The sequence below is a fragment of the Pinus tabuliformis genome, chromosome 2_2 (assembly GCF_031772625.1).
Source record: "Pinus tabuliformis cultivar Carrire ecotype Pingquan chromosome 2_2, CPIR1, whole genome shotgun sequence".
Taxonomy (NCBI): Eukaryota; Viridiplantae; Streptophyta; class Pinopsida; order Pinales; family Pinaceae; genus Pinus; species Pinus tabuliformis.
The window spans coordinates 366,365,616-366,509,794 of NC_142300.1; positions in this window are offsets into that span (position 1 = coordinate 366,365,616).

Consider the following 144,179-nt stretch of genomic DNA (forward strand, 5'->3'; position numbering starts at 1 on the left):
GTTTTCTGCCAAAGCTTTTATTTGAGCTTCCCTTTCCTGTATGATAATGTCTTTGATGGTTTTTTCGTCCTAAGCCTCCAAGTCAATGATATCAACTGCATGATGAGTATAACGCTGCTGTGACTCCTTATGCTCAGTCAAGTCAAAATATCTTTCCTCCTCATCACCAAGGTCTTCCTCCTGCACTTTTTCCTTCCCTTCGTTCAGCTGCTCAACTTGTACCTGTTTTGTTGATGTAGAAGGAAAGCCCCTTCCATATCCTATGGAGATAACATTTTCCCTGTGAACTGATGAAGAAGGCAAGGTCCCTTCCACATCTTGTGGAGAAAACACTTGCCTAGCAGCTGCAAATAACTTCCTTGGACCTCTTTGATATGTCAAGGATATCGGTATCTCAACAGTTTTTATCTCTTGGTGTTCATCTCATGTTTCCACATGAGTTGAAGGCCCAATTGTCTCTTGCATCATGGAGAGAGGAATCTGAGGTCCTCTGAACATGTCATGAGCAATGAAATTCTCCCAAGGAATATTGAGAAGACTGAGATGGTGAAGGACAATAATTTTAATTGAGGAGTAATGATATATACTGTTCATCTGCTGAGGATATGGCTTTTTCTGAACAAGGTAAGCCATGTTGTCAATGTTTCTAAATAGGAAATAAGGGAGATTCAACATTTTTACTCTTGTGAAGTGCATGAGGAGTCTGATATGATAAGTGTATAACATGGAAAACCTACCCTCACACGTGAAATACTTGATGATAATCCTCATTAAAGGGACATACCCATTCTCCAAATATTTAAAGGGTAAAAGCCTTTTCACCTGGTTTCTGTACTGAGGCTTGATGTAAGGCTCATAGTAATGCTCATCAAGGTCCTGAGCCTTGTATCATTTCTCACCAACATCAGGAATTCTAGTGGCCTCTGAAATAACAGCTAGTGACACTGTGAAATTAACCCAAGCAAAAGTCACTTCATGGTTATGCAAATTGGCAGCAAAGAGTCTAGCCAACTCATGATGAAACTGAAATCTCTCTGCTAATTCACAAAACTCAAAACAACCAAGGTGTCTGAAACAAGAAACTGCTAATGCAGAAGCTTGAAGTTCTATTAAGCTGGTTGGCTCCTCTCCTGTTATTTTGCCTCCCTTATGAGGTGTTATAGACATTTTTGTGCCTTACAACATTGGGCATGAAATGTCCATAATCTAAGGGATCCAAAGTCCCTAAACATGTTGTTCCTACCCCTAGAGGAACAAGTCTAACAAACCACAGCAATTCACAGAAGTTCTCCACCAGAAACTGCTCAAAAACAAGTCAATTCAGGATCATTTCAGTGGCTCCACTAGTTGTTTGCACTGAATGTCAAAGCCAACACTGGCTACCTACGCTGAATGTCAAAGGCAACACTGGCTACCTGCGCTGAGCGAGAGTGGACATGTGGCAAGTTCATTTCTCAAGGTGTCAGAACCCAGGAAGCTTCCAAAATGACACTTGCCTCAGGGAATTCGACTGGTGATGAGTAAGAGGTTCCAAATCTCCAAGTGGAAGCAAGAACCTCCAAGTGGAATCAAGAACTGACAGAGGGAGAGGACACTAGTCAGATCTCAAGCTGACTCATCCTCTCTCCAAACATCTATATATGGATCTCTCCTCCATGAGATCTGGGGGGCTGGAATTTTGTTATTGCAAAGAATTGCTGTTGGTTTGAGACTAGAACTATTGGGTGCTTAATGCTTTGAAGGGGGTGAAGATAGGAATTCCATTTGCTGGGAAGGAGATGCTGGATTGGAGCCCTCTGGGTTGTATCTCTTCCTGAACCTTGTTATTCATCAATAAAGCTATCTTGGTTTCTCCTATATACTGATGTATTTTTGATGTATGATTGCATTAGTATGTTTAGTTTATTTCTAATCCTGAACTAGTTATGAATATGAATCCATGTCTTGTGTAGTGTTCTCTCCTTGTGATCTTGCAGAAACCTCTTGAAGCTGGGCGAGCGAGAAGACAAGTAGCTGGGAACTCTCCAAGAGAAGAGAAGCCGGATCGAGGGACAAACGGAAGACACCGGTTAGTCCATCCATCTCTCTCTTCATTCTTAATTCATAAAGGAAGAATACTAGAATAGCTGTCTCTGTCTGTTGCTAAGGCACTGTCACACATTAGGTGGATAGGATCGTCCTGCATAGGCATTTTTTCTGAAAAAAAATTGGCGACTCCGCTGGGGATATCTGTTTATTCATTTTATTTGTGTTTCTATCATTGTTTTTTTCATATACTTGACAGTAACAATCGAACTGCATCTGCTATTCCCAGATGCAAAGTAGACAGTTGCTGCTTTGATCCAATCACTGGACTTGTCTATGATCTGAACAATGGACTCAAAAATGATTTGATGATCCTTTGTGATAGATCTTAGTACTCCCTCAAAGCATCCCTTTGATTATACCTTGCTTGTTGCTTTTATTTGGCCTGAAACAGTAGATTAAATAGCAATCTGTGACCCAGAACCCAGTGAGAAACGAGAGTTTCTCCTTCAGCGCGACAGCTGTGAAGAGGTTCTGCATTTCAACGCAGGTCCCGTGAAGGCTACCTGCACTGAATGTCAAAACCCCTGTGTTGAGGTTGCGCTGAACCAGTTTTGCCTTGTGCAGCTGGGGTTCTCTGCTCTGTTTTGCCTTGTTTTGATCTCTGATTTTTGCAGCCTGTAACCAGCATAGGTACCTGTCTGATAACTCCTTTTCTCTGCTTAGATTCCGCCTCCTTTTGTACAAAAAGACTGTGAGTGTTTTTATGTGTTTGTGGCATCATTTACAGTTTTCCTTTGCATGAGTGAAATAATCATCCTGTAGACCTTGATTCAGATCTGTTGATTGTGATCTTAGAAGAGAGTTCATTGGCTGTTTGCAGTTGATTATACATTTGCTTTTGCTTATTGGTTTGAGTTTGTCTCTTTTAAGTGTCGAAACAAGTGTTCATTTCGAAAATCGTTAAGTGTTGTAATCTCTTCTACCCTCTCTGATTTCGAAAAAGTAAACTTGTTTGTATTTGTCATTTAAAAGAAAATTCAAAGTTGTACAAAAAGCTTTCTTTGTAGGCATCAATACTAAGAAAGCGGAAAACAAACACCTGCATTGTGCATTTGCATTTTGATAGTTTGCATGTTTGATTTAGGAAAAGTGCATTAGAGTGTGTTGATTTCTCTTTGAGAAAAGATGGTGTCTTTCTTTTCCCTTAGTAGCTAGGATTTTCAAAGTTGAAAAGATATAAAGCTTGCTTATCATCTTTAGACTGCATTTAGGAATTGTATCATACATCTCGTGGTGAACCTTGAAAGGCAAACTTCTAAAAAGATCAACCTAAAATAAATTGAATGAACTTAACAACGCTTTGCAACATAACGCACAACATAGAGGTCTAGGCTAGAGACGTGTTCCGGCGTCGTAAAGCCTGGTGACTGTCGATCTCGTGGATGGTGGGTGATTCCTCCTGAGGGACGATAGCGCCAGTACGGATTGTGCTCCCACGTACCGTCGCGTATATATTGGGAGACCCCTATAGGCATAAAACCTTTATCCTTAGGAAGCCGTGTCGGCCGCCCTACTGATCGCAATGCAGTGAACACAGCATTCAGGAAGATCGACCGCCCGTACCCTAAAAAGTATTCTGCAGTTTTGCGAAAAGTTTGGCACACCCTCTGCCTAGAACTCCAGAGCAGTTCCTTTTGGCCTTTTTTAGACTCTATAATGGAAAAAGTCCATCCGAGCATTTGTCACTTCGGGCTCGTTAAAACATCGAAGGAGACTAGAGTCATCTTTAGCTTTTTCTCGACTCTTTAAAACTGAAAAAGCAAGTTGTGTCTAAGCGTCGTTAAAAATTTATTTTAAACGGAACAATCACTCCTATTCCTGCGTTGATCTTTAGGTTGAAAAAATGGAGCACACCAACCAAGGAATTCCCCTTGGTGGAAATCCTAGTCCCTTCTCCTCTTGGGGAGATGTTGGTGCGCCTCATATGGCCACATTGTCGCTTCCAGGACTGACAATTGGCCTGCCAGTCTGGCTCTTTTCAACCAATGTCGTTCAGAACACCACCATTCCTGAACAGTCGAGTCAACAGTTAGACCAGACCAGAGTTGCCAACCAGCCTTCTACTTCATCTAACTCTTCCTCTCCTCCTTCCTCTTCGCTTGACGGAACTAGTAAAACAAAAAACCAAGTTCCTAAGGAGAAGAAGGAAAAGAAGAAGAAAGAGAAGAAGAAGAAGGAGCCGAAAGCGACAGGGGGCAAACAAGTGTCGTCTGACAAAAATCCACACACATCACTGACCAGGCCTAAATCTCCATGTGTCATATGCAAGGGAGACCACTTCCACAGAGATTGTCCCTACATCCCTCGGATACTAAGGGACTGGTCTCCCCGTTTGCACAATTCGGTAGCGTCAACCTCTGATAGCCATGTTGACTGCTCACCGTCAACTAGTGAAAGTGAAGTCACAGGACAGAGAGGGAAAGCTAGATTTCCTTGCAAACTGTGTGAAGGTGACCATGCCATCCATCGTTGTCCCTTCTTAGACGAGGCAAAAAGAGTTCTGGAAGATCGCCCGATTTTACGAGCGCAACTTCCTCCTGGATATCAAAAACTCCTGCCAAGTCCTTCACCAGTTGAGAATCCGGCTGGCCCGCTCAGGTGGTCAGCCAAAGCACCTATCATTGAAGATGAACCATCTGGATCCATGCCTGACGAAAGTCAAAAGGTTGAGGCGGCAGTTGACCCGGTTTTTCCTTCAGAGGCTCTATCTTCGAATGATACTATCACAGAGGAGAATAAAGACGACACCGTCCAAATTCTCTTCATCAACATAGACTCCGACGAACAAGGGGGCAATTTTCCCATTCCTTTATCGTAGGAAGGAACTTCGTCAGAGTCATACCCGGCCATCTATTCGGTCCCACCACCAAGCAACCTAGTTGTCTCGTTCGACTGGAACCAACTAGGCAGATCCCGGTTGCCAGCAAGCATACCATTCAGAATTATCGTTCAAATATACATAATGGTAATGGCTGGCACTATCATTGATGAGGGGGCATCTGTGAGTATCCTTTCCTCTATTGCTTGGAAAGCGCTTGGTTCGCCAGCGCTTTTGCCTGAAATGAGAAATCTATCAGCCTTTGATAAAGGAACCAGTCGACCTTTAGGGATCCTCCCCAATGTGCCTATCACAATGAAAGGGAAGACCGTTCAAATGAACGTGATGGTCATTCAAGGACCCTTGGATTATAACCTACTCCTTGGACGAGACTATATATATTGCATGGGGGCCCTCGTCTCCTCACTCTTTAGAGTAATGTGTTTTCCGCATGAAGGAAGAGTGGTCAAGCTCGTAGACCAACTTTCATTTCCCGGATCACGCATCGCAAATAGTCATATACCATCCCTAAATGGTCTCTTCACGCAAGAAGTGTCTCAACCCACGGCCCGTCCTCCTGATGAGCGTGAGTAATCCGGGAGGATATGACTGGAACCCAGGGGGCATGCGTCCTGGTCTGCTTCGGCAGGGAAACTTTGGGTATAGAGTAGGTTTCCACGGGAGAATATGACTAGTCTGTACCCCGTCCGTCTAGGAAGAGGGTTATTCTAGGATAAGATTCTTTTGTCAAAGTTATGTGAGTTGGCGGGCTACGTCACTTACCTTTGTCTACTTTGGTAGACATTGCCGAGGAAGTGTTTTGTTTGAAAGATTAACGAGACAATCTTTGGGTAACCTGAAAGAGGTAGGCCTCTCTCGGTGAAACGAATGTTTTGACGGAAATGAAGTAGAGGTAACCGTGAAATCGTACTTTATGCCTAGGGGCATGCAAACCTTTTGGAGTGCAAGCAAGGGGCGGCTATTTATTTTTTAAATTTTTAGGTCCTCCCTTTAAACCTGTAGGTCTAACCCTTTAAACTCGTAGGATTAGTCGTTTCCGAACTTGCGTAACGAAAGGATCCGGGGCAAAGCTTCGTGAGATGAAGCTCCATAAAAAATAGAATCTAAATGAGACACTCTTATCATATGACTGGTATAATCGAGCAGTTTTAGCACACAGTTCATGCTCGTTAAAAAATAAACGCAAGATCCGAGCAGTTTTAACGCGGACTTCATGCTTGTTAAAAAATAAACATAAGCAATGAGCAAGTGTTTCCACCAGCGTTTAAGCTCATTTTAAAATAAAAAATGAACCTATCCCGGTAAATAACCACAGTGAATGTAATATCATCAGCCATTAAAGCCTTGGTCGTGTTTGCACCATCACCTCCACTTTTCATTGGCCGATCGTTCACCTCTATATGAGTGTTTACCCATTTTGAGGAACAGCTGCGAAGAGTGATCTCACCTAGCCATCCTTGTGACACTGCCATGATTGGAAAATTCCAACCTGTACCTGGAATCAGCTGCTAACCCTGTTTATCACTCGTTCCTCAAAAGACGAGTCTTCTTTAATCTCTTTTCAACTGACTCGTAAAATATGAAAAGATTGCCGAGTCCTTGGCCTTCCAGCTCGTTAAAGGGATAGGAAGAGCTATCCCTCCTCTAGATTTTAATCTTTTTGGACCTGAGGGATTATTGCACAAAAAGATCGAGCGCTTGTTTTATTCGGCTCGTTAAAACTATCGAAAACTCATCCCTTCTGTATTGTTTTATACTTTTTCGGACTTAAGGGATTAGATGACGAAAAAGGACTTTTGGAGTTAACTTTATGTACCTTTTCAGACTCTCTAAAAATGAAAAGGACCGAGTTATCCTTGTCGTTAGACTCGTTAAAATCATTAAATAGCGACAAACTTGTCTTTAGACGAGAACGAGTTTCACTATCGCTAGGCTCGTTAAAACATAGCGATGGGCTTGCCCGAAGGGAAGGTTATAGAACAAGAATATGTTATCCTCCTCAAGCTTGAAAAAAATAAAGAGGTACTGGTCAGCAATGACTGGGGAAAAATTGGGAGAAACTCAAGAAAACTTTGATGGTAGCAAGTCGCTCTTGAACATGACACTTTTCCTCCGTACCACAATCGGGTTGGGTTGTTTCATTCACCGGTCACATCCATGGTCTCGCCATACCATCCATATTTGGGGTAATGCTACCAATCCATCGCATCAGTGTCGCCATATGTTCAAGAGAAGTCGTTCAGAAAAGTCAACCGTGTCCCATCCACTACCATACATTATCCTTCATCCTTTCATGACCGCCACCCTGAATCATATGTCACAGATCGTTTTCACCTCCATTAAAATCATTAGCTCCGTTCTGTGTCACTGATGTGGGATTCATTAAGGCCCTCCTTTGACGGATCGCTTCTTGTCGACATCAGCTCATTATCCAAGGAGTTGATCTAGGAACAACCCCCTCAGTACTTTGAAGCTTGCATGCCTCAATGGCAAGTTTCTCACTTCCAGCGACAAGTATACATCAATGACCTTCGACCGAAAGATTTTGCGTGGTGTTCGACGCCAAGTCCTTTATTCACACCACGTGAATTGTACTACAGTACCTTGAGGGTCATTATCATTATCGGTGATTCCTCTCGCGCTTGTTAACGGTTTACCTCATTGACCGGTAATCAAGCGATGTCTTTCCATGTTCGACTTCAGAACATTTCTCACATGGATCGACTTGTACTTAGAGTGAATATCGAACGAGTTTGAAGACCTCGGATCTAGTTTCATCCATCCGGGCTGCGATATATATTCAGGAAAAATAAAGACATTGACATGTACATCATTGCAGCAAATAATCATCCTACTCAAAGGATGATAATTTCATCAAAATTATCAGTCTACCACTAGACGATTGTCTGTTCTATGTACAGAAAAATGAATTTATAAAGCTGAGCATGGGAATGCCCGCCTCAGCTAGATCATGAAAGCAGTATGAAAAATAATGTATTGTATTGTATTTTATTACAGGTCTCCTCCCAGCATTGGATGAACTTCGGATCCCCCTGATAAAGCATTTCACCCGATAAACGGCCTCATACTTTAGGGGGCAACTGTTATAGACATTTTTGTGCCTTACAGCATTGGGCATGAAATGTCCATAATCTAAGGGATCCAAAGTCCCTAAACATGTTGTTCCTACCCCTAGAGGAACAAGGCTAACAAACCACAGCAATTCACAGAAGTTCTCCACCAGAAACTGCTCAAAAACAAGTCAATTTAGGATCATTTCAGTGGCTCCACTAGCTGTTTGCGCTGAATGTCAAAGGCAACACTGGCTACCTGCGTTGAGCGAGAGTGGACATGTGGAAAGTTCATTTCTCAAGGTGTCAGAACCCAGGAAGCTTCCAAAATGACACTTGCCTCAGGGAATTTGACTGGTGATGAGTAAGGGGTTCCAAATCTCCAAGTGGAAGCAAGAACCTCCAAGTGGAATCAAGAACTGACAGAGGGAGAGGACACTAGTCAGATCTCAAGCTGACTCATCCTCTCTCCAAACATCTATATATGGATCTCTCCTCCATGAGATCTGGGGGCTGGAATTTTGTTATTGCAAAGAATTGTTGTTGGTTTGAGACTAGAACTATTGGGTGCTTAATGCTTTGAAGGGGGTGAAGATAGGAATTCCATTTGCTGGGAAGGAGATGCTGGATTGGAGCCCTCTGGGTTGTATCTCTTCCTGAACCTTGTTATTCATCAATAAAGCTATCTTGGTTTCTCCTATATACTGATGTATTTTTGATGTATGATTGCATTAGTATGTTTAGTTTATTTCTAATCCTGAACTAGTTATGAATATGAATCCATGTCTTGTGTAGTGTTCTCTCCTTGTGATCTTGCAGAAACCTCTTGAAGCTGGGCGAGCGAGAAGACAAGTAGCTGGGAACTCTCCAAGAGAAGAGAAGCCGGATCGAGGGACAAACGGAAGACACCGGTTAGTCCATCCATCTCTCTCTTCATTCTTAATTCATAAAGGAAGAATACTAGAATAGTTGTCTCTGTTTGTTGCTAAGGCACTGTCACACCTTAGGTGGATAGGATCGTCCTGCATAGGCATTTTTCCCCACAACATGAGGCTTTCTTTGTTGCCTTCTCCTCTCCACTGGAATATCACTTGCTGTCTCCTCATCATAATCAGAATCACCTCTATCCATGATTAATCAATTTTCTTGGTTTGCACAGTTTAGACAATGTATGGGATGAATGATATGCTCTAGGGTTTGTGGGGATGGGTATGGATGACTTTAGGAAGCTATGGGTAAAGCATGAGAGGGAGGGGAAGGTTTAGGGAGTGATAAATGAGTGGTATAACATGATAAAAATGATGGGAATAATAAGTGAAGAGTTTAGTTATGAGTTTGAGTGATGGGAAAAACCAAATGACTAGGGTTTTATAGTGAGAATTAGGGTTTGATAATAGGAGTAGAGGATAAGTTCAAAACATCAAATGTGCATGCTAAATATTTAGTGAAGAGAGAGCACTTACTTGTAAAAGGTAAATTTGGTGGAAATTTGGCAAAAATCTGAAGTTTGGAGTGTTTTAATGATTTGCTCCCCTACGCGCAACGCTCTTGCACAGACGCGCAGTGCGGGCTCCTACACGCAACAACCGTTCAAATTTACACTGGTAGAAAACTCCCTACGCACAACGCAACACCCTACGCGCAGTGCCTCCCTCCCTACACGTAGTGCCAGACAAAAATCCTTAAGAAGCGTAGCCCCAGTTGCCTACGCACAATGCCGCCTGAGTTTCGCTCAAGAACACTTAAAAAATTGATTTTTCTTCTCTCCTTTGGCTCCTATGATTTGCAAAATGATACAATGGAATGAAAATAGAATAAAATTAGAATATATATGAACCTCATTTTAATTTTTTCTTTTTGAAAACCCACTTTTCCAATGTATCTTTGCCTTTTAGAAACCCTGATTTTAATGCTTGTTCACTTTTTGCTTTTGCAGGTGGATTTGCTCATGTTGCCTTGATTTCTTTGTAGTCTTTGTAGCCTGGTAGTATAGTTTGGTGACTTATGGGTAGCTTAGGATCAATATTACATATAGGAACATGAAATTAAATAAAAAAATAAGAATAGAAACAAAATGCTCTGTTTTCACCTCAAAACATGTTTTGAGGTGAAAATTACATTTGACCTTGATAAAAATAATTTTCAATTCTTCTCATACTTTGCTTGAGTTTATTTGGCATCCTCATGTCCTTGCTAATCTTTATTGGCATTCAACCATCAAATTTAACTATGGTGAAAACCTTAAAACCTAATGAGACCAAACCCTAGTAACCTAATAGAATGAACTGCAAAACGAAAATGATTTTGACTTAAAACAATAAGAAAAGGATTAGCAAGTATGTTTCATGAGGGAAAAAAGCAGTGACCTCAACCATCAATGGATCCATGACCTAATGGATTATTGAAATTTTACAGTATGGGACACCTATCATGCAAATGAAAAAGAGCAGATTTTGATCACTGATGGCAGTATGACAAGACTAACACTAACATTGTTAAACCACCTATCTATTCGGTGCATGTTATTGGATGTGAAACCACTTATTTCTTGCCAATATACTATTAAACCACCTACAAAGTGGCTTCAATCCTAAGAAGTTGAACAACACACCCCTCTAGAATTTGGGTGAAACCTTATGTTTTGAAAATCGGGGAGCAAGTGGGTCACTGTGGTGCTTGATGTATAGTTGTTAAACCTCTTGGACAATGTACTTCATCTCTTAAGTGTTTGACCAAACCATTTGGTGTGAAATTACCCTTGTAAAAGTATTTCTTCAAACTATGGATCCAACTTAGGGGTGGCCAGTTGTGAGAAAGATTGTAGTGTAGCTGGCCTATGGTTTGGTGGAGAATGAAAATCCCTACTTCAATTGCCAACCATCTTAAAATACTCAAATAATTATAAGGATTTATGCATATGTGAATTATGAATGATGACTATGTTCATTATGTCAATGCTTGATAGCTGAATCTATATGAATCATGAATGAATTCCAGAGATTATTGTGTGTTCATGGTTGACAACTGCTTTATATGCCATATTTATGTGAATGTTGAGTATCGCTAACTCTGCTACAAAACTTAGGAACTGTAGGCTAGTTTATATCATGAGAATTACATGAATACATGGTTTAAATTGATGAGATGCCTCATATGCCTTTATGTTCAGGTTGAACTTCTGGCACTAAGTGATTGTATTATCCTCATGAATTACAATGTTACGTGTATGAATATGTTTGGTTCTCTAAGGTATCCCAATTAACCTATTATTAAATGTGTTTTTAGTTATGGAGCATGATTATGAATCAAATGCCTCATTGCCATACTTAAGATTGGAGACTATCTCACTTGTTAAGAAGGTAACTTACATGTAGTGTGTGAAATAAGGATTCAACTAGTGCTGATGGTCACTTGGTTTAGTAATAATGCAACAATATTATGGTTTGTGCAAGCTTGCATATTGTTGTCACATCTTGAGATTCACCGATCACATTTTTGTCTATAGTTTTCTCGTGGAATCTGACCTTAGGAGTCTTTTGTTTCTTTTTCTTAATATCTTAGGCAAATTAATCTCTATTAGTACCCTTGCATTATTGTGGGAATAATCTAAATATTTAAAGGATTGTTCTCAAGATTTGACCATTGTATTAGAAACTTGGTATTTTGGTAGAAGTAATGATTCTTCAGGAAATTATTGCAAAGTTTCCTCAATGTTTCCTTCTATGCAATTTTTCATATTAATGCAAAGTTATCTGGGGCCAGATCGTTCTCTTAATGAACTTTGTGTTTGGGTTGGATATTGTTTCATCTCCCAAGAATTATTGTATTTGGATACTCGAGGGGGTGGATTTTCAATCCCATGCATGGATGCATCTAGTAATTCGAGCATTCGAATGAACAAGGTGTGTACACATCAAAGATGGTCCACATGTAGTTCAGATTGGATTTTATGGTTAACCACAAATTATAACTAAAGATCCAAGGTGGTCCCAATGTTAGTGGTTCATTCACGCGAAGGGAACATTTTCTTGTGAGATCGAGACCACATTCAAGATTAGGGGAAAATATGGATGTGGACTAGGGTATGTTCATTTAATAGGTCCCAAATAAGGTTGGGACCAAATTTTTTGACTTTTGCATAGTATCTAGGGAATCAAAAATCCAAGGGTGACAAGAAATACACACCCTTGTAGAGCCCCTGATATATGTTAAGTCATATTTCCCTTGTGAAACCAAGTAAATATAGGGATCCAGGGGTCCAGATAATGATGGACAATGGCAAGAAACCTAGATTTCTCTAGAGCTAGATATAGCATAACTAAGTTGCAAATTCTAATGGAGGAGGTCATGGTGGACCTTTTTCCCTATGTTGACATGGTAATTCTAGATAAGGACCACGTGGGGGCCATGTAGGAACCCAATGAGGATGTGGACCCCATGTTGTGCTGATATGGTAGTGCCATGTAGGAAACATAGGAGACACATGGATCCCATGTGGTAGAAAATTGTCGATGTAGTGTAGTATAATTTTTCAAACCTCAACAGGGCATAAATTTCAATCTAGGAGTCAAATCAACCTAAATTTTATATTAATGGAAAGCCCTTGATGAGTTGAACATGATGGTGGTATCAGTTTCGAGATTTGAAGAAATTGGAGAAAGAGGTTTTCTATACCCCATCTTCATAATAGACCTTGGAGGTGAGGTTAGAGCCATAAGTAACACCTCCTGTATCCCAAGACTGTACAAGGGAGTGGGAGGGAGTGTTACAAAGTGGTTTTATAGATAGAGAAAATGGTTTAACATTGGACTTTTGGGGATAGAGATAGAGGCCCTGAAATAGAGTGGTATCGGAGCCCAGGTTCAACTCTTGGATTATATGGGCCTTGAAGGAGAAATTTAGAAGCTATGATACAAAGCGATATTATTAGGGCTTAGGATAAGCACTTGAACTAAGCAAGCTCGCATGCAAATTTAATACAACACTCTAATTATTGCATATGTTAAATTTCCTTGGATTTATGGCTAATGGGATTGCTAACCTTGATAGAATGCTTACATGTCTTTCATTTATGTAACTAACATGGGTTTTAGATGTGTGAATAACATCAGGTTAGCATGCCTTAGATCAATATTCTTAGTGCTGGTATGTTGAGGTAACCAATCAATAGTTTTATGCTTGATATGTCTAATAACTGGGTATGTGTGACAACACATAAAAAGATACAAATTGCAACAAGAGATAGAGGAATGGACAATAGTATGGTACAATGAAGTATGGACCAAATCCGTCCTGAGAAAGAAGAGGAAGGTTCCCCTAATGGAATCGATACCCTTAGAAATTTTAGAGCTGAGTTGAAGAGTTCCAAAGTAGACAATGAAAGGCTCAATAAAAAATAAGAAGAATAGACAATGTCAATCCTACATGCCTATGAAAATATAGAAAAGTGTCATAATGACAACATCAGAGAGAAAACTCATAAGGTTGGGAAGAAGAGAAAACCATTGACATGTTGGGGATGTGAAGAAGAACACCTAATCCATGAGTTACCTAACAAACAACAAAATAAAATTAGTTCATGTAAACTCCGTACACATGAACCAACAACCAACAATGCATAATAGAGTGGAGGGAGAAATTCCACAAGCTCTCTAAAATACTAAAATGTCCTTTTGAACTATTTAGAAATATTTTTGGGATCTTGTAGTTGTTGTAGACCTCGGGGAAGACTTTGATTAAAAAATTTCACATGTAGTAAGTACTCTTGCTGAAGTAAATATAGAATGTTGAATGTGTTGTTAATCAAAATGTCTTGCAATTCTTCGTGTTTTGTTGTATACATGTTTTTGTTTTTTTACCTTGAGCATGACCATAATTTGTGTTGACTATCATGTGTTATTGTTGCTTTTCCTTGTTTTCCATTTTTCTCTTTGTTCCCTTTGTGGTTTGGTCTTGGTTTGGTTTGTTGAGCATGGGAAAGGGAAGGAAAGAAGATTATGAGGAGGAGATAAATAAAACTCAACTAGAAGTTCAAGAGCCTAATTAAATTATATGCTTATGATAAATTATAGTTTAGGGTAGATGTGGATAATGGATCAACCAAGGGGGCTTGGCTGGGTTCATAGGAACAAGTGGACAACAATGTGATAGATGTGAAAATGGCATAAGAAGGAAGTTCCCTTAACTAACATTGTGTTTGGATTATAGTTTTATGAATATGTGAAAAATGAGAAAATCCTAAAAGTATAATGATGTCATTCCATTTGAAAGGGATTTTTTTGAGAACCATCATAGTAGGAAGATAAGTGATTTAGTTTTTAAAATATTATGACTATGTAAATGGTATGTAAATAAAAATATGTATTTGTTATGTTTTGAGTAATATAGTGAAGTTACCGGATAGATCCTTTGTCACATGGAATGCCCATCGGGAAAGTGTTCAAAAATGTTTTTCTTACTTTTAGCTACCATTATTAATGTGCTTAAGATTATTCTTATGACATTTGTTGTGTGAATGAATGAAAACAATAACAGTTGAAATTTAACTCTAAAAATAACATCATAAGAATAGGTATATGGTAGGGGACAATGTTATATTTTTAAATTGGATACCTAATGAAAATACCTTTATGAAAAGTTCATTGAAACCTTCAAACAACTGAATTTATAGATCAATGACTAATCTATGAAATTGAGATAATTTCAAGGACTATTGAAAATTATAATAGCAAGTGTGCTACAATCCATTTGGACCTATTCAAAATTCCTTGAATGAAAGTGTTTGTAGTGATGGCCAAGTAAGTAAGGAAAGAAATGAGAAAAAGTAAAGGAAAGGGATAAGGAAAGAATTCCTTTGAGTTGAATTTGATATGTGTTGTTTCAAAATAAATCATGTATTATATGAATGTCCAGGAAGGGGCATGATTAAGGCAGGTAGCCTTTTGTACGAAAGATGGAAATGACTTTGTAATGCATGCAAAATGAAATAGATATCTAAATTCCTCATGAATTCAAGATATGAATTTCTCATTTCTAATTTGTTGGGTTGCTGAAATAAAAAGTTAATTGTATTATGAATCACTTAGAATGAATTTGATGCACCCATATAATGTTATGATAATTTCATTTCAATTAAGTGGAAGATGACATAATTTTTTTATGTGAAATAATTCTAAGATAACCACAAGATGTTGTGAATCTTTGAAATGAAAAGAACGTATGTATGGACATTAGTGACTATTTGACTAATTGAAAATTCAGATTACATGAAGAGTGTTGGAATGGGGTGTGAGATAGAAGCCACTATGACAGAATATCACCACCTATAAGGGAGACCAATGACACGACTAAAAGTCTCATGCTTATGAGATCTCACTTTTAAATGAATAAAAGTTGGGCAATTAAAATTTCTGATTTGAAAATTTTGAGTATATCTCATGGAAATTAAATGTTGTGAGACAGGTGAAATGATGGAGCAAGGAGCTTAGGAAGAAGACTGTTTTTGGGACATGGCACCCCCGTAACACTTTGTTTACCTCATGGGAGTAATTCATAACCAATACCTTGACTATAAGACACCGTGAGTAGTGCAGTGGAGCACCCTAGGTTGTAACTTGGCCATAAGACTCCTTGCACATTACATTAGAGGATTCCAAACCAAAACTTGACTGTAAGACTCTAATCATTACCTGCTGCAGGAAAACCCCCTGAATATAAAATTCCTAGAATGTGAGTTTCATGGGCTCGAATTGGTGAGTATTTGATGGGATCCCATGCAGGAAAACCTTTGGATAGGTATAATGCCCGCAATGGCGGTTTCTAAGGCCCGAAAAGGTGAGTAGTTGTTGGATAAGAAATATGACCCATCTTGAATTGGATGTGAGCATGAGGAGGCTTGTTTGGAGAAGATGGAACTTGTTCTATAAAGATATATATTGTTTAAGAAAGACAAAGCTTTCTCAGTAAAGAAATAACCAGATTCATTACCTATGAAGACAAAGGAAGCAAGGAGTAACCACAAAGATAGGTATGAATTTAAAGAATTTGTTGTTATAAGTGTGGTTTAATTTGATATAAAAAATTATGAGTAATCTCAGGAGAATTATATGATTATGATGTAATTGAGCTATTGAACTATCCATCACAAATATATGATGCTAATCACAAGAAATATGAGAGTGGTACCAGTGTCGTGATATTGGTGGAACATAAGCGTAGTACTAAAGACCTTAGGGACTAGGCCATTGTGATGACACTGGAACCCTATGAGATGCATTGATCACCATGAGGTATGTTGTGACAAATGTGTTGTGTTATTAAAGCAAGCTATAGGGATGCCTTGGCTGTGAGATTCTATCAAGACTCTTCCAGTGCAAGGAATCCTTTTGAAGGAATGTATTTCCTGAGGGATTGGAGAGGTAGAGAAGGGGATACCTAAACTTGGAAGGTGTGTGAATGCAAGGGAGAGGAAAAATAATTAAATTAGTTTTTAAGGAGTCAAGTGCATACTCATTGGGATCATAAATGCATGAGGTATGTCCCAAGAAGTATTGAGTCGAGTTTGTTCCCTATGGAAGCTTCGAGGACAATAAACAACATGACTAGACATGGGAAAATGTCGCCTAGATAAAGAGATGTGTCTATAAAGCTTAGTTGTTGATTTATGTTCTCTATTATATAACACCAATGACTGTGTTCCTTTGAGGGGGTGAGACTTATAACATCCCCTGTTCTAACCATGCTCATTGTAATAATAATTATGACTGCAATACCAACACGGGGGAAACTACGATTGGGTGAACCTCTGATTAAACATCCACTAATTATTATTTAAAATTAGTTAAAACAACTGAAGGTTGGAAAACCTTTCATATACTTGGTCCGAGGGAAGTTTTCTTGCTTGCTTATTTCAAAAAGCCATGAACCATACCTAGTCAAATTAAATGTCGCAGTTTCTTGTAACTGAGAGAAGATAATGCCTGACATGTTTATTTGATGTGATTGGGGTTGAATTAAGTTCGAAAATCCACTGATAATATAATTTATGAGATCGAAATGGGGTAGTGGACAAAAGGGCAGTTCCCATTCCCATTACGCCCTCATAAAGTGAGGATAAAATGGGAAAAAATGTCTTTCTGGAAACAATGTCGAAGAGCCAAAATGAGGCTCTTTCTCTAAGACATGAAGGGAGGCAAATAAATTTTCTATATGCACACATCGTAGAAGAGAGATGAGGGTTCCCTCTATTGGGGAGTTTTCATGTTGAAGTGGGGTTTGATGATTCAATTGCAGTCCTATGAATGTGTTAAGACCACTGAATATTTTTCTAGGCTTGTGTTACTAATGTGTAGAGCATCAATTGAACCTAACTACTATGTTAAGTACCTATAATACTAGTGCAACCCCATTATTTTTATTGTTACTGTAGCCCCCTATTGTTATTTTTGTGCCCATGTATCCCCCATATTATTATTGTTGTGACCCATAGAAGCCCACTATTGTTATTGTTGTTCCCTTACATTATTATTAATATATAGGCTCTAATTATATTGTGAGCCCTTGGACTCCTATATAGACCAAGGAGGTCTTATCATTTATATCATCCAAGAATTGTTCATTTATGTGATGTAAAGGAGGTTCCCCCCTAAAAGAGACTACTTCTCAAGTCGTTGATATATATTTTCTTCTATTTTGTGAGTTAGTTGCATAACATTTGGTATCAAAGCTTTGGGATTCTAGGGTTTTACTGCTTCAAATAGGTCATTTTGGAATTTTTGCTATAATTTTTTTTCTACGAGGCCTAAAAAGCAAAAATTTCAACTACATGGATTTGAAATATTTTTGAAATTCATGTAGAAATTTTAGATCTTGATTCTCTATATTTTCTGATATGTGGTCCGAAGAAGTTATGGTTTTTGCAGGCTCTAGAATTCAATCTCAAACATGTGACCTAGGGAAAATAATCATAACTTTCTCTCATAGCATCAGATTTGAATTTCATAAAAAGCGATTGAACTTGAACAGGGTTTAGTTTTTCTTGTATCATTTTTAGGGTCGAAGGTCAAAACAATGACACATGGGATTCTGTACAAGTTTTCTCTACTGAACTAGTATATAATCAGGTCATTATGGGAGATTGGGCATACTCTTTCTTGAAGAGTCCAATATCGGTATGAATTGTGGGGTTGGAAAGAAGACTTAGCGGGATACCATGAGATGAAACTTCAAGCATTGGAAATATGAAATTACAAAGATACAACAATTTCATTATTGAGCTCCTAAAAAACAAGAAAAAGGTGTGTATTTTTTAAAATTTTCATAACTTTTGCTTGAATAATTAGTTTGAAGTGATTCAAAGGGCATAGTGAAGCATACATATCATTGTTTGATTCTAAAATGCCTTGAAACAAAAAAATGGATACACATAGTAAGCAATGAGAAATATCTACTATGACACATGAAGAAGAGAAATAAATGCAACATGATATATCGAAATTACGAGACCAAGTGCAACAAATTTCACTCTTGCAGAAAGTAACCAAAAATGAATTGGAAGCAATGATTAATGTTAATATGTATGGTTTAGAAGTAAAAATAAAAAAGGACTTGGACGTTTTGAAGGATTGTTTAAAATACGTGGAAGCGATGATGAATGTCAAGATGGAAGGGTTGAAGGAAGGGTGGAAAACGTTGTTGCAAGAAAGGCTTCCCAGTGGTGACAAGGTAATCAATGAAAATCAAGACGAGGAAAAAATGACTATGAATTATGCTTTTAGAGACTCCAATTTTGGGTTTGAGACCCACCACATTCTAAATATCAATATGAGAAAGTTTGATGGCAAGGATTCGATAACATGGATACTACAAATAGAACAATATTTTGATCTCCATGATGTGCAACACACACAAAAGGTACGCATTGCATCATTATATTTAGAACCTAATCAGTTTGTGTGGTATTGATGGATTTTTTTCTCATAAACCACTTATCACTTGGTAAATTTTTAGGGAGGAAATGATATCACATTATGAGGATACAAAGAGAAACAACTTATTTATCCAATTGTAAAATCTTAAACAAAAGGGTTCAATGGCGGAGCACATTGAGGACTTCCAAAAATTGAATATCAGGGTAACTGATATTCCAAAGGAGCATAGGATTGATGTCATAAGGACTTTAAAGGATAACATTCAACATGAGGTTTGAATTTGGGAACCTGATTCATTGGAGAAGGAATTCAAGGTGGCCGAAAAGTTGAAAGCAAAATTATGGCAACAATTAAGTCTACCACTCATAACTATAATCAGATGGAAGTGTTGTTGCACCTATCCTTCCACAACCTACAAGGTTGACGCCACAACAATCAGAGGGAAAAATATTAAAAGGGCTTTGTTACAGTTGTGATAGAAAATACACTAAAGGTCATAAGTGTGTTGGGAACAAATTATTTTACATATATTGTGAAGAGGAGGAAGAAAAGGAACAAGAAACATAAAAAGAGGAGGATATACATCAAGAAACAACCTGAGAGAAAGAATAAATGAATCCAACCATATCTTGTAATGCCTTGGCAGGAATTACCACTCATCAAACTCTTAAGATAGAAGGATACATCAAGAATGAAAAGGTAACAGTGTTGATTGATTCGGGTAGTACCCATAATTTTATCCATTGTAAGATAGGCAAGATATTGAATTGCTTTCTATATCCAGCACTAGAATGCCAAGTGGATGGTTGCAAAAGAAGGAACTATAAATTGCTTTGGAAAGTGCCATAATATTAAGCTAACCATGGGGGAATATGTATTGAATAGTCCAATGCTTTCCATTCCAATGGGTGGTGCTAATGTTGTACTAAGAGTCTGATGGTTACAATCTTTGGGGGCGATAGCTTTTAATTTTCAAGAAATTTTCTTGAAATTTTATTGGGAAGGAAAAAAAGGTTTAATTAAGGGGTATTGTAGGGAAACCGGGGAATATAATCAGCTCTAATGGCATGACAAAGCTTCTGAAGAAATAATAATGAGGCATAATTGCACAATTATGCTCAGTACTCAGTAGAGGTTCAAACATCAAAATCATCTATTTCTCTAGATCTCCAAAAAGTCTTGGAAAATAAATCCAATATGTTTGAGACTCCCAAGGGCCAACCACCTATTCATGATCATGATCATGCTATTCACTTGATTCTAGTAAGTTTTCCTCCAAACATTAGGCCTCACATATATCCCTATGCCTCAAAGAGTGAAATTCAATGTATGGTTGCATAAATGTTACAGGTCGATATAATTCAACCTAGTCAAAGTTCTTTCTCTTCTCTAGTAGTTTTGGTGCATAATAAGGATGGATCATGGTGTATGTGTCCGGATTATATGGAGCTCAACAAACTTACTATTAAAGATAAATTTTCTATTCTTGTCATTGATGAATTGTTGGATGAATTACATGGAGAAATTTACTTCACCAAGTTGGATCTTCATTCAGGATATCATCAAATTAGAATGAAGACTGAAGACATTAAGAAAACAACATTCTGAAGTCATGAAGGTCATTATGAATTTTTTGTCATGCCTTTTGGCCTTACTAATGCATCTTATACATTTCAAGGTTTGATGAATTCCATTTTCAAACCCTTAGAAAAATTGTGTTAGTATTTTTTGATGATATACTAATCTATAACAAGTGTTGGAAGGATCGTGTCGAACCTGTTGATAGGGTGCTCAAACTATTGGAGGAGAAACAATTATATGAAAAAACCTCCAAATATTTCTTTGGAGTATGGGAGGTGGAATATTTGGGTCATATTGTATCTCATGAGGGTGTTAAGGTAGACCCTAACAAAATTAAAGCCATTAAGGAATGGAAATCCCCATAACCCTAAAGCTTCTTTGAGGATTTCTCGGGTTGACAGGGTATCATCACAAGTTTGTTAAGAATTATGGGAGAATAGAAACACCTCTAACAAAATTACTGAAGAAAGATGCATTTTCTTGGACTCCAGAAGAGACTAAGGTCTTTGAACATCTTAAAGAGGCAATGTGCCAAACACCAGCCTTAGCTACACTAGACTTCACAAAAACCTTTATTGTGGAACGTGATGCCTTAGAAAATGTAATTGGTGTTCTTTTAGTGCAAGAAGGAAGACCCATTGCTTTTGAAAGTCGTCAAATCATGGCAAAATATTTACAAAAACGTATTTATGAGAAGGAAATGTTATCAATGCTACACACACTAAAGCAATGATGACCTTACCTAATGGGAAGACACTTGAAGGTAAAAACATACCATGATAGTCTTAAATACTTTTTGGAACAAAAATTATCTTTAGAAGAGCAGCAAAAATGGGTAACAAAGATGTTTGGTTATGACTTTGAACTAATTTACAAGAAATGGAGGCAAAATCTTGTTGTAGATGCACTCTCAAGAAAGGATGTGGATGTGGAAGCATTGCTTTGTGCCATTTCTATTATCCAACTTGATTAGATAACTAAAGCAAGGGATGAATGGAAGAATGATGAAGAGGTTTGGAAACTCATTTAAAAGTTATAGCAAGATCACAATACATCTCATACACTTATTTGGAAAAATGATTCATTATGGTACATTTATCTTTGAAAGAATTCCCAATTCAAATAAAAGATTCTTTTGTAATTGCACACCTCCCCCTTAGGAGGGCACTCAAGATTTATAAAAACTTACCACAAGGTCAAGAAGGAATTTTTTTGGGATGGCCTTAAATATAATATTCAAAATTTTGTGGCAGAATGTTTGGTTTTCCAACAAAATAAAGTTGAGACAATTAAGACCCCAGGTATGTTGCAAACTTTAGCCATTCCAAGTCAATGTTGGGAGGAGGTCTCAATGGATTTTATCACAAATTTAACCAAGTCTAAAGGAAATAGTGTCACTAGGGTGGCATTTGTAGATCTACCAAGTATGCACACTTTTGTGTATTATCTCATCCTTTTAAAGCCAGTACAATTTCTATTGCATTTATGGAAACAATTCAAAAGCTACATGGAAACCTAAAGACTTTTGTAAGTGACAAAGATCTCATTTTCATTGGAAATTTTCATACAAAATTATTTTCTTCTCTTGATACTCAATTAGCTCATAGCTCATATTATCATCCTCAATCTAACGAGCAAACTGAGATAGTGAACAAATTTTTGGAAAGATATCTTTGTTGCTTTGTATCTGATTAAAAAACACGATGCGTCAAGTGGTTATCTCTGGGTGAATGGTGGTATAACACTTCCATCCATACTGAAACAAAAATGACCCCATTTATGGAACTTTATGGATATCATCCACAATCCATCACATCATATTTAAGAGAAAATTATAAGATTAAAGCAGTGGAAGATCACATCGAGCATCAACAACAAGTTCTCCAACTCTTAAAGGATAACCTCACTTTGGTGTAGGATCGAATGAAACAACATGCATATCAACATTGCAGTGAAAGAAATTTTGATGTAGGTGACTGGGTATTTTTACAACTACGACCATACAAACAAATGTCCCTCAAGCAAGCTAAGAAGGATAATGCATTATTACCCAAGTACTATCATCCTTCCAAGGTGTTGCAAAAGATTGGTACTATGGCATACAAATTGGAGCTGTCTGTATCTTTCCGAGTACACCCAGTTTTCCATGTTTCATGTTTAAAGAAGGTTATCAGTGACAAGCTCCTAGTTAAAATAATATTCCCAGAACTCGACAAAGAAGGAAAAATCATATTTGAGCCTAAAGTAGTCACAGAAACAAGAACCCGATAGCTAGGGAATCAATTAATTTCAAAGTATCTCATTAACTGGAAGAACTTACCCACTAAAGATTCCACATGGGAGGATGAGAATTTTATACAGAAGCATCCAGAACTACTCAAGCATTGAGAACAATGCTTTTTTGAAGGATAGGGGCATGTTAGGTCCCTATAATACTAGTGTAGACCCCTTATTGTTATTGTTAGTGTATCCCCCTATTGTTATTGTTGTGCCCATGTAGCCCCCATATTTTTATTGTTGTGCCCCATAGAAGCCCACTGTTGTTATTGTTGTGCCCTTACATTTCTATTATTATGTAGGCTTTGATTATATTGTGACCCCTTAGACTCCTATATATACCAAGGAGGTATTATAATTTCTATCATCCAAGAATTGTTCATTTATGTGATGTAACAAAGGTTTCCCCCTCAAAGAGGTTATTTCTCAAGTTGTTGATCTATCTTTTCTTCTATTTTGTGAACTGGTTGCATAACATACTAGGTGCTTGTTGTAGGTTGTGAAAGCACATATTGATTTCCAATTTGTTGTTAAACCACCTAAATACCAGGTGCTTGTATTTGGTTGTGAAACCACTTAATTCTTGTCAAGTTGTTGTTAAACCACCGAACCCTTGGGTGCTTGTTATTGGCTATGAAACCACATAATGCTTTCCATTTTGCTGTAAAACCACCTAACTACTGGGTATTTTCTGTTGGTTGTGAAACCACTTAATGTTTTCCAATTTGTTGTTAAACAACCTAACTACTAGGTGCTTATTGTTGGTTGTGAGACCACTTAGTGCTTTCCAATTTCTTGTTAAACCATCTACATAATGGATTCAATCCTAAGAAAATAAGCAACACACCCCTCAGGAATCTGGGTGAAGCCCTGTGTTTTGAAACTCAGGGATAAAGTGGGTCACTTTGGTACTTGTTGTACAACCGTTGAACCACTTGGATATTGGACTCCATCTCCTAAGTGTTTGACCAAACCATTTGGTTTGAAATTACCCTTGTAAAAGTATTTCCTTAGACTCTATATCTAGCTCAGGGGTGGTCAGCTATAAGAAAGATTGTAGTGTAGCTGGCCTATGGTTGGGTGGAGAGTGGAAATCCCTCCTTCTACTGTCAACCATCTTAAAATACTCAGATAAGTATAATGATTTCTGCATATGTGAATTATGAATGATGGCACTATTTGTTATGTTAATGGTTGATTGTTGAATTTGTATGACACATGAATTAATGCCTAAAATTATTATACATTCATGGTTGACGACTTCTATATATAGTTGTAATTGATTTTCCAGATCCATCCCATTCAAGTTGATTTTTAATCGACGTTTCAAACCTATGACTGAGGTTCATCATCAGGAAATGAAAGTATGTGGAAAACTGATTTGACCATGGTATGATAAATAGGAATGTATTTTAGGGTTAAATGAGAAAAATTGGCCGACATTGAAATTGATTGAGAAAGGTTTTATTAAGAATATTATGAAAATGAGTGATATGTTAAAATTTATAAAATGTGAATAATAGAACAAAATGTATGTGCATTATATATATATATATATATATATTTATATTTAACAAGATCGGTTATTGATATTTCTATTCCAAAAAAAAGAACAAGAAGGAGCTAGCTCCCATTACAAAAAAGCCTTCTGGAGGTAGGCATTCAACAAGAGAAAGGAAAGGGAGCACAGTCCCTGGATTCCATGCCTCACCTCCATTGTTTCTTGGATTTCCTAATACATTTTTCTTATATATCTGAACAAACTGATTTAACATATATTTACATTTACAGTGCATATATAACTTTTGGAAACTATGACATAGAACTGAAGGAAGGCTTGTTCTTGAATCTTCTAATACTGATTAATTGAAGGATCCTGCTAAGAGTGAATCCTGCTACTTTGATAATTGGAGTTTTCTCCTGTCTGATTGAAGATTAATCCCTTGAGGTAATTGACATATTCCTCCATGTGCTTGCATTTATCTTTGAGAGCAGCCATTTCTGTGTTCTGATCATTCAATTACTTCTTGAGAAAAGAGTTCTCAAACTTAGATTGGATCCTGTAATCCTTGATTGTCTCTCTGAGCTAGTCAATCATAAATTTATTAGCCCTACATACAACACATTTGTCATTTTGCGATGCTATGTCCAATGGGTTCATTTCCATGACTGATCTGGGAGCTGTGCAAACACTCCAGAGAAGGAGTAAGAAACAAGCAACAATAAGGAGTAAAATGACAGTGAACATCAAGGAGAAAGTTTTCAAGTAACATCATATAAGATGACCACTAGAAGAGAGACATTGTGAAAGACGAAAGATTTCAAAGGGTCTGTGGGGATGGAAGGAAGGCACAAAGAACAAAAAAATGCACAGTAGGCCTTTGACTATTAATGAGAAGTCCAAACTGATCTTGTAAACACCCAAACAGAGCTGACTCAGAAGAAAATTCCCACGGTATAGTAGTAAGAACCTGGATCTAAGTAGAAGGTAGCTCGAAAGGCCGAAGAATAGAGAGAATAGAGGACTTAAAACAACCAGAAGAAGCAGAGACCATATAACATGGTGAGGAGAGAACACTGTGCTGCCAGAGAGGAGAATACTGCATCCAGTGGTGAGGATAAGTGATGAGAGAGGTTGATTAAATAGAGGAGCGACTGAGAGGATCAAGAGGGTGACCTTTGAGGGTTCACGAGAGTCATGAGCATCCACATGTTGCTTGGGAAGCAAAATATGATAGAGATGGATGTCGATGAAGATTTTCCTGAGATTTGAATTTAGAGAATATTGCATAGATGAGATTTTTGTCAACCACCACTCCCAAGGCTGACGAGACATTGGTTGCATTTGACTGCAGGGGCACTTATGGAATTGATATTTGTGCAATCTCATTCGATATTCGTGACCCTCCAAGAGAACGAGATACTGTAAGATTGGCATGATTGTCTGCTATTCCATTGTTTTCTCTCAGTATATGTTTAAATGAGACCTTTCCCATATTCACCAAATTTTTCCTTATCCTTTTAATGATTTGACTCAGAGCCTTGTTCGTAGGAGTACTTCTCTCAACCATTGCTTGGATAATGATGGCTGAGTCACCTAGGATTACTAGGTTTGAATGTTTCTTTGTCTTAATATCATTGTTCCTAATATCAATCCATAAGCTTCTACTCTATTATTTGACATTTCCCCTAGACCCCATTCATATGTAGTTGGATTGATTCCACCTGGGTCAAATAGGAAGCCTCCAGCTCTGGGTTTTCCTTGGATGCACCATCAAATAGAAGGCATGGTCTATTTAGATTTTTCATCCACAGGATGAATTCCTCACTTTTTAATCTGATCTTCCAATTCTGTTTGTTATGAATTGGTTTGATGATGGATGGTCTTTTGTGCCTGCTCAGAGCAAAATCAATCCAATCTCGCTCCTCTTGTTGGATTTGGTTGGTATCAATAGATTTTACTCCTTTTGATGATAAGAATTCTATTGTCAGAATCCATGTCCTTGACAATACATTGTTGATACTTGGAGGTTGACCTTTGAAAATTCGTTGATTTCTAGCCAACCATAGTTGCCAACATAAGAAGGAGGGAAGGCTATTCCAATACCTTTTTATTGTTTCCTTTTTTTATTATAAAAGAGTATGGATAATTCTTGTTCCATGAAGAGAAAAATTCATTGAAAGGCTGTGATAGCTGCATGTTGACCTCTAAGGGACTTGCTAGAAGGTGCGAGCATTCTTGTGCAAAGGTGCAATATAGAAAAAGATGTTGAATGCTTTCCTCACTTGAGAGACACATTGGGCATCTAGATGGGCCTGCAAATCCTTTTTTTTAAGATTGTCAGCTGTTAAAATTTTACCTTTAAGGAGGGTCCAGATGAATATTTTGACTTTTGGCAGACTTTCAGTTTTCCACACATTCCTCCAATAATCCCATTCTTATATTACTTGCTGAGATTGTATGGTAATGTAACCAGACTTTACTGTGTAATCTCCACCATTCAGATCCCATCTGAAAGAATCTTTGATATCATGGATTATAGGAGTAGCTCCCTTGAGTAGAGTTAATAAGGAATTCCATTGAGTTTTAAGGTTTTGGGGAAGATTATTGATCCTCCAGTCTACCCAATCCTCATCAAGCCATTGAGAGATATATTTTAATGTGCTGATTCCATTTACTTTCATCCACCCTCTTAAATTTTGAAGGTTTGCTTGGTTGGCTAGGGGAGGGTTTCCCATAATGCTATCATTCCAAATTTTGATGCTCTTGCCATTCCTAGGGATCTTAGAGGAGTTTTCCTTGATGAGGGGAAGATTTTTTTTGATTAGGCTCCATACTTGAGAGCATGGCCTTATTGGGAAGCCTTCTTCTAGAAGGAGAGTTCTATCATGATTCATATATTTGGCTTCCAACACTTTCTTCCACCAACTTTCCTCTCCTGTGATGAACCTCCAAGTTATTTTAGCTCCAAGTGCCAAGTTCAGGAGGCCTGGGAGTCTTATTGCCAATCCTCCTTTCTCATAAGGTTGTGTTACTTGGTCCCATTTGACTAGACTGAACTTTTTTGAGTCAACTTTTCCTCCTTGCCAGAGGAATCCCCTTATTACTAACTCTATTTGCTTATGGATACTTGCTGGTGCTAAGATAGCTGCAAACTGATATATTGGTAGAGTTGTAAGCATGGAATTGATTAGTATCACTCTTCCTGCTAAGTTGAGCCAGTTCATGCCCCAATTTTGAACATTTTTTTTCATTTTCTCTATATATTTATTCCAAAGTTCTACCTTCAAGTTTTCTTTAGATATTGGAAGGCCGAGGTAGTGGAAATGACTCCATCTTTCTTGAAAGGGGATGTCCAGTATTTGAGATATTTTTTGTAGAGAGCGAGATGAGGAATTCCACCCATAAATTCTGCATTTTTTGTTATTTAGAAGACCTCCTGAGGCTTCCAAAAAGTTATTGAGCACTTTTTTTATCCTTCTAGCTACAATGCAGGAGGCACCTCCCATCACTAGAGTGTCATCTACAAATAATGAATGGTTGATGCTTTTTACTTTTGGGGAGATTGTGAGACCAGTTAATAAGTGATCTCGCCTGCATTTCTCAAGATTTCTACTCAAAGAATCAGCCATGATAATATATAGAAAGGGTGAGAGAGGACAACCTTCTCTAAGACCCCTTGAGCTTTGGAAAAACTCACTTGGTCTTCCATTGATCAGAGGAGCGATCCATGGACCTACTGTACAAGCTTTGATTATGTCAATTATCCCTGTAGAGAATCCAAATTTCTTAAGAACATCAAAGAGGAAGGTGAGGTTAACCCTGTCAAATGCATTTTCCATATCTAGCTTTAATATCATGCCTTGTTCCTTCTTCAGTAAGCTAGTGTGCAATGCTTCTTGTACTATCATAATGTTATCAAGAATTTGCTTGTTGGGAACAAATCCTCCTTGATTTTCTGAGATTATATCTGGGAGGATAGATTTTATTCTGTTTGCTATTATCTTTGTGATGATTTTATAGGAAGAATTGCACAAAGAGATAGGCCTGAATCTGCTGAATGTTGATGCCCTTGCCTCTTTTGGTACCAGTGCTAGATAGGAAGAATTTGTAAATCCTCCTACCTTATTCTTCCTAAATGCATTTCTTATCATTATGATAAGATATTTTTTAATTATATTCCAGTTATTTCGATAGAAATCGATGATAAATCCATCTGGGCCTGGAGCCTTGTTCGGATGGATATCCCACACAACTGAATAAATCTCCTTTTCTTCAACTTCTTTGGTGAGTTCTCTGTTTGTTTCTTCACTGATTTTTTTGGGAATGTGTTGTATAAAAGCTTCATAATTGGGATTTGTTGTTGTAGCTGATAAAATATTTTTAAAATAGCTGTGTGCTTCCTTCTTTATCTCCTCTTGACCTCTAATTTCTTTGCCTTCATTGTATTTTATGCTATCGATTTGATTTTTTATTCTCCTCATCCTTGTAGTATTATGAAAGAATGTTGTGTTTTTGTCACCAACCTTCAGCTAGAGACTACGTGATTTTAGTCTCCACTCCTCTTCTTCAGCTCTATTTTCTCTATACATTTCCCAATATATTTGTTTTTCCTGAAGTTGGATTTCCTTAGTTTCTTCTTTTTATTCTTTTACCTCTTATACTATCTCCATTTTTTTATTATCTATGCCTTCCTTTTTTGAGTTTCTTTTTTATTGTTCTTTGCCCAGTTTTTCAATTCCTTTCTAAGAGCTTTTAGTTTGGACTCCCATACATAGCTTGGTGAACCTATTATCTGATTTGTCCACACATCAACTATTATCTTTTTTTGCATCCTCTCTATCGTTCCATATTGGGCTATATCGAAAGGGTGTTGGGCCTAGGTTCCCCATGTTCCCAAGAGTGATCACCACAGGCTTGTGGTCTGAGGTTGTGTTGTGTATAATCCTTGATTTAATATCACTGAAGTTGGTGACTATTTTGTCCTGAACTAAGATTCTATCCAGCCTTTCCTTGATGTTATTTTTCCCCAGCCTTTTGTTACTCCATGTGTACTTTCCATTGTTTGGAGGCAAGTCCATAAGATTAAAGGAGTCCATAATGGTTTCTATAGTTTCCCTTGAAGGATCTGCATGAAAAATCCCTCCAAACTTCTCCTCTACATTCAGAACTAAATTGAAGTCTCCTCCAATTATTATGCTAATGTTTTGTACATGCAAGAGATTTTAAAGTATTCCAACATACTTCCTTGTCTTTGCAATGATTTGGAGCGTAGACATTTATGATGCAATAATGATATTTTGATATTTTGTTTTTTTATCTCTGTTTTAATCCAATGCTACTCTTTCAGTTGGTGAACCATCTCCCATATCCCTGCTTTCCATAGAGTGCATATTCCTCTAGATGCACCTGTAGTTGAAAGTGTCATGCTTTCGCAACTTCTTATTTTTTGAATCATTTTCACTTATTTTTGTCTCCTGGACCATGAGAATATCAAGTTTTTCCATTGCAATTAAATCTTTTATTTCATTGTGTTTTATAGCACTTCCCATTCCTCTACAATTCCAAGAGACTATATTCATTATCAATTTTGATTGTAAGTAGAGGGACCTTTGCCTCTTGAAGGATGGGTAGTTTTTTCTTTGTTCTTTCTGTTGGAATATAATCCTAACATCTACATTTATTTTTTAGCCTAAGTATCCTTGACTTAGCCACATGCACTAAAAATCATGTTCACACTTGGTTTTTGGTAAACTAGCTCGGTGGACCAACTTTCCCTTGTTTTTTGCCTTTAAAGGCTTAATATTATGGAAATATTGGTCCAACCACTTTCCTAAACCATTTATACATCTAAGTGCATGTTCACACCTAACCACACCTCATCCACTTGAGTTATTTGAGGATTGGCGCCCCACATGAAGATTCCCCCTTAAATCAAGGGATTTGGTCCCTTGGACCATTTTAGCATGTTTTAAAGTTGCCTTCCTTGGGAAATGTGCCCCTCCTCATGCTTTCCTCATGGCTGATAGTTGGCATAGGTTTTCTTGAGTCATTTTTGCTATTTTAGGCCTCCCTTTAGCTTTTCTTAGCCTTTTATAGTTTTTTAGTAGTTTTTTTCCTAGTTTTCTAGATTCAACGATTTCTATATAACCACCTCCTTTGGGATTAGAGGTTTGTTGCTCATGTATTTGTTCATTAATTTAGTACATTGATTTTATGGAGCAAATTCTTTCTCTCCTCTCTTGAATATCAACAAATTACTTGTGTTTAATTTAACTAGAATTCTAGATCTATTGGAGTTTGTGAAGGAATTCTACATTTTGCTAAAAAAGTATCCATAGGCTAACGAGTACCCATAGCCATTTCCCTGGCAGCGACTTCAACTCTAATTTCTCTGTTAGATTTTCTTCTTGACCTTTTACGATGGTCAAGGGAGGAGAGAGAGTCTTTGGACCGGTTCCTAGTGATGATTCGATCAATGGAGGGAGGGGGTGGGGGGAGAGGGCTGAGGGATAGAAGGGGAGAGGAAGGGTTGGGGAAAGAGGGAAAAGGAATAATAGGGGGGGAGTGAGGAGGAGAAGAGGGGAGATCAATATCCTCAAGAGGACTGAAGGGGTTTGAAACCAAGAGAGTAGAGGAGGCAGGAGGGGGGATAGACACAGTCCTAGGGGAAGAGGGGGAAGAATGGGGAGCTGAGAGAGAAGGAGATGAGGTAGGGGGGAGAATAGAGGGATTTTGAAAGGGAATAAGAGAGGGGATTTGGGTGAGAGAAGAGGTTTGAGTAGAAGTTTTTTTTGTTGTCTTTTTCTTCTTTACTTTTTCCCATTTTGGGTCTTGAGTTTCTGTTTCTTTATTTTCTTTTTTTTTTAGAGCATATATTAGCAAAATGACCGTATTCGTGGCTCTTTTCCTAGGTAAAATTCCACACATATTCTTGTGCATGAATGCATATTCTCCTTTGGCTCGCTTATGTCAATATATTTTCCCACTACATTTCGTCTCCGCAACAATGGAGAGGAAGGTGAGTAAGTCTCACCCATACTTAAACTGCATTTGGCACATCCATCTCAGGGTCAAAGTCCAGATTCCACTTGTTTAGATAAAGGGCCCTAGTGTTCATGAAATATGGGTCATTTCTGAAGATAAGATCTCTGTCTTATTTTATATCAAATAAAAATGTGTAGTATCCTCTACCACAAAACCTTATTAAGATTTTCCCACTCATGGAGGAGGCCCAATTTCGTTCTACCCACTTCAGAATAGAGCGGGGAGATGACCAAAGGCCTGTGAACTGAACAACTAGGCCGCGTTCAGAGAGAAAAAGAGCAACCCAATGTGGAAGGGATGGGGGTAAGATTATTTCAGGAATGTCATCTATTTTCTTCACAAACTTAGAGATTGAAGGTCTGGGGCGAGAAGGACCAATGGAGGAGAGCAATGAAGAAAAAGATGTTGCGTTTTCATCTTCCTGAGCTGAAGGTATTGAAGAGACTGTAGGAACAGAGTCACCATCCGGAGGAGGCTTCGGAGGGACCATCTAGAGCTCAGGAGTAGGGCAGAGCCCACCGGGAGCCGGAGGCCCCGATTGCCAGGGGAGGAGGGCACGCACAGACTTCATATCACAGCAGTGTGGGAACTAAAATCTAACATACTAAATTGGGAAGTCCATTTTTTATATTAAATTTACTAATTGAAGAAATTATTAATATTCATGAATAGACCATGTGTATAATATTATAAATAAAATATTTATGAGGGAATGGTAATAATTTTGAGAGAAATGAAGAGTGTGAAATTCATAAAATGATGAGATATATACAAAATTAATAGATATGTTTAATATTTTATTAAAAATTAACAATTAGATTTTTTTTCTCATGAATGGTTAATGAATTTGAAAAATAATAAGATTAATTAATATATTAAACTATAAATAAGAGGGATTGGAGTTAAAAAGAGCAGGTAGAAATAATTAAAAATAATGATAAAAAGAAAGAAATTAGGGTGTTAAAAAGTTTTGGATTTAGAAGTCAAAGTAGGGATCCAATTTTTTCTTATGCTCCATCCCTCATCCCTGTTTAGGTTTTTAGGATGTTTATTGATTTCGATGGCTTCTCTAAATTTTCTATGGAAATAGTGGTCAATTTTGGCAAGGATGCAGGTTTCTTCAATACATATGTGATGTTTAGTGTGATTGGAATGTTCAACAAGAGCATAGTTTTTTAATCTATTATGTTTTATGTCCGCAACATGTTCAAGGATGCAAGTTTTGATTGATCGACCAGTCTCCCCAACATATGGAATTCCACAAGAACAAGGAATTAGGTAAACTCCTTTTCAACATTTGGGGTCAATGGGATCTTTGATAGAATTGAGGCGACTGCGGATCGTATTTATAGGTTTGAAGGTGGTCATGATTCTATGTTTTCTTAGAACATGAGTGATTTTATCAGTGGTCCCAAGAATATATGGAAGATTTACTTTTCCATTGAAGTCATCCAAATTATTATTTTTATTTTTAGGACAAGTATTTTTGCTAGCTTTATTCAGGGCTTTGATGATTTGATGTCTTTTATACCCATTTTTAAAAAATACATTCATTAGGTGGGATTTTTCTTTATCTAGGTGATTTTTATCAGAGATTCTAATAGCTCTTTCTTTCAGGGAAAACTAGTGTCAATTCAAACTGCTAGTCCCACTAAAATGGGTAGCTATCTTAGAAACAAACAAAGAAAGCCTTTCGAGAATTACTTTAAGTGTGATAGATTAGAGGGAAGAAAAGAGGACCAACCTGGATCTCTCGCTTGGATCCTTGCTTGATTTCTCTCTCCCTTGATAGAATTTGCCACTCCTCTTCTATTTGTCTTGCTTCAAAGAGTACCTATAGAGTCAAAGTAACAGAAAACCATCAAAGCATCTCCATCTAAAACATCATAAATAATGAAGAATCAGAAACACATTGACCATACAATTGCATTCATAAACAATAAGATTCATAAACACATGATTATATGGAGGAAAACTCAAAGAACTTTATTAATAGTGAAAGAGAGGATTACAACCCAACTATCTGATCCAGCATCATCCTCCCAGTGTAGAAGCCCTCTTCACCTCATGAATAAGCAAATCACCCAACAATGCAATGTCTCTTCTCACAGATAAACCAACAACACTTCCTTACAAAATACAAAATTCCAGCCTCTAGATCTCTCAGATGAGGGATCCATTTATAGATGTCTTGCAAGGGTGTGAGTCAGCTCTGGGTTTTTGATTAGTGTCATTCCACTGATAGTTCTTGGTTCCACTTGGAGATTTCTTTGATCTCTTACTCATCACTGGGCGAATTCAGAGAGGCAAGTGTCACAGGAGAAGTTTCTGGAAGATTCCATGATCATCCACTTAGCAAACTGTCTCTGCCATTTGTCTATTCTCGTTCATTGCACCCTACAGAAGGCCATTTCAGTATGCATTACACCTGGCTAGCGTGGCAGCCAATATGCATCGCACCTTGACCACGGAGCAGTCAGTGTGGTCCAGTTTTGGCCAGTTTTGAGTAGTTTTTTAGGTGGAACTTCTGGGTAATCAATTGACTATGATCCTTTAGGGTATGAAACAAAAATTTTAGGGACTAAAGAGTCCTTAGTTTATGGACATATGAGTTTGGGGTTGTAGTGCCCAAATATGTCTATAACACTCTTGTTTCAAGAGTGTTTAGAATCCCTAATTTCTAGTTAGGATGGTGGTGAGAAGTAGCATGGAGATATTGCTCTGTATGGGTCTTTTTTTGGTAGACTTGGTGAGATATGGAGCCATCGGAATTTCGGGTGATAAGGATGTCAAGGAAAGGAATGTTGTCATTTACTTCTACTTCCATGGTGAATTTGATGGATGAGAAAAGACTATTAAGATGTTGTTTATCGACCATGTGGCAAGATGATGAAAGTGCCATCCACAAATATTTTCCATAATTTGGGTTTTAAGGGAGCACTTTAAAGGGATTTGGTTTCAAAATATTCCATGAATAGGTTATCTTTGAAGGATTGTTCGAAGGATTTAGCCATTGTCTTAGAAACTTGGTATTTTGGCATAAGCATTGACTCTTTGGGAAATTTTGGAAAAGTTCCCTCAAAGTTTCCTTCTCTACAAGTCTTAGCAGTAATCCAGAACTATCTATGCTTGGATGGTCCTCTTACTAGAATTTGTATATAGGTTAGATACTATTTCATCTCCCAAGCATTGTTGTATCCAGCTAATTGAGGGGTGGGGGGATTTTCAATCCCATGCATTGATGCATCTGGATGAACATGTCATGTACACATTGAAGATGGATTGGTTGTAGTTTGAAACAAATTTTGAGGTTAAGCACAAATTATATCCAAATATCCAGTGTGGGCCTAGAGTTGGTGGTTCATTTGTGCAAGGGATAAATTTTCTTACGAGGACAAGATTTCATCCAAAATCTATGGGAAATCTGTATTTGCACGAGGATACATTCATTTGAGAGGTCCAAGATAAGGCTAAGACTAGATTTTGTGATTTGTGAGTAGCATTCGTGGAATCCAAAATCTAGATGTGGCAATAAATGCACACCCTTGTGGAGTCTCGGATATCTATTAAGTTGGATTTCCCTTATGCAACCAAATAAATCTAGGAATTCGAGAGTCCAAGGTATGACAATGATGGACAATATTGAGAACACTCAAATTTCTCCAGATACAAATATAACATAAGTTTGCTAAAAAATTTAATGGAGGAGGCAATGGTGGACCCTGTGCCCTATGTTGGCATGTAAGTGCCAAGTAAGGACCACGTGGGGGCAACATAGGAATCCAATGAGGATGTGGACCCTGCATTATGCCAATATAGCGATGCCATGTAGGCACGGTAGGAGCCATGTGTTAGAACATTGTTGATATGGTGCAATATAATTTGTCAAACTTCAAGAGGAAATAACTTTCAACCTGGGAGTTAAATCGAGCTAAATTTTATATCAAAAAAAATATCACGATGAGTTGAACATGATGGAAACATCAATTTTGATATTTGAAGAAGTTGGATAAATAATACTTCTGTAACCCCATCTTCATGGTAGACCTTGGAGGCTGGATTGGAGCCACGAGTAACACCTCTTGTTGGCCGAGATAATGCAGGGGGGTGGGAGGGAGTGTTATATATTCCTTTCTTTGCAACAATTTTCTTCACTCCTAAGTGATGCCTAGGGAACAACCTCTCTCGAAGAGAGGTTGGTGGCAGGGCATCAACAAAAATATTCCAAGAACACGATCCCTTGGTAGTGCAGGAGGAATTATATGACATGGAGCAAAAATTGGTTGATGAGTGGCAAGAGATGTTAGAATCTAAAGTATTGACAGAGGGTTGGAAATTGGGTGACATATTTAGGCACCAGAGCAAGAAGAAATTCATGCTTACAAACAATTGATATATACTAACACATCAAGAATTTTCTCAGGAAGGTCTTATTCGATCAAAGTGAAACCATAGATGGTCTCCTCTTCAGGACGAAGAAGCTCTATTTGTTGTATTAGATTATGGATGGGCGACTACAATGAATAGAAGAGGATCCGAACCCAAACAGAACACACCCTCCTCCTACCTATCCAGAGCCTCCCACTCCTACGAGCTAGTGCACATAATATCCGCATGGTGACATGCCATTAATAGTAAGCTCAAATTTTTTTATCTAGTTTTTAATTTTTATTACATGTTAAATATTTTGTCTTGGATAATATGGCTCTCTTAGCCTCATTTTGGTGCATTTTACTAAGGGAGCATGGTCATACCTAACTCTACTATGGCTCTTTTTGATACATATACATATTAGCTAGTGCACATGATATCCACATGGTGACATGCCATTAATAGTAAGCTCAAAATTTTTATCTAGTTTTTAATTTTTATTGCATGTTAAATATTTTATCTTAGACAATATGGCTCTCTTAGCCTCATTTTGGTGCATTGTACTAAGGGAGCATGGTCATACCCAACTCTACTATGGCTCTTTTTGATACATTTTGATACATATTTGGCTATGTAGTGTCCTATTTTTCTAGTATAGTTTTGTCACTCCTATCAAGGGTTATATATATATATATATATATATATATATATATATAGATATATATATATATATAGATATGATAGGTTGATCACTTGATTGAGGAATAATGTTTTACATACATAGTTATTTTCCTTTTATTTTTATGTATGACATATTGATCACTGGATTGGGGAACAATGTTTTATATAGTTATATTTCCTCTTATATGTGGCATCATTGATTATCTGTATTTGATTGTTTTGGTTAAGTAAAATGTTATACATATGTTTTTTTGTTGTATATGATTTATGAAGCAGGTGTATGACATGGATGGTGATCCAAGATTCAGACACATATACCCATTGATTCTCATGGTTATGTATAATATATGGTTAATTATGATTTATGGATGACACATGATTTTTGTGATTATATATGTCTAATATTGTACTAAGCAAGATGTGGTAGGATACCTGTTCATTTTCCAACAAGGATGTTCAATTATGAATGACTGTGGAAGTCATTTCTTCAAAACCAAAATGACTATGGAAGCCATGCACCATTCTCGGTAAAATGTGATTAAGTTAATTTCATTATGAAATTCATTTGATTCCTTTGATCTATGAGATTGTAATGTGTGCAGGTCTTTGAACAAGGCCTTACCAGCGAACCGTTAGATGGGTAAAAGCTTACAATCAGTACTGTTATGCTCCTATACCAATAGGTGTCATATTTCATGATTGACTTGATTAGATATGCAATATGTTCATACCTTTTCTTGTTGCAAAGGTTTTCCATATTTTCAAAAAAATCAAAAAATTTAAAAAATGTAAAGAGGGTATACCCTAAAAGAAAAATCAAAGGGTAAAAAAATAAATGGTCAAAAGAAAAAATGAAAAGAAATGAACCCCAAATAAAAAGACCACGAAAGTGTGCAAGTCCAAATGCCACTATTATTTAATTTTCTATAAATAAAGCATTATGTATAGCTTGTTGAACTTTTTACCTCAATTGATGAATGGCCAAATAGCTTAATCTTGGCTAGTTCATGTTTGAATTTCCTATTTTAGAGATAGAGAATACAAATCTGTCCAAACTGTTTAATCTTGGCAGATAAGTAGATAGGTAGAGAAGCAAAGGAGCTCAACTATTTAATTTGATCCCTTGGATGTAATAAGTGCAGATTTAGATAGGTTTACAATGTGAAGAAAGAAAATTGATGAGGGTTTGCCAATCCAAGTGCACCCACATAAAAAGAAGAAAAAATGTTAGTTACAGTAGTCTGGGTAGGTAGTTTTTGTGTTGCAGAATGAGACTTGTGATTGATTTTGTCTCTCAAGATCTTCATCTTACTGTTATCACAAGTACCATGGTAGATGTTTGGATGCAGCTCAAGCAAGGCATGACTAATTCCCCTTCATCCTTTCCCCAAATCTATTACTAATTTCCCCTAGAGATTTTAAGATCTGCTTAATATCACTAAGCCATCTTACTCCATTCCATATCAATTACCTAAGTGAAAACCCCATTTTTACTTAGGAAATTTGTACAGATATCACAAATAAACTCTTTTTGCCCCTTTAGCCTAAGTTTTTAAACATTGTGACTTGGCGCTTTCCGATTCATTTTTTCATATTAACTTTAACTTTATTATTTAAACCCCGCCCCATTACCCTTTCCCGTATTATATTTATAATAAAAATCCCCAATTATTAATATTTATCGTCCCTCGGTTATATAACCATATTCATTGTTTTAAAAGGGATTAATAGTTCATCAGGAGTTTATTAATAACCTCCGTGCGCATAACCCCGGGATTAATTAACCTTTGGTTAATTAATAACCTAACTTCAACCTCGATAACCAATAAAAATCACCCCGGTACTATTATAAACCATTGTTTAATACATTGCCCCCCGCTGTTTAAGCCTCCGCCACCTCCAACGAGCACCCACCATCCGATCGGCGCCCTCCCATAGGACGGCCGATATGTATTTCGCTAGCCCTCCATCTGCCAAACTTTACCGCCCGGGGAATTGGTGGTATTGCCGCCCGTACCAGGACACACGTCAACCACTCAGCTTGTTCGCTGCCCCCCCGTCCAAAACCACCCTAGCCCATAAGCGGTGCGGGGTAAACCACTTACCGCCCTCCCGCTGACCCCTCGCTGATGTCACCTACCATGTCACCATCCGTACTGCCACATCACCTGTCCCGTACCCCTTGACATCATGCTGATGTCATCCGCTCAATAAAAATACCCGCCAAATCGAATTTCGTTAAAAAACGACGAAATATCATTTTCACTGTGGTTCTCTTTGTTCAAAGCTCCCATGCAAAACAATGACTGGAGCCACTGTACTAGCTTTTCAATCACCACCCGGCCGAAGAGACCACAACAACGCGCTCTGCAATCCTTCATTCGACCTACAGTTACTCAATTTTCCTCCTTAATCTAGGTATTTATCCATTTTACCAGTAACCCTCTAAATTTCACTTCTTCGCTGAAAATTCTGCCTGTGAAAACCAAATTCAAGTAAAAACAGTTCATAGCTATTATAAAGGGACACCAAAACCACTGTTTAAAGTCCATCCTTTCCACAGAAAGCCCAACTTCTAGTTTGAATACACAAGAACCACACATGGAGTCCCCCGCAACTCTGAACGTCGCACCCATCAATGCTCCCCACAAAGACTTAGATTATCTGCCTCTTGCAGACAAAGATTTCCAAATAAAAGACTTATCTGGTGACAGGAATCATCTTCAGTCCTTCTGCCAAATTAGGGATAGTTATCTAAGCAACTCTGATATTTTTGGACTGTGGGAATCAAACCTTCCCATGTACTTCCTTCCCTCAGTTCATGTTTTCCCAGACATCATTCACCAATGTTGTGCCAACTATGACCCTGTCCATAGAGCAGTTATGTCTCCTTCCCAAAGTGTCTTTTTTTCCATCACTGCTGAATCCATCAATGAGATGATACATTTCCATTCCACTAAGCCCCTTTCTCGCCTTTCCATGGGATTTTTTCTTGAAAAAGCTTCTCAATTTCCCAACTTAGAGATAACCCGTATTGCTTAGATGTTCATGAAACCAAACTGCCAGCCCCAAGGCCCACCTCCCTATTTACATACCTGGTTCACTGAGACTGGAAAACTCATTCTTAACATGATATCCTTGATCTTGGGATTTAAGTCTAGTGAATATGTGGATGATATCACCCTGGTTCTATTATCTATCTTTACTCCAGGACAGTCCCCTGCTGTCAAGTATGACTATGCCACCTTTATTTCCAACAAAATCCATGACCAATTCCTGAATTTGGATAGAGAAGGAGTTTTCAAATACACTTATTTTATATACCAATAGGTGTCATATTTCATGATTGACTTGATTAGCTCTGCAATATGTTCATACCTTTTCTTGTTGCAAAGGTTTTCCATATTTTCAAAAAAATAAAAAAATTTAAAAAATGTAAAGAGGGTATACCCTAAAAGAAAAATCAAAGGGTAAAAAAATAAATGTTCAAAAGAAAAAATGAAAAGAAATGAACCCCAAATAAAAAGACCAGGAAAGTGTGCAAGTCCAAATGCCACTATTATTTCATTTTTTGTAAATAAAGCATTATGTACAGCTTGTTGAACTTTTTACCTCAATTGATGAATGGCCAAATAGCTTAATCTTGGCCAGTTCATGTTTGAATTTCCTGTTTTAGAGATAGAGAATAAAAATATATCCAAACTGTTTAATCTTGGCAGATAAGTAGATAGGTAGAGAAGCAAAGGAGCTCAACTATTTTTTCTGATCCATTGGATGTAATAAGTGCAGATTTAGATAGGCTTACAATGTAAAGAAAGAAAATTGATGAGGATTTTCCAGTCCAAGTGCACCCAAAGAAAAAGAAGAAAAAATGTTAGTTACAGTAAGCTGGGTAGGCAGTTTTTGTGTTGTAGAATGAGACTTGTGATTGATTTTGTTTCTCAAGATCTTCATCTTACTGTTATCACAAGTACCATGGCAGATGTTTGGATGAAGCTCAAGCAAGGCATGACTAACTCCCCTTCATCCTTTCCCCAAATCATTTACTAATTTCCCCCAGAGATATTAAGATTTGCTTAATATCACTAAGCCATATTACTCCATTCCATATCAATTACCTAAGTGAAAACCCCATTTACTTAGGAAATTTGTACAGATATCACAAATAAAATCTTTTTGCCCCTTTAGCCTAAGTTTTTAAACATTGTGACTTGGCGCTTTCCGATTCATTTTTTCATATTAACTTTACCTTTATTATTTAAACCCTGCCCCATTACCCTTTCCTGTATTATATTTATAATAAAAATGCCCAATTATTAATATTTCCCGTCCGCCGGTTATATAACCATATTCACTATTTTACAAGGGATTAATAGTTCATGAGGAGTTTATTAATAACCTCCGGGCGCATAACCCCGGGATTAATTAACCTTTGGTTAATTAATAACCTAACTTCAACCCCGATAACCAATAAAAATCACCCCGGTACTATTATAAACCATTGTTTAATACATTGCCCCTCGCTGTTTAAGCCTCTGCCACCTCCAACGAGCGCCCACCGTCCGATCGGCACCCTCCCATTGAACGGTCGATATGCATTCGCTAGCCCTCCATCCACCGAACTTTACCTCCCGGGGAATTGGTGGTCTTGCCACCCGTACCGAGACACGCGTCAACCACCCAGCTTGTTCGCTGCCCCCCCGTCCAAAACTGCCCTAGCCCATAAGTGGTGCGGGGTAAACCACTTACCGCCCTCCCGCTGACCCCTCACTGACGTCGCCTGCCATGTCACCATCCGTACTGCCACGTCACCTGTTCCGTACCCCCTGACGTCATCCGCTCAATAAATGCCAAAAAATATCCACCAAATCGAATTTCGTTAAAAAACGAAGAAATATCATTTTCGTTGTGGTTCTCTTTGTTCAAAGCTCCCATGCAAAATAACGACTGGAGCGACTGTACCAGCTTTTCAACCGTGACTTGGCCGAAGAGACCACAACAACGCGCTCTGCAATCCTTCATTCGACCTGCAGTTACTCAATTTGCCTCCTTAATGCAGGTATTTATCCATTTTACCGGTAACCCTATAAATTTCACTTCTTCGCTGAAAATTATGCTTGTGGAAACCAAATTCAAGTAAAAATAGTCCAAAGATGCTATAAAGGGACACCAAAACTGCTGTTTAAAGTCCATCCTTTCCACAGAAAGCCCAACTTCTAGTTTGAATACACAAGAACCAAACGTGGAGGCCCCCGCAGCTCTGAACAACGCACCCATCAATGCTCCCCACAAAGACTTAGATTATCTGCCTCTTGCAGACAAAGATTTCCAAATAAAAGACTTATCTGGTGACATGAATCATCTTCAGTCCTTTTGCCAAATTAGGGATAGTTATCTAAGCAACTCTGATATTTTTGGATTGTGGAAATCAAACCTTCCCATGTACTTCCTTCCATCAGTCCATGTTTTCCCAGACATCATTCACCAATGCTGTGCCAACTATGACCTTGTCCATAGAGCAGTTATGTCTCCTTCCCAAACTGTCCTTTTTTCCATAACTGCTGAATCCATCAATGAGATGATACATTTCCATTCCACTGAGCCCCTTGCTCGTCTTTCCATGGGATTTTTACTTGAAAAAGCTTCTCAATTTCCCAACTCAGAGATAACCTGTATTGCTCAGATGTTCATGAAACCAAACTGCCAGCCCCAAGGCCCACCTCCCTATTTGCATACCTGGTTCACTGAGACTGGAAAACTCATTCTTGACATGATATCCTTCATCTTGGGATTTAAGTCCAGTGAATATGTGGATGATATCACCCTGGTTCTATTATCTATCTTTACTCCAAGACAACCCCCTGCTATCAAGTATGACTATGCCACTTTTATTTCCAACAAAATCCATGACCAATTCCTGAATTTGGATAGAGAAGGAGTTTTCAAATACACTTATTTTATATACCATTTGTTGCTATATTATCAGCCAGACAACTTTCCATTTCCCATCAGGAAATTAGACTCAAAAGGAAATCGGAGGTCTGTGATCTTTTGGAGCTCAGTATTCCATAACTTTGACTCCCCTTATACCTATAGTGCATTCATTAACTTATTTGTGCACCCAGCCTCCACTCTGTTGATAGGAGCTCCTCCTCCTAGGATTACTAGTGACATGAAGAAGATTTTGCATCTTTCCAAATAGTACAGGATAGTGACTGGTACCTCTACCAGAATCACACAGAAATCAGAATGTATGGATGTGAACTTTGCCCTTTCAAGTTGCCTAGATATGTGCCCATGAGGTTATTTGCATTTAATATTTCAGGCAGATCATCTATGCAGATTTAACCCACTTTTGTAATGTAAAGAAGAAGGCTCGGTTGAGAATAAAAAACCCGTTGGGCCCTTATGTTATCCAGTCTAGGGATGCGTGGGAAGATGTTGAAAAGATCTTAGAATACCACCTTAGATTGAATAAGAGTTTTCAGTGGGTGCCCTATGACCCATGTAGTTTTATAAGTGACAGAAGGGTAAGAAACATGCTATCAGTGTATGTGCATCATAGGATCCCAGAAATTAAACAATATGCAAATCAGGAAGAATGGGTAGAAGGGAAATTAATAGAAGAGATTAGTGAGCAAGAAAAGATGGAAAAGGCTATGAAAAATCGTGAAAAAACCCTTGACCTGGACTCTTTTGGACATGTATCTTTCAAGCTGCCTCAACAATCAAGAGTTGGAACATCCTTTGCTTGAAATTTTGAGTAGCCTGCGTAGAAAACCAGCACATCAGTAACAGGGACTTCAAAGGGTAAAGAGGTAGATACCACAGAGCATCCTATATTGACAAATCAGCCAGCAACGTTAAAAGAACAGAATCAGGGGCAAATTCCTCCAGCCCAAACTAGAGCACCAGAAATTCCAGCACTGCAAACTCCTCTAAATGAGGAAAGAAGCAAGAAGAGAGACAGAGAAGAGTCCACACCTATCAGTGGACCTGCAGGACAAACTGGTGCAAAGACACAAAGATTGAATCCTCTTTTAGAAGAGGAAATCATTGAAGAAACTACTGATAGTTTAAGGAGAGAAAGGGTAGTCAGCCAGCAGACTTCCCCAGTGATAGAAACATCAACTAGCTCCCATAGGTAGGAGCTAGAAAGGCAGCACAGTGCAAAGGTGTCGTCCACCAGGCCACAAAGCAAACAGGTCTCAGACATTAAGAAAACTTTCACCGAGATAAAGGCCAGGAATGATCCCGTGAGAATTGAGATCTATAATCAATACTTGAAAATGCCCCCCTCAACCTAGCAAAGATTGATGTCTTCCTATGACATTAAAGAAGGCAAAATGTTAATGAGTTATTTTAAGCCAAAGGTACAACAACCCCAGTTGGCAGCAGATTACATCATAACAAACTTGGAGGTTCTAGCCAAAGACATTCATCCACTGGACCAAATTTAACTTCACAAACAGACTGGGGAAATGGTTTATTCCACACTAATTGGCAAAGCAATGATGGCCCACCAGTTACAAAGTTCCTTAAACAACACAACAACTGAGTTGCATTGGGTGAAAGCTTCTTCTCTGGCCAAGGATAACATAATCAAATCCTTAGAAGAGATCATCATGGAACTGGGACATGACCCCAAATATGATAAAGGCATAAATGCACTAATCAAGAAGAAGGAAGAGGACATTGCTGCCCTGAGGAAACAATTGAAGCTACCTCCTTCAAGGCACCCTTAGACTGCAGAAATCATAGAGCAGAAATCAGAGGAAGACATGATGGACTTGCTCATGAAACTCAATGAAAGATTAACTGATACAGAGCAAGCACTTGAAAAAACATTAAAAGAGAAGCAGGGAGAGTCGATCTCCTAGCCACCTGAGGTAATCCCTACAGTCACAACTGCAGTCCTCTCAACAATTGGATCAACATTGACCCCAAATGTCCTAGCAATCACAACAGAGGTAATCACAGGTACATCATCAGCAGGAGTAGCACCAAGCAACAGTACTAATATGAGCACAGAAGAATTGATAAAGGCCATGGAAGAATTGAGACTCAAAGTGTTAGAATTGAAACGAGTGAAAGAACAATTGGCAAAAGTAGAAAAGAGTTATGATAAATCCAAAATAAGTGTGGCAGAGAAAATAAGAGAGGTTAAAGCATTAGAGAATAAAGTGAGAACATTAGAGAAGGATCTCACTATGGATAAGCCTCTGGCAGAAATCAAAGGAATTCTTTGGACCAACATCAATCAATCCCTAAATAATGTTTGGCCATCTATCCAAACTATTTATGAGCAGATTGACTTAGTGAATGTAGCACATGGAGAAATTCAAAAATCAAGAGCTTTATTAGGACAAATGCCTGATCAAGCCAACCGGCTCATACATTTTTTGAATAACAGAAATAGGGAACAACTGGAACAACTCGGCATCCCAAATAGGATAGGCACCATTTTGGAAATCAAAAGAGTTCTAACCAAGAGAACTTTAATGCAGAATTTGGAAAGAAGATGCCAGGATATGCAAGTAGAAATTAATTCTTTCATGGAAAGGTTTACAGTTTTGCAGGATAAAGGACTACCAAGTCTTTTAGGAAACAATGACCAGGTTATGAAACACACAGATTATGTACATAAGTTAAACAAATATGCTGTTGATCAAGTTAGTTCATCAACAAGTGCTTCAGGAGTAAAAGCACTCCCCACAGGCCAAATTCTCTATGATAACTTAGAGAACTTATTTTATATTGAGCATGAGGTTAAACATCTGTTTCAACTCCAGCATAATTTTTTTAGATACACAGAAACTGATAAAACCCTGAGGAAACTTAAGAAACATAAATTGCCAGAGCAACAATGGTGGGAAGACATGTTGGGGATTTTGTAAATTTCTCTTAGGAAAACGTAGATTTCGGGCTATTTTTCCACGATAAGATAAACATAGATAAATGAGGCTCAAGAGGGTGAAAGTGTATCGAAACAGGATTGAAGAATATCCAACAAAGACGGAGCAACCAACACAGAGTATCAGTGGAAGATAGCTGTAAACCGACTCGCAGAACCTACCTCCAGGACATCCGATAGAGATGGAACAGCCAGCACAACATCAATTTATCTTTTCCCTGTTTTCGAGACTGTTTATCTCTATCTTTTGTAAAAATGGGATTAGTCATCACTAGATATTATCTCCATCAGATATTTTGTATAAATACCCCCCCAAACGAAGTATTTGGGGATGGTGGGCATTCCTAGATTTTGCTGTAACATTGAAATTTTTGGAATAGAGAGTTGTTGGAACCATAATTTGTCTGGCTCACTGGATGAGGAATTGATGCAGAAACTTGTCACAGAATTCTTGATTCAAAATCCGGATCAATAAGTCCCCTATATCTCATGTTTTACAGTTGTCTTGTTTACTATATCATCTGTGTTTCATAATCTGAATGGTAAAGAAAAGGATTAATTCAGAATTTGCTTAAACTGCACTTTGTCTTCAGTCTTTATTATTCTCTGTGTTTTCTTCAGAATTAATATAAGCAGTGAATTCTTAATTGCTCATGCTTCCTGATTCTTGCATATTGACTATTTGCTAAGGAATTCTTAATTGCTCCTTACCAGTAATCATCCATTTTCTCTCTTTCAATATGTTGAAGGATTCTTAACTGCCCTTCATCCATTGAGTCCATTCCATCTGATTCCAACCTATATTCGTTCCACATTTGAATACCTTGCTCTGTGATACCATCCTCTGTTAAAAAAACAAATCCAAAAAGCCATCCTCTTTGACTCCATCATGCCCAATGAACTAAAATATTCAGTTTGCCTCACTATTTTATTGAACCTCACCATCCAAACCCAAAACAAAACCCTTGAACTTCATAACTAGCCTAACATTTCAAAACAAAGATAAATCATAAAGAGAGAGCCCTCTTTGGATACAGATTGGCTAGATTATGTATCTAAAAGATTGGTCTGTGGTTACCTCGGCCGTATTCCCTTTCTTACAACTTTTGGGAACAACCCGAGTCATAACAAGTACCATAAGGAGAAAAGCAAAGTTTCAAAGCACAATAGATGAGAGGGCATGGAAATTAGGGTGTGGAGTCCTAAATCCAAGAAAGATAAAGACGTGGAGTCTTGTATATTTAGGGCGCGGAGTCCTGAATATTTAAAAAGATCAAGTTGTGGAAGCTTGGATCTTTGGAGTAGATCAGGGCGCAGAGTCCTCAATCTAATAGGGCATGAAGATGCATGAAATATGGGTGTGGAATCCCTATTCTCCAGAATAAAAATACCACTCATGGATGAATTTCCTTAAATAAAATTTCATTCTCACAATTCTGGAATGATTTTCTAAAAATAGAAAGTCATGTCCAACATCTCAAGCACGACTTTCCAAAAATAGTAAATCACTTTACATAAATTGGTAATCAAGAGGAGTTGAAGAAAAACAAATTAACTTATCATTAATCAATCCTAATGGTTCAATCTTGATTGTATCCTCAATATTATTAATATTATTATTATCTTTTACGAGACTATGATATTATTATTAAAAAGGAATTACAAGTCAATTTGATCTCCTCAATCAATTCACACATCTCCTTGATGAATCTCATGGCTCTCTCTCTCTCTCTCTCTCTCTTTTAAATAATTCATTATACTCTATTTTATGCACTCTTCAAAGAATGGCATATTCCTTTTCACTCATTAAAAATATGTCATAAAATATTCCTCTTACACTCTCTTTAATGCATATGTTACACTCACCTTAACTAAGGCATGCATAGCTCTCCATAATGGCATAAGTTACACTCCTGTAAATGGAATCCAATGCATGCACATTACTCCTCCTTTATGACAAGAATTGGTTGCTCCTCCTATATATGAGTCTCATGCATTCTCACTTGGGGATTAGGAGGCCAAGAGTGGCGAGACTTGAGGAAAATAGTGAGAGGGAGAGATATGGAGAGTAGCCAATTGCTTCCATAATAAATACGAAATTATTATTAAAATCCTAATATCTTTAGCTATTGAGGTTGGCCATGAGTGGTATTGGGAGGAAGTGAAAATTTTCTTCCTTAGTTTGCCTTGCAAATCTCTCTACTGTTGTCTTTTGGTACTGCTTGTGAGCTTTTGCAGCTCGGGGGTTCCAGGGGTAGAAGTTCTTCCTGGATATGGTTGGGAGGAAAACCGGGTGGTTCAAAATGAGTTGGTAAGGATATTGGAGCTGGAGCATACTCTCATTGGAGTTGGAGAGTACTCCCATTTTTTGAGTTGTATAAATTCACTGCTAGGTATGTTGACAACATTAAATTGTGTTTCTTTTTGCACTTCATTACATGGTTTTTCTTATTTGGTTGTTGACTGAAACTTAGATGTATATCAAATGCTGCACACTAAATGTTGAAAGAATTTTGCAATAAATGTAGTTTATTTTATGTAAGATTTTTTTTTGTACAAGTTTCATTGCAAGTTGATTTACATCATGTCTTAATGGTTGAAGCATTCAGGCTGCCATGAGTTTTATGAAAACATGTTAATAGCATAAATTTGGGTTTTCCTTCTCTTTTTACAGCTCTAGATAAGTTTTCAGAGTATATGTTTGAAAAAAGGGATAAATGAGATAGTATGAATTTTTTTTGTTGTGGTTTTAAATAATCTCATTTCTGGGCATTTCTGTTTCGATTTATTTTAACTTCAGGGGGTATCTGTACCTTATGACCATGTTGCCCCAACTTTGATTTCAAAAAATAGAGTTTCAGAATCCGGTTCTATAATCTTCTATATTTTACAGATTTGTTGCTGCTGCCTGGTGGTTTGTCTTGTTGATTTTTTTTTGTAGCTGTGATTTACCTGGTAATCTCTTTTTATGAAATCAGTCTGTTATATAAACTTGGAATTATTATTTTAAAGTATCAATGGTTAATACATTTATAGTTTAATAAACTTGTGACTGCTTGTTTGATACTTTAATAGTTAGCAGCTTGTTTTGTGACTGCTAACCATTGTTCAAAATTCCCAATGGCTGTAGCTACATTACTGCAAGCTATTTGTAAAAATTCTTAAATATTTATAGTCCTTATGTGCCTAATTTTTTGTATATGCAACAATCAAGATGGATGACAGTTCTACTTATGTATTAGGTTTACTTCTTGGCATCACTGACAAAGGAAAATAAATTATGTAATCTTATATTCATGTTAGTTAATTTTGGTGAAATCGCTTTAAGGGTTATGGTTGTAAGTGTTTGACAAAATGCCTCAATGGCTGTACATTTCATTCTTGCAAACTGTTTGACATATTGCTTCAATGGTTGTAGCTAATTACATCTATGAATTGTCTATAAAAATGACTAAGTAAATTTAGGATTTGCAACCAAGGTGTTTTGGAAATATCTCAAAGAATAAACATGATGATTCCATTGAAGTAAAAATCCATGGAAGGCAAATTGGTTAGGTGAAATGTTGTAATTGTTAGCTCATATATGCATTCATAATAATTGGAAACCACTCCTTTAGAAGTTGAATCATCTTGTTTTTCTTCCCTTTGTTTTACCAAAGAATTCATAGGCATATTATCTAGAACAAAATCAAATTAGTCACTCTTAAACACTCTTAATTGCAATAGAATGAACAATTAGCTTATTGGAAATTGTGGTTTGTAAATATTGATATTATTTATCCCACTAAAGACTCTATCATTTAAATGTGATTATAAGACTTATTGTTGTAAGTTTTGGATCTTGAGGAACCATGACCCTGTAGCCTTAATGAGAAGTTTAATATTACCATGGGTTAGTTAGTTAGTAGAAATTAGTATGTATTGTAAATAATACCAATAAAAATAAAAATAAAAAATATAGATATATAACCTTGCATTAACTTTTACGTCTTAAAAACTTAAACTTAAATCGCATTTTGAGTCAGCGTTAATATAATACTGATGGTTGGTAAGGTGGGGCCTTACAATACCCAAATCTACTATGGCTCTTTTTGATACATTTTGATACATATTAGCTTCGTCCACAATCAAACTTCTTCGCTTGGTTTTCATTTTGGCAACCCAAATCTGATCAAAGTGCTTATGTGTATTATGCATTGTACATATCTTTTAGTATACTGTAATATCCTAAACTTACAAAAAAATTATATTCAAATAAATTTTAAGTGTTTTAACCAATGTATTTCGTGAAAATAAAATTTTCTAGTAAAACACACCTAAATTTATCTCAATATAAGAAATGATTTTATTTTGTCATCCTAAATACAATGTTATATATTGTTGGTTGTCCTTTTCTACATAATGTAGTTGGGCATGGTAAATATATTTTCTTATAAGTGTAAGAGTTGGAAAATTGAATGGATGTGTTATTTTGGAGTGTAGTGTAGTTGAAATTGTCAGTTCATATTAAATTAAGTTTATAAATTATTTTCATAAAGATATAATTAGTTTGGTCCCTAGATGGGGTGACAATTGAGAGTGAGGAGGGGGTCAGGTTTCCACCATCCCACCTAGATAATGTGTTGAGGAACGTGGCAACACACCCCTAGTGATTTTAATGCAGAAGCGGGCGATCCTTAATTTTCCATTTACCTAATTTGATGGAGAGGCAATGTTAGGCGAAAGGTGGTCAGTTTGGCTTGAAGAATGTGGAGCACAGGCATACTATATATGTATTTGTAGAGGTTATATATGTGAGCAAAGGAAAAAAATCCTCAACAGTGTAGGTGGGCGGAAGGTGGAGCTAGAGTAGATGTTTGAGGGTTGGGAACTGTTAGAGTCAGTCTGGTCAGCCCTCCGTCAGAGATCAAAAGTCTTTGTGCATTTCAATTTTAGGTGTCCGACTCCATTCACTTAGCTGCATTTCGCTAGGAATAGGCCATGATCTGACGGAGAAAGTCATGCTACTCATTTTCCCTCATGTCTGGCCCCTGCTGGTTCAGGTCTTGGTCCATAATCACTGAAATTCATGATAGTCAAGGTCTGGTCATATTTCAGGACAAAGTCATTTTTATTGTTTGGGTCTAGGAATTCATTAGTTTGGTCTCTGAAAACATGTCCAGAACAAGCCATGCAGGTCAGAGGGAGGCCCTACACAACTATGGTTCAGAAAGCTTCATCATCACCTGAAGAGACATCGACTCTTCTTCAAAACTCTGTTTCGAAGAAAAGTCAAACATGGTCAACTATGACAAAATTTTCCAAAAAATCGCCAGTTGACTTTTTCAGATGCAGTCGTGGTTTCCATGGCCAAATTCCCAGTCACACAGTCCCCGCAAAGAAATGCCGAAAATCCCATTAGGAGAACCAAAATTTCAAAGAAAAATAAAAATCAGGGTGTTTTAAAGTCAATGAAAAAAGTGCAAAACACAAACATTAGAAAGTGGGTTTTCAAAGAAGAAAAAATAAACCCATCTCTCCCAAGCCTATATATACTTGTTTTTGCCCAAATCAAAGCCATTGTGCTCATGTAAGACTTGGAGAGACGTTTCAAAGGTGAAAGAGCTAAATCGTGAGAGTTTGGGTGAAGGAGAGCTGGTTTTCAAGGAGCGCGACGCATACACCAGGGAGTGCGGCGCACACAGAGGGCGCGGCGCACACGCAGCCTACCCACCATTCAATTTTCTCAAGGGTGCGACGCACACCCAGCGCGCGGCGCACTGGGCTTGGCGCGCGACGCACACAGCCAAGGCATAAAAACAAGTGCAAATCATCCCAAATCTCGGTGAAGGATAGCAAATAAAGAGGTAGGCCCTGTTGACACCTCTCCTCTCTCAAATTTGTCAATGATTTGGTGTGCATTAGATATTTAAATGGTACCCCAAAAGCACAAGATCGACCATGAAAAAAGCATCAAGAAAAACGAGAAATGGGGTTGCAAAATGTGAGGTTAAGCACCAAGGTTCTGCTCCCCTCCCCTTGTCCCCTCACTCCTCATCATTCCCGCCTCCATTCCGTCATGTTTCCTAAGGAAACCACCCTGAAACCGCCACTAAACCCCCCTCCCCTATTTTTCAAGCAAAAATTGCATAAGTTTACAGTGCGCGGCGCACTTAGGGCACGCGGTGCACTGGGAGCCCGGCCACAGTGCAAAATTGCCACTGGCGCGGCGCATACCCGGCGCGCGGCGCACTGGGCAGAGCACGCGGCGCACAGACTTATAAGCCCAAAAATGCACTAAATTGCCCAAATTTTTTGTGAATGACCCTCAAGGTTGGAGAGGTAGCCCAAATACCTTCACCATTGACATTTAAACTTGAAGGGGAATGTTATTATGACAACCATGAAATCAAATGCAATTTTTTTTTTAAGTAAAACAAAGATGATATAAAGAAGGTCAAGAAAGCTAGGGTTTTTCTACAGTGACTTTATTGCTAAAATATGCTCCTACCCTACCTCTATCAGCTAATTCCCCTGTAGCAGTTTCCCCTAATAATCACCCTAGCTCCACTCTAATCATATCCATTTGTTCCCTTTATTCCTATAGCTCAAAATATCCCGAACCCTACCCCATCAAAACCATACCCCAAACGCTCCCAAATCCCTGATAAATTTCTCCTTTAAACCCCTATTCCCCTTTTCATCATTCCCCTCCTAACACTCCCCTGTTTTATTGTCCCCTTGGTAACAGATTTTCAGAGCATCTATCAGTTTCATTGGATTCAGAGGGCAGCATAAAACTCAGGGTACAAGCAATAGTAATGGCATCAGAAAATTCATCAGAGTATGAGGAAGGGACCCACAGTGACACATCTTTAGGAGAGAGGACCCATAGGAGACGTCACTGTGGCAGACATCTTAGAGATGAGCCAAACACCCTCACTGAGCTGCAGGCATGCCCACTTGCCATATCTTGTTTCCAGCACTTGGCATGTTATGAATTTTGTCAAAGGGTGGCAAATGTTAGAGTCCATCATGAGTTGGCCCGCCTTTTTGCACTTCATCTACAGGGAGGTCAATCTGTCCTGGCTGGGGTCACTTTCACCTTGACACTCGAGACCATATCAGCAGCAACAAGAATATCGAACGTTGGAGAACAGTGGCATAAGAAAAGGAAGGTGGAGAGGCATCTTTATGAGCCTTACATCAAGAATAGCTGTTTGAGCCAGCTCACCAGAGTTTTTCCGTTCAGATTTTTGAGGGATGAGTATGCCCCACTCATGAGGTTGATCATGAAGTATTTCAGTTGTGAGGGTAGGTTTTCCCGCCTCTATGCCTATCACATCCGGTTGCTCATGCACTTCACCAGGGTGCGGATGATGAGCCTCCCATTTTTCATTTGCAACAACATTGAGAAGATGAAAAATTTCATGCAGCGCAAGACTCCTCGACAGCAGCTAAACAATGTCTATCATTTTTCTCTCATCCGGATTTTGGTGGACCATCAGTTGGGATTGCAGGGTATTGCTTGGGAGGACTTCATCTCCCGTGATTTCTTCAGCGCTCCACCGGTGATATCAGAGGCAGAGCATGAGGTGGGGGGTCCTTCACATCAGTTTGAGCATGAGGTGGGGAGTCCTTCACATCAGTTTGAGAGCCATGAGACTGCCACCATGCCAGTATACATCACATACCAGAAGGGCAGTAGACCGTTGTTTGCAGCAGCAAAGCGAGTGTTATCTCCACCCGGGGTGGAAGGGGCCTCGCTTCCGCCATCAACATCACAGGAGCAGGGTAAGGGCAAGGAGCCAGTGCAGGAGGAAGGGCCATTAGGTGAGCAAGAGACTGTGTTTGTTCTCCTCCAGGATGATGAGACAAATGAAGAACCAACCAATGAGGAGCTTATAGAGATCATCAGGGTGCAACAATCAGAGATTGAAGACTTGTCCATTGATTTATAAAGGGCCAAGTGGAACATGAACTACCTGGAGTGGAGAAACAAACAGCTCAAGGACCAATAGATGATCTGTTGGAAATAATACTGAGAGGGGGGGTGAATTTAGTATTATCAAGTTCTTTTAATAAATCTTCCTTATTTATACTTTGAATTATTTTTTCATGTTAGTACCATAAAATAATGATCATGAACAAAGAAAATAGATAGTCAAACCAAAGAACACCAGATGTAAGGTGGAAACCCAATGTGGGTGAAAACCACCTGCTGCAATATGTCTCTATCTTCTTTCAAATTAGAAACTCCTTTTACAATGGTTTTGTACTGGTACAGTCCTTTACCAGTACGCACGCTGCAACCTGCAGAGAGCTACAACTCTCTCTCGTTTTCCAGTCTCTCCTGGAAGGGAGCTACAACCCCCTACTTCTTTTCTTACAAGGACCACTTTTCATAAATTTTCAAACTGGATCCATAAACATCAAGAGATCATCAAGTACAAGTAAATCACCCAGTCAACTGCAGTAACCAGATCAACAATAACAGTAAACTAAACCCAGAACACCTTATCAACAGAAAAATTCAGCCAACAAAAGGTCTTAAGACAGATCCGCAGTTTTTCTTTGTCTGGCCTGCGTGGCTCCGCACTTCACCTTCTTCTCCCCTGCGTATACCCGCAGAGAGCCTTCTGCTGCACCACGTACCCACGCTCTGTTTCTTCAATCACGACGCGTACTATTACTGTAGGCACGCACCCACAGATGCTATCGCGCCGCGTACTGCTACTGTAGCCACGCACCCACAGATGCTATCACGCTGCGTACCTACGCACCTGCGGCTTCTGAAGCGCCGCGTACTTTCACTGTGCCTACGCACCTGAACCTCTGTCGCGCTGCGTACCCACGCACTGCACCTTCTTCTGCTCTGCGTACCCACGCACTGCTCCTTCTTCTGCTCTGCGTACCCACGCACTTGCACCGTTAATCACCTGCGTACCTCTGATTAGGGCTGAATTGACAGTCCCCCAGCGTGCCACAGATAGTCAGATGCCCAGATTTGATCATGCGCCCGAGAGATCACACTTCATAGATTCACTTTCAACTTTACTTTTATATAGATCAAGCTTTTTAAAAGTGATAACCCAATATTTCAGATCTTAGGATATTCAATTTGCAAAAGATGCCTTAGCCAAGTGATCTCCTTCCCTATTTATAGTCAAGCCCTTATTCACACCATGGGACAAAACCATCAATAACCAATACAAGGGATCCAAACCGGGGCAAAATTAGATCCTATACCACGGGCCAAAACCATAGAATCAAGAATGGCGGGCTAATACCATGAGCCAAACATAAGAAACCCCACGTAAGCGCGTTTCTCTGCCTTGAAGTGAGTGAACTGGGGGTACGCACCTCATGAACGGGTGACCTGCGTGTATGAACGCACTTCCTGGCCGGCGTACCTGCGGGTACGCACCTTTTGAACCATTCACCTGCGTACCTCTTAATTTCCAACATTTTGAGAGCCTGATCAGAGCATTGCCACTTGAGGGTGTTGCCATCAAGTACAACATCTGTAACATAGAGCCATACCAGAATCATAATGCCAACAATCTCCCCCTTTGGACTTGATGGCAACCTCAAGATCCTCAACGTCATTCTCCCCCTTTGACATCAAGGGCAAAGGGTTATGCTCCCCCTAAGAACATGCTCCCCCTGACTATAAACCAGATCTGCAAAGAAGAACCATAATCCACCAAACACCATAAATGACCATGAAAGAGATAGAGACATATTGCAACAATATTCAGACTAGCATCCATGATGTACTTCCTCCATAATGCCAAAAATGCATTATATGCTCCCCCTGAACCTGTGCCATTCGATCTTCAACCAATCCGCAACCCAGCAAATGTACGCATATACCCCAAATGAACCTTGCGTACAACCATCAATCAGAAGAGAGTCAACAACATGATGATGCATCAACAACCCCCAGCTTTTGCCTGAGGTATTCAAAGGTCTCCCTGGGCAATGGTTTGGTGAGTATATCAGCAACTTGTTCCTTAGAAGGAACATACTCCAACTTGACCTTTTGTTCAAGTACTTGTTCCCGGAGAAAATGATACTTGATCGGTATGTGCTTGGTCTTTGAATGCATGACTGGGTTCTTTGAAATGTTGATTGCACTTGTGTTATCACATAAGATGGAGATAGGTGGTGTACAAGTGATTTGAAAATCCTGCAAGGTCTGCATCATCCAAAGGAGTTGAGTGCAGCAAGATGCAGCAGCAACATATTCTGCTTCAGCTGTAGACAAGGCAATCAAACTCTGTTTCTTACTGAACCAAGATACTAATATGGAACCCATAAAGAACGCACCACCACTTGTGCTTTTCCTGTCATCCACGCTTCCTGCCCAATCTGCATCTGTATAAGCATGAAGTGTGAGATCTGTATCTCTAGGATACCATAAGCCATAATTTTGAGTCCCTTGAAGATATTTAAAGATTCTCTTCACTGCCTGAAGATGAGTTTCCTTTGGATTTGCTTGAAATCTTCCAACTATTCCCACTGCATGCATGATGTCTGGTCGGGTACCTGTCAAATAAAGTAGACTTCCAATCATAGATCTGTAGGTTGGTTGATGCACTGCTGCTGATTCATCATTTGCACTGAGGCTACATCCTGTGACCATGGGTGTACATACTGGTTTTGCATCTTCCATGCCATATTTCTTCAAAATCTGCTTGAGATACTTGGTTTGAGACAAAAAGATACCTCCTTCTTTTTGTTGGATTTGCAAACCAAGAAAATATGTCAGCTCTCCCAGCAAGGACATTTCGAATTCTTTCTGCATTACCAAGGCAAAGCTTTGACTCATAGCTTCTTCATTGCTGCCAAAAATAATGTCATCTACATACACAACAAGTATTAGCAATTTGTCATTTTCAACTTTTATATAAAGATTGTTATCTGCTGATCCTTTTGAAAAGCCTTGTTGATGAAGATATTTGTCCAAACGATAGTACTAAGCCCTTGGAGCTTGTTTGAGACCATAGAGAGCCTTTTTCAATCTGCATACAAGATTTGGATCATTTCCAAGAATGAAACCATCTGGCTGCTCAATGTATACTTCTTCTTCCAAGTCTCCATTCAGAAAGGCTGATTTCACGTCCATTTGAAATACCTTGAAGTTTTGAAAGCTTGAGAGAGCAAGGAACATTCGGATGGCCTCAAGTCTTGCAACAGGAGCAAAAGTTTCTTCAAAATCTATACCTTCTTGCTGCGCATACCCTTTACAAACAAGTCTGGCCTTGTTTCTAATTACTTCTCCATTTTCATTCAATTTATTTTTGAAGACCCATTTTGTCCCTATAACATTCTTATCCTTTGGTCTAGGAACCAACTCCCAAGTGTTGTTTTTTTCGATCTGCTCAAGTTCTTCATCCATTGCTTTGACCCAACATTCATCTTTGCATGCCTCTTTCACATTTTGTGGTTCAGTGGAAGAGAGTAATGCCAAATAGCTTGAAGCTTCTGCAATTGTTCTTCTTGTTTGTACACCTACTTCTTTCTGCCCCAAAATCTGAGATTCTGTATAATTCTTCTGAACATATCTGGATGGAGTCTTCTCTTTTATCCTTATCTGCTCTTCTGGTTCTTCTTGAGGTTCTTCTTCTTCATCATTCTGTCTTTGAGGGTAGTCTTCATCTTCTTCGATATCTTCATGATTTACTTGCCTAGGAATGTATCCCTTCTCATCAACCACTACATCAATGCTGTCAACAATTCTTCCAAGTCTTTTATTGTAGCACTTGTATGCTTTGCTGTGTGGAGAATAACCAAGAAGAATGCCTTCATCTGCTCTAGGTTCAAGTTTGCCAAGTTGCTCATCAGTATTCTTAATATAGCATTTGCTCCCAAAGATTTTGAAGTGCTTCACCGAAGGAGTCTCACCATACCAGAGCTCATGAGGGGTTTGAGTGCTGTTCACCCGGACATTTTTTTTGTTAAGAATAACAACCGCAGCATATGCAGCTTCACCCAAGAAAGTTGCGGGAGTTCCAGACTCATCAAGCATAGCACGAGCCATTTTTTGGACTGTTCTGTTCATTCTTTCCACCACTCCATTTTGCTGAGGAGTTCTAGCTATAGAGAATTCTCTTCTTATCCCATGTTCTTCACAGAAATCGAAAAATTCATTTGAGGTAAACTCCCCACCTCTGTCAGACCTGAGGCACTTAATTTTGTAACCTGATTCATTTTCAACCAAGGCTTTGAAGGATTTGAATTTCTCGAATGCTTCGTCTTTGTGCTTCATAAGTCCTAACTAGACAAACCTGGAGAAATCGTCAATGAATAATATCAAGTATTCTTCTCCTCGAGGTGTCCTTTTCCTGAATGGACCACATACATCTGTATGTACTAGCTCAAGAGGCATGCTAGCTGATCCTTCCTTCTCCGGAAAGTTAGTTCTGGTTTTCTTTCCAAACTGACATGATTTGCATATGGTGTTGTCTGGAATTTTGATATCTGGAAGACCGCGAACTGCCTGATATTTGCATGCTTTCCTTATTTTTGAAAAGCTTAGATGCCCCAACCTCCGGTGCCATAACTAGTGTTCATCATCCTTGCTTAGATAGCATTGTTGTTGTCCTTCTTCAAATATGTATAGATTATTTGGAGTTCTTTCACCTTTGATCATTGTTTTACCTGTATCAAGATCACGAACAAGACATCCATTTGATCTAAATATCACCTCAGTTCCTTGATCACACATCTGGCTGACACTCAGAAGATTATGCTTCAATCCATCAACATACAAAACATTTCCAGCTTTGACCTTTTCTTTTAACTGAGCAGTGCCTTTTCCTTCTATAGCTACAGGAGTATCATTTCCAAAAGAAACTTTCTTTCCCTTTTCTAAAGCAGAATATGATTCAAGTTTTTCTTTATCACCTATCATATGCTTCGAACATCCACTGTCAATGTACCATAGATTTTCCTGTCCCTCTGCATAAAAAGCTATCCCACATCTTTCTGTTTGTGGTTCCTTTATTCTCCATGTTTTGGTGCTTGAGGCTTGTTCCTTTGTCTGTTGAAACCTGCTCCTGCATTCAGAATCTTCATGACCAAAGTTATTGCAAATAGAACATTCAACTTCATTTTCAAGAGCCGAAAAGTTGTTATAGGTCCTTTTTGTAATCCTGGTCATACTTCTTTGTTTTTGAGCTTCTCTAGTCATGATTGTTTTATATGCAACACATTGAGCTGCTTTGTGACCAAAGTTATGGCAAGAGAAACATTGCCCATTGAAGAAACTTCTGCGATTATCAAATCTACCGGCCAAATGATTGTAATTTCTATTGTCATCCATTCTTGAAGCAAATTGAGAAGATTTTACCTGTGGCTAGTTGTAGCTTTTGTTCATCCTTAAGACAGATTGCCCCTGGTTTACCTGATAGTCTTTGTTCGTTCTTGATGTAATTCGTCCCTGCTTTACCTGGTGATCTCCATTGTGCTTTTTCTCATTCCTTCTTGCTGCATCAAGATAACTCTTTGAGGTGGATGCTTGAGATGTTTCTCCATTATACCCCAGACCTGTCTTGTTTAGTGGAGAACGTTGTACATTGATGATCTCATCCAGAGTTTTAGATCCTTTGACAAACTTAAGATTAATAGCCTTTGTTTTCTCAATTTCTTTTCTAAGACCAACAATTTCACCTTCTAACTTTTCAAGATATTTTTCTTTTTCATCAATTTGAAATTGTAGAGTATCAATGATTATATTCTTTTCTTCTATACATGTCTTGAGTCTAGAAATTTCTTCATGAAAGCTATCCACATCTATAGCATCCATGTAATCATCATCTTCAAATGCCATTAAAAGTTTATAGTCATTACCTCGTTCATCTTCATCACTATTTGATAGACCATCACTATCTTCATGAGTGTAGTAGCTTTTCTTATTTGCATTCTGTTTCTTGCTCCATCTAGCAGGTTCCTTTCCTTTGTCAATCTTATCCTTATGAGGACATTTCGCAGCATAATGACCTACTCTTCCACAAGCAAAACATTTAAAAGGTAACTTACCTCTGAACCTTCCAGTACCCCGTTGAAGATTTCTAACAAAATTTGATTCTTCTTCTTCTTCTGGCTCATGACTTGCTTCATAGTAGTCTCCTTTGCCTGAAGCCTTGAAAGCAGCTTCTCTCCTGTCTGATGGACCTCCTTTTCTCATTTCATAAGCAGTTAGAATTCCGTGTAGCTGAGACATAGTAAGAGTTCGTAGATTTTCCTTTTCTTCTATTGCAGACACTTTAGATTCAAACTTGGGGGACAGAGATCTTAAAACTTTTTCAACCACAATAGCCTCTTTTATTTCTTCACCCAAGTTTTTCATGCAATTAACAATCTCGTCTACCCGAAGGAAATAGTTAGCCACACTTTCATCATTATACATTCTGAGATTCTCATACTGAATCCTGAGGGTTTGAAGTTTAGCACGCTTTACCTGTTCATCTCCTTCGTAGCTCAAGACAATCTTGTCCCATATTTCCTTTGCAGATTTATATTGCATAACCTTCACGAATTCTGTTTGAGATAAGCATCCCAGCAGAGTATTGACTGCTTTAGCATTTGTTTCATATTTCTTTTTCTCGGCCGAATCTGTAGGAGTAGCTGAAGGAAAAGTGTAGCCAGTATCTATGATATCCCAAACTTCTGTACCAAGAGATTGAAGATAGGCAGTAACTCTTACCTTCCAATAATTGAAGTTTGTCCCATCAAAAATTGGTGGCCTGATTGATGCTTCCCTCTTGTAGTTGCTCATGATGAATGATCTTCCTTCAAGCGATCAAGCTTCTCTGAAGGACCTGCTCTGATACCAATTGTTGGAAATAATACTGAGAGGGGGGTGAATCAGTATTATCAAGTTCTTTTAATAAATCTTCCTTATTTATACTTTGAATTATTTTTGCATGTCAGTACCATAAAATACTGAGCATGAACAAAGAAAACAGATAGTCACACCAAAGAACACCAGATGTAAGGTGGAAACCCAATGTGGGTGAAAACCACCTGCTGCAATATGTCTCTATCTTCTTTCAAATTAGAAACTCCTTTTACAATGGTTTTGTACTGGTACAGTCCTTTACCAGTACGCACGCTGCAACCTGCAGAGAGCTACAACTCTCTCTCGTTTTCCAGTCTCTCCTGGAAGGGAGCTACAACCCCCTACTTCTTTTCTTTCAAGGACCACTTTTCATAAATTTTCAAACTGGATCCATAAACATCAAGAGATCATCAAGTACAAGTAAATCACCCATTCAACTGTAGTAACCAGATCAACAATAACAGTAAACTAAACCCAGAACACCTTATCAACAGAAAAATTCAGCCAACAAAAGGTCTTAAGACAGATCCACAGTTTTTCTTTATCTGGCCTGCGTGGCTCCGCACTTCACCTTCTGCTCCCCTGCATATACCCACAGAGAGCCTTCTGCTGCACCGCGTACCCACGCACTGTTTCTTCAATCACGCCTCGTACTGTTACCGTAGGCACGCACCCACAGATGCTATCGCGCCGCGTACTGCTATTGTAGCCACGCACCCACAGATGCTATCACGCTGCGCACCTACGCACCTGCGGCTTCTGAAGCGCCGCGTACTTTCACTGTGCCTACACACCTGAACTTCTGTCGTGTTGCGTACCCACGCACTGCGCCTTCTTCTGCTTTGCGTACCCACACACTGCTCCTTCTTCTGCTCTGCGTACCCACGCACTTGCACCGTTAATCACCTACGTACCTCTAATTAGGGCCGAATTGGCAGTCCCCTAGCGTGCCACAGATAGTTAGATGCCCAGATCTGATCATGCGCCCGAGAGATCACACTTCATAGATTCACTTTCAACTTTACTTTTATATAGATCAAGTTTTTTTAAACCGATAACCCAATATTTCAAATCTTAGGATATTCAATTTGCAAAAGATGCCTTAGCCAAGTGATCTCCTTCCCTATTTATAGTCAAGCCCTTATTCACACCATGGGACAAAACCATCAATAACTAATACAAGGGATCCAAACCGGGGCAAAATTAGATCCTATACCACGGGCAAAAACCATAGAATCAAGAATGGCGGGCTAAATACCACGAGCCAAACATAAGAAACCCCACGTGAGCGCGCTTCTCTACCTTGAAGTGAGTGAACTAGGGGTATGCACCTCATGAACAGGTGACCTGCGTGTATGAACGCACTTCCTGGCCGGCGTACCTACGGGTACGCACCTTTTGAACCATTCACCTGCGTACCTCTTAATTTCCAACATTTTGAGAGCATGATCAGAGCATTGCCACTTGAGGGTGTTTCCATCAAGTACAACATCTATAACATAGAGCCATACCAGAATCATAATGCCAACACGATCATGGAGCTGCAGAACATCCGCGAGCATCGCCAAGCTGCTCAAAGAAGAATGGTTCCGCTCACATCTTTGGAGCAAGCAATCAATGAAGACCGGGAGGCCAACCTTGAGAGGGTCAACATGCATTTGGAAAGGCTGTTGGACAAAGCTGATTGGAACCTTGCTATATTGAGACACATGACTTTCCGTTACAGGGTGCGGAACATGAGTGCACAGGCCCGGATAAGGAGTTTAAAGGTAAAATTGAGGAAAGAAACAAGAAGGGTAAAACGGGAAAAAGAGCAAGATAGGCTCAGAATCTTCGCTGAAGCCTCCTTGGCTCAGCATGGCGCCCCATAGATATCCTCCAACCCAAATTTCAAAAAATTTGGGCAAATTTTGGTCACAGGAAAATTTTTTGGACACAAAATGGGAAATTCCTCCTTGTGCGTCGTGCCCCAAAAATATAGGACTGTAATCGAGGAAAGACTTGCATATTTGGATTCAGCATCGAAAAATATGACTACTGGTGTCCGAGCAAGAAATTTTGACAAGATCTAGGTCTCTTAAAGGTCAAAAAACACCCAAAAATGGCCTCTGTGCCACTTTTTTGACACACAGAAAGCAGTCTTGGGAGAATGAAGATTAGGAGGGGAAATGAGCACCAAATTGGGAAATTCTAGTGGGGTTAGAAAGTAGACAGGACAGGATTTCCAACAAGCCCACTTGGGCACATTTTGGACACCTGAAAGTGCCCCAAATAAGGCTCCAAAGTGGCGCGACGCACAGAGAATTTGGCGCAGCGCATAGAGGAAAAAACTGCCAATTTGCTTCCGTTTTGCGAAATTTCGGTTCACGACTTCTCCATGTGGGCCCGCTCATCTACACTTCGGTTTTTTTTGGCACCAAAGGTGGCATTTAAAGAGTTTTTTCTCCAGATTGGCTTCTATCCAAGTGGCGAAGGAAGGCAAATGGTCACCCAAGCCAAATGTCATGCTTGAGAGCGTTGCACCTGTAGCTGATGGTTGGCTCTCCATCTCCATTTCGTAATGATTTGAGTAACTTCCCAACCCCTGGGCATTCTATCTCTTCCTCGAACATTCTATATATTGTATGCAAGTTATTTGCAAAGGGTTGGTTGGCTTGTAACTTCTGGGAGACTGTGGGAAAGAAACTTTGTTTCTTCACTGTGTATTTTTGACAGAGAATTAATGAAAGGTAGCGGCTTTGTTTCATGAGATTCTTGTGGTTGTGAGTGTAACAAATGTGTCTCTTATGTTTTCATATGTATTTCATTATGTTTCATAATTCGATTCATGTTTGTTTCCAACGAAATTTTCTGAGTGAGATTAGGTAGAATTCAATTTTATTGCTCTGCCTATGGGAAAATTTCATGTTCAGTGTTATTCTTCTGTTGAAAAGGATTCATGTCACTATGCCCTTTTCATTTTCTTCAGCAATCTATTCATGCCGTGGTACCTCAAACTAAATTGTTACATTTTCCACCTACCTTGCCTCACGGAATAATTTGTGCCTTTGTATTAAATTCTCTGTTCTTTGCTAAGCGCTGCTCCCATAACATCCCAGAAGCTCGGTCATTCATGAAAATTATTTCCAGAATCCCTATTCACTTACTAGACTAAGGTAAATATTTCATTGTAAGTCATCTCAGACCGTTTTCGATTATCTATTCACTGAGCGTGACTCGGAGAGAGCCCTCTCCTGCTCTGGTAGGGATAGCTACCAGACTGAGCGTGGTTTGTGGTTACCCTAATTTTTGCCTTCCTTCAGCCTGAGGCAGATTTAGGTGCTAACATGGTGGCGATCGTACTGGGGAAGAAAGTTGAAAATAAAATCCCCTTGTTTCATGAGAATTCTAGGCTTCCGGATGATGAGCTTAGGATTGGAAAGGCTGAGTAAGTTGGTTGTGTCTCGTAATTTCTCTCAATAGCACGTTGGCTTCGAGACGATATACCAGAGCAAATCCAGACCCAGACCCTCCTTGTATTTACGAAAATCCCAATTTGATCCCAAGACTCCTTCGTCAAGAAAGCACCATAACTCCCGTGTTCAAATCCCATTCATGTCCCAAAATTTTTGAGTATCTTGAGGAGCTTGAGTTTGACGAACGATTTGAAATATCACTGTTTGAGTCTAAATCTGAAAGGGCTGTTGATTACACCGTCCCCAATCCGCAATTTCTTGTAGACCTTGAGACAGAAAGAGTTAATAGATTAATTGATCATTATATTGCAACACAGCCCCAAACTCCAAGTGCAAGCCCCTTGCAAACTGTGCACACTCCTCCAACACCTCCAAGGCCAAATCCACCGAAAATGATGGCTGCTCGTTTCGCACCCCTTGTTCTGCCCCAAGTCCTAGATGACATGCCAAATGACTATCAAAGTAAAATCCCATTTTTTTATGGCACTCCTAACAGTATTACAGCTCAGCAACATGTGGATAAAATGGCAGATTTCTATGAACTTCATGAGATCGATGCGGAGAACGTGGCAATGAGGCTCTTTGTACAAACATTTGCAAGTGATGTGAGGAAATGGTTCAGAGGTTTGACGGCTGCAAGTATCACTACCTTGGCTGAACTACAAAGACAGTTCTTGAACCAGTGGGAAGTGAAAAAGAATCCCCTTCAAATTCTGGTCGAGTATGAACAAATCAAGCGGAATGCTGGTGAGTCGGTCCAAGATTATTGTGTTAGATTTAATGCAGTCTACAACGAAATTCTAGACCATCTAAAGCCACCTGTGGGACTAGCGATGATGAAGTTTCCGGATGGTTTTCATGCTGACATGGCATACCAATTCAGAGAGAGAGAGAACCGGCTACAATGGAAGACATGCAGAAAATTGCGATCAGCGTTGAGGAAAATCTGCTGTCCAAAAGAGCTAGAGCAAAAGCAGAGAAGAAAACCACGGTGAAAGAAGAATCTTCTTCAATGGATCAGCTGCTCAAAAAGGTAGAACAGATGCTTGAAAGGGTAAAACTTGACAAGCCAGAGCCACAAGTTAGGAATCCTAACTTTCGTGGCCAACAGCAGCCACAATATAGAATAAGACAAAGAGATCAGCGAACTCAAGAGCAGACAGCACAACAGTCGGTACAAACACCTTTGCAACAGAATTTTGTGCATGGACCGGAGTCAGATGAGGACGGGAATGTAATAGGCGAGGAAAACCATCTCTTTACTCCAGATGAGCTGCCTACTTACATCACCGAATAGGAAGAATGTGCAGTAAATTCAGCTACACACCAAGACATCGATTTTATTCTAGCTAGCAACACCGTGTTGGAAGAAGAATCGGAAGAATATCAAAGGGGGTATATGAATGATTTGTCTGCACAACAGCAGTGATATTCCCTTAGAAATAGAGATGTACCAACCAAACCAATTTAGAAAAAGAAGGAGGGTGAAACAACAAAGAATGATCCATCGACTACACAATGAAAGGGAAAAGAAGCAGTTGTTCCCGACAGTAGCATGTCAAAATCAGTAGAACAATCATAGCAACCAGCCACATCAAAAGAAAAGGAAAGGAAAGAGATCCCAGTCAAAGAGGTAGAAAGAACTCCCGCTTTCAGCCTAGAGAATGAGATTTCTAAGCTAAAGGTATCCATCCCTTTGACTGAAATCATGAAGAACAACAGTTATAGAGGACAGATTTCTAAAATGTTGAATTTGGACCCAATGTCCGACGTGGTAAACGTAGAAGACGATAAGCCTGAAATGATTTTTGGTCCAGCAACAAATGGTGAGTCTCCTGATAGCAATGTGCCACCCTTTTATATTAGTTTACGATTGCATGACTTTGTGCTACACAATGCCATGTTCGATTCCGGAGCTTCTCACAATCTCATGCCCAAGGCTATCATGGATAAGCTTGGTCTGGACATCACCCGACAATATCATGATCTCTATTCATTCGATTCCAGCAGAGTAAGATGTATAGGACTCATGAAAGACTTGGTTGTGAGTTTGGATCAGCTTCCTATGAAAAATGTTCTGATGGATGTAGTGGTAGCAGATATTCCTCCAAGGTTTGGCATGCTTCTTTCCAGGTCTTGGGTAGTGAAATTGAAAGGGACACTACAGTTGGATTTCTCCTATGCAACAATCCCGGTGTTTGGACAAATGAGGAAGTTATACCGGGAACAAAAGATGAAATATATGATCACAAGCAAGGAGAAACCGATAAATCATCCTATTAACTATGTACATACAGATTTAGAGTCTTTTGTTTTGTTTTCAGATAGTTTAAATGAAATAGATAGTCAGATAGTAGAAGCAGACAACATTCCGGAGATAACAGAAAATTTTAGAGAAATCTTGAAGAAAGAAGGACAAGAAAAGCAGCAAAAGATTGGGCAATCAGCTGAAAATGATGGACAGCAAGAAGATGAGGCACGACAAACATATTTTCAGCACTTGCAAGAGGAGGAAGAAGGCTTGTGGACCATGGATTTTGATGGAGCAGTAGGGAATGATGGCGCCGGTATTGGTATTTGGGTACGCATTCCTTTCTCCGCCCCAAACAAAGTGCCTTGTAGCGTGAGAGTTTGCTCTTACAAGCTGGCCTTTGAATGTTCAAATAATGAAGCTGAATATGAAGCTCTGATTGCTGGCCTGAAGATTCTTAGAAAGCTGAATGCAAAGAGGATTTCAGTATATGGCGACTCCAAGTTGGTGATAAAACAGGTTAGAGTTGAGTATCAAGCAAAACATCCTAGGATGCAGGCCTATTGTAATGCAGTTTTGGACATCTTGAAGCTATTTTCCGAATACACCTTGACATGTGTGCCACGAATACAAAATAGTATTGCTAATGCTCTTGCCAAGGCAGTGAGCAGCTTGAAGATTCCCATGAACTCCAGTAATAATTTTGAAATCCATGTCAAGCATCGTCCAACTATTCTAGACAATCAGCAACATTGGCAAGTGTTCCAAGATGATGAGGAGATTAAGGATTTTCTGCTCAACAAAGGCAAGTTCAAAAAAACCTTAATCGATGTGGGAAATGATGAGGAAAAAGGGAATGGTACAGATGAAGTGCAGATCAATCAAATGGACGTATTACAGCTGAAGAATAACATCATTCCTAAAGGCTTGATACCCCTAGAGGAACTTTTTGATCAGGATGATGTAGCCTGCAAGCCAACATTGCAGCCAATCGAGAAAGGTGTGGAAGAAGTCAACATTGGTACAGCTGCCAATCCAAAGTTGGTAAAATTGTCCAAAGCCTTACCGCCAAAGATCAAGGACAAATACATCAGTTTGATGGATTCATTTTCAGATGTATTCGCTTGGGATTATTCTGATTTAAAGACCTATGATACGAATATTATTCAGCACACAATACCTATCAAGCCCAATCAGAAACCATTTAGACAAAAGCTGAGAAGGATCAATCCAAAGTTACTGCCATCTATCGAAAAGGAGGTAAATAGGTTGTAGAAGTCAGGTATCATTGTGCCTATCAAATTTTTAGATTGGATATCTAACTTAGTACCTGTACGCAAGAAGACCGGTGAAATCCACCTATGCATTGATTTCAGAAATCTAAACAAGGTCTCACTGAAGGACAACTATCCGCTGCCCAAGATGGACCATATACTTCAGCGAGTAATGGGGGCATCTCGTATGTCGCTGCTTTATGGTTATTCCGGATATAACAAAATTTCAGTCCATGAAGATGATAGAGACAATATAGCATTCACCACTCCATGGGGAACCTTTCACTATGCCAAAATGCCCTTTGGTTTGAAGAATGCAGGTGCCACATTTCAGCGGGCAATGGACTTAGCGTTTGCAAATGAGAAGGATGTGTTTTTGGTGGTGTACTTGGATGATTTGACGGTGTTTTCAAAATCTGATGAAGAACACATGCATCACCTAAAAATTGTCTTTCAAAAGTGTGGGAAATATGGTCTATCGTTGAATCCTAAGAAGAGCTTGTTCGCCATGGAGGAAGGAAAACTACTTGGGCATATCATTTCAAAAGATGGCATCCGCATAGACCCAGCACGTGTGTAAGCAATTCAGCAAATCGATCTGCCGAGGAACAAAAAGGAGATACATTCATTCAATGGTAAGATGAATTTTCTGCGTCGCTTTGTGCCTAATCTTGCGGAACACTTGAAAGAATTGACCAACATGCTTAAGAAGGATAGCTAGGTGAAATTGACGGATGAGGCGGTAAAATCTTTCAACTTGGTCAAATTGGCCCTTTCTTCAGATCCAGTTCTAGTCAGCCTAGACTACACTCAAGATTTCATATTGTTTTCATTTGCTTCTGAGCACACTATGGCAACGGTACTATTGCAGAAGAGGGATGATCATGAAAGACCCATTGCATTCTTCAGCAGGGCTATAAGGGATGCAGCTTTGAAGTACAACATCATTGAGAAGCAAGCCCTGGCATTGGTGAAGGCATTGAAGGATTTCCGGGTGTATATTCTACATTCTCACATTCTGGCCTGTGTTCCTACTACTGCTGCGAAAGATGTTTTAGTGCAGACCGATCTGGAAGGGAGAAGAGGCAAATGGATCGCAGCCTTGCTAGAATACGATGTGGAGATAAAGCCTACCAAGCTGGTCAAGGGACAAGGTTTTGCGAAGCTAATGGATGAATCAAATTTGCATGCATTGGACATAAATCTGATCGCTGCCATTTCCGATGAGAATGAGGAAGGAACGTTAATTTAGGTATTTGAAATGTTTGCTTTGTCCCCATGGTAGTCTGATATAATATATGTGCTGAAAAATCTATCACCACCGCCCGGCATGACTAGAAACAAAGCGAGAACACTTAAATTGAAGGCTGCCAAGTTTTGTATCTTGAATACTGCATTGTATTGGAAAGATCCAGGTGGCATTTCGTAAAATTGTTTGGTGGAAGAGGAGGCAAAGAGAGTCATGGAGGATTTTCACGGAGGAGAGTGTGGAGGTCATCTTTTTTGGAAGTCAACAACAAACGAAATTTTGAGAGCAGGGTACTACTGGCCTACTTTGTTTGCTGATGTGCATAAGATGGTCAAGCGCTGTCATAAATGTCAGATTTTCGAAGGAAAATAGAAATTACAGCCTTTGCCACTTAATCCTATTGAAGTGAGCGCTCCCTTCCAGCAGTGGGGGTTGGATTTCATTGTGGAAATTCATCCCGCCTCTTCCGGATAGCATAGGTGGATCCTTACAGCGATGGAATATTTCATAAAATGGATTGAGGCAGCCCCTACCAGACAAGTGACGGACACGGTAATCATTTCATTTCTCGAAAATAACATCTTGTCTCGCTTTGGTTGTCCAAACAAAATAATCACTGATAATGCAGCAGCTTTCAAATCGAAAAGGATGGTGGAATTTTATCACAAATATCACATAATTTTGTGTCATTCGATTGCCTATCATCTGCAAGGCAATGGATTGGTGGAATCTTCGAATAAATTTTTGATCAACATCATCAAGAAGCTGCTCGAAATAAATAAGAAGAGCTGTAACAAGAGGTTGGTCCATGCGCTTTGGGCAGATTGGATCAGTCATAAAAAGTCTATTGGTATGTCACCAGTTGAGCTGGTTTATGGAGTTGAAACAGTATTCCGAGCCACTCTTACTGCCCTGGTGGTCAGACTTCTTCAGGAGGCTGGTAGTGAAGAAGATCCCATGCAGAGAAGGTTGAATCAAATGATCCACTTGCAGCAAACAAGAGAGGAAGTTTTCAAGAACACATCCAAGTTGCAGGAGAAGATAAAGAAAATCTATGACAGAAAAGCAAAAGCAGACAAATTTCGGTTGGATGATGTGGTGCTGAAGTGGGATGAAAGGAATGAAGAGAAAGGCAAGCACGGAAAGTTCGAAAATCTATGGAAAGGTCCTTTCAAGATCGCAACATACAGGGGTCAAAATGCCTTTCTTCTGAAGGAGATGAATGGGGAAGACTGTCCTGGAGGGCCGATCAATGGTCGACTGCTCAAGTGGTATCACTGTTGATCTATTAACGCTGCTTCCACTGTCATTGTAAATACCATTTTTATTTCAGTTTGGTTTCAGTCTGTAAAGTCAGTTTTTTGAGTTATTTCAAGGTCAAGTTTGAGTCAATTTCTTGGTTATTCCAGTTGTATAAATAAGTCCGAGTCCTATGATGTTTATTAAAATGATGACTCCATAGCCCAATGGACAAAAGGCACTGTCTAGCTCCTCTAGAGATCTGTTGTTCTTGGCACCTCCAAGGAGCTACCATCCCCCATTGGAGCCAATGTTAGAGTCGGTCTGGTCAGCCCTCCGTCAGAGATCAAAACTCTTTGTGCATTTCAATTTTAGGTGTCCCGCTCCATTCACTCAGCTGCATTTCGCTAGGGACATGCCATGATCTGACGGAGAAATTCATGCTACTCATTTTCCCTCATGTCTGGCCCCTGCTGGTTCAGGTCTTGGTCCATAATCACTGAAATTCATGATAGTCAAGGTCTGGTCATATTTCAGGACAAAGTCATTTTTATTGTTTGGGTCTAGGAATTCATCAGTTTGGTCTCTGAAAACATGTCCAGAACAAGCCATGCAGGTCAGAGGGAGGCCCTACACAGTTATGGTTCAGAAAGCTTCATCATCACCTGAAGAGACATCGACTCTTCTTCAAAACTCTGTTTTGAAGAAAAGTCAAACAAGGTCAACTATGACAAAATTTTCCAAAAAATCGCCTGTTGAATTTTTCAGATGCAGTCGTGGTTTCAATGGCCAAATGCCTAGTCACACAGTCCCCGCAAAGAAATGCCGAAAATCTCATTAGGAGAGCCAAAATTTCAAAGAAAAATAAAAATCAGGGTGTTTTAAAGTCAATGAAAAAAGTGCAAAACACAAACATTAGAAAGTGGGTTTTCAAAGAAGAAAAAATCAAACCCATCGCTCCCATGCCTATATATACTTAGTTTTGCCCAAATCAAAGCCATTGTGCTCACGTAAGACTTGGAGAGACGTTTCAAAGGTGAGAGAGCTAAATCATGAGAGTTTTGGTGAAGGAGAGCTGGTTTTCAAGGAGCACGGGGCATACACCAGGGAGCGTGACGCACACAGAGGGCACAACGCACACGCAGCCTGCCCGCCATTCAATTTTCTCAAGGGCACAACGCACACCCAGCGCGCGGCGCACTGGGCTTGGCACGCGACGCACACAGCCAGGGCATAAAAAACAAGTGCAAATCATCCCAAATCTCAGTGAAGGATAGCAAATAAAGAGGTAGGCCCTGTTGACACCTCTCCTCTCTCAAATTTGTCAATGATTTGGTGTGCATTAGATATTTAAATGGTACCCCAAAAGCACAAGATCGACCATGAAAAAAGCATCAAGAAAAACGAGAAATGGGGTTGCAAAATGTGAGGTTAAGCACCAAGGTTCTGCTCCCCTCCCCTTGTCCCCTCACTCCTCATCATTCCCGCCTCCATTCCGTCACGTTTCCTAAGGAAACCACCCTAAAACTGCCACTAAAACCCCCTCCCCTATTTTTCAAGCAAAAATTGGGTGAGTTTACAGTGCGCGGCGCACACACGAGGTGGCGCGGCGCACTCAGGGCACGCGACGCACTGGGAGCCCGACCACAGTGCAAAATTGCCACTGGCGCAGCGCATACCCGGCGCGCGGCACACTGGGCAGAGCGCGCGACGCACTGGGCAGAGCGCGCAACGCATAGACTTATAAGCCCAAGAATGCACTAAATTGCCCAAATTTTTTGTGAACGACCCTCAAGGTTGGAGAGGTAGCCCAACTACCTTCACCATTGACATTTAAACTTGAAGGGGAATGTTATTATAACGACCATGAAATCAGATGTAATTTTTTTTTAAAGTAAAACAAAGATGATATAAAGAAGGTCAAGAAAGCTATTGCTTTGCTACAATGACTTTATTGCTAAAATATTCTCCTACCCTACCTCCATCAGCTAATTCCCCTGTAGCAATTTCCCCCCTAATAATCACCCTAGCTCCACTCTAATCATATCCATTTGTTCCCTTTATTCCTATAGCTCAAAATATCCCGAACTCTACCCCATCAAAACCATACCCCAAACGCTCCCAAATCCATGATAAATTTCTCCTCTAAACCCCTATTCCCTTTTTCATCATTCCCCTCCTAACACTCCCCTGTTTTATTGTCCCCTTGGTAACAGATTTTCAGAGCATCTATCAGTTTCATTGGATTTAGAGGGTAGCTTAAAACTCAGGGTACAAGCAACAGTAATGGCATCAGAAAATTCATCAGAGTATGAGGGAGGGACCCACAATGACATATCTTCAGGAGAGAGGACCCATAGGAGACATCATCGGAGTGGCAAACATCTTAGAGATGAGCCACACACCCTCACTGAGCTGCAGGCATGCCCACTTGCCATATCTTGTTTCCAGCACTTGGCATGTTATGAATTTTGTCAAAGGGTGGAAAATGTCAGAGTCCATCATGAGTTGGCCCGCCTTTTTGCACTTCATCTACCGGGAGGTCAATCTATCCTGGCTGGGGTCACTTTCACCTTGACACCCGAGACCATATCAGCAGCAACAGGAATACCAAACGTTGGAGAATAGTGGCATAAGAAAAGGAAGGTGGAGAGGCATCTTTATGAGCCTTACATCAAGAACAGCTGTTTGAGCCAGCTCATCAGAGTTTTTCCATTCAGATTTTTGAGGGATGAGTATGCCCCACTCATGAGGTTGATCATGAAGTATTTCAGTTGTGAGGGTAGGTTTTCCTGCCTCTATGCCTATCACATCCGGTTGCTCATGCACTTCACCAGGGTGCAAATGATGAGCCTCCCATTTTTCATTTGCAACAACGTTGAGAAGATGAAAAATTTCATGCAGTGCAAGACTCCTCGACAGCAGCTAAACAATGTCTATCATTTTTCTCTCATCCGTATTTTGGTGGACCATCAGTTGGGATTGCAGGGTATTGCTTGGGAGGACTTCATCTCCCGTGATTTCTTCAGCGCTCCACTGGTGATATCAGAGGCAGAGAATGAGGTGGGGAGTCCTTCACATCAGTTTGAGCATAAGGTGGGGAGTCCTTCACATCAGTTTGAGAGTCATGAGACTGCCACTAGGCCAGTATGCATCACATACCAGAAGGGCAGTAGACCGTTGTTTGCAGCAGCAAAGCGAGTGTTATCTCCACTCGGGGTGGAAGGGGTCTCGCTTCCGCCATCAGCATTAGAGGAGCAGGGTAAGGGCAAGGAGCCAGTGCAGGAGGAAGGGCCATCAGGTGAGCAAGAGACCGAGTTTGTTTTGCTCCAGGATGATGAGACAAATGCAGAACCAACCAATGAGGAGCTTATAGAGATCATCAGGGAGCAGAAATCAGAGATTGAAGACTTGTCCATTAATTTAGAAAGGGCCAAGTGGAACATGAACTACCTAGAGTGGAGAAACAAACAGCACAAGGACCAACAGACGATCATGGAGCTGCAGAACATCTGCGAGCATCGCCAAGCTGCTCAAAGAAGAAGGGTTCCGCTCACATCTTTGGAGCAAGCAATCAATGAAGACCGGGAGGCCAACATTGAGAGGGTCAACATGCATTTGGAGAGGCTATTGGAAAAATCTGATCGGAACCTTGCTATATTGAGACACATGACTTTCCATTACAGCGTGCAGAACATGAGCGCACAGGCCCGGATAAGGAGTTTAAAGGAAAAATTGAGGAAAGCAACAAGAAGGGTAAAATGGGTAAAAGAGAAAGATAGGCTCAGAATCTTGGCTGACGATTCCTTGGCTCAGCATGGCACCCCATTGAGATCCTCCAGCCCAAATTTCAAAAAATTTGGGCAAATTTTGGTCACAGGAAAATTTTTTGGACACAAAACAGGAAATTCCTCCATGTGCCCCGCGCCACTGGCGCGACGCTAAAAATCTAGGACTATAATCGAGGAACGACTTGCATATTTGGATTCAGCACCGAAAAGTATGACTACTGGTGTCCGAGAAAGAAATTTTGACAAGATCTGGGTCTCCTAAAGGTCAAAAAACACCCAAAAATGGCCTCTCTGCCCCTTTTTTGACACACAGAAAGCAGTCTTGAGAGAATGAAGATTAGGAGGGGAAAATGAGCACCAAATTGGGAAATTCCAGTGGGGTTAGAAAGTAGACAGGATAGGCTTTCCAACAAGCCCACTTGGGCACATTTTGGACACCTGAAAGTGCCCCAAAATAGGCTCCAAAGTGGCACGATGCACAGAGAATTTGGTGCGGCGCACAAAGGGAAAAACTGCCAATTTGCTTCCCTTTTGCGAAATTTCGGTTCGCGACTTCCCCAAGTGGGCCCGCTCATCTACACTTCGATTTTTTTTGGCACCAAAGGCAGCATTTAAATTTTTTTTTCTCTAGATTGGCTTCTATCCAAGTGGCGAAGGAAGGCAAATGGTCACCCAAGCCAAATGTCATGCTTGAGAGCGCTGCACCTGTAGCTGATGGTTGGCTCTCCATCTCCATTTCGTAATGATTTGAGTAACTTCCCAACCCCTGGGCATTTTGTATCTTCCTCGCACATTCTATATATTGTATGCAATTTATTTGCAAAGGGTTGGTTAGCTTGTAACTTCTGGGAGACTGTGGGAAAGAAACTTTGTTTCTTCATTGTGTATTTTTGACAGAGAATTAATGAAAGGCAGCGGCTCTGTTTCATGAGATTCTTGTGGTTGTGAGTGTAACAAATGTGTCTCTTATGTTTTCATATGTATTTAGTTATGTTTCATAATTCGATTCATGTTTGTTTCCAGTGAAATTTTCTGAGTGAGATTAGGTACAATTCAATTTTTTTGCTCTGCCTGTGGGAAAATTTCATGTTCAGTGTTATTCTTCTGTTGAAAAGGATTCATGTCACTATGCCCTTTTCATTTTCTTCAGCAATCTATTCATGCCGTGATACCTCAAACTAAATTGTTACATTTTCCGCCTACCTTGCCTCACGGAATAATCTGTGCCTTTGTATTAAATTCTTTGTTCTTTGCTGAGCACCAGTCCCATAACATCCCAGAAGCTCGGTCATCCATGAAAATTGTTTCCAGAATCCCTATTCACTTACTAGCCTAAGGTAAATATTTCATTGTAAGTCACCTCAGATCGTTTTCGATTATCTATTCACTGAGCGTGACTCGGAGAGAGCCCTCCCCTGCTCTGGTAGGGATAGCTACCAGACTGAGCGTGGTTTGTGGTTACCCTAATTTTTGCCTTCCTTCAGCAGATTTAGGTGCTAACATGGTGGCGACTGTACTGGGGAAGAAAGTTGAAAATAAAATCCCCTTGTTTCATGAGAATCTTAGGCTTCCGGATGATGAGCTTAGGATTGGAGAGGCTGAGTAAGTTGGTTGTGTCTCGTAATTTCTCTCAATAGCACGCTGGCTTCGAGACGATATACCAGAGCAAATCCAGACCCAGACCCTCCTTGTATTTACGAAAATCCCAATTTGATCCCAAGACTCCTTCGTCAAGAAAGCACCATAACTCCCGTGTTCAAATCCCATTCATGTCCCAAAATTTTTTAGTATCTTGAGGAGCTTGAGTTTGACGAACGATTTGAAATATCACTGTTTGAGTCTAAATCTGAAAGGGCTGTTGATTACACCGTCCCCAATCCGCAATTTCTTGTAGACCTTGAGACAGAAAGAGTTAATAGATTAATTGATAATTATATTGCAACACAGCCCCAAACTCCAAGTGCAAGCCCCTTGCAAACTGTGCACACTCCTCCAACACCTCCAAGGCCAAATCCATCGAAAATGATGGCTGCTCGTTTCGCACCCCTTGTTCTGCCCCAAATCCTAGATGACATGCCAAATGACTATCAAAGTAAAATCTCGTTTTTTGATGGCACTCCTAACAGTATTACAGCTCAGCAACATGTGGATAAAATGGCAGATTTCTATGAACTTCATGAGATCGATGCGGAGAACGTGGCAATGAGGCTCTTTGTACAAACATTTGCAGGTGATGTGAGGAAATGGTTCAGAGGTTTGACGGCTGCAAGTATCACTACCTTGGCTAAACTACAAAGACAGTTCTTGAACCGGTGGGAAGTGAAAAAGAATCCCCTTCAAATTCTGGCCGAGTATCAACAAATCAAGCGGAATGCTGGTGAGTCGGTCCAAGATTCTTGTATTAGATTTAATGTAGTCTACAAAGAAATTCCATACCATCTAAAGCCACCTGTGGGACTAGCGATGATGAAGTTTCCGGATGGTTTTCATGCTGACATGGCGTACCAATTGAGAGAGAGAGAACCGGCTACAATGGAAGACATGTAGAAAATTGCGGTCAGCGTTGAGGCAAATCTACTATCCAAAAGAGCTAGAGTGAAAGCAGAGAAGAAAACCACGGTGAAAGAAGAATATTCTTCAATGGATCAGCTGCTCAAAAAGGTATAACAGATGCTTGAAAGGGTAAAACTTGACAAGCCAGCCACAAGTTAGGAATCCTAACTTTCGTGGCCAACAACAACCACAATATAGAATAAGACAAAGAGATTAGCGAACTCAAGAGCAGACAGCACAATAGACGGTACAAACACCTTTGCAGTAGAATTTGGTGCATGGACCGGAGTCAGATGAGGACGGGAATGTAATAGGCAAGGAAAACCATCTCTTTACTCCAGATGAGTTGCCTACTTACATCACCGAAGAGGAAGAATGTGCAATAAATTCAGCTACACACCAAGACACCGATTTTATTCTAGCTAGCGACACTGTGTTGGAAGAAGAATCAGAAGAATATCAACGGGGGTATATGAATGCTTTGTCCGCACAACATCAGCGATATTCCCTTAGAAACAGAGATGTACCGGCCAAACCAATTTAGAAAAAGAAGGAGGGTGAAACAACAAAGAATGATCCATTAGCTACACAAAGAAAGGGAAAAGAGGCGGTTGTTCCGGAGAGCAGCAAGTCAAAATCAGTAGAACAATCACAGCAACCAGCCACATCAAAAGAAAAGGAAAGGAAAGAGATCCCAGTCAAAGAGGTAGAAAGAACTCCCGCTTTCAGCCTAGAGAATGAGATTTCTGAGCTAAAGGTATCCATCCCTTTGACTGAAATCATGAAGAACAGCAGTTATAGAGGACAGATTTCTAAAATGTTGAATTTGGACCCAATGTCCGACATGGTAAACGTAGAAGACTATCAGCCTGAAATGATTTTTGGTCCAGCAACAAATGGTGAGTCTCATGATAGCGATGTGCCACCCTTCTATATCAGTTTACGGTTGCATGACTTTGTGCTAGACAATGCCATGTTCGATTCCAGAGCTTCTCACAATCTCATGCCCAAGGCTATCATGGATAAGCTTGGTCTGGACATCACCCGGCAATATCATGATCTCTATTCATTCGATTCCAGCAGAGTAAGATGTATAGGACTCATCAAAGACTTGGTTGTGAGTTTGGATCAGCTTCCTATGAAAAATGTTCTGATGGATGTAGTGGTAGCAGATATTCCTCCAAGGTTTGGCATGCTTCTTTCTAGGTCTTGGGTAGCGAAATTGAAAGGGACACTACAACTGGATTTCTCCTATGCAACAATCCCGGTGTTTGGATAAATGAGGAAGTTATATCGGGAACAAAAGATGAAATATATGATCACAAGCAAGGAGAAACCGATAAATCATCTTATTAACTATGTACATACAGATTTAGAGTCTTTTGTTTTGTTTTAAGATAGTTTAAATGAAATAGATAGTCAGATAGTAGAAGCAGACGACATTCAGAAGATGACAATTTTTTTTAGAGAAATCTTGAAGAAAGAAGGACAAGAAAAGCAGCAAAAGATTTGGCAATCAGCTGAAAATGATGGACAACAAGTAGACGAGGCACGACAAACAGATTTTCAACACTTGCAAGAGGAAGAAGGCTTGTGGACCATGGATTTTGATGGAGCAGTAGGGAATGATGGCACTGGTATTGGTATTTGGGTACGCAGTCCTTTCTCTGCCCCAAACCAAGTGCCTAGAAGCGTGAGAGTTTGCTCTTACAAGTTGGCCTTTGAATGTTCAAATAATGAAGCTGAATATGAAGCTCTGATTGCTGGCCTGAAGATTCTTAGAAATCTGAATGCAAAGAGGATTTCAGTATATGGCGACTCCGAGTTGGTGATAAAACAGGTCAGAGGTGAGTATCAAGCAAAACATCCTAGGATGCGGGCCTATCGTAATGCAGTTTTGGACATCTTGAAGCTATTTTCCGAATACACCTTGACATGTGTGCCACGAATACAAAATAGTATTGCTGATGCTCTTGCCAAGGCAGCGAGCAACTTGAAGATTCCCATGAACTCCAACAATAAATTTGAAATCCATGTCAAGCATCGTCCAACTATTCCAGACAATCAGCAACATTGGCAAGTGTTCCAAGATGATGAGGAGATTAAGGATTTTCTTCTCAACAAAGGCAAGTTCAAAGAAACCTTAATCGATGTGGGAAATGATGAGGACAAAGGGAATGGTACAGATGAAGTGCAGATCAATCAAATGGACGTATTACAGCTGAATAATAACATCATTCCTAAAGGCTTGATACCCCTAGAGGAACTTTTTGATCAGGATGATGTAGCTCGCAAGCCAACATTGCAGCCAATGGAGAAAGGTGTGGAAGAAGTCAACATTGGTACAACTGCCAATCCAAAGTTGGTAAAATTGTCCAAAGCCTTACCGCCAAAGATCAAGAACAAATACATCAGTTTGATGGATTCATTTGCAGATGTATTCACTTTAGATTATTCTGATTTAAAGACCTATGATACGAATATTATTCAGCACACAATACCTATCAAGCCCAATCAAAAACCATTTAGACAAAAGCTGAGAAGGATCAATCCGAAGTTACTGCCATCTATCGAAAAGGAGGTAAATAGGTTGTACAAGTCAGGTATCATTGTGCCTATCAGATTTTCAGATTGGATATCTAACTTAGTACCTGTACGCAAGAAGACCGGTGAAATCTGCCTATGCATTGATTTCAGAAATCTAAACAAGGTCTCATTGAAGGACAACTATCCGCTGCCCAAGATGGACCATATACTTCAGCGAGTAGTGGGGGCATCTCGTATGTCGCTGCTTGATGGTTATTCCGGATATAACCAAATTTCAGTCCATGATGATGATAGAGACAAGACAACATTCACCACTCCATGGGGAACCTTTCACTATGCCAAAATGCCCTTCGGTTTGGAGAATGCAGGTGCCACATTTTGGTGGTGTACTTGGATGATTTGACGGTGTTTTCAAAATCTGATGAAGACCACATGCATCACCTAAAAATCATCTTTCAAAAGTGCAGGAAATATGGTCTATCGCTGAATCCTAAGAAGAGCTTGTTCGCCATGGAGGAAGGCAAACTACTTGGGCATATCATTTCAAAAGATGGAATCTGCATAGACCCAACACGTGTGCAAGCAATTCAGTAAATCGATCTGCCGAGGAACAAAAAGGAGATACAGTCATTCAATGGTAAGATGAATTTTCTGTGTCGCTTTGTGCCTAATCTTGCAGACCACTTGAAAGAAATGACCAACATGCTTAAGAAGGACAGCCAGGTGAAATTGACGGATGAGGTGGTAAAATATTTCAACTTGGTCAAATTGGCCCTTTCTTCAGCTCGACTTCTAGTCAGCCCGGACTACACTCAAGATTTCATATTGTTTTCATTTGCTTCTGAGCACACTATGGCAGCGGTACTATTGCAGAAGAGGGATGATCATGAAAGACCCATTGCATTCTTCAGCAGGGCTATAAGGGATGCAGCTTTGAAGTACAACATCATTGAGAAGCAAGCCCTGGCGTTGGTGAAGGCATTGAAGGATTTCCGGGTGTATATTCTACATTCTCACATTTTGGCCTATGTTCCTAATACTGTTGTGAAAGATGTTTTAGTGCAGACCGATCCAGAAGGGAGAAGAGGCAAATGGATCGCAGCCTTGCTAGAATATGATGTGGAGATAAAGCCTACCAAGCTGGTCAAAGGACAAGGGTTGGAGAAGCTAATGGCTGAATCAAATTTGCATGCATTGGACATAAATCTGATCGCTTTCATGTCCGATGAGAATGAGGAAGGAACGTCAATTCAGGTATCCGAAATGTTTGCTCTGTCCCCATGGTATTCTGATATAATATATGTGCTGAAAAATCTATCACCACTGCCAAGTTTTGTATCTTGAATACTGCACTGTATTGGAAAGATCCAGGTGGCATTTTGTTAAATTGTTTGGTGGAAGAGGAGGCAAAGAGAGTCATGGAGGATTTTCATGCAGGAGATTGTGGAGGTCATCTTTTTTGGAAGTCAACAACAAACAAAATTTTGAGAGCAGGGTACTATTGGCCTACTTTGTTTGCTAATGTGCATAATATGGTCAAGCACTATCATAAATGTCAGATTTTCGAAGGAAAACAGAAATTACAGCCTTTGCCACTTAAGCCTATTGAAGTGAGCGCTCCCTTCCAGTAGTGGGGGTTGGATTTCATTGGGGAAATTCATCCCGCCTCTTCTGGACAGCATAGGTGGATCCTTACAGCGACGGACTATTTTACAAAATGGATTGAGGCAGCCCCTACTAGAAAAATGACGGACACGGTAATCATTTCATTTCTCAAAAATAACATCTTGTCTCGCTTTGGTTGTCCAAACAAAATAATCACTGATAATGCAGTAGCTTTCAAATCGAAAAGGATGGTGGAATTTTGTCACAAATATCACATAATTTTTGGTCATTCGACTACCTATCATCTGCAAGGCAATGGATTGGCGAAATCTTCGAATAAATCTTTGATCAACATCATCAAGAAGCTGTTGGCAATAAATAAGAAGAGCTGGAACATGAGGTTGGTCCATGCGCTTTGGGAAGATTGGATCAGTCAGAAAAAGACTATTGGTATGTCACCGTTTGAGCTGGTTTATGGAGTTGACACAGTATTCCCAACCACTCTTGCTTCCTCGGTGGTTAGACTTCTTCAGGAGGCTGGTAGTGAAGAAGATCCCATGCAGAGAAGGTTGAATCAAATGATCCACTTGCAGCAAACAAGAGAGGAAGTTTTCAAGAACACATCCAAGTTGCAGGAGAAGATAAAGAAAATCTATGACATAAAAGAAAAAGTAGACAAATTTCAGTTGGATGATGTGGTGCTGAAGTGGGATGAAAGGAATGAAGAGAAAGGCAAGCACGGAAAGTTCAAAAATCTGTGGAAATGTCCTTTCAAGATCGCAGCATACAGGGGTCAAAATGCCTTTCTTCTGAAGGAGATGAACTGGGAAGACTGTCCTGGAGGGCCGATCAATGGTCGGCTGCTCAAGCGGTATCACTGTTGATCTATTAACGCTGCTTCCACTGTCATTGTAAATACCATTTTTATTTCAGTTTGGTTTCAGTCTGTAAAGTCAGTTTTTTGAGTTATTTCAAGGTCAAGTTTGAGTCAATTTCTTGGTTATTCCAGTTGTATAAATAAGTTAGAGTCCTGTGTTGTTTATTAAATTGATGACTCCATAGCCCAATGGACAAAAGGCACTATCTAGCTCCTCCAGAGATCTACTGTTCCTGGCACCTCCAAGGAGCTACCATCCCCCATTGGAGCCAATGTTAGTGTTAGTTTGGTCAGCCCTCCATCAGAGATCAAAACTCTTTGTGCATTTCAATTTTAGGTGTCCCGATCCATTCACTCAGCTGCATTTCACTAGGGACACGCCATGATCTGACGGAGAAAGTCATGCTACTCATTTTCCCTCATGTCTGGCCCCTGCTGGTTCAAGTCTTCGTCCATAATCATTGAAATTCATGATAGTCAAGGTCTGGTCATATTTCAGGACAAAGTCATTTTTATTGTTTGGGTCTAGGAATTCATCAATTTGGTCTCTGAAAACATGTCCAGAACAAGCCATGCAGGTCAGAGGGAGGCCCTACACAGCTATGGTTCAGAAAGCTTCATCATCACCTGAAGAGACATCGACTCTTCTTCAAAACTCTGTTTTGAAGAAAAGTCAAACAAGGTCAACTATGACAAAATTTTCCAAAAAATCGCCAGTTGACTTTTTCAGATGCAGTCATGGTTTCCATGGCCAAATGCCCAGTCACACAGTCCCCACAAAGAAATGCCGAAAATCCCATCAGGAGAGCCAAAATTTCAAAGAAAAATAAAAATCAGGGTGTTTTAAAGTCAATGAAAAAAGTGCAAAACAAAAACATTAGAAAGTGGGTTTTCAAAGAAGAAAAAATCAAACCCATCTCTCCCAAGCCTATATATACTTTTTTTTGCCCAAATCAAAGCCATTGTGCTCATGTAAGACTTGGAGAGACATTTCAAAGGTGAGAGAGCTAAATCGTGAGAGTTTGGGTGAAGGAGAGCTGGTTTTCAAGGAGCGCGGCGCATACACCAAGGAGCGCGGCACACATAGAGGGCGCGGCGCACATGCAGCCTGCCCGCCATTCAATTTTCTGTAGGGCGTGACGCACACCCAGCGTGCATCACACTGGGCTTGGCGCGCGACGCACACAGCTAGGGCATAAAAAACAAGTGCAAATCATCCCAAATCTCGGTGAAGGATAGCAAATAAAGAGGTAGGCCCTGTTGACACCTCTCCTCTCTCAAATTTGTCAATGATTTGGTGTGCATTAGATATTTAAATGGTACCCGAAAAGCACAAGATCAACCATGAAAAAAGCATCAAGAAAAACGAGAAATGGGGTTGCAAAATGTGAGGTTAAGCACCAAGATTCTGCTCCCCTCCCCTTGTCCCCTCACTCATCATCATTCACGCCTCCATTCCGTCACGTTTCCTAAGGAAACCACCCTAAAACCGCCACTAAAACTGCCTCCCCTGTTTTTCAAGAAAAAATTATGTGAGTTTACAGTGCGCGACGAACACACGAGGTGGCGTGGCACACTCAGGGCGCACGACGCATTGGGAGCCCGGCGATAGTACAAAATTGCCACTGGTGCGGCGCATACCCGGCGTGCGGCGCACGGACTTATAAGCCCAAGAATGCAGTAAATTGCCCAAATTTTTTGTGAATGACCCTCAAGGTTGGAGAGGTAGCCCAACTACCTTCACCATTGACATTTAAACTTGAAGGGGAATGTTATTATGACGACCATGAAATCAAATGCAATTTTTTTTTAAAGTAAAACAAAGATGATATAAAGAAGGTCAAGAAAGCTAGGGTTTTGCTACAGTGACTTTATTGCTAAAATATGCTCCTACCCTACCTCTATCAGCTAATTCCCCTCTAGCAGTTTCCCCCCTAATAATCACCCTAGCTCCACTCTAATCATATCCATTTGTTCCCTTTATTCCTATAGCTCAAAATATCCTGAACCCTACCCCATCAAAACCATACCCCAAATGCTCCCAAATCCCTAATAAATTTCTCCTTTAAACCCCTATTCCCCTTTTCATCATTCCCCTCCTAACACTCCCCTGTTTTGTTGTCCCCTTGATAACAGATTTTCATAGCATCTATCAGTTTCATTGGATTCAGAGGGCCGCATAAAACTCAGGGTACAAGCAACATTAATGGCATCAGAAAATTCATCAGAGTATGAGGAAGGGACCCACAGTGACACATATTCAGGAGAGAGGACCCATAAGAGACATCACCAGAGTGGCAGACATCTTAGAGATGAGCCAAACACCCTCACTGAGTTGCAGGCATGCCCACTTTCCACATCTTGTTTCCAGCACTTGGCAGTTATGAACTTTGTCAAAGGGTGGCAAATGTCAGATTCCATCATGAGTTGGCCTGCCTTTTGCACTTCATCTACAGGGATGTCAATCTGTCCTGGCTAGGGTCACTTTCACCTTGACACCCGAGACCATATCAGCGGCAACAGGAATACCGAACGTTGGGGAACAATGGCATAAGAAAAGGAAGGTGGAGAGGCATCTTTATGAGCCTTACATTAAGAACAGCTGTTTGAGCCAGCTCACCAGAGTTTTTCCGTTCAGATTTTTGAGGGATGAGTATGCCCCACTCATGTGGTTGATCATGAAGTATTTCAGTTGTGAGGGTAGGTTTTCCCGCCTCTATGCCTATCACATCCGGTTTCTCATGCACTTCACTAGGGTGCGAATGATGAGCCTCGCATTTTTCATTTGCAACAACATTGAGAAGATGAAAAATTTCATGCAGCGCAAGACTCCTCGACAGCAGCTAAACAGTGTTTATCATTTTGCTCTCATCCAGATTTTGGTGGACCATCAGTTGGGATTGCAGGTTATTGCTTGGGAGGACTTCATCTCCCGTGATTTCTTCAGTGCTCCACCGGTGATATCAGAGGTAGAGCATGAGGTGGGGGGTCCTTCACAACAGTTTGAGCATAAGGTGGGTAGTCCTTCACATCAATTTTAGTGCCATGAGACTGCCACCATGCCAGTATACATCACATACCAAAAGGGCAGTAGACCGTTGTTTGCAGCAGCAAAGTGAGTGTTATCTCCACCCGGGGTGAAAGGGGCCTCACTTCCGCCATCAGCATCACAGGAGCAGGGTAAGGGAAAGGAGCCGGTGCAGGAGGAAGGGCCATCAGGTGAGCAAGAGACCGAGTTTTTTCTCCTCCAGGATGATGAGACAGATGCAGAACCAACCAATGAGGAGCTTATAGAGATCATCAGGGAGTAGCAATCAAAGATTGAAGACTTTTCCATTGATTTAGAAAGGGCCAAGTGGAACATGAACGACCTGGAGTGGAGAAACAAACAGATTGAGGACCAACAGACGATCATGGAGCTGTAGAACATCCGCGAGCATCACCTAGTTGCTCAAAGAAGAAGGGTTCCGCTCACATATTTGGAGCAAGCAATCAATGAAGACCGGGAGGCCAACCTTGAGAGGGTCAAAATGCATTTGGAGAGGCTTTTGGACAAAGCTGATCGGAACCTTGCTATATTGAGACACATGAATTTCCGTTACAGGGTGCGGAACATGAGTGCATAGGCCCGAATAAGGAGTTTAAACGCAAAATTGAGGAAAGCAACAAGAAGGGTAAAATGGGCAAAAGAGAAATATAGGCTCAGAATCTTGGCTGATGCTTCCTTGGCTCAGCATGGCACCCCATAGAGATCCTCCAGCCCAAATTTCAAAAAATTTGGGCAAATTTTGGTCACAGGCAAATTTTTTGGACACAAAAGAGGAAATTCCTCCCTGTGCGCCACGCCACTGGCGTGACGCTAAAAATATAGGACTCTAATCGAGGAACGGCTTGCATATTTGGATTCAACATCGAAAAATATGAATACTGGTGTCCGGGAAAGAAATTTTGACAAGATATAGGTCTCCTAAAGGTCAAAAAACACCCAAAAATGGCCTCTCTGCCACTTTTTTGACACACAGAAAGCAGTCTTGGAGAATGAAGATTAGGAGGGGCAAACGAGCACCAAATTGGGAAATTCTAGTGGGGTTAGAAAGTAGAAAGGACATGATTTCCAACAAGCCCACTTAGGCACATTTTGGACACCTGCAAGTGCCCCAAAATAGGCTCCAAAGTGGCGCGACACACAGAGAATTTGGCGCGGCGCACAGAAGAAAAAATTGCCAATTTGCTTCCGTTTCACGAAATTTCGGTTCGCGACTTCTCCAAGGGGCCCGCTCATCTACACTTCGGTTTTTTTGGCACCAAAGGCAACATTTAAGGAGTTTTTTCTCCAGATTGGCTTCTATCCAAGTGGCGAAGGAAGGCAAACAATGACCCAAGCCAAATGTCATGCTTGAGAGCGTTGCACCTGTAGCTGATCGTTGGCTCTCCATCTCCATTTCGTAATGATTTGAGTAACTTCCCAACCCTTGGGTGTTCTATCTCTTCCTCGCACATTCTATATATTGTATGCAAGTTATTTGAAAAGGGTTGGTTGGCTTGTAACTTCTAGGAGACTGTGGGAAAGAAACTTTGTTTCTTCACTGTGTATTTTTGATAGAGAATTAATGAAAGGCATCGGCTCTGTTTCATGAGTTTCTTGTGGTTGTGAGTGTAACAAATGTGTCTCTTATGTTTTCATATGTATTTCGTTATGTTTCATAATTCGATTCATGTTTTTTTCCAGTGAAATTTTCTGAGTGAGATTAGGTAGAATTCAATTTTATTGCTCTGCCTGTGGGAAAATTTCATGTTCAGTGTTATTCTTCTGTTGAAAAGGATTCATGTCACTATGCCCTTTTCACTTTCTTCAGCAATCTATTCATGCCGCGATACCTCAAACTAAATTGTTACATTTTCTGCCTACCTTGCCTCACGGAATAATCTGTGCCTTTGTATTAAATTCTCTGTTCTTTGCTGAGCGCCGGTCCCATAACATCCCAGAAGCTCGGTCATTCATGAAAATTGTTTCCATAATCCCTATTCACTTACTAGCCTAAGGTAAATATTTCATTGTAAGTCATCTCAGACTGTTTTCGATTATCTATTCACTGAGCGTGACTCGGAGAGAGCCCTCTCCTGCTCTGGTAGGGCTAGCTACCAGACTGAGCGTGGTTTGTGGTTACCCTAATTTTTGCCTTCCTTTAGCCTGAGGTAGATTTAGGTGCTAACAGGAACAACTAGGAACGACCACATGACCTAGTGGTACTAAAATTCCAGTTGACTACATGTCGAGGAGTGGTTGAGTCCTACTTCTAATATGCATGGATTCATTTGGGAATAGGTAATCTCATTTGTAGTGAGCTCATGTGAGAAGGGGAGCTGCTTATTATCAAGAGTAAGCTCACTAGGGTCACAATTGTATGCATTATTGGATAAAGGATTTTGTTTCTCGTTACCAAGAGCTCACACCAACCCACATTCAAGAATAAATTTCAAGGGCAGATGGGGAAGCCTCTTCTCATAGGAACCCCTTCTTAAACACTGAGGTCCTAACTGAGTGGGCTAATTGGATACCAAATATAGGACATATGAGGGATGGGCTTAACCAATAGATGCAGATGTTGGATTTACATTGGCAGATGAAGTTTCTATTAGGGAATACTCTTCTGGACTAACATGATTCATGCATGGATGTTATGCACTCCTTCGAATACTTTCACAAGCACTTGTAGGACCTAGATTGAAGGATGGAGAAAATTGAGAAGCATCTTGGCATTCCAATAGCTATAGGTGGAGCTTCAGAGGATCAAAATGCACCCATCCTAGTTGCAGGATCAAATTCTGATCCATGAACTTGACAATGTAATGCTCTTAGCCTGTAGATAACATCAAAATGCCAAAAAATACCAGATAAATAATGCCAGAAATGTGTCAAGATGGATATATTTTATTATGAGCACTAAAAAATAATATTCACGTTCCTCTTCGAGGGGGAAGCCTTTAGTAGAGTAGAGCTCAATTACAAAATACTTGACGAGACTTCCCTTGCTATATTGGACTATATATAATTTCATGAGATCCAAAACTCTAACTAATTGTGGTCCCTTACATAATGTGCGTTAACTACTTTATTTATTAAATGGCATATTTATTCATCATCCTTAACTAAACTAACTAATTCTGGTCCCTTTTTTATAATACGGGTCAACCACTTACAATCATCATTAATGCAGTTAACCACTTATGGACTTTATTTACTAAACTAACTCATCATGATTCTTATACATCCCCTTGGGCCTATTACATTAATAAATGGGTTAGGGTCGAACCCTAACATGCCCTCCCCCTTTAGAAGTAGCCTTGTCCTCAATGTTGGAGTTGTGGAAATTGCTGGAGAATAGTTGTTGGTTATCATGTTGCATCTTTTGGTAAGGTGTCTTTCCATTGAATGAGGACTTCCTTGATAGCGTGGTCATGAAGATGCCTTTGTCGTGAATCCAATACCAATTTTGGTCGAATCCAAAGAGAACCTTCCTTGTCTAATTCAAGTTGTATGGTCTGAACTGTGCAATTGTGTCCCACTACTTTCTTTAAGCAAGAGACATGGAAGTTTGGGTGGATTTTTGAAGTGGCTGGCAAGGCCAATTTTTAGGCAACTGAGCCAATAGGTTGAATCACCAGATAAGGCACATAAAATTTTGGAGCTAATTTTTGGAATCCCTTTTCTTATAGAGAAGTTTGTTGATAAGGTTGGAGTCGAAGAAATGCTGGTCACCCACTCGAAAAGACTTTTCAGAGCAATGTTGGTAAGCTTCTTGCTTTATTCAGTTTTGAGCTTGATAGAGTTTATCCTTCAAAAGAGCAAGAGTAATTGTGTTGTTCTGAAGCAACTATCCACTACATGCACTTTGGAAGATCCTGGAAGATAAGAAATTGGCAAAGGTGGGATTTGGCCATACGTTGCCTCATATGGTGTCAATGTAGTTGCTTCGTGATAATTAGTATTATACCACCATTATGATAAACATAACCATTACACCCATTGATGTTGTTTGTCCAAAGAAAAGCACCTCAAGTAGGTCTCCAAACATTTGTTTACTACTTCATTTGACCATTTATTTGGGGGTAATATGGTGTAATCATTTGGATTTGCGTGCCATGTAGCTTGAATAACTTCTGCCAAAAGTTGCTAGTGAAGGTGGGATATTGATGAGAAAAAATAGATGTAGGCATGCCATGCAGTTTGAAAATTTGATCCATGAAGACTTGAGCCACCAAAGTTGGAGTGAATGGGTGCGATAGGGCACAAAATTAGGTGTATTTGAAGAGGCAATCAACTACCACCATGATAATTGACTTGTTGCTTGATTTAGATAGACCTATCATGAAGTCCATGGAAACATATGTCCATATAGAAGCAGGTAGAGGCAAGGTTTGTAAGGTTCCCATTATCTTCATTGTTTCCCATTTGTTGCATTCGAAAACGTCACATTCAACTACAAATGTAATAATTTCCTATTTCATCCCAGCCCAAAAGAAGGAGTGGCATGCATGAGCATAAGTGTTTTGAAAGTCAGAATGGTCTACAATGGGTGAGGAGTGTAGCTCTGCTAAAATGTAGGGTTTGAGTGTGGAGTGAGGGGATAGAATCACACAATCTTTATATTGAAGAATATCTTCCTACCAAGTATAACCCGCTGGGTGCTTAGGATCTCCTTGTAACCTTTTGATTATTAGGAAATAGATGGACGAGTAAACCATTTGTTGCATGCCTCCTTAATCCAAGATAGCATGGTAAGATATAGGGATAAGAGGGTGTCTTCTTCCTCAAATTGTCTAGACAAGGCATCAAAACCAACATTATCTTGACCCTTCTTGTAGACTATCTTACAGTCATAGCTCGACATTTTGGTAAGCTATTTATTTTGTTGTGGAGAGGATAAGTGTTGCTCCAAGAAATACTTCAAACTATGATGGCCAATTTAGATTTGCAAATGTCACCCAAGTAAGTATGGTTGCTAACTTCTAAGTGTCTATTGCATGTAGGATGGCTATCATCTCCTTCTCATAAGTAGATTTACCCAAATTATTGCCACTTAATTGTTGGATTGTGAAGGCTAGTGGTCTGCCTTCTTGTGTTAAGATTGATCCAATGTCGGTTCCTGAGGCATCACATTCGACCACAAATGGTTTGGTGAAATTTGGGAGGGCCAACAAAGGGGTGGAGCACATGGCTTGTTTGAGAGCCAGGAAGGCCTGTTGAGCTGCATCAATCTAGAGAAATGCATTTTTCTTGAGAAGATTTAGTATGGGTTTGGTGACGCGTCCATAGCTTTTGACAAATTTGTGATAGTATCTCGTAAGGCCTAAAAATCCTATAGACTCTTCAAGGTCCTAGATTATGTCCAATTTTGCATTACCTGAATCTTTTTGGGATCCACCTGAACACCTTCATGGCCCGCAATGTGTCCCAAGTACTCCACCTCTTCCATTCCAAAAGAACACTTGGACAATTTAACAAATAATTTATTATCCTTCAAAAGGTGAAATATCTTGTTAACATGTTGAAGATGTGTTTCCCATGTTTTTCTTTAGATGAGTATATCATAAAAAAATAATAGGATAGACTTTCTAAAGGATATCTTGGGAATGTATGGTTCCTTCATTATGATTTGGTGATAGCTCGAATGGAGATCCAATTTGGTAAAAATTGGGTGCCATGGAGTTCATCAACGAGATTATTGATATCCTTGATGGCCAGATTGTTGATGGCCCTAAAGTCAGCACACGCACCACTTCCCATCATTCTTTAAGACCATGACCACTGGGGACGAATACGTGCTAGTATTGGGAAATATAACTCCTGCTTCTAGTAGCTTCTGAATAATATTTTCAATCTCATTATTTTGTATGAATGGATACTTATAAGGGAAAACATTTGGAAACTAACTACCTAGAATCAAAGGGATGTTATGATCGTGTTCACCTTGAGAGGAGGGTAGCTCATTGGGTTTTTCAATTACTTGTTGGTGGTGACCCAAAACCTATTTAAAATCCAGATGAATGGTGATAAGGTTGGATGCAATGGCTTTGGTTGCATTGAATTGAGCAACTACTCCATGGTGGCCCTTTTTTAAGAGCTTCTCCATTCTGTGCGAGTTGATGATAGTAGGAGAGCCTACCTGGAGGCCCCTAAGAGTATGAGTGTGTCCATTCTACTTGAAGCTCATATATAGCTCCTGGAAGTCCATGGTAATTGGGTCGAATTCCTAAGTCATTCTTCTCTAAGGAAGATGTCACAACCTCCCATTTTAATGACAAACATGTGGGTTTTAAGGTGACATTCCCCCATAGGCTGGAGCTCAATGCGGTCCTTCACATTTCATGGCCCCCCCCATCAACTAAGAGGATTTGAAAATTAGATACTGCTCACACAAAATAATGAATTGCCTCGGCTACCCATTTGTGAACAAAATTATGCATGTTTCCACTATCAATCAATACCACCACTTGTCTATGCTCAATGAAGCCTCTGATTTTAAGTGTTTGTGGAGAAGAAACACTATCAATCAATACCATCAGTTCATCTGGTGTTGCAATAGTAGTTTTTACTTATTTAGTGACCATTGTAGGTTCCTCTTCCTCCTCCCGAGGCACTTATGGTATCTCATCTAATGGGCCATTGTTAGTAGCATCAATCTGGAAGAACTTTTGTTCCTTGCATTTATGGCCTGGTGAATATTTGTCATCACAATAGTAACATAGTCCTTGTCTTCTCCTTTCGTCCATTTCTGCAAGCGACACCTTTTGAACCTTAAGGGTTTGGGTGGGGCCACTAGCAAGGGTGGGACATGCCTTTGATGGAAATAACATATCAATGGATTGAGCATTGATGGTGGTTTATGCATCTAAAGCTTTGTTGCAAGCTTGATACTAAGTAGCGAGTTGATGCATTCGAACATGTGCCTGGATGGCTTCCTTAAGGCCACTGATGAAAAATTCCATATAAAAGGCATACCCTATACCCTCAGTCCCTATAGCTAGTTGTTTAAATGACGTGATGAAGTCTTGGATTGTACTAGTTTGTTTGAGCTTAATGAGTTGACCTAGAAGGTGAGTCTCTATCAAAACATGCACAAATGGATTTAAAGAACATACTCCAAGTTGGCTTTCCTACATAGAATTTATGATGCCATTGCCACCACTTCCAATGTTCTTGGTCTAGGTAAAGAGCTCCCACATGTAGTTTGGTGTCATCATCCCATTTATTGTTGAGTTGAAAATATCATTCTATTTGTGCCACCCACACTTATAGGTTATAACTATCAAATTCGTGCATGTCAATCTTGGGTGTCTTATTGCTAGAATATTGGCAACCCCCGTGGGAATGATGATACCCTTCATATTGATGATGACTAGATTCTCCTTCCAGGTGGGCATCGACATCGTTCCCCTCCCCCATGGGGTCTTTAGCCTTAATGAGTTGTTGTATGGGTTCTAGGGCCTTTGTAACAACATATTTTATCTTGTTGTTGGATATTTCTGGAATTAAACTGTGTAGTGTTTTCAATCCGTCCAACATTTCAGATGGTTATTTGATCCATCATTAGGGACCAAAGAGATATATAATTAAACGTGTATTGAAGAGCCTTTTTATAGATAGAGGGAACTAAGGGTTTGTTGGGTACTAATTAAAGAGATAAATTTGGTCAAAGGTTAAGATGAAAAATAATAATTTAAAATAAATAAATTAGAAATAATTGTTAAAATTGGGTTAAGATAATTAATAATTTTAAACAAATATTTGACCAAATTTAAACAAGGTCAAATTGAAATTTAAGAATTTAAAATAAATTGAAATAAAATAATTAGAAATAGTTGTTAAAATTGGTTTAAGGTAATTAATTATTAAAACAATTATTTGACCAAATTTAAACAAGGTCAAATTGAAATTTAAGGATTTAAAATAAATTTAGTCAAAGGTTAAATAAGAATTTAGAATAAACTAATTAGAAATAATGGTTAAACTAGATTAAAGTAATTAATGATTAAATCGGTTTTTTTCACATTCAAATCAAGTCAAATTGATATTTAAGAATTTAAAATAACAAATTTGAAAATTTGTTAAATAGATTAGAATGATTTAAATAAGGTCATAAAGAAATTAAATAAATAAAATTATAATTACTAAGATAATATAGGAAGGCTAGATCAAAGAGGGAAGGATAAAAGATTAGGGGCAAATTAACACACAAAGAGAATAAATATGAAGATAAATCATTAAAAACAACTATAACAAAGCTTAGAAAGATTAGATCGACAACTCTTTTCTCGAAGTGTTCAATAGCTTTAGCCCTTATAGTTATCATACAATTGCTCGAGTAAAAATTTTGGTTTACTTAAAAATAGTATGGCTATAATGGGTGCGAGACAAGGAGTTTGTTGATGTAGGTCACTACAAAGAACTTCTAAAAAAATTGGCGCCGCGTGACAAAAGGAGGCTTACTGGCAGACGTCATCATTGCGATCAACTCCCCATTCCGAATGCATTGGGCTAGGTCTCTTACAAGCAAAATTTTGGGACCACCAAACTTCTTTTTATTCGATAGGAGTATTAATCCCAGCTAATCAATATTATGGCGGTCAAAATCCCAAAATATTAATACTCGAAAATGTGTAGGAATTTGGTGGTCCCAACTAATCAATACTACGGCAATCGAAACCCCAATTTCTACATACTGCAAAATGTGTAGGAATTTGGTTTTCCCAACTAGTCAATATTGCGACGATAGGCACCCCAAATTCTAGATACTGCAAAATGTGTAGGAATGTGACAACCAACAACAAGAGGCAAGGGAACTATGGTAGTAAGGAGTTTCAAGTGCTACATATCCCGATACAGGTCAGGGGTCCAATAGTAGTACTCAACCAAATCTTTCAGAGCACCACTTAAGGAGGATCGATTGTGCCCTTAGCTGTACTAAACGACTACCCTTGATATGTGAGATTGATTGATCCAAATTGGATCCATAGAAGACTGTCAAAGAACCATGACAGTATCAGGTCGAACAAATCTCTAAGAAATCCAAAACAACAATCAAAGACACCCTGAACTAGTGGCAATGGTAGCCAACGTGGAACAACGAGGACCTCGGTCAAAGCGCGCTGACCAAGGCCCATGGAGACCATGCAGGAGGCCAAAGTAGCCCCTGGGAGCCCTGGAATGAGAAAAAAAGGTGATTTTTGATGTGCGATTAGTGCTTAGTGCTAATCGCGCATCGCTAAGTGAACAAGGCTGTGAAGGAAAAGCCCAAGTACTCAGTCACGTGAGGGAACCAAAGGACCGTAGGCGGAAAAAGGAGAAAGTGCTAAACACAAATGGCGAGACCCGCACTCTGGAAACCGACGGTTTTGATCGGGGCACCCTTAAACGGTAAGAGGTTTTGGATGAGAGCGGAACGATTCCATACATAGATCAACGCGTGGCAGGTGGAGGTGAGAGAAAACCGCCATTGGTCGCACACTATCGGTCGAGCAAGTCAACCATGCGAAACGTGTGTTTGGCATCGGATCTAGAGGGCCTAGATCGGATGGTTGAGATCGCACCCGATGGAGGAAGAAGAACCGATAGGGAATTAAGCCACGTTTTAAAGGGGTTTGGAATCCATTTGACCGCCATGGTGGAGGAAGAATGCATCCACGACGTAACTGAAGAAATGAACCGACGAAGCATGCTGGCGTCGTTTAGAAGAGGACAATTTGCCACTTCCTGAGCGTTCATGATGATGCCGAATAAGGAACTCCAAGCGCAACTGCAGAAGGTGAATCAACATAGGCGGAAGGGGAACCAAAAAGGCATAGGGGCCGAATGGCTAAAGCCATGAATAGAGACAGTCGAATTAGGGAAGTCAAGTTAGACAAAAGTCGAGAGACGATAGAAGTGGAACAGTGAACCCTAAGAGGAGGACTGAACATAGAGAACAGTAAAGCAAAGCAGAAGGAGACAGAGGGCCGAGCTGACCAAAGGCAACGTTGAGTTCCAGAGAGATTGAAGATTCAAGCCATCCCATAGAGGATTCTGTCCGGACTGAGCATCACATTTGGCTCTTTCCACTGTAGACCAGAAGGTCACAGAGCTGGTAGGAAGAAGAAGAGTCTGTGTACTCTAGTGGCTTGGGGAATCCAAGGACCACCCTGCCAAGCAAATCCTGCTTCATGAGAACTCACATTGAGTCCCTGTATTGTAATTTCTCCGCTTAAAGACACAATAAAACAAGGCCACCACTGAAAGATGGACCAGAGAGTAGCCCTGGAGCATAGGGTGAACTCCTTATGAAAATTGTTTGTGTCTTTATGTTTGCTTACTGCATTTCTCTGTTGTCTTTCCATTTTATTGTCTGTGTATTAGCAATCTAATCGATCCGTTGTTTCAATAACACAGAACACACACCAGCACATGAGTCTATAATACCTTAGTTTAATAAATCTTTAACTGATGTCACTCGTAGGGTAAATATCATATCAAGTGGTATCAGAGCTCAAGGCTGTAAGGTTAGACAATTTTGTGTTGGTTTAGCTGTGAATGCTCACAAGATCAAAGCTCAAATTAGGAGAAGGAGAGTTGGTGGAAACTAATCCTGAATTTGGGAGAGTCTATCCTCAAAAGAAAATGTCAGAGGAAGGTTCTGTAGGGCTAGACCCTCAATTCATTGAGAGTTTTCTAGCTATAAAGTCTATGGTTGAAGAAATGTACAGAGACTTTAGAAAGCAAAAGGTGGAAGATGCATCAGGCTCTAAGCAAGAGAATGAAGAAGATGAGTCTCACTTCCATGACAACTCCGAAGGAAAGGGGAAAGAGGAAAGCTTTCTCACCCCTCCTAAAGCCATGTGCATAATAAGAAAGCATATTTGATTAAGCTAGATGTTAAGTTTGATTTGCCTATATATGATGGAGAGCTAAATGCTGAAAAGTTGGACAACTGGATTAAACAAATTGATGTGTATTGCAGGGTAAAAAACATAAACTCAGACAAGAGTAAGATTCAGCTGGCAAGCCTACACCTAGGAGGCACTGCCTTGGTTTGGTGGGAAGGCAGAACCCAAGATGATATGAAAAGACATGACAAGACCATCTCTATCTGGAGTGAATTTGTTGCTGCAATAAAAAAGCAGTTCTATCCATTAGCCTACATGCAACAAGCCATGATGAGTTGGAAAACTCTTCGACAGTTTAAAGGGAAAGGTGTGCAAGGGTATACTCAAGAATTCAGAAAGAGAGCATTGATGTTGGGTATCTCATTAGACTCACCAGAGACTCTTTTGAAGTACATTTGTGGTATACACAGCTACATGAGGCATACCATCCTCATGTTTAATCCCAATAGTATAGAAGAGGTATCTGTACAAGCTACTCATCTAGAGGCTAGAGGAAAGAATGGCAATCCAGAAGTTGGGGGACCATCCCAACCCACTGTAAGCAAGAGCAAGGAGAAAAGAAAACAGAAGTGGAAAGAAAGGAAGGCTAACACTGCACAGAAAGCCAAAGCTTCATGCACTCACTGTAAAAAGGAGGGGCATGATGATGAGCATTGTTGGATTCTGCATCCAGAGCTAAGACCTAAGAAGTTCGAGGGCAAGAACAATAAGATAGTTGCAGCTATTCAGAGAGATTTGGGGTCAGACTCGGGAGATGAAACAACTATAGCAGCCACAGGTATAAAAGGTTTTCTACTCTAGAGAATGTTGAAATGAAGAAGCAGGTGCAAGAGTTGCCCGAGAAGGGCTTCATCAAGCCTAGCACATCACCACGTGGGTCACCAATCATTTTGGTGAGAAAGAAAGATGGCTCTTGGAGAATGTGCATTGACTACTAAGCATTGAATAAGATAACAATCAAAAATCATTATCCCCTTCCTCGCATAGATGATCTTTTAGATCAATTGAAAGAAGCTATTTATTTCACCAAGCTAGATTTGCATAGTGGATACCATCAGGTCAGAGTTGCATAGCAATATGCATGGAATACTGCTTTCAAAACGAAGCAGGGATTGTATGAATGGATGGTTATGCCTTTTGGCTTAACTAATGCTCCTGCTACTTTCATGAGATTAATGAATGATGTACTCAGACCTTTTCTTGATGATTTTTTTAATTTGTATCTGGATGACATTCTGATTTTTAGTAAAATGTGGGAAGAACATTTAAAGCATGTTAAGCAGACACTAGATGTTTTGAAAAGAGAAAAACTTTATGTTAAACTCTCAAAATGTGAATTGGCAAAACATCTCTAAACTACTTGGGTCATATAGTAGGGGGAGGTGAATTGAAAATAGATCCCTCTAAAGTGGCAGTCATTGTGAACTGGCCTAAACCCAGGTCTGCTACAGAAGTGAGAAGCTTCCTAGGAGCAGCACAATATTGGAGGAAGTTCATTTCTAACTTCTCCTAGATTGCAGCTCCCTTACGTTCTTTAACAGGATTGAATAAGGTGTTTCAGTGGGGAGGCAAACATCAGAAAGCCTTCGACACCTTGAAAGAGAAAATTAGTACAACACCTGTACTGACACTGCCAGATCTACAAAGACCATTTGAGATCCAAACTAATGCCAATGACTATGCCATGGGAGCAGTGTTGACACAACACGGTAAACCCATATGTTATCATTCTGAGTCTTTTAATCCTGCAGTACTTAACTATCCTACATATGATAAACAATTTTATGCATTAGTTCAGAGTGTGAAAAAGTGGAAACATTATTTAATGGGCAAAGAGACACTAATACATACTGATCATTAGCCACTTCAATATCTACACTCCCAAACTAAGTTGCAGCAATCAAGACATTACAGATGGATGGGTTTTCTACAACAGTTTCACTTAGTCATCAGATATAAGAAGGGCATACATAATGAGGTTGCAGACATGTTATCTAGACCCATTATAAATGCCTCTACCATACTTAAGCATAATTTTGTACTACATGAAAGTTACATAGCACAATATGCTCAAGATATGGACTTTAAAGATGTATATGCAACTTTGAGTCAAGGCAAAAGAGTAGAAGAATTGGACTATCATATAAAGGACCGACTCTTATATCATTGTGGGAAACTCTGCATTCCACAAACTAAGAGGATAAAGATAATTAGGGAAGCATATACTTCTCTGATATCAGGTCACTTTGGGGTAAGTAAAACAGTTGCACAACTGCAAAGATTCTGCTATTGGCTGAAAATGGATGAGACAGTTTCTAGATATGTAAGAGGGTGTTCCATGTGTGCTAAAAGCAAGCCCAGCAATAGAAAAATAGGCTTGTACACTCCATTGCCAATTCCTTCTCACCCTTGGGAAAGTGTTTCCATGGATTTTGTTGGAGGACTGCCTAAATCTAGGAAAGGTCATGATTATCTATATGTTGTTGTGGATAGGTTCAGTAAAATGTGTATTTTGATACCTTGTAGTAAACAGATCACAACTGAACAGACTGCAAAATTGTTCTTTGAACATGTATGGGTTCATTTCGGATTACCCACTTCCATTGTATCTGATCGAGACACTCGATTTGTGGGGAAGTTTTGGTCTAGTCTGTGGGAACTGATGGACACCAAGTTGAAGAAAAGCACAGCTTTTCATCCACAAACAGATGGCCAGACAGAAGTAGTAAACAGGATAGTGATCCAGTTACTGAGAGGATATTGCAGTAAACATCCTAAGCTTTGGGATGAACACTTGTGTTATGTGCAACATGCTTACAACAGAGCCAAGCACTCTTCTACATAGAGATCTCCTTTTGAGACCTGTTTTGGTTTCACACCAAAGTCTCCTTTGGATTTTGTCTTTGGTAAAGATACCGTGGTTGATGGACATAGTGATGTGGACAAGGGAACTAGGTTCATTGAACAAATCCAGGAGATCCATCAGGCAGTACAGGAACAGCTGGAAAAGAGCCAGGCCAAGTACAAGGCTAGGCATGATAAGCATTGGATGGAGAATAGTTTTCAAGTTGGAGACCAAGTCTAGCTGTATATCAGCAAGGACATGATGCAAGGTGAAGGTAAAAAGCTAAAGCCTATCAGGTGGTGAAAATTCTTTCCACCTTGATTTACCAGCTTACATGCACATCTACTCAGTCATAAATGCAAATTGCTTGAGATTGTTTGAACCTTCAATGGTTGAGTACCTTGAAGAGCAAAGTCAATTGCCTTCTATTAATGACCTGCTACCTAAATACCTCAATGAGTTGTAGGAAGACACAGTGCTAGACAGGAAGGTGAGGACAACACACATGGGATATTTTGAGTACCTCAGGATTGGGCTCAAAGGTTCAAAGCCAAGTAGGGGAAAGTGGATTGAGATTGGACAAGTGAGAAAACAGTATCCTCACTTAGCCGATGCTTGAAAACCAACTTTTGGTGGTCCAAAATATTTTTCAGTTGGAAGGCCGTGATCTGAATTGGATCCATAGAAGACTGTCAAAGAACCATGACTGTATCAGGTCAAACAAATCTCTAAGAAATCCAAAACAACGATCAAAGACACCTTGAACCAATGGCAATGGCATCCAACTTGGAACAACGAGGACCTCGGTCAAAGTGCACTGACCGAGGCCCATGGAGACTGCACAGGAGGCCAAAGTAGCCCCTGGGAGCCCCGGAGTGGGAAAAAAACGTGATTTTTGATGCGCGATTAGCTCTTAGCACTAATTGCGCATCGCTAGGTGAACAGGGCCGTGAAGGAAAAGCCTGAGCAGTCGGTCGCGTGAGGGAATCGGAGATCGCGGGTGGAAAAAGGAAAAAGCACTAAACACAAACAATGGGACTCGCGCTTTGGAAACCAACGGTTTTGATCGGGGCGCCCTTAAACGGTAAGAGGTTTTGGACGAGAGCGGAGAAATTCCATACATTGATCAATGCATGTTAGGCAGAGGTGAGAGGAAACCGCTGTTGATCGTGCACTATTGGTAGAGCAAGTCAACCGTGTGAAACATGCGTATGGCATCAGATCTGGAGGGCCCAGATCAGACGGCTGAGATCGTGCCCAATGGAGGAAGCGGAACCGACAGGGAAATAAGTTGCGTTTTAAGGGGATTTGGAATCCATTTGATCACCACGGTGGAGGAAGAACACATCCACGAAGTAGCTGAAGAAATGAACCGACGAAGCATGCTAGCGCCGTTTAGAAGAGGACAAGTGGCCAATCCCTAAGCGTTCATGATGACGCCGAACAGGGAACTCCAAGCGCAGCTGCAGAAGGTGAATTCGCACAGGTAAAAGGGGAACCGAACAGGCATAGGGGCCGAATGGCTAAAGCCATGAATAGAGACAGTCGAATTAGGGAAGTGAAGCTAGACAGAAGTCGAGAGATGGAAGAAGTGGAACAGTGAACCCTGAGAGGAGGAATGAACACAGAGAACAGTAAAGCAAAGCAGAAGGAGACAGAGGGCCGAGCTGACCAAAGGCAACGTTGAGCACTAGAGACCTTGAATATTCAAGCCATCCCATAGAGGATTCTGTCCGGACTGAGCATCACATTTGGCTCTTTCCACTGTAGACCAGAAGGTCACAGAGCTGTTAGGAAGAAGACGAGTTTGTGTACTCCAGTGGCTTGGGGAATCCAAGGACCACCCTGCCAAGCAAATCTTGCTTTAGGAGAACTCACATTGAGTCCCTGTATTGTATTTTCTCTGCTTAAAGACACAATAAAACAAGGCCACCACTGAAAGCTGGACTGGAGACATAGCCTTGGAGCATAGGTGAATTCCTTATTAAAATTGTTTGTGTCTTTATGTTTGCTTATTGCATTTCTCTATTGTCTTTCCATTTTATTGTTTGTGTATTGGCAATTTGATCGATCCGTTGTTTCAATAACACAGAACGCACACCAGCACATGAGTCTGTAATACCTTAGTTTAATAAATCTTTAACTGATGTCACTCGTAGGGTGAATATCAGATCACTGATCTCCTTGGGTGTTGTTCTCAGTGTATTGTAGCACCAAGATGACCGAAAAATTATCTAAGGTTGGTTTTGGGGTAGCTTAGGGGGACTTCCGATGTACCAGAGGTATGTGGAAGTGTAGTTTGTGTATAGGTGTTGTCTAATGCACTACTACTCGAAGGGGTACCAACAAGGGTTATAAGTGAGGCCAATGGACATGGCCACCTCTTGCATCTCCTGAATGCATGCTTCCCCAACCATAGGTTGATGAACTTAACCACATATCTCTATAGTTTAAAGACGCTCAAACACGTCTCTAGCTTAATTTTTTGTTGTTGCTAAAATTGGTGGTGCGGTTGGACCGAGAAAGTGACCTGATACCACTTACAATGCTATTAACCTGCAGCTAACATTAGAATGCTAGAAAACACCAAAGAAATAATGCTAGAAATGAGACAAGATGGAAATATTTTATTATGAGCACCATAAAATAATGTCCACTTGCCTCTTTGAGGGGCAACGTCTAACATAATAGAGCTCAATTACAAAATACTTGAAGAGACTTCCCTTGCTATCATGGACTATATATAGTTTCACAAGATCTAAAACCCTAACTACTTGTGGACCCTTACATAATGAGGGTTAATCACTTTATTTGTTATCTATGGCCCGTTTATTCATCATCCGTAACTAAACTAACTCATTTTGGTCCCTTTTTTATAATACATATGAACCACTTACAATCATCATTAATATGGTTAACTGCTTATGGGATTTATTCACTAAACTAACTAATCATGACTCTTACAGAGCCCCTTGGGCCTATTACGTTAATAAAGGGGTTAGGACCGGACCCTACGAGACAATGAATTGATCATTGTTTTTGAGATATTCTTTTTTGTTTTCTTTGTACCAAGACAATTAGGCTAGTACGTTAGTTGTAGTCTGGTTATTTTTTCTTCCTTCAGTTCTCATCTGTCACTCTCCTCCTTAAGGATAATCTATTTTTGCATATGCTCTCACCTCCCCAATGAGAGACTCGCTTGATTTTTGTACTCCTTGATGTAAATCCCAATTTTTTGTAGATAATAGAATTCACCCAACTAAAAAAAAAGTTTATTAGAAAGATATGAAATTTTTATTTATGGGATTTTTGTAGAGGCTAAATTTGTTCGATATAAACTTAAGTTAATAATTCATAAATAAATAAATAGTATATAATTTATTAACAATTGGTTTATTAAAAATAAATATGTTATAAAGTGAGATTTGGAATTAAGTAAAGTGGAGAGGGAAACCATTTTCTCTCTCAACTATTTGAGTTATATCAGATTAATAAATAAAATAATACATAAAAAGAGAAATTTAATATTAAACATAATTACTTTTTTAAGCTATAAGCTAAATCTTCTACATTTTGGCCATTTTCTTTGCATATTTTTGGGTTTATTTTTCCCGAAATATGGTAGAGATTTATTGGAATCACAAGTTTGAGTTGTGAAATATGCATAATACAAGTGTTTCAAAATGGAATTGAGTCCATTTATGCATTCAAAAATGTGTTTTAAACATAAAAAACTTGATTTTAAGAAAATTTATATTACTAGATTCCAACGAAAAAAGCCAAAACGTAGAAGAGTTAGATTGTGACTTCTTTTAATCATTATTATAAAGCATAATGACAATGCCATGGAATTGAGAAAACTTTTAGAGGAAATAAAAAGTTTGAATTTAATATTATAAGTTATGTGATAGCTAAATAATCACAAATATAGAGCCTTAATCTAGATGATTCTACATATTTAAATCTACATTTGATTCCTTTCTTTGTGAGAGACATTTATTGTTGAACTAAAACTAGTGCTTAATCACATGAATTGGAGGGATCATCAATCCAAAATTCAAATTCCTTCATAGTTCTTGGTGCCACCTTCATTAGGTTATCATTCAATAATTTTTTACCAAGGATTGAATCTATGTAACTGTCATTTAAATCATCATCAAAAGCTCGATGTTCATCATTGCTAGACATGTGTTGTACTCCCTATAAGTAACTTGGTCCCATCCCAACACATAAGGGGTTCCTTTTTGGTCTATATTGTACTTTTTCAACTAGTGATTTATTGACCCACTATAAACTAATTCTAGTTAAGGAATTAAGGTTGTTATCTAATCCAAGTTAATGGATTAGGGTTTTGAGATGTTGCATAATACCTAAATATTGTATCATGGATGGTGAAGTTAATATAATGAAATAAATATAGGTGTGGCTCTTGAGTAGCCTGATTTTCTTGGTTAAGAGATTCCAACATAAATTTTGTGTATATTGTGTGAATGTGCCATTGTTATTCTTATGTTTTAGATTCTACTAGTAATGCTTTTATTGCACAAGTTTGTCAAACATTTTCATCCTCATGGATGACTTGATTTTCTAGTTGAATTCATTGAGTGCGTTAATGACATCAACAAATATTAGGTGGGATTGTTGATAGAATCTCACATTAACATTCCACAACACCCTTTTCGAATGATGGTGGGATTGTTGATAGAATCTCACATTAAAATTCCATAACACCCTTTTCAAATGACTGGGTCCATTGATGTCATACTTGTCAACATAAGGTGTGTCAACAAGTGGCATGTTAGAGATATGATTTTATTAAGAATATTTTGTTGATGATCAACTTGTCAACTAATCTCTTATCTATGATTAGTTTGTCAAAAAGTATGTTGTGGATGTATAGCTTATTAATGAATCTCTTATTCATGCCAAGCATGTCGACCCTCTCCTTTGTTGATTACTCTAAATTCAACATTTTTTAAACACTTGAGGGTTCAATCCTTTTTGTTGCTTTGGGACTAGAACATTTTCCCAAAGAAGGTTCAACAACATGTTGGAGGATCAATAGTTTATTAATTAAGAAAAGAATATTGAGATGAGAAAGGTATTTTTATAATTATGTTGGAAGAGGCATGTCTGATAAGTTCATAATGTTAATAGTTAGAAATTGAAAAAATAGATATAGAGTGTCCAATGTCAAACTGAAGAGAAATAAATAAAACAATGCCAATTTATTTTAATCCCATTTTTTTTTTATGTAGTGGGAGGTTTGCATCTCATTATTTTTTTGGTCTCTCACAATGTTTATAGATATAAGGTTAGGATGAATCTATGATAAAATTTCTTTCCTATGAATTATTTGCACCGAAACTACTAAATAGTCCACCCCATTTGCAAATGGTGCCTAGTGGAAACTTGTCTGTGCCAATTATGGTCCCTAATCCCGTGAGGACATTGAGTGGGGCACATAATAAAGCCATCTAGCCTAGGGAATCGACCTTGAGACTTCCTGCATGAAGCTCAAAACACTTAATCACTTAACCTAGCACATTGAACTAAATTAATGCTAACACTTGAAAGAAAAGATTATGCATATATTCTTTTCATGTACCCAAAAGATTGCCACTAAAAATTCCAAGGCTTGCTCAAAGAATCTAGGTTAAACATTGTATTGTCTTTTTAAATAAAAAATTGAAATCAAAACTAAAATGATAATTAGCCTAGTTGCAAGGTAAATTGAAATACAACAGTGTTAATTAAACCAAACTAAATTATAATCCAAAATACAATTTACAAATACACACCTTCACTTTCCATTAGAGATATTATAAAAGCATGAGAGTAAAGAGTAAAATTATAGTAAAGAGTATGTTTGCAATTTGTTAATCCTTCCAAAGTAAGGAGTATAGTTTTCCTATACAAGTCAATTTTTTTTTAGTAGTATGTGTACAATTAGAAATATACTTTCATTTGCAAGTGAAAATATTTTACTTTTTTTTTTTGTAAATTAAAGCTCTATATTGCCTCAGAATGTCTTCAAAATCAGTTTACATAGATCAACTACACAATGTTGTTTCTTCTTTTCATATAGAGGGATTCTACACTGTCTTCAGGGAATCTAGGAGAATCACCCATCCATCCCTTACAAATAGACTCAAAAAACAAAATAAGACATTTTGGTTATATCTATACAGTACAAAACATGAGATAAGACCAGATAAACTATCAGACTTGTACACCATTAGGAATATAAGGAAGATATAGGAGTTGGGTCCTTTGCACTTGAACCAAGAGGAGCAGGAGTCTCAAAATCACATTTAATATGCCCTTCTATGTGGGCCAACCTTGCATCAAGTATGTCCATAAAAAATAAAAAATAAACTAGCTTCTCAACATTCTTTTGATATCCTCCAACAAAGCAAACATGTTATACCTTTCCACTTGCTTATCCTTCAAAACCATACCTAACAGGGTCTTCATTTGTTAGTGTAGTGCAATTGAATTGAGGTATTGTTTCCTCCAACCCTTGGTATGACTAGGTTTGGGCACCCGACAAGATATATCTTCCAATACCTTGGAATCAAATTTAAGATTACCTCTAAGCGCCCACCATGGTATCAAAATTTTGTATTTCTTGCCCACTATTAGGAGGAACAATGTTGAAGTATGCCTCATCAGAGTCCTGTGCAAATATGCAGGCCCTCTTTTGACCTTGGGAGCTATTGTTGTCGCCACCTCTCCCTACTACACAAGCATTGCCTAGGAGGCATGATGTGAAAGAGAGGCCCTTTTTCAAATGCCCACGTGAACACCCATAGTTGGGAGTCTGAAGTGTGCACAAACTTGGAGCATACATACTTACAACACATTGACGGATACTAAGCCAATTACCAACACCATACGTTTGACACCAGCTTAGGCTGGGGAAAAACCACCTCCACCATTCTCACAGGGGTAATAATCTCCTCCACTGTTGAGGCCTACAATTCTTTAAGCATTGAGACACAACCACAAAAAACCTAGAAAAGAGACATGCCACAATAATAGCCCTTTTTTTTTAAACAAGTAGACAAAGCTTCAAATACCGACAAGAATAAGCACAACATTACTCTCAAAAACACCGGCCAAACAATAACCTTAGTCTCACTAACCAGAGATAACCACTAACAAAATAACTTTGAACAATAGAGATTGGCAAGGGAAAAACATGCATAATCTTTGTTAGGGTCCCACCCTAACCCCCTTATTTATGTCTTGGGATCACGTCATAGTCAAAGAGTCAATAAAGCCCATATATTTTGTAAGTGGTTAACCCGAAATTAATGACGGGACCACAGTTAGTTGCAAATGGGCCGTAGCCGTAGTATTAGATAGATGGTATTAATAAAACTCACGGTATTGACCCGTGGTATTGCATGTATGAGTCATATATAAAGGATAGAGACTCCCTGCGAGGGCATCGTGTCTTATTTTGTAATCGAGCTCTGCTCTATTGGAGGTTGCCCCCTCGAAGAGGCATGTGAACATTGCTCTTTGAATAATAAAATCATTGCTATTTTGTGTTTTGGGTATCTTTTCTTCGCATATTCTGTGTTCTGGGTATCTTCTCTGCGCATATTCTGTATCTGGGTATTATTTTTGCAGGTTAAGAGCATAACAAGTGGTATCAGAGCACTTTCCAGGGCTCGGTGGGATCTCCAATTTTTAGCAAATTTTTTTTGGCTAGAGACGTGTTCCGGCGTCTTTAAACCACGGTATCTGTCGTTAAGCGCATAAACCTGCGGATTTGGGGAGGCATGCACACAGGAAATACAAGAGGTGGTCACGTCTGTTGGACTCCCTTGTAACCCCTGTGGGTACCCCTTCGAGTAGTAGCGCATTAGACATAATCGCGCACGGACTGTCTTCCACGTACCCTCTGGGTATATAGGAAGCCCCCTAGGCTCCTTGAAACCTCGCCATAGATAAACCTTCAGTCGTCTTGTGGCTACAGTACACCGAGAACAGCACTCAGAGAGATTACTCGCCCGTACGATAGGGTAGTCGGGTTGTACGGCTAAGGGTACGGTCGATCCTCCTTAGTTAGAGCCCTGAAACATTGGGCCGAGTACTACTGTCAGACCCTTATGTATATTGCGATCTGTAGCACCTGACACTCCTCTAGACCATAGTTCCCTTTTCTATCGAGGGATCACACATCATCTATTCCAGATCCGCGTGTGCAAAGACGTGCCGCAGCAGCAGACATCAGTCCCGCAGCTCCATCAGATCCGCAGCAGCAGTTGTTCCACCATTCAGATCTCTCAGATCCACCAGATCGGAGTTGTTGTGAAGGGTTCCTATATCGGGGTCTACTTTTCGCAGGACTTTTGGCAGCATTGACATTTTGAGGATTTGGCGACTGCAGTATTGATGAAGGAGGAGTAAAACTCTTATTTGTGAGCTAGCCCATCAGCATCAGGACGACGAGCTGAGCACGGTGGTACCATTCAATTTATCAGAAAAAAAAAAATTTGGCGGTCCCAATTTTTCATCAAGTTGGTGTATGGTAGAAACTAGAGCTCAAGCGATGGCCAATGAAAGGCTAGACAAAATTGAAGCAGATATGGACGACCTCAAAACTATGATTAGCGGACTAACTCGCCAGGTACAGCAAGCACTCGATAAGGGCAAGGAGCCAGCCCTCGAGGAATCGTATAATGGCCATGAACACCATGAGGGTGAGTCTAGCCACTCTCCTCACGTCTGGCACACCCATTCACCACCCAATTAGCGACCTCCCAAGTTGGATATGCAGAAATTTGACGGTTCTCACACGTCTGCATGGCTAGCACAAATGGACCAGTATTTCAAATTGAATCGTCTCTTAGATGATTGGACTAAGCTTATGGTGGGGACCATGTACTTGGACAATGAACGATGGCAATGGGCGGAATGGCATCAACGTCGCAATGGACCTTTTCAGAGTTGGGCCCAATTTACCAAAGCTCTTCGAGATCGCTTTGAACAGGGAGACTCCTTTTTGGGACGTCTCACTAAGCTCCGACAGACGGGTACAGTGGATGAATATATCACCGCTTTTGAAGCCTTAGCCTTCCGCACTCAGAGTCTCTCAGATGAGTTCTACACGGAATGTTTTATCAGTGGTCTTAAAGAAGCCATCAAAGCTCAAGTTCTACTCCACCACCCTCCCACGTGGACGGAGGCTTGCCAGGTAGCTCGTAAGGTGGAACGTGCCATAACAGCCCAATACAGCCGCCCCAATTTCCCCACTAAAGGTCATCCCCCACAAGCTCACAACACGACTCAGACACTTAAGGTCCAAAAGGTGTCACCTCAGGAAATGGCCGAAAGAAGGAAGCAAGGACTATGTTACTACTATGATGAAAAATATTCCCCTGGTCATAAATGCAAGGAGCCCAAGTTTTTTCAAATAGATGCCACTGACTACAGCTCAACCGAGGAAGATCCACCACTTGAGGAACCTGAGGCGATAGAAGAAGACAACCAAAAGGAGATTGTATCTGACAAACCAGTTATTTCGCTAAATGCGTTGGCAGGAATTTCTTCACCTCAAACTCTCAAAATCAGGGGTTTTCTTAAACATCGCCTAGTAGTAGTCTTGATTGATAGTGGAAGTACACATAATTTCATCCATCAAAAAGTCGCTGACGCAGTGCATTGTTTTGTACATGCAGTCTCTAACTTCCAAGTCCAAATCGCGGATGGGGGCACAATGAAATGTGAAGGCTGCTGCGAAAATGTCAAGCTTCAAATGGGGGATTATCAGTTGAAAACACACATGTTTGCCATCCACATGGGCGGATGCGACATTGTCCTCGGCGCTGAATGGCTTCGCACTCTTGGGCCAATCACAATGGATTTCCAGGAGTTATATATGAGTTTTAAGCAAAACAACTACACATATACCCTCCGTGGCCTCCAGGCGGGAGCCCCCTCGATCATCAGCTCGCATAGGATGGAAAAATTGTTAAAAAAGGGCAATCATGGCGTGGTAGCTCAATTCAATGCCATCCAAGTAGTTGAAACCCAGTCCCTGCAAATTCATCCTGAGATGCAACAAATTTTAAATAAACATAGGCAGGTCTTTGACAAGCCTAAGGAGCTTCCACCATCGCGAGGGGAACATGATCATAGCATCACATTGGTTCTAGGGGCCCAACCCCTAAACGTGCGGCCATACAGATATCCATTCACCCAAAAGAATGAAATAGAAAAGATAATCAAGGAACTTTTGGAAGCAGGTGTCATTCGTCCCAGCGTTAGTCCTTATTCATCCCCAGTGGTCATGGTGCTCAAGAAAGACGGAGAGTGGCGGATGTGTCCTGACTTCAGGGCCCTCAATAAGTTGACAGTCAAAGATAAATTTCCCATCCCGGTGGTTGATGATTTGCTGGACGAACTCAATGGGGCTCAATTCTTCACTAAGTTGGATCTTCTCTCAGGCTACCACCAAATTCACATGAAGGAAGTCGACATTCCCAAGACGGCGTTCCGAACTCATGAAGGCCATTATGAGTTCCTGGTCATGCCATTTGGTCTTTGTAATGCCCCTTCTACTTTTCAGAGCCTTATGAATCACCTTCTTAAACCATATCTCAGGAAATTTGTCCTGGTCTTCTTCGATGACATCCTCATCTATAGTGGCACTTGGGCTGCACATCTTCACCATGTAGATCTACTCTTGCAACTGCTCCGCCAACATAAATTATTTGTCAAATTGTCCAAGTGTTCGTTTGGCATGGAAGAAGTTGAGTATTTGGGCCACATTGTGGGGCGGGAAGGTGTCAAGGTGGACCCCAAAAAGATCCATGCAATGCAAGAATGGCCTCAACCTAAGACCTTGAAGAGCTTGAGAGGATTTTTGGGACTCACCGGCTATTATCGTAAATTTGTCCGCAACTATGGCCGCATAGCGGAGCCCCTCACTCAACTCCTAAAGAAAAATTCCTTCTTCTGGAATGAGGAAGCCCAACAGACATTTACAGCCCTCAAAAATGCCATGTGTGCCACTCCAGTCTTAGCACTACCTGACTTCAACAAATCTTTTGTCATTGAATGTGATGCTTCAGGGACAGGTATTGGGGCAGTCTTAATACAGGAAGGGCGACCCTTGGCCTTCACAAGCCAACAACTAAGTGGGAAGAATCTGGGCCAATCTACCTATGAAAAAGAAATGATGGCCATCTTACATGCAGTCGACACCTGGCACCCTTACTTATTGGGGCGACGTTTCCAAATCCGCACAGATCATCACAGTCTTAAATATTTTCTGGAGCAATGCCTATCTTCCCCACAACAAAATAAATGGCTAGCTAAAATGCTGGGATATGATTATGAGATCATTTACAAGAAAGGGAAAGACAATAGGGTAGCAGATGCATTATCTCGCCAATTTGAGGAAGAAAGTACTCTGCTAGCAATTTCCCTACCCATTCCAGAATGGATTGAAGAAGCTCGCAGAGAATGGTTTTCACATCCAGGGCTATCCCAACTCATTTCTCAATTGCAGGTCGATCCAAATTCCATCAAGGGCTACTCCTGGCAGGATGATATTCTAAGCTACCGGGACAGAGTAGTAATCTCACCAACATCAACCCTCAAAAGTCGCATATTGGCCGAATTGCACTCATCTCCCATTGCAGGACATTCGGGCTTTCAGAAAACTTATGCTCGCACCAAAAGATCATTTTTTTGGACCGGCATGAAAAAGGACATCCTTACATTTGTCGCAGAATGTGATGTCTATCAACGCCACAAAGGAGAAACTGTCAACACACCAGGCACATTACAACCATTGCCCATTCCGACATCAATTTGGATGGAGGTTTCCATGGATTTCATTACAGGTCTTCCAAAATCAGGGAACAAGTCAGTCATCATGGTGGTGGTGGACCGCTTGTCAAAGTATGCTCATTTTTGTGCCCTACCCCACCCGTTTACACCAACTTTGGTTGCGCAAAATTTCATGGATCAGATATTCAAACTACATGGCATGCCCACTTCTATTGTGTCTGATCGCGACCCAATCTTCACCAATAATTTTTGGCAAGAACTCTTCAGGATACAGGGCACTCAACTAAAACTCAGCACTTCCTATCATCCGCAAATGGATGGTCAAACCGAAGCCATCAACAAATGTCTAGAAACCTACCTCAGGTGTTTCACTTCAGAAAAGCAACACCTTTGGGTACAGTGGTTACCTCTGGCGGAATGGTGGTATAACACCAATTATCATGCCACTACTAAAATGACTCCTTATGAAGCAGTATATGGTCAACTTCCGCCTTCCCCTATTTCTTATCTCCAGGGATGCTCCAAAGTACAAGCAGTGGATCAACTCCTACAACACCGCGCCACCATGCTCGCTCATCTTAGAGAGAATCTTCATCAAGCTCAGAACCGCATGAAGCAACAGGTCGACCAGCATCGCTCAGAGCGCCAGTTTCAAGAAGGGGACCAAGTCTTTTTGAAGCTGCAACCATATAAGAAAACATCACTCAAAGACAAGGGTTGTCAAAAGCTATCTCCAAAATTCTACGGACCCTACCAAGTACTTCAGTGCATTGGAGAAGTGGCTTACAAGTTGGCTTTGCCACCTACTACAAAAATCCATCCAGTTTTCCATGTATCATGCCTCAAGAAAGTAATTGGGAACAATTGTTGAGTTCAAACCAGTCTACCTGAACTGGACGACGAAGGGTTAATCTGGCTTCAACCCGAACAGGTTCTCGCCACAAGAGACAAGCACCTGCGCAACCGCATGATTAAGGAAGTCCTCGTCAAATGGAAAGACACCTCTCCGGAAGATGCAACTTGGGAACCAGCTACTATTCTTCAGCAGTTTCCGCAGCTTCAGCCTTGAGGACAAGGCTAGTCTTAAGGGGGAGGGCATGTTAGGGTCCCACCCTAACCCCCTTATTTATGTCTTGGGATCACGTCATAGTCAAAGAGTCAATAAAGCCCATATATTTTGTAAGTGGTTAACCCGAAATTATTGACGGGACCACAGTTAGTTGCAAATGGGCCGTAGCCGTAGTATTAGATAGATGGTATTAATAAAACTCACGGTATTGACCCGTGGTATTGCATGTATGAGTCATATATAAAGGATAGAGACTCCCTGCGAGGGCATCGTGTCTTATTTTGTAATCGAGCTCTGCTCTATTGGAGGTTGCCCCCTCGAAGAGGCATGTGAACATTGCTCTTTGAATAATAAAATCATTGCTATTCTGTGTTCTGGGTATCTTTTCTTCGCATATTCTGTGTTCTGGGTATCTTCTCTGTGCATATTCTGTATCTGGGTATTATTTTTGCAGGTTAAGAGCATAACAATCTTCCAGAACTACAACCTAAATGTTGTTTCCAGGCTTACGAATTAGAGATAGACAAAACCAAGACTAGACTTTAGCGTACCAGACCTAAAACCCAACATACCAACGATAATAAATAGATCAATAAATCTGAGATGCACTCTACCAGATAAATTAAAAGGCCAGAGAGGGATTACCAAAGAAACCTGGACCAGAACCACTGAAAGACCAGTTGTTGAGATGAACGACGACCATCTGCTGCACACATTATCCAACCTCATCTATAACTTCGTTCGAACTAGACGTTCCTATGTCCCGCACAAATTAATACAACTAGTTGAAATCTCACCTTCCCTGTCTATCTCCTTCATTATGCCAATATCTAATGCTCTTGACTAGTTTGAAAAATTCAAGCTGAGCTCATCCTAATTAACCCTGAAACCTAAATCAAACATCAACAACAGGGGGTTTGGCTCTTTACTCTTGCACAAGCTCAAGCCTCTTTTGCTCCTTGTTGATCTCATATCTCTCACCATCCCTACAACCTTGATATTAATAGCCATCTATAGTGTTGAATGCATTCTCATGCCAGGGACGAGTCACGCCCCATGGCCTTCAATGCCCATCATGTTAGCAGGGTGGCGGGCTTGTCCCACGAGACCCCCCTCGACCTCTGAACTCATCCCCATTAGGGGCATATATATATATATATATATATATATATATATATATATATATATATATATTTCTAATTGATCAAAGAAATGAGACATAAATCTCTAAAATCCTAAATTTATTTTTAAGGCATAAAAAGAAAAAAGAAAAGCATTTAAGAGGCAAACCTCTTTTTGAGTGCAAAACTTGAGAAAATGTTTCCAACTCGAGAGATTGGATCCCTAAGATGGATTTTTGCCGATGCAACAATATTCACATGTCTCTATTAACTTTCTTTTAAAATAGTAATATTAATTTTTGTATATAATGTTTTGATTTTAACATAATCAAATTTATATATTTTTATTTAATATTATTATTAAAACAATTATTTATTAATCTTATAATTTTTTTTAATTTAATTCAAAATATATATATTTAATGAGAGTCTTTAATTAATTGACCATTTACTTATTATAATCTAATATTTTATTATGCCTTGAGGTGCTCTTTAGTATGATAGATGTTGTCACGTAACATTATATTTGAAAGTAATAAAATAATATTTACATTAACAAATTAAAACATAATAATAACTTAACTCTAGATCTACCAAGGGCAAAGAGGGATCGAATCTCTTTGCATCTTAAGATATCTGAATCTCAAATATTTTTTATTTTATTTATTTTGACCAAGTCAAAATGTTTATAGGACAAGACATTACAACATGATGAAGATGCAGTCCTGCCAAATTTACAAAAAAAAATATTTCAACATAATTTTATATCAACTTTATATATAGAAAAATAAAGTAATTAAATTTAAAATTTTCTTACAAATTGAGGAATATATATATATATATATATATATATATATATATATATATAGATATATGGATGGAATATATTAGTAAGTCTTTTCTAATTCATCATATATATATATGCAGAAATTTACAATTCCTTCGATGCTTATGTAACACTTTAAAAGATATCATTAAAAAAATAGTTTAATGCATATACATATATATCTATATCTATATATATATATATATATGGAGAGATAGATAAACATATTTTTAACCTTTTGAAAAATATTAATAACAAATATAATTGTGAATGTGTGTGGGTATTTTATAGAAATGTATTAGTATTTTAATGTGGAAAGTGTGAACCATAAACAAAATATTTCTATATCAACTATGAAAATATTATGTAAAACGAGTGAAAAGATAAAAAAAAATTATAGTTAAGACATTTTATTAGTGTGTTTCTCAAAACCAAGTTAGATCTATCTTAACTTACAACCTACTAAACTTCTAGATTTAATCCTTCTAAACCATTAATAACCCTAACCCTTAATAATCCTAGAATCAAAATAAATATATAGATACCGAATTAAAAGCTCAACAACTACTTTTATTTATCCTTTCTCGGACCACCTCCCACTTAGATCAAGCTCAGCCTTTCCTTATTATCATTGGAACATGGATCATGCTCAACCTTTCCCTGTTATCACTTGTCCTCCAACATTAATAATAAAATAACATTAATAAAAAAACATTTCTTTTCTTAAAGAGAATTTTCTTTATCAACAAAAAGAGCATGATGCTCTCCAGGTGCATTCCACATTTTCACGTATGTTTCATATCCTTTGGACGACCCTTTGTATGCTTTTTATATATAAATATAAAAAAACCCTTTGGACGACTTTGGAGGTTAGGAAAGAAAAATATATTATTTATTTAATATAAACATGTGAGTAATTTACTATATAAATATAGATGGGATCACTGAATTTTAAACATCAAAATATTGGAAATTAAAGTTGGTGATGGGACGTGTTATCATATTGTTTGTATCATCTTACACTATAGGAGTATGGGTGACGTCTCTATAAATTTGAACAAGAGTGATAACCCACCTAAATTATTAACCAATAAATTACAACACAATGTAATCGCAACATCATAAATTATGGTGTTTTATGTAATAAATATTTTAATATTTTTAAATTTCTCTCTCTCTATATTTAACCTTATTTATTTTATTTAGTTATTTCTATATGACGTTTATTTTGATTAAAATTATAATAATAAAATTAATTTAATTTATTATTTATAGCTATTTGTCAAGTGCTATTTTATTTATATTAACAAAAATGTTTATTAATAAATAATAGTTCTTTAGTCAAAATTCACTGTTATATTCTAATGGTTAGAAAACATCTCTCTACATCTATTTAATTTAATGTCAAGATTTGGTTCTTCATCTTGTTTTGAAGATAAACCACACTAAATGGTTGAAAACACGTTGATAAATTTTTCTCTTATATGATTATTAGGGGGAGATTTCTTAACATACAAGTAAATAAGATGTTTTTAATTGTTAAGTGATTAGATCATGTGCAAGTAGCTATTATACCATGAGTGTCCTAATACCAATCTAGATTTATTTTAAATCTGGATCTACCAAGTTCAGAGACAGATCAAATCTCTTGAAATGCAAATCTCTTTTAGAGTAAAAAGAGATTTGATCCCTCTCGACACTTTATAGATACCGAATTAAGATGGATCTAAGTTGGTTTAATTCCCCCTTTAAATAGGCTATATTCGACATAAATACCATGGGTTCTCATCGCATGGGTGAATACCATGAAGTTATTTTTATTTTAATGTTATTTTTATTTATTAATTTTATTTTATTTTGACCCAATAAAAATGTTTTCACATATAGTTTTTTTTTTTTCGTGGAGAAAATTCGTAATTTTCATTAATCAGAAGATTACATATTGTAGATGCTTGAAGCATATGTAGAAATGTGGGCAGAGCCACTTACAAAACAATACTCCAAATGAAGTATCCAGAAAAGCCCTCAAACAGGGCAGCAAACAAAAGGGTATGAAAACCCCAGCAAATCTGCAACAAAAGTGCCCAAAAAATTAACCCCAAAGGCCAATAATGTGCCCCAGATAACAGACCTGTAGAGGATACCCAAACCTATTACAAAAAAAACAAAATATAGCAGAGGTGCAGCAAAAGAAGATCTGGCACTAATGCACCACCTGCGGATAAAAGCTCCTGTGGAGGGAAAAGGAATAGTAGGCTCTAGATCTGGCTGCCTAGACAAGAAGGAGAGGCACGAAATGAGGAAGAGAGAAGCCAGGGTAGCCACTCCTTCCCCACCCCCTCAAAACTCTCCTCCTGAAGCAGACGAATCTAGAGGTAGAACAACTGCCCCAAACATCCGCAGCAGCCTGCAGAAACTCCAGCGAAACCAGCCATTTGATGCAGCACGAAACAATGCAGAGTCAAAACCTCCACACCCCTGTTCCCTCAACGCTCCAAATGGATAAGCCCGTGAGCGACCAAAGCAACACCAACTGCTGCTTCAAAGGAAAAGCACCAACCAAGGCAGAGGCAGCAAGGGCAGCCACCTCGCCCCCACACAGAGTAAAAACTAAAGACCAGAACTGAAAAAATTCCTCACCTGCACCGCTGCCTAGCAAGTCCTTAGCCTGTGAGTCGTGGATGGAGGAAGCTCTGCGGCGTCGACAGTGGAAGCCCTAGCCTCTGCGGCATCGACAGTGGAAGCCCTACAAGTCTGTTTTCACATATAGTTATTTATATTTATATTTTATTTTCATTGAGTTCAAAAATGATAATTTATTTAAAAAAATAAAAAATATTATATCATTTTTTTAATAAAAATATTATATTTTAAATATTATATTCAAAATTTAGAATCCAAAAATAGTCAATGTTAAATTGAGTTTTTACTTTAATCTTATTTTAATTTATAATTTAATTTATTTATTTTTTTGGGGTAATTTGGCTAAATCAAAATGTTAAACATGACAAGAGATTACAACATCTCTACTACACTAACGTGTATGCACAATCAATTTAAAATGAGTTAATTTGAATGATAAATTTATATTTTCTTTAAAATTAACATATATATTTTTTCCATTAAAATTGATTTTTTTGAGTTAATTTATAATATATATATATATATATATATATATATATATAGCATCATTTAATTTAGCTTTCTTAAACTCCAAAATACCTCTCACCATATTTATTTTTTAATTAAAAAAATGAAATAAATTTAAAAAACTCTTAATTATTTATAAATATGTAAAAATTATAATATTTTGAGTAAAATAAATAAAATAGGTGTTGTCTAATGAGGTGATAATTTTACTCCAGCTATAATTTTTTTTTAATTGAAATCTGATGTTTTTTTATTTTATTTTGCAGAATCTTGATTTATAAGTGTTCCAATCTAGATTTTGAAGGTAGAAATAGGTTCAACACCCTCAAAAATACCCAAAGCAACTAAAATTCTATAATTTTATAGTTGTAACTTGGATTTCCAAAAACTAAATTCTATAGACTGATAGTTGTAACTTGGATTTCCAAAAATTTCAACCATTTTTTCCCAAAAAGTGTAGGAGAAATCTACATTTTCAAGGTAAAATTGTCGCCTACTTAGACTACTCTAATAACTATCTATTTATCTATCGCCAAATTAAATATATCTATCTATCTTTCCATCTATAAACTAAATAATTATTACCTTCAACTAAATTTAAAAATCTATCTATTTATCTAATTTGGTAGTTGTAACTTGGATTTCCAAAAAAAATTCTATATTTTCACGATAAAATTGTCACTTATCTATCTATCTAACTAGTTTGATACTTCTAACTTAAATTTCCCAAAAAAAATCTATATTTTCAAAATAAAATTGCCACTTATCTATCTATCTATCTAACTAGTTTAGAAAGGAAGGAAGGACAATTTTCCCTCCCTCCTAGCGCTTTACTAAATTTTCGTCTAAATATGACTTTAGATTACACTTATCACGATTTTTTTTAAACGACTTATAGTTATATAAATTAACAATGGCATTCCATTCCTTTAACGCTAACGATCATAATAATGGACGGCCACATATAAAGTGATTTTAATCTCTATTTTAATAAGTTTTATAACATTTAATGGCAATATAATTGTAAATTTATACTTTTGATTTTTTTTTATTAATTTGTAATTCACTATGTTTAACACTCGTTTTATTTTCAAAGAGATATTTTAAATTACTATATTTTAGTTTATGTCATGAGGTAGATATGTTATGGTGATTTGAATATATATATATGATTTTTATTAATTTAGAAAATGCTTACATTGCGAAGGTTGTATAGATAAAAAATTTCCACCCTTACTTTTATTGGATTTATTGGCTAGAAGATAAAAGAAAAACCCAAACACTATAAGTAAGTTCGAATTGGAAAGACACATATCAATAGCCCAAGCAAGCCAAAGAATCCCTAAGATCAAGATACAACTAAAAGTCATCTTGGATTAGACAAGTTTACCTGCGCATGATTGTCCATCTTTGTGCATGGTGACAAAGGAGGGTTGCAAGCACAATGGACGTGATTCTCCATGTGTGCCACCCTACCTTCTAGTCAGTCTAGTTTCTCATAAAGTCGTTGATGTCAACGCTGAAGTGTGGCTAGTCTATCTTGCATATGCCACTGATTCCTCTGCAATTCGTTCATAAATCCAATGACGATATTCCTATCGTCATGAAAGTCTCGACCCAGTTGCTCCAATAACAATGTAATGTGATGAACGCAGTTGTCCAAAAAGTCGAAGGGAGGGGGGAGTTCTACTCTACCGAGAGACCGAACCAGATTAAGATTCAACTCTTCCCCCAGGTCTCTGTTCTCTTGCCTGTGGGCCCTTCTCTACCCTCAAGGCCCCACTCCTCTCGTAGCTCCGCCCCTTTGACAAAGCATCTAAGCTCTAGTAAGATGAATAGGTTCGTCAACTCTAATCCAGAAAGAAATAGCACCTATAAAAAATGTGTGGCAGTCACCTCACCTGTTGACCCAAGCTCCACTACATGGTAACAACCTTAACCACCAAATCCACATTATGCAGAATCCAAATGTGGTTCAACTACAGACCTTTTGCCACAAATAAATACTTCTATCATTGCACCAATGTTATGCAACCAACTCACAAAATAGAAGAAGAGATAGACCAACGACTTCAAAATTAGCCTCTTTGAGGGGGAAACCTCCTTTATATTACACAAATGAACAATTATTGGATGATACAAATGACAAGACCTCCTTTTTATATATAGGAGTCTAAGGGGTCACAATATAATCAGAGCCTACATAATAATAATAATGTAAGGGCACAATAATACAATAAGGGGGTTTCACTAATAATAATTAGGGGCTACTCTAGTAGTATAGGGACATAACATGCCCCTCTCCTTCAAAAAAGTGTTGTTCTCAACACTTGAGTAGTTTTGGATGCTTCTGTATAAAATTATCATCCTCCCATGTGGAATATTCAGTGGGTAAGTTCTTCCACTTGATGAGATACTCTATAATTGATTGATTTCGTAGCTGTCGGGTTCTTGTTTCCATGACTTCTTTAGGTTCCAATATGATTTTTCCTTCCTTGTTAAGTTCCAACAATATTTTTTGAACTGGGAGCTTGTCACCTATAACCTTATTTAAGCATGAAACATGGAAAACTGGATGCACTCAGAAAGATGCAGGAAGCTCCAATTTGCATGCCATAGTACCAATCTTTTGCAACACCTTGTAAGGACCATATTACTTTCATGATAATTTATCATCCTTCTTAGCTTTCTTGAGGGATATTTGTTTGTATAGTTGTAGCCATAAAAATACCCAGTCACCTACATCAAAACTTCTTTCGCTACGATGTTGATCTACCTGTTATTTCATTCGATTCTGAGCCAAAGTGAGGTTATCCTTTAAGAGTTGGAGAACTTGTTGTTGATGCTTGATGTGATCTTCCACTACTTAAACCTTAGAATGTTCTCTTAAAGATGATGTGATGGATGGTGGATGATATCCATAAAGTGCCATAAATGGGGTCATTTTTGCTGAAGCGTTATACCACCATTCAATTAGAGGTAACCGCTTGACCCATTATGTTTGTTTATGAGATACAAAGCAATGAAGATATCCTTCCAAACATTTGTTCACTGTCTCTGTTTGTCCATCTATCTCAAGAGTTTGATGAGTGGTAATTCCTGCCAATGCATTACAAGATATGGTCGGATTCATTTCTTCTTTCTCTGGGGTTGGTTCCTGGTGTATGTCCTCTTCTTTTTATGTTTCTTGATCCTTTTCTTCCTCCTCTTCACAATCTATGTAAAATAATTTCTTCTCGGCACACTTATTATTTTTAGTGTATCTGCTATCACAATTGTAACAAAGCCCTTTTGCTCTTTTTTCTTCCAATTGTTGTGGCGTCAACCTTGTAGATTGTGGAAGGCTAGGAGCAACAATACTTCCATCTTTATTGTTGTGAGTGGTAGGATTCCTTGTTACCATAATTTTGCTTTCAATTTTTCTTGCCAACCTGAATGCCTTCTCCAATGAATTAGGTTCCCAAAGATGAACCTCATGTTGGATGTTATCCTTTAAATTCCACATGAATACATCAATCCTATGCTCCTATGGAATATCATTTACCCTTATATTCAATTTTTGGAAATCCTCAATGTGCTCCACCATTGAACCCTTTTGTTTGAGATTTATCAATTGGCTAAAGAAGGTGTTTATCTTTGTATCCTCATAATTTGCTATCATTTCCTCCATAAAAATTGACTAAGTGACAATTTGTTTACGATATCAAAGCCATCGATACCATACAAACTGATTGGGTTCTAAATATAAAGTTGCAATACATACCTTTTGTGTGTTTTGCACATTATGGAGATCAAAATATTCTTCCATCTGTAGAATCCATGTTACGGGATCCTTACCATCAAAATTCCTCATATCGATCTTTGGAATATGGTGGGTCTTCAATCCAATGTTAGATTCTATGAACTCATAATTAACATTTCTTTTGTTCTCATCATGAGTTTCCTCTACTACCTTTTCTCCATTAGGAAGCATTTCTTGTAGCAACTTTATCCAACCTTCCTTCAAACCTTCCTTGTCTTTCTTCAAATATTCCATGTTGCCTTTCAATTTTTCTTCTATACCATCGATATTAGATTCCATTCCATAGATAACACCATTTATCTTAGCTTTGATCACATTATTCAAACCATCCATCCAATTTTGCTTACTAGGTGTTTATATTTTATTGATTAGATTCATTCTTTTTCTTGCTTTTAGGAGCTCGATCTTGAAACGATTGTAACTCTGTAATTTATGATCTCCAAGATTTGAAATTTTGTCCTATGGTATCCCTTTGAGTCTTATTTTTAACCCCACAAGTTTGATTGAGATTGGATTCTTCACGAAAGAGTTATGCCCAATCTCCCACGATGACCTGATTATAGACTAGTTCACTAGAGTGAACTTGTACAAAGTGCCACATGTCACTATTTTCAATATTCGGCCTTGAAAGTGATACACAAGAAACTAAAGTCTGTCCTCTTTCTATCGCCTTTTACAAAATTTAAATCAGATGCTCCGAGAGAAAGTTATGACGATTTTCCCAAGGTCACCTGTTTGAGATGGAATTATGGAGCCTACAAAAACACTAACTTACTCAGATCATATATCCAAAAATATAGAGAGACAAGATATTAAATTTGTACACAAGTTTCACCAAGATTTCTGCTCAACTGGGTTTTAATTTGAGCTTCTGAATCTTTGTAGAAAAAAAATTATAGTGAAAATTCCATGATTACCTGTTTGAAGCAGCGAAACCCTAGAATCCAAAGCTCTGATACCCAATGTTATGCAACCAGCTCACAAAATAGAAGAAGAGATAGATCAACGACTTCAAAATTATCCTCTTTGAGGGGGAAAGCTACTTTACATTACACAAATGAACAATTATTGGATGATACAAATGACAAGACCTCATTTCTATATATAGGAGTCTAAGGGGTCACAATATAATCAGAGCCTACATAATAATAATATTGTAAGGGCACAACAATAACAATAGTGGGCTTCTATGGGGTAAAATAATAAGATAATGGGGTTTCACTAATAATAATAAGGGGCTACACTAGTAGTATAGGGACCTAACAACCAACCGTCGTTGTGTCATTGAACCCCCGCTTCTGCCAGAATACCTTGCTGCCCCACCTTAGAATGACTAGTCCTACTACAAGCTCCATAAATGAGTAGGGGATGCTCACTGTTACCCTCTAACTTCTCCCACCACTTGAAATTGATAGAAAAATAAATGTAAAAAGAAAAATCCTAATCCTCGTGAAAATTCAGAATCCTTGAATCACTATTGCAGCAACTGGTTATATTTGTCCTACTAAATCACGTTATTTATAGTATTATATGGTAAAAATAAAAATAAATACAACTGCAACCTTCACAACTTAAATAATATGCAGAAACAAGAAGTGATCAAGAAAGAAATAGCACACACAAGTGACATCGTTGTTTTTGGACAAATGTCCTTGGAAAAACCCAATGTGGTAAAACCAGTGGAATAGCTGAGGGTTTATATTATTATGCAGTAATTTCTGAGTACAATTCTTCGAAGGCCCAAACTGGCAATCCTATACAGAGATCTAACTGGACAAAAAGATAGCGAGATGATATCACCCTATCACTAAGAAATATGGCACTGATTTGTGCTGGAGATGAGCCTTTGTGTTGTCTCTACACAGTCTCTGCGCAGTACTACATCACACTTACGCAGGTACTGCGTCACTGCTGTTGAGACTATGCTTCATCTCCTCTCGATCCTCTGATCACTAGAAAATTAGGTCCTCTGGCCTCCCAATCAGACATCTTGACTCCGACACTTGATCCCGACTGTTCCCTAGAAGAAATACAGACTCCCTCTGAAGCTCTGCGCTACCACAATGTAGCTCCATATTGCCTCTGTGTAGCTCAGCATTGCCCTTTCTGCCTTGAACTCTTCGGATCAGGAAAACTTACTCCAGAAAATTACCCCTGCCCCTCACTGCAAGAAAGCTCCTTGATCACCTTCTCTGACAATTGTTGCACTGCTCTCTTGAGAAAATCGATCTCTAATCTCTCTCCCGATGTTTTTTCCAAATGCCCATCAAGCCTCTTATTATAATCCTATCGTTTATCAATCAACAACCCATATTAGATTCTAATAAATGGCTCATATAATTTTGACTTGATCCTCGTCTTCTTCTAGAAGTTTCACCCCCAGTTTAATCAATACCCTTTAATTATTTTAATTTCCTAAGTTTAGACTTAGGAATCCATTAAAAATAATTAATGATTTTAATAATACTATCTTCGAGTGGAATTTCCCAAAAGGATTTCTGGGTATTCTAGAATACATGTGTCCTAGCCTCCCTACAAATTTTGAGGCTTATAGCACATCCGATGATATCAGAAATCAACACTCCATCTTAGCGACGAATGTGCTCTAGTAATGCAACTTGCTGAAGCATCACCCTGACTCTACAACATCTCCCTCTGTGTTGTTGATGTATGACATCACTGCCAACCAAATACTGTGCAAATGCTGCATCTATCCTGCTACTGACTTTGCATGTTGTTTCCAACTGCATTTTCACTACAACTCTGCTCCAATTGATGATGTTGCCTTCTGCAACAACTGCAACAGAAAAACATCCAAAATACTGACCTAGTTGTGTTCAGTATGATGCATTCGTCGTACAAGTTATGACTGCTGCTAGCCTCTACGTTGTCATTGAAGTCTCTACGCTGGTGCTAACTATGCTCTATGCCAACTGCACTACTGCCAACACTAGCTCTACGCTGCTCAATATCTGACTGCTGCTAGCCACTACATTTGTCACTCTGGCACCTGACTGCACCACCTGACACTGGTCCATCCTGCTACTGCTAACTATGGGCTCCCATAGCAAGGTCTTGATCTGAGAGGTGGACTCCTCAAGGATCCTTCCCTCCCATCTGTATTTCTTTCGAACTACAATACTAGATCACCCTACCTCTCCCTTGGTGGTATCTAGACAATCATGGCAAACTCCTCCTCCTTGATATTTGCAGTTGTGGCCTGCAGATCATGTTTCTTGTCCTTGTCCTTCTTCTTGATAGGACACTGTGTAGCGTAGTGACAAAATTCACCACACCAGAAACATTTTATCTTTGAGACGTCCTTCTTCTGCCTCTGCTGCTCTGCTGCCCCTTTGATGCAAGGGCTGCATTCTCTTCCTCCTCCTTCGGCTTCATCCCACTACTGATACTGCCATCAAGTTTGCACTTGAATAAGTCTCGCCTCATCTCTTCCTATTGAACAACATCCCACATCCCTTCCTAATTTGATAATTTCTCTCTGCCCAAGATACTCTGGACAAATACTTGCCATTATTCTGAGACTAAATTTAGGGCCAACCTCACCATCTTTGTAGGCTAAGGTGATGACCCTACAACTTCCATCTGATCTCAGACTTCTGAATCTTCGATAGGAACTGATCAATGCATTCCCCCTTCTACATCCTCGCAGATCTCATTTTCTCCTCCAAGTACATCTCCCACTGCTCAGAAGATCCCTGATACAACGTAGCCAAGGCATCCCACATCTCCTTGGTAGTCCCTTTGCTAGCAATGCAACATATAACATGATCCCTCACTCCATCGAGGATCAACCGCTTAGCCTTCGCCATTTCAGCCTTGTACTTCTTGAGTGGATCCTCATCTGCAAGTTATGCTACCACACTATTGACATAGGCTTTGAGATTATGCTCATCAAGAATGCAGGAGATTCTAGCCTTCCAAATCACATAGTTGAATGTGCCATCCAACTGATCTTTATATCTCAACCCATTAGCTGCCATCTCTGCCAACAAAATGTTGAACTTCTCCCTCTCTCCTTTGCGCAACTGCTAGGATGGCCTATGCACTCCCTCCTAGAGTTAGTAGATCTGCTCCTTGCTATTGCTGCTCAGCAACTGAGAAATATAATTCCTTGGCTAGGAATTATTTGAGGAAGAAATTCCCTAAAAAAATATCTCCTTCCTTCTTTTGATGTTTTTCTTTCCTAACAATTGCTTTAGAAAATTGAGTCTCACCTGAAGACTTCTATGTGCCGAAGCTTCTGCTGCACTGCTCCCTTTGTCGCTGACAAATCTCGATCTAGAAATCTTACCTCTCTTTCAACTCACTCAAAAAGAGATCTTCCTTGAGAATATTTCCCTCCTGGTCTGGATTGCGCAGTCCCTCTTGGGATTCGATTTGTTGCCTACACAACACTTTGATCTCCCTCCTTCTCTTCAACGCTTGACTCTTCTAGTTTGCTCTCTTTCTTCACCTGTGCTTCGATACCATGTTAAAATTTAGAATCCCCAAATCACTAATGCAACAACTGATTATATTTCTCCTAATGAATCAATTTATTTACAGTATTATACAGTAAACATCGAAATAAATACAACTGCAACTTTCACAACTTAAATAATATGCAGAAACAAGCACTGAGCAAGAAAGAAATAGCACACATAAGTTACACAATTGTTTTTGGACAAATTTCCTCGGAAAACCCCAATGTGGGAAAATTGGTGCAACAACTAAGGGTTTGTATTATTATGCAGTAATTTCTGAGTATAATTCTTTGGATGCCCAAACTGGAAATCCTATACAGAGATCTAATTGGACAAAAAGGTAGTGAGATGATTGCACCCTGTCACTCGGAAATATGACACTGATCTGTGCTAGAGATGAGCCTTTGTGTTGTCTCTACATAGTCTCTGCGCAGTACTGCATCACACCCACGTAGTTATCGCATCACTGATGTTGGGACTGCATTTCACCTCCTGTCGATCCTCTACTCGTTGGAAACTTTAGCTCTCTAGCCTCTCAGTCTCACACCTCCGCTCTGGCACTAGATCCTGATTGTTCCCCAACAAAAATACCGACTCCCTTTGAAGCTATGTGCTACCAAAACATAGCTCTACACTGCCTCTCTAGACAACTCTCTACTCTCTCTTCCTTGCACTCTTCGGATCAGGAAAACTTCCTCCTGGAAATTATTCTTGCCCCTCACTACAATAAATCTCCTTGATCACCTTCTCTAGCAACTGCTCCACTGCTCTCTTGAGAAAATCAATCTATGATCTCTCACCCGATGCTTTTTCCAAATGCCCATCAAGCCTCTTCTTATAATCCTCTCATTGATCAATCAACGACCCATATTAGATTCTAATAAAAGGTTCAAATCATTTTTACTTGATCCTCATCTTATTCTAGAAGTTTCACCCCCAATTTAATTAATACCCTTTAATTATTTTAATTTCCTAAGTTTAGACTTAGGCATCCATTAAAAATAATTAATTATTTTAAGAAAAATGTCTCTTTCTCAAAATGATTTTTGGGTATACTAGAATACATGTGTCCTAGCCTCCCTACAAATTTTGAGGCGTAGAGAACATCTGATGCTACCAGAAATCAACACTCCTTGGAGCTTGCAACTCCCAAGTGACCAACGCATCTCCCCCAAACTGATTAACCCTCCACCAATATCTCAGAGTAACCTTGGTAAGGGAACAAATTTTTGAGCGCCAAAGGTGGACTAGGCCAAGAACCAACTTAGCCCCCTTGCCCACTTAACACCTAAACCAAATAAAAATATTTCCCCAATAGTCCCCACATGCATAAACTCCCATTGGATTCCCCCCATACAAGAACAACTAACGATAATTGGAATAATTAAACTAGAGCTAAATAAATTGAAACAAGAAATTACCAAATGACTGGCATCCCCTACGTCCCAGCATCGAATCTTCTCCAAACACCACAAATGATGCCATTGAACCCCCCAATGCATGTAAGTATAGTCATATGATTGGGACAGGGAATCCTTCCTAGGATCCCACACAAACACAGATGAGGTTATCCAAACCATGAACGCATAACCACCAGGTTCCCACTGAAGGTGCTCTAGTAATTTGTAGCACGAAAGGACTGGTGATGACACAGAAGTTATATCACCCTGCTCTTCTATGCATTGACTACCTCTATCCTCCCTTACTCCCATAACAACACAAGGGAAATAATGCACCAATCTCACTACTAAATGAAATAAAACCCTTCTAACCTTTGGAAAGTTCACCTTAATTTAGCGTAGCTTTACCTATCCTTCATGCATGGAGATATGGAGTCTAAACCAACAAAACATTAAAACAATAATAACAAACATAAGCCTCATGAAGACAATGAGGTATCCAAGTTGATTAGTTGACAAAATTCTTTACTACATGGTGGTTGTGGAGATCCTAAAGGTGAACCCATCTCCAAACAAGCTAAACAACCCTCCACTTCTAGTAAAAGCTCCTTTGAGCTCCTCAAGTTTATGCCAAAGGAAATCATGTGCTTCTCATATGTCAAGGAGAACCTTTATCAATAAAATCTTAACATGCCAAGCAAGTGTATGGAGATAATGGTTCTGGTGGCCTCTGGTATATATAGTGTCCAGAATCCATGCGACGACACCATACAAAATCTCCAAATCTAACATTGTTTGTTGCTCTTGGCGCATCTCTCCTTCAATTTCATTCATTTCTAACTGAATTGCAGGCAGGGTATGGACTTGGTACTGACGAGCAAAGGCTTCAACTCGAAAACGAGCTTGAGAACCATCAACAAAGCCACAACCACAACTCCCTCTATGGAAACAAAAACATTCATGTTGCCTAGTCATTCTTGCTGTGAGGACGAGAAAGTTGGTGGAGTTAAAACGGTGCAACACAAAGGGGCAACAAGAATGGGGACTAGAGAAGAAAAAGATACTGTCTTCCAGAGGAAGGTCTAAGACTAAGTGATATAGGGTGAAGCTTTCCTACATTAAATGAGACCTATGAAAGTGAGAGAAATGCAATTGGAGAGAGGCTAAGCAAGAGAAACCGAGACAAAGAGTTCCAACCAAAAGTCATGGAAATTGGAGGAAACAACTTACAAGAAAGGAGCCAAAGAAAAATAGAAACCCAAGGCATGCACCAAGAGAAGGAGATGACATGGGATTTTCTGGAGAAAACAACATGTAGGTGATTAATTAATTTCTTCATTCTACATGGGTAGTGATTAGAACAACAATCTTCATAGATGTGAATCAATGATAGTGGTTAATGAGGTAGGGAGGTGACACCAAGCCACATTAGATCCCACACTTCAAATACTGCATGTTGATGGTGTCACACCCATCGAGGATAGCCATATTGTACTTAAAAACCATGAAAGAAAGAATTTATAAATTTGGGAAGAGTGAGAACAAAGATAAATATGCTAGATCAAGACTTAGAATTGAACTATGAAAAATACATTCCTTTAATTTCTAAGAAATGAAGACTAGGTATGGTTTACTCTTACCTTTGTTGAAAATTAAGAACAATTTAATCATTTCTAATGGTTTCTAAATGATAATGCTATAATTTTGGTATATATGTTGTGGTCCTTATAATTGAAAAATATAATCATTTTTAAATGTATATGTTGAATCTTAGTGTATAACCTTTTATTTCAATATTATTTCTCTAACCTATGATTTTAGTGGTATGATGAATGTGTGAATAGTCTTACTAGTGTAGTTAATCATTGTGGTTGTTGGCATTCTTGTCATTGATGGAAAAAGAGTGGAAAAGTAAAAGGAGCAGCAAGAAAAATAGCAACAAAGGAGAAACAAAGGCTGGAGTTTCATTTGGAGTGAAAATATTTGTTAAATATTTCACAACTTTGCAAGGAGACAATGACAATTATTGATTGAGTCTTACATTGTTGAGACGAAGGAAAAAAAACTATTTTTTTTTTTTGTATTTATATTACTCACTAACTAGTTAACTCTAGGATTTTCATGATGCATTGTAGATATATAGAATAATCTAATTCTAAAATATAACTGGGTCTGAAAACTATGAACAATAGGACTATGCTTTGGGATTGTGCCATAAATATATCAATGTGCTATCAAGCTTATTTTTCATACAAGACCTAATACAAATGAAAACTTTCACATATGGTGACAACATCCCAGATTGTACTGAAGATGTAATGAAAGCTTGTACTTTTTTCATTGTAACCTTGCCGTTTATATCAAAGGAAAAGTGATTCTCTAATTAGTTTATGCCACCAGGAACAATGGATTTGATCTTCATTTAAATGCCTCGGTACTAAAGGACTGCTCATATAATCAAGCTTTGCTAGCAAGTGTTGTTTCTCATATAATGGGTGTATAAATGATACAAGTAATGAAAGTAATCTCAATACTAAATAGAGATAGACCTCACCTTGTCATTGATATCAAAGGGGGAGGTAAGTCGAAGTCTAATACTAGTAAGAAGGAGTCTAGAGTAATAAGGAGAATGCTTCTCAGGACAAAAGGGGGAGGATCACAATGTTGCCATCAATGCCAATGGGGGATATTGTTGGAATTGTTGTCATTGATGGCAAAAGAGAAACAATGGAGCAATAAGAAAAAGAGCAGCAAAGGAGAAACAAGAAGCGTGGTCACCATAGCTTGTTAAAGAATAACTTATGGATATGTTTATGCATTGAGTTATAGTCGTGTTGATGCATTGTGTTGTTGCATATATTGATTGACTGATTGTTATGGAGATGTTTTTGTGAAGGAAAATGCATGAATGATCTCTTGTTCAAGGCTGCTTAGTTATGTTGTCATCACATGTTGTGATGTTATTGCTATGTTGTACATATACATATGTTGAACTTATTACATATACATATGATGTAATGCTTACATATGCATATGCACATATAATGATGCTTTCATATTGTTGATCACTGTTGGGATGATATTGATGCTAGTTATGGTTTGATACATTGTACTTGTAGAATGGTTCTATAAGAAATGTTGCAAAGATCAATGTTGCAGAGATACTAGGGAAAAGTGTGTGATATGTTGCAAGACATGTTGTAGAGGGTTATGTTGTTGAGCTATCATGTTGTAGAGAACAAAGAGATGGCATTGGAGAGTGAATGTTTTATGTTTAACTCTTGTGTATGTTTTATGTGTGACGCTGATTTGAAGGCTAACATGTACAATGTGTTGCAAGGTTTATTGTGCATTGTAGGTGTTATTGATGAATGAGTTGATTGATGTATGCTCAGTTGATGAGGAGTTGTGATGCTTGTGAGCTTCAAAGTAGAACAAAGAATGTTGTAGAGATTATTATGTAAAAGAGATCAATTAAATAGGTGCAAGGAGTTGTGATTATTGTTATTGAACTGCTTGCATATGCTTATGTTGTTATGTTACTACATTGCTAATCATTGTTATAATTGGTGGCAAGTAAAGTATGACGGTACAATTAATGTATGCACAGTTGATCAAGTGTTGTTGATGGCATGCTTGTGATGATGAAGTTAGTGTTATGTCTTGGAGGTGAAGGATAACACCCTGTTAGAACCTGCTTTCATATGTTGTTATTGCACATTGATTTGATTGCATATTAATGATGTTACATATTGGTGTGATGCAAGGCAAAGTTATAAAGAAAAGACAAAGGAAAATGCATGAAGAATGTTGTTATTCTTGTAATGTGGTGATTTTATTGTTGTTGATGTATGTTGCAAAGGCTATGGTTGTTGATTGAATCATTACAGGTGACTAAAAATAATATTTAATGAAGCATTAATTTTAGTTTGATATTGAAAATCTCAAAAGGTGTGGAAACAAATGACTGGAATGCAAAGAGACAAGTATTTTCACTTCATATTCATGTTTGGAATACCAACAACAATCACAGTTTGTTTATAAAACTGTGTGAGGTTAGAAGGATGTATGGTTAGAGAGTTAGATAATACTAGAGTTGATTGAAATGATGTTCATTATTTAATTGGAAAACATATAGAGTTGATGTGAAGCAAATTTGACGAGAGAAAGAAGCAAAGACAAAGATGGAGGTATGCAGAGTTATAAACCAGGTAAACCAACATGTTGTTTCTTGTATGCATCATGGGATTGCAGTCTCCTTTCAAGCTGCAGCTTGATAAAGAACAAGTTGGAGCCTATTGAGGTTGGAGTCTCTTGTGGGTAGTAGTCCGTAGAAAATTTATGGAAGTTGGAGCTTCAAGTGGAAGCTTGCATAATAATTGAGGTAGCATCCTCCTAAAGGTTGTAGCCTTCAGAAACTTAGATGTGATAAGGGAGTAGGAGCTTGCCTTTGTATCACATCAATAAAAAGTCGTGGTTCTCTCCCTTTATGGGTTTCCACTTATATTTGGTGTCCATATGTGTTGTTGTTATGTATTGATGTGATTTTTGGTTTACATATTACTTGTTGTTCACGTAGTAAATGTGTTGTTTATAACATGATAAGCTGATCATTTAATAGTTAATTTAACTATTAAAAGGTAAAGTAAGCATTTAGTAATTTGGGAAGAGCGTGAACGAAGATAAATATGCTAGAGCAAGACTTAGAATTGAATTATGAAAAATACATTTCTTGAATTTCTAAGAAATAAAGACAAGGTATGGTGTACTCTTATCTTTTCTGAAAATTAAGAATAATTTAATCATTTCTTATGGTTTCTAAATGAGAATACTATAATTTTTGTATCTATTTTGTGGTCCTTATAATTGAAAAGTAAAATAATTTTTAAACCCGTGTTGAATCTTTGTGTATAATCTTTTATTTCAATATTATCGCTCTTACCTATGATTTTAGTGTTATGATAAATGTGTTAATAATATTACTAGTGCAATTAATCATTGTGGTTGTTGGCATTGTTGTCATTGATGGCAAAAGAGAAGCAAAGGCAAAGGAGAAACAAAGGAGCAACAAGAAAAAGAGAAACAAAGGTTGGAGTTGTATTTGGAGTGAAAATCTTTGTTAAAGATTTCATAACTTTGCAAGGAGACAATACAACTGCTGATTGAATCTTAAATTATTGAGATGAAGGACAAAACTATTTTTTTGTGTGTATTTAGATTACTCACTATCAAGTTAACTCTGGTATTTTCATGATGCACTGCAGATATAGAGAATAAACTAAGTTTGAAATATAGCAGAGTCTGAAAACTATCAATAATAGGACTATGCTTTGGGATTGTGCCATAAATATATCAATGTGATGTCAAGCTTATTTTTCATACAGGACCTAATACAAATGAAAATTGTCACATATGGTGACAATATCCCAGATTGTACTGAAGCTGAAATTAAAGCTTGTAATTTTTTCATTGTATATTTCCATTTATATCAAAGGAAACATGATTATATGATCAATTTATGCTACCAGGAACAATGAATTTGATACTAATTTTAATGGGTCAGTACTAAAGGACTTCTTATATACTCAAGCATTGCTAGCAAGTGTTATTTTTCATGTAACGGGTGTATAAATGATACAAGTAATGAAGGTAATCTCAGTACTAAACAAAGATAGACCTCACATTGTCATTGATGTCAAAGGGGGAGGTAAGCAAAAGTCTAATACCAATAAGAAAAATTCTAGAGCAATAAGGAGAATGCTTCTCTATACAAAAGGGGGGAGGATCACAATGTTGCCATCAATGCCAAAGGGGGAGGTTTTTGGCATTATTGTCTTTGATGGAAAAAGAGTAACAAAGGAAAAGGAGCAACAAGAAAAAAAGCAAAAAAGGAGCAACAAGAAGTGTGGTCACCATAGCTTGTCAGAGAATAGCTTATGGAGATGTTGATGCATTGAGGTATACTTGTGTTGATGCATCATGTTGTTGCATATATCGATTGACTGATTGGTTATGGAGATGTTATTGTGAAGGAAAAGGCATGAAGGAGCTCTTGTTAAAGGCCACTTACTTATGTTTTCATCATATGTTGTGATGTTATGACTATGTTGTACATATACATATGTTGAAATGCTTACATATACATATGATGGACTGCTTACATATGCATATACATATATTGTGATGTTTTCATATTGTTGATCATTGTTTTGATGATTTTGATGCTAGTTATGGCTTGATACATTACACTTGTTGAATGGTTTTGTAAGAAATGTTACAAATATCAGTGTTGCATAGATGTTAGGGAAAGGTGTGTGATATGTTGTTGAGCTAGCATGTTGCAGAGAACAAAGATATGGCATTGAAGAGTGAATGTTTTATGTTTAAGGCTTGCATATGTTTTATGTGTGAGGTTGTTCTGAAGGCTAATGTGTACATTGTGTTAAAAGGTTGATTGTGCATTATAGGTTTTGTTAATGAAGGAGTTGATTGATGCATGCTCAGTTAATGAGGTCTTGTGATGCGTATGAGCATCAAAGTAGAAAAAAAGATTATTATGTAACAAAGATCAATTTAAGAGTTGCAAGGAGTTGTGATGATTGTTATTGAACTGCATGCATATGCTTATGTTGTTATGTTACTATATTGTTTATCACTATTATGCTTGATGGCAAGGAATGTTGCAAATTATGATGGAACAATTAATGTATGCACAGTTGAAGAGGTGTTGTTGAAGGCATGTTTGCGTTGATGTAGGTATTTTATGCCTTGGAGTTGAAGGAGAACAAATTGTTAGAGCTTGATTTCATATGTTATTATTGCATGCTGAGTTGATTGCATATTGATGATGTTACATATATTCTTATGGAAAAGGAGTAGCAAAGTAGGATGGAAAAGGGTCTCATATGCTTGTTAGTTGTTGATAACAGAATGTTGTAGAGATTGATGTGATGCAAGGAAAAGGCAAAGGCAAAGGCATGAAGAATTTTGTTATGCTTGTAATATTGTGATTTTATAGTTTTTGATGTATTGCTAATGTATGCTATATAGGCTATGGTTTCTTGCTCACTGATTTAATCATTATAGGTGGCTGAAAATAATATTTACTGAAGCATTTATTTTAGTTTGATATTCAAAATATCAAAAGGTGTGAAATGAATGAGTGGAATGCAAAGAGATAAGTCTTTTCACTTCATATTCATGTTTGGAATACAAACAACCAACAAAGTTTATTTATAAAAATGTATGAGGTTGGAAGGATGTATGGTTAGAGATTTAGAGAATGTGGGAGTTGATTGAGATGTTGTTCATTATTTACTTGACACACATATAGAGTTGATGTGTAGCAGATTTGAGGAGAAAAAGAAGCAAAGATAGAGATGGAGCTATGCAAAGTTATAAACCAGGTAACCCAACATGTTGTTTCTTATATGTATCAATGGATTGTAGTTTCCTTTCAAGTTGCAACATGATAAAGAAAAAGTTGGAAGTTGGAGCTTCCTTGCAAGTGGAAACACTTGCAAAATAATTGAGGTAGTAACCTTCTAAAGGTTGTAGCCTTCAGAAAATCAGATGTAATAAGGGAGTAGGAGCTTTCCTTTACATTGCAACAATAACAATCATGGTTTCTCCCTTTAAGGATTTCCACTTATATTTGGTGTCCATATGTGTTGTTTTTATGTATTTATGTGATGTTTTGGTTTACATATTACATGTTGTTCACATATTAAATTTATTGTTCATAGTGTGTTAAGCTGCTCATTTAATAGCTCAGTTAACCATTAAAAGGAAAAGTAAAACTTGTCAATGAATTTACTAAATTGATTCAACCCCCCTCTCAGTTTAGTTACTTCTCCAACAATGGCTATAGAATTTCATTGGTAAATAGAAACCATAAAACCATAGCTTGAAATGCCTGAATTCAATTTAGGTGGTCATAACTTGTTGCTCCATAAGAGTATGAACACATGCTTGTGAAGTTTAGTCATTATGGCTATAGAGATTGCCTTGAAACCTATCTTATATGATTGACATAAGGTGCATGTTTTGAAACAAGATGGCCCAAAAATTTCCTTCTAGTCTTGTTGAAGGAAGAATGCTTAAATTTTGTTATATATTTTATGAAGTATTTTGATCGAAAATGAATTCAAACAAATGATTCTCTTGTTCACATCTAAAGTTGTTTTTGAAATCGGTGCTTTGATTTATTTGGAATTTGTGCCTTAAACAAATTTTCAATCAATGCCTTTGACTAACTTTATTATCGACACTATGATCCATTTTTCTTATTGAAATCGTTTGGGTAAAGAAGAAATGGGGGATTTTTTTGAAATTTTTTCTCAATATGGTGATACTGTGCAAAGGGGGATTGACACCGTAGACAGGAGATGGTGTAGATGAAAGATCACACAGATGTGCGATAGAGGCCAAATATTATTGCATGGTAATTAGAGTATTCCTTAGTTGAGAACGTATCCTCCGATAGTGTGGGTTAGTTAGATATGGGCTAATGTGGTGATTCAGTTAGGTATGGTGCGACGAATGGTTGAGGCTTTGCACATATGAATACAACTCACCTAAGTGAGTTGGCAGGAGATTCCCTTAGTTGAATATAGAAGAATGCCACTATATAGAGGATTTCAACTGATGATCACGGGTTCAATTGTGTAATAACCCCAAATTAATGTATATTTATGTATGCAGTGCAAACATACTTATAAAAAAACAAATGGGATGAGTAATAGACACAAATTCCAGAGGGATGGGGTGATTAATTGCTGTGGTGATTGCTTGTTGGGAATAATTTTAATGTAGACAAATTTAAAATGAGGAATGTCAGGCTCCCAACTAGCAAGAAAAGTTGGCCATTTATTGCATTAGTGATGCAGGAGCATGAGGCTTGAAGACAAAAGGCTTCGAATTTATTCCAAAAATACAAAAAAAGTTTACAAGCAAAGGAGTGGGATCCTTTAGCTGTCAATTTACAAAGTTTTCTAGATAGGATTTGAGCTAGGATTTAGGGATTAAGTGTTTTTATAATTAATTCAAGTTGTTTATATTCAGTTGAGATTCTCAAGGAGAATATCAACTAGATTAGATATTATCTAAGATTAGGCAGATTCGATCCATGGATTAAGAATCTGATTGTTAGAATGAAATGGTATTTATGTAAATTCTGAATGATTGTAAAGGGATCTTGACTGATTTGGCTTGATTAGGCCATGGAATATTAAGTTACAGAACTATATATCTGTGTATTTGTGTATAATTGGTCAATTTCAGAGGCATTGTATTCCTTCGAAATATCTTTGAGTTCTGTTTATTTGCAGTTTGGCTTTTGAATTAGAGTGTGAAATTATTTGGTTATGTTCTAAAAACATCGGAGAATATCTTTTGAGACAAGTTAAATGTAGCAGAGGTGTTAAGTTTGGTAGAACAAAGAAAATAAAACCTGACAAAATCGTGTTAACCCAAAGGAGTCTAGAACCGTTCGATCTGCAAATCCAATAGATCTAACGGTCATCGCGCATCAATAAGCTCGTGCGTTTAGTCAAGGGAGAAAGGTGGTTTTATCAGTGAAGCTGTTTATTGGGTGAAGAAAAAGTGGTAAGCGGTCTTTTGAAATTCCAAGAGATTCCATTTATTGACCGACACGTAGCACTCGGGTGGAGAGAGAAAACTACGGTGGATAAACATCACACAAGATCTTCGTCCGATATCACTATTAACCATTGGATCAAATGGGTTTTGATCAACAGTGGAGGATTTGCCGATTAGTTTTTTTGATCAAGTGAACCAACAACCGTCGGATTGAAAAGTAAGATCAACGACGAAGAGTTAGTGCAACAATGTCATGGAAAAAACAGACATGATAAGGAATTAACCAAAAGTTTGAATTCCTTTTGATTCCGTGGTAATTGAAAGGGTGTCATATTGCAGTTAAATTAAGTAGTTCTGATAATTTAGCAGAATAGCCAAGTTTGCAGGTAGATGACTGATACTCCAAAGGAAATCCAAGAAGAAGTTCCACCTGAACTTGCAGATATCGTTTCTAGATTTGAACAATTATCCATTACACCTGCACCCAGGCCACCATTTGTGGTATCAGAGCAGCCTACTGACACTGAACATGATCTGAAGGATCAAAAAAAGAAATCAAACATGGCTTTCAGATTTGGAGGAAGAGGTGGTGGTCGAAGAAGAGGAAGACCAGTTGCAAATGTCGAAGTGTTGGAAGCTATGCAATAGATGCAAGCTAGATTGGAAGCAATGGAAATGGGAAGAGATGCAGATGCTGGAGATGTCAGTGAACCAGAAGATGAAGCTAAGAAGAAGAACAACTTGCAGATGTAACTCCTGAAATGAGATTCTTTAAGTCAGTATTGAGATCCACATCCAAGCCTAGACTTGAAGTTTCAATCTACATAGGAAGCTTAAGCCCTGAAAATTTGATAGACTGGATAAATGACATCGAGAAATTCTTCGATTATGAAGAAATAGAAGAAGGAAAGAAGGTGAAGTTTGCTGTCACAAAACTGAAAGGACATGCAACACTTTGGTGGGATGGAGTGCAGGCAGAAAGAAGAAGACTTGGTAAACAACCAATCAAGAATTGGAACAAGATGGTGGCAAAACTGAAAAGTAAGTTTTTGCCAAGTGATTGTCAGCAAACATTATTTAGATAGATGCAGAATCTTAGGCAGAGGCCTATGACAGTAAAGGAATACACAGAGGAGTTCTACAAAGTGAGCATAAGAGCAGGACAAATCTAAGATACAAATGAGAAGGTCACAAGATATGTGAATGGTCTCAGAATGGAGATCCAAGATGAGATAAGTGTATTGTCTCCTAAAATAGTAGAAGAGGCTTATTCACTGGTATTGAAGGCTGAAGAAAAACTCATGAGGAAACAATATGCCAGAAATAGAGGTACTTTCCAAGGAAGGGGAAGTCAAGGTGGTAGAGGAAGATCTACAACACCTAGAGATGGAGCTAGCAGCAGCTCAAATCGGTATGCACCCACAAGAGGTGATGCAAGTGGCAGAGGGAGTTTTTCGAGAGGAAGAGGAGGTAGAGGTAGAGGAAGAGAAATCGGATGTTACAGATGTAACAAGCTGAGAAACAGAGTTTATGAGTGCCCATAAAATATAGGAATGAATCAGAGGAATGCAATTGTTGAAAAAACTGAAGAGGAAACAACAAAGGTAATAGTAGAAGAGAATGTACCAGAGAAAGGGGAATCTTTGGTAGTCAACAAATTTTTGTTAAAACTAGCTAAGGAAATCGTTGGACCAGAACAGAGAAAAAACTTGTTCAGGACTGTGTATAGGGTTCAAGGGAAGTGTTGTTAGATGATAATAGACAGTGGTAGTACAGATAATTTGGTCTCCATAGAAGTGGTGGAGAAGTTGAAATTGAAAACAAAGAAACATCCAACACCTTACAAGGTGTCATGGCTTCAAAAGGGATATCAGTTGGTAGTGAATGAGCAATGTGAAGTGGAGTTTCAGTTGGGAAAGTACAAAGACAGAATTTTGTACGATGTGATGCCTATGGATTTGTGTCATATATTGTTGGGTAGACCTTGGTAGTATGATAGAGGAGCTATGCATGATGGGAAGAAGAACACATACAAATTTAGCAAAGATGGTGTCAATCATACATTGTTGCTAATAGAAGAAGAGGATACATCAAAGAAACCTGATCCAAAGACCCTTTTTCTGAGTGGAAAGGAGTACTTGCATCAAATGGAAGAAGATGAGGTAAGTTTTTCATTGGTTTGCAAACCCAAGGTAATAATTACTTCCACAAAAGTTTATGATTTACCAAATGAAATTCAATAGATGCTAGACAGTTATTGTGATATCATTGTAGATGATTTACCTGATGAGTTACCACCCATTAGAAAAATCAGTCATCACATAGATTTGATTCCAGGAGAAAATCTACCTAATAAAGAAGCTTACAGATGACTTCCACAAAGAATGAAGAGATTAGGAAACAGGTCTAGGAACTGTTAGACAAGGGACAGATTAGAGAGAGTTTGAGTCCTTGTGCAGTACCAACAGTGTTGAGCCCAAAGAAAGATGGAGGCTGGAGAATGTGTACTGATTCAAGAGCAACTAATAAGATAACAATCAAGTATAGATTTCCTTTACCTAGAATCGAAGATTTGATGGATTGTTTGAGTTGAGCTAGGTATTTTACAAAGTTATATTTAAGAAGTGGTTATCATCAAATCAGAATTAGAGAGGGAGATGAGTGGAAAACTGCTTTTAAGACCAATGAAGGATTGTATGAATGGATGGTAATGCCTTTTGGATTGTCGAATGCCCCTAGTACATTTATGAGGCTCATGAATGAAGTTTTGAGAGAATTTATTGGTAAATTCGTAATAGTATATCTGGATGATATATTAGTTTACAGTAGATCAAAAGAGGAACATGTGAGACATCTGAATTATGTCTTATAGAGGCTACAACAAGAAAAGTTACTATTAAATTTAAATAAATGTTCATTCATGAAGGAGGAGTTGGTGTATTTGGGCTTTGTTATTTCTGCTAAGGGGTTAAAGATGGATCTAGAGAAGATCAAGGTTATCATGGAGTGGCCTTCACCAAGAAGTGTCTTTGAGGTAAGAAGTTTTCATGGTCTTGCTAGTTTTTATAGGAAATTCATAAATAATTTTAGTAAGATCAATGCTTCAATTATTGACACAATAAAGAAGGACAGACAACCATTTAAATGGACTGCTGAAGCAGAAAAGAACTTTCGGCTGTTAAAGAGAAATATTACTGAGAAACCTATTTTGATTTTACCTGATTTTAATAAACCTTTTCAAGTGAAAAGTGATGCCAGTGGAGAAGCCATTGGAGCTGTTTTGAGTCAGGAGGACAGGGTTGTAGCTTATTTTAGTGAAAAGCTGAGTGAGTCAAAGAAGAAATATTCTTCTTATGACAAGGAGTTTTATGCAGTGGTTCAATCTTTGAAGAAGTGGAGACATTACTTGATGTTCAAGGAGTTCATACTGTATTCAGATAACCATGCATTACAGTACATTATGCAACAGCCAAAGCTTAACTAGAAGCATGCAAAATGGGTAGAATACCTTCAAAGTTTTAATTTCGTGTTAAAACATATAACTGGTTAATCAAACAAAGTAGCAAATGACTTAAGTAGAAAAAGCATTTTTGTTCAAGAAAGTCAAGTTCAAGTGTTGAGTTTTGATTTTCTTATAGAGTTATATGAGAAAGATCTAGATTTTAAAGAGGCATTTGAAGCTTGTAGAAATCCTGTTTTGTTAGACAGAAGCAAGTGGATGGATTATTTCCTGCAAGAGGGACTATTGTTTAAAAGAAATCAGCTGTGCATACCAAATTGTTCTATGAGAGAAAATTTGATTAAGGATAAACATAGTGGTGGGCTGGGAGGACATTTTGGTGCAGACAGGACTTATGAACAGCTGAGTCAGTTTTATTTTTTGCCAAAGATGAGAGTTGAAGTGGAAAAGTATGTGAAAAATTGTTAGATCTAAGACTTTTGTGATCCATAATGTAGAAGAAAGTCTTTCGGATTAATCACATTGATAGGATTTGGTCGATGTTTCGAACTAGCTAATGTGGTTCATCTTCAGGACTAGGTGAGAAATCCATTGATCATAAGGAATAAATAGTAAGGATGCAACATTGCCCAGAAATAGCCGTTAAAAACTAGCTGTTGGTGAATTAGTTAATAGGTAAAGAAATTAATTATTATGGAATTAGGGTAAGGATTTATTTCATTAAAAAATTCTATGTTTCGTTAAAAATAGTTGTTAAGGAATAACTGAAAAGTCTGTCAGTATGCAAAGGGAAGGAGCCAAAACACAGTTTTTTATGTTCCATTACCTATTCTAGATAGGCCTTGGGATATGGTAAGTATGGACTTTGTTTTAAGTTTACCAAAAACTCAAAGGGGACATGATTCAATTTATGTAGTAGTTGACATATTTTAAAAAATGGCACATTTTATTCCATGTTATAAAACCAGTGATGCTACTCACATTGCTAATCTGTTTTTTAAAGAGATTGTAAGATTACATGGGTTACCTAAGAGTATTGTTTCAGACAGAGACACTAGATTTGTTGGACATTTCTGGAGGACATTCTGGAAGAAGCTTGGAACTAAACTGAGTTTTAGTACTGCTTATCATCCTCAGACTGATAGATAGACTGAAGTGGTAAACAGAAGCTTGGGTAATCTTCTGAGAAGTCTTGCAGGTGAACATCCAAAACAGTGGGATCAAGTATTGGCACGGGAAGAATATGCTTATAATAATTCTCCTACTAGGAGTACAGGGTAGAGTCCATTCTATATAGTTTATGGATGCACCCAAGGGGAGTGTTTGAATTGAGAGACTTGGGAAAAGCTGAAATGAGAAGTGCTAAAGGAGAAGATTTTGCTACAGAAGCTCAAGTAATACATGAACAGGTAAAACAACAATTACAGGACAGCAATATAAAATACAAAACAGAGCAGATTTGAAGAAGAGAGAAGTTAATTTTGAAGTTGGAGATTTGGTTTTAACACACCTGAGGAAGGAAAGATTTCCAAAAAGGGAGTATAACAAGTTAAAGTTTAAGAAAATTGGACCATGCAGAGTCTTGAGGAAATTTTCTGCAAATGCATATGAAATTGAATTACCCCCTGATATTGGAATATCTCCAATTTTCAATGTTGCTGATTTGTATAGGTATGAAAGTGGAAATGCAGATGACAGAACAGAGGATCAAGAAGAACAAGAGATTAATTTGGTAAAGCAATTACCTATAGCAAAGGAATTGACGCCAGAGAGGATTTTGGACAAGAATTTATTGAAGAAGACAAGAGGACAAGAGTATTTTCAGTATTTTGTCAAATGGAAGGATCAACCAATTGCTGAGGCTACTTGATTGATGAATGCCATGCTACAGAAGTTGGGTAGTTCTGTAGAAGAGCTCATGGAAAAAAGCCCATGAAGAGTTTTGTCCTCAAGAGTCTAATGCAGGAGCATGAGGCTTGAAGAGAAAAGGCTTGGAATTTATTCCAAAAATACAAAAAAGGTTTACAAGCAAAGGAGTGGGATTCTTTAGCTGTCAATTTATAAAGTTTTCTAGATAGGATTTGAGCTAGGATTTAGGGATTGAGTGATTTTATAATTAATTCAAGCTGTTTATATTCAATTGAGATTCTCAAGGAGAATATTAACCAGATTAGATATTTTCTAAGATTAGGCAGATTCAATCCATGGATTAAGAATCTGATTATTAGAATGAAATGGTATTTATGTAAGTTCTGAATGATTGTAAAGGGATTTTGACTGATTTGGCTTGATTAGGCCATGTAAGATTAAGTTACAAAATTATATCTCTGTGTATTTATGTATAATTGGTCAATCCCGAAGGCATTGTATTCCTTCGAAGATTTGCAGTTTGGATTTTGAATTAGAGTGTGAAAAACCTATATTATATCCCCAATCTTGTTTTTTACATGTTGTGAAATAATTTGGTTATGTTCTAAAACATCGGAGAATATGGTTTGAGACAAGTTAAATGTAGCAGAGGTGTTAAGTTTGGAAGAACAGAGAAAATAAAACCTGACAAAATCGTGTTAACCCAAAGGAGTCTAGAACCGTCCAATCTACAGATCTAATAGGTCTAACGATCATTGCACATCAATAAGCTCATGCATTTAGTCAAGGGAGAAAGGCGGTTTTATCAGTGAAGCTGTTTATCGGGTGAAGAAAAAGTGGTAAGCGGTCTTTTGAAATTCCAAGCGATTCCATTTATCGACCGACATGTAGCACTCGGGTGGAGAGAGAAAACCACTTTATTGGGTGGATAAACATCGCGCAAGATCTTCGTCCGATATCACTGTTAACCATTGGATCAAATGGGTTTTGATCAACAGTGGAGGATCGCCGATTAGTTTTGTTGATCGGGTGAACCAACAACCGTCAGATTGAAAGGTAAGATCAACAACGGAGAGTTAGTGTGATAATGTTGTGGAAAAAAGCGGATGCAATAAGGAATTAACCAAAAGTTTGTATTCCTTTTGATTCCGTGGTAATTGAAAGGGTGTCATATTGCGGTTAAATTAAGCAGTTCTGTTAATTTAGTAGAATAGCCAAGTTTGGAGGTAGATGAATGATACTCCAAAGGAAATCCAAGAACAAGTTTCACCTGAACTTGTAGATATCGTTTTTGGATTTGAACAATTATCCATTACACCTACACCCAATCCACCAATTAGTTAAACAAAAATTACATTTAAAAGCAACCTGGGGAACAACTGGATAAGTGACACATTTCACATTAGCTGCCAAAATCTTGTTGGCAAGAGTTATTGCCAAGACGAAGCAAGAGAAAAATAAATTGAAATGCTTGAAAGGAGGCAACTCAGTAGGGAATTTGAATGATCAAGTGGAGGAATTTGAATTGTTGGGAGAGATTTTGGAGCAACAAGAGGACAAAAAACACAAAGGAAAGAAGGAGAAAGATAGTTGGAAAAAGGAAGAGTGCAAGAAACAAGAGGAAAAGAGAAAATAAAATGCCAAGAAAAGGGTTGAACAACAAAAATGCATGAGTTTTCAGTTGGCAAAGAAGTAGGAAGAAATCACCAGGTGAGGAATTAATTGCCTTTTGAGTCCCCGTTGGCCTAGAGGGTGGAGATGGTGTTTCTTAGGAAATCCTTAAGGGATGGGGTGGAGGAATTGATATTGGAAATTTCTTGGAGGATATATGGATGTTTCTTTGTTGTATGTTGATTTTATGATGAGTTATGGAATCCCTGACTTGGGTGGAACCATAATGTTGCGTTTTGAACAATGGAGACAATTGGTCTCTAGAATTCATGTGCATTTTGTTGATTTCAATTTAGTTGGTGGGTGGAGATGAATGAATATTTGGAGTCCTTGTTTCAGCTTATGGATGTGTTTAATCCTTGAAGCAAAATATCCTTAAACCTTTGGGATTTGGCTCAGGGGTGACAACTATAAGTGAGACTTGACTGTAGTTGTCTATGGTTGGGTAGAGAGTCATAGTCCCAAACTTAGTTGCCCATTAGTTTTGAGATAAGTATCTCTCATGTTCTCATGAAATCAAGAATTATATATATATATGCTTATTTTCATTGCTGGTCTAAAATGATGTTTGTTGATGGCATGATATATGATTTCATTGTGTATGTGATTGACTAATGAGTTGTTGTCACTATGTAAAAGTTGTTGGAACAACATGTGGATATAATGATTATGTTCATGCAATAACTAGCATGGAATCTTTCTCATTGTAGTGGTAATATTTTTTCATGTTAGTGTGTAAGTTTATTGTTTGTAGATTTCAAGCTACATGAGGATGTGAAATGCATGAGATGCATGGACTTATACTAACATCTTGGATGTAGAGGTTATTTCATTATGATTTTTCTGGGTTGCAATGGTAGAAAGGAGTGCTCAGTAGTGTTAATGAACATTGTGGAAATATTTGAAATCTTATGTTCATTACATGTTTAAATTACTGTATAAGTTCTACCAGTTTTGTTGCATGTTAATTGGTCCATTCTTGATTGAAGGGAAGGATGCCTTGTTGCCATCCCTCATGGTATCATTATTTATTTGAAATGCATGAGATGTTGAGCCTTTCTCACTTATTTCTCATCTGCTAGTGCTTTGGAGCCAAGAAAATAATTTTTCTGCTCAGTTAATGAGTTATTACAACTATTTGTATTTTGGAATAAATGCACTTGAAAATGTTCTTAAATTGTTAGCATGCATATGATTCAGTGTTTCTTAAGTCTAGCCTTAAATTCCTTACAAATTTCTTAGCCATTTAGTGCTAGAAGTAGTGTTTGAGAAGCTGGAAAAATTACAACTCTGTTAAAGTACCAGAAATCCCAAAAAAAATTGCATTTCTCTTTAGCAGGTTGGCCAAGTCAGAGGTTGGGAGGTCGACCAAAAAGGATTGACACCGACGAGTGTTACTTTGGCCTACCACACACCGACCTGGCCCTCCACACACCGACCTGGCCCTCCACAACCTACAAGTTGGAGGTTAGCGCGAGACGGGGGTACATGGGTCTTGCAACAACCATATATTAAAGTTAGACAACTTACACCTTTCAACTTGAATTCCTACAATGATGTGTAGGCATGTGTAGTTTCTTATTAATTTAGATATATCCTTCTATAGCAATGCCCCCACTTTCTGGTAGTTAACTAGGGTTATGTAATTTAGTTGATATTTTCTCTTAATCATGTTATGGAGATTTGGAAGTTTGTTTATATTTTCCTCTTTACATTTTTTAGACCACCCAACCCCGACCTAGGTTGGAGGTCGGGGGCCAGGCCTAATTGTTAAAATTTAAAAATGCATGAAAGTAGGAGGGTTGACCCCGACCCTCTTTGGAACTTGTGTCTTCCACATGGACCTGCCCATGATGGTCATGCCTCAGGTGTGATGTGGGTCTACAGTCGGTCCGTGTGCCTCATCACTGCCACTTGTGCCTCTATGAGGTTTCCATGTGGAGGTTATGATGATGTGGCAGGGTGTAATTGGTCCATATTTAAAGGGCCGTAAATTTTTATCCATAAGTCAGATTGGGGCGAAATTTATATTGTTGGAATTGTATCGATGAGATGAACACAATGATGTAATTTATTTAAAATTCTGGAAATTTTGAAAAAGTAAAAAAATTTTAAGTCCCGTTCCTATATTTGGACCTTGGGAGCTAGGATAGTAGAGTAACCACCTCATTCTAACTCTGGT